The sequence below is a fragment of the Vulpes lagopus genome, chromosome 6 (assembly GCF_018345385.1).
Source record: "Vulpes lagopus strain Blue_001 chromosome 6, ASM1834538v1, whole genome shotgun sequence".
Classification (NCBI taxonomy): Eukaryota; Metazoa; Chordata; class Mammalia; order Carnivora; family Canidae; genus Vulpes; species Vulpes lagopus.
This window is the reverse complement of record NC_054829.1, coordinates 112,476,175-112,620,353: the sequence shown is the minus strand read 5'-3', so window position 1 is coordinate 112,620,353 and position 144,179 is coordinate 112,476,175. Positions and strand designations below refer to the sequence as shown.

The 144,179-nt window shown below is 34.8% G+C and overlaps 1 protein-coding gene and 2 long non-coding RNA genes across 3 annotated transcripts; 2 read left to right on the top strand and 1 right to left on the bottom strand.

The window, feature by feature from the left end:
* The first annotated feature begins 75,262 nt into the window (after nucleotides 1-75,262).
* LOC121493833 lies at nucleotides 75,263-82,483 on the top strand. Its single transcript, XR_005988567.1, has 2 exons — nucleotides 75,263-75,359; nucleotides 81,221-82,483. It is a non-coding gene; the product is annotated as an uncharacterized LOC121493833 (long non-coding RNA).
* Nucleotides 82,484-98,347: 15,864 nt separating this feature from the next.
* On the bottom strand, nucleotides 98,348-112,105 carry LOC121493832. Its single transcript, XR_005988566.1, has 2 exons — nucleotides 111,732-112,105; nucleotides 98,348-99,542 (listed from the first exon to the last, which is right to left on the bottom strand). It is a non-coding gene; the product is annotated as an uncharacterized LOC121493832 (long non-coding RNA).
* Nucleotides 100,322-102,849, top strand: TRAM1L1 (translocation associated membrane protein 1 like 1). Its single transcript, XM_041760139.1, has 2 exons — nucleotides 100,322-100,824; nucleotides 101,026-102,849. The coding sequence occupies exons 1-2, from the start codon at nucleotides 100,690-100,692 to the stop codon at nucleotides 102,073-102,075; spliced, it is 1,185 nt and encodes a 394-aa protein (XP_041616073.1). The 5' UTR covers nucleotides 100,322-100,689; the 3' UTR covers nucleotides 102,076-102,849.
* Nucleotides 112,106-144,179: the final 32,074 nt, after the last annotated feature.

Here is a 144,179-nt window from a genome sequence, read left to right as displayed (position 1 = left end):
CCAAGATAAGAAGGTTTAAAAAAAAAATTGGATAGATTTATACAAGGTGATATGGTTTTATTTGTGAATGGCATATAAGAAGCTCTATGGCAAGGGAGTAATGTAGCACAAGAATGAACTTAATTGCTTTTCTCCATGCTTTAAACTTTAATTTGGGGATATCACTATATGCATATACAAATACTAGTGAATAAAAAATTGAATTCTCATCTGAACAGAGCCATTAAAAAGGTAAATGTTATTAATTCCAGGGTATTGAATTAACTATTAACTTTTCAAACATTTTGTGAGAAAACAAAATGAAGTCAAACCCAGCTGTCACTTTATTCAGAAATATAAGGTTCTTGCAGGTGTATATATATATTACATATATATATGTATATATATATATATACATACATATATATATATATATTTGGTTTAATTTGAGATCTGTAGTCCAATTTCATATAGTTGATTTATTTTATAATAAGGACTGACTTTACAAATTATTTTTTTTTAAAGATTTTATTTATTTATTCATGAGAGACACAGAGAGAGAGAGAGAGAGAGACAGAGACACAGGCAGAGGGAGAAGCAGGCTCCATGCAGGGAGCCCAATGTGGGACTCAATCCCGGGACTCCAGGATCACGCCCTGTGCCAAAGGCAGACACTAAACCACTGAGCCACCCAGGGATCCCCTGACTTTACAAAATAAAGGGCAAATGCCTTGCAAGAGCTACTGGACTATGATTTTGGTATAAATAGGTGTTACAAAGGGTTAAGGTAAAATTAATAAACCAAACATATTCTATTTACAAAGGTATATTGATATAACAATATTTAAATGTTCGCTCTTGTTGAGTATGTCAGCTTCAATAAGGATTCTTATTGAACTCTTAATCAGTAAGAATTCTATAATTGAAAGTGTAATCGGTCATTTTAGAAAAGTGGTAGCTTTTTGATTAGCATTAGTAAAATTGTTAGGCATTCATAACAGAAATTGAAAGAGTGACTTGAATTATTGTAAAATTCATGTATTTGCAAGTTAGTTTTATATTGCTTGTTCCAAAATTTTTTTTTTTAAATTATATTCAATTGATTTGTTGACCCATTCAATAGAACATGCCCATACTTGTGGTCCCATAGAAGGAATTTAATATAGGCTCTACTCATGAAGGACTCAGGAGGGCTGAAAAGCTAAAGAGAGAATAATAAAGCATCCTGGATATAAACAGCCTTAGAATCTTGTTAAGACTCCTAGAAGCTGGAAGGATGAAACGAGGAGTCATGTTAACTGAGTAAAAGCTCCTAATGACCACTTGCAATACACCATTTGTCAACGGAGCAGGCAAATGCACTTCACAAGGAGGTATGGAAAATGATTCTGAAAGTAAACCAGCAAATGGCTGGCATGATACACACCTTCTCTTCTCAGCATCCATTTTCTTCCTTTCACCCTTATTTAATGCTCATTCAAACAACATCAAATTTCTACTTATCCTACAATAACTATCATTCACATGTTAAATTTCTTCCATAGCCTTCACAAGATGAAATGGTGTTTCTCACCATCTTCCCTGGCCTACAAAGATTGGCCACCACGGACATTCTCAAGGACATTGGTGCTTTGCAACTAATCTACTTAGAGACACATCCCTGAAAAAACTAACCAGATAATATTAACAAAAAATATGTTTCATTCTCGTCTTGTCATAATTTCATGTACCCTAATGTTCATAGATCATGTTTTTCGTGGCTGAAGGGCAGTAATCAAATTAGAGACTATATGGCAAAATGCAATATATGTCAGTTTAGACATGACTTGGTCCACTTGTATATCTACCTCTGACCATCCCAATGTATGCAAGGGCAGCTTTGGCACAGTCGTGCCAAAGTATAGTTGGAGATGCCTACTACTCATGATACCATGTCAAGGGAAACTCAAAATTTTGCGTTCCAAAATATATACCCAAATTGTACTAAGGCAAAAATCATTCATTGGCAACACGTTTCTCAGATAAATCAACAGAGGCCAAAATGTCCTTAAGGAGACTTGAGCTAAATTGGCATTGGTCTTGGACTCCTAGGGCAAACTGAAATTTTCCTTTACTGAAGAGAGACATACTGGGAAAATGACTCCTGGTCATATATATTGGTTGCTGAAAATGAATGTTATTTCAGGAGAGAGAAAAAGTATGACAAAAAGCCTGGAAACTACCACAGTTTTAGAAAACCGTATGAAACAAATTCAATTCAACAGATAGCATTCTAAGGAAGAAAGGTGCAAGTAAAAAATACGCAAGTATTTCCACAGCCCAAATTCAAGAATAAAGTTAGAAGGACTTAAGATCCTTCTAGTCCACCAATAATATAAATGGAAAATCCAAATACAAAGCATCTTCTGTGGAACTGAGGACCCTTGGGTGTGCACTTGAAAGTTTTCAGACCTCTGGAAGAATGTCTACACTTTCTCTTGTTTCACCTTAACCTCTGCTAAAGCTTTATGTAAATACACCCTGTGGAAACTTATGAGTTATTTTAAATAGTTGACCCCATGTAATTAGAGCAGTACTGATTGTGGAGTTCTTCAAGCATTTCACAGGTTTTCTTAGGGAATATGCAGTCCTTAAATTAGGGATGCAACAAATTAGATAACCAGGTTGATAAAGCTATTAACATTCCTCATTTATCTTAAAGTGATATTCCCAGGAGATAGTATTCCTGGGAAAAAAACCCACAACAATCCCCCTCCTACTGGGATGTCTGGGTGGCTCAGTGGTTGAGCTTCTGACTTTGGCTCAGGGCATGGTCCCGAAACCAGGATGGAGTCCCATATTGGGCTATCTGCGGGGAGCTTGCCTATTCCTCTGCCCGTATCTCTGCCTCTCTCTCTCTGTCTGTCACAAATAAGTAAATAAAATCTTAAAAAAGAATCCCCCTTACTTGTTTCTAAGTCTGTGGGAAATAGTCTACGCCTGTTTTATTCACGGATGTCCAAAAATGAATTGAGGGTACTATAATCAAATAGAAATACCAGATAATTATTTCTTAAAATTGAAGAAATTCTTCAATAATAAAGTAAAATTCCTAAAAACAACCCACCTTATTTGAAAGAAGTGTGTATACATTATTAAAATAATTTACCAAAAAATATAAAAAATAAATATCCTTGCATTTATTTGTATGATCACTACAGCATTTTTCTGAAAGCTGAAAATAGCCTATTTTTTCCCATACCTAAATGAGTGGTTAAATAAATTCTAGTATCCTGATATTATGGAAAATTGTACAACTATTTAAAAATGAAACTGATACTGAGACAGAAGGAATTTGAGACAAAATATGTTAAAAACATAGTATAGAAAAATAAATGAAATGCTTTCACTTTATGTTAAAGAGTTTATGTACATATATATGCATTTAAATAGAGACCAAGGCTTGTAATTATATTTATATATTGCTTGAATTTTATAGAACAAGGATAAAATAATATAATGGTATAATAAAATTACTAAAATAAATAATTTCTTTTAAAAAATATGTGCGTGAAGCTCTCCATTGATGATTAAAGAAGTGTATTTATATTATATACAATGTATAATGTATTTTTCCTGATATTACTCTAGGTTTATAAAAATGATAAAGAAGATCTGTGTGTGGCAGGATTCTATTTTGCTTTTACTTTATTATTTATAGTTTTCACATTATTTAATTTTTGAAAGCCTATATTTTTAAAATATACTTTTTATTTTTTGTATTTTAATTTTTTAAACTACATTTAACACCCTTATGCATAGGTTCTCCCTAGAAAAATCTTTATTATATCTTAAAGAATTTACCAAAGAGTAGCTCAAAACATTTCACTGATTCTAAATATCTTATTTATATTTTGTTAAAAGATGCCATCTTTTCCTGTCAAATGAACTGAGTCAGACCTATCACGGTATATTTTTTTTATGTCTGAATGGGCAGTTTGAGGTTAGGTGACTTCTTTTAAATTGTTCTGGCCAAAAAGTGTAACGATTTTGTTTGTTTGTTTGTAACTGTACAAAGTCAGCTCTTCTATACAAAACATATGGGATTGTGAAAAGGGGGTCAGAGATGTCATTAGAACATTAGAAGCCTCCTGGGAGACAAGGAATACTGACCATAAATAACTTTGTTATATAAAGTACCCAGAGTAATCAAATTCATAGAGACAGAAAGTAAAATGCTGCCTGCCAGTCCTGACAGGAAGGGGGAAGGAGGAATTATTGTTTAATAGGTGCATAGTTTCAGTTTAGCAAGAAAAAGTTCTAGAGATGGATCCTAGTTATGGTTGCACAACAATGTGCATGTACTTAATACTACTACATTGTACACCTAAAAGTGATTTTAAAACCAAATCCTATGTTCATTTTACTGCAGTTAGTAAATTAAAAAATTGTAAAGGAAATGTTTCCTTATTTAATTATTATGATAAAAAAATATATATATGGCTTTTTTAAATTTTAATTAAAATTTATTATCATAAAGCTATTTCACAGAAATTGCTTGTTGCTTTTTACCTTCTGTTGAAGCATATTTTCATTTTCTTCATCAAGAACTATGTTCCACATTTGTATTTTTCAGTCCTCATGATGTCTGTCACACATGCAGTATGTACAGTCTCATATATTTAAGTAATTACTACATCATGTCCTCTCTTACCTCATCCTGTCTTGTCTCTCCAACCATATTATACACTCCCTACTAATGATACAACTTTTAGTGTCATTCTGTAAGCAGAGAGAAGTATATTTACAATTATGGTACACATAAGGAAAATAAATAGGTATGCATTCATTCTATACAATTCTATTATAAAACCCTGAAGATTGTCATATTCCAAATCAAACAATGATATTAAATGATACATCTATAAGAGAGAAACACTCAAACTATTTAAGATTATTTTATGAATAAATAATGACAGACTACTGATAGCATTTAGTAAAAATTATCTGAATTTGCATGAGATACGATATCTTGCCAAAATAATGAGAAGGAGAATGAAGTGTTTTATTTGCTAGGCATTTAGTTGTTTTATCTTTGCTATAATTCTGAGATTATGACTTAGAAATTCTCAATCCTTGGGTCACCTGGGTGGCTCAGTCAGTTAAGCATTGGACTCTTGGTTTAAGCCTTGGTTGTGGGATCAAGTCCTGGGTCAAGTTCCACACTCAACATGGAGTCTGCTTGAGATTCTCTCTCCTTCTTCCTCCCCCTCCTGCTCATGCTCTCTCTGAAAAAAAATTTTTAAAAAATTCTCAATCCAGAATAATTACTGCCAACTGCTCTTTTTAAAAATAGCAACTGATGCCTATATTCATAGGAAGAAAAATTTTATGGGTCTTTGGTAGCTTTCATTTTAATAAGTGATTTTAATTTTATATGTCTTAATGGACCAGTGCACAGACAAAGAATTAACTTAAGGATCATAAAAATGTAGCCACCAACTTTCAAGCACATGCTACATGGGCTCACTAATTAGATATTTTTATCATCTTTATCTAAATTAATCCTTACCCAAAAAAAGTCTTATGTCCCACATTCTACAGATGAGAGAATAGAGTTCTAAGATTAGATAAATTACCTAAACACACAATTTTTGCACATCAGATTCAAAATAAAGGCCTTTTAAAATTATTGTTGCTTCTGGTTTTTGCTAATACAAACTTTTTGCATTTTGTACCACATTCACCACTTCCCACAGGTATATCAGTGTGTGTGTGTGTGTGTGTGTGTGTACATTAAGACAGCTTTCTTGAAGGTATTAGGAATTCTAAAATATTTTAAAGATTTTTATACCAATAGATGATTAGCAAAGGCAACCCTTATCTTTAATTTTTTTCTGGAATGATTTATCTCATTTATGCTACACTGGTTAGCCACTAACGACATGCCTTAACTTGAACAAAGTGGTTCTTTTAAGAAAAAAAGTATTTTCATGTCAATAAGCAACATATGATATGCTTAGTATTCACTTCATGCATCTTTTAATTTAGAAGTGAAAACTTATGTTCCCAAAGGAAATGGCTCACTTTCTGCACAAAGTATTACATTTTTGTGATTTAGTGAGATATTAACATGGAAATGGTGATGTTAAACAATACTTTTGATAGCTCTAAAAGTGCAGTGGGAATCATGATTTCATAAGAAGAAAATTAGTTATGTAGGTAACATTATTGTATAATTTCCCACAGGATCTATACATTGGGATAGGTTTTATTATATCCTAAAACAAGTTGCCTACATTCACTTTAGATATAAAGTAATGCTGAATACAACAATATCATAAGGCAGCTCACAGTGCGAGCAAAGACATCTGTTAATGGTACCATGAATAGTTATGAACTGAGGTGCTCAAATGGCTTTGCCAGCAAAGCGTTGCCTCCTAATTTATTTTTATAGCAAATGGAAGCCTCATTTTTCATGGTTGGGTAGTTTGCATTCAAATGTACCAATAACTTCAAATGCAATCACTTCTACACGGGATGTTTTATTGTAGAGCATAAGATGGAATAGCTAATGGTCTGTTGATGGGTAGACATCTCCTTCATCAGCAGTTTTGTCTCATTTTTAACTTTTCTGTGTTTAAAATAATTTAAAGATAATATGTATTTATTTATAGTAATATCTTAAGATGGATTTTATATGGAGATTTTATATAATTTCAAATTGAGTAAATCTGAAATAAAATATAAGTGTTACTCTCTTTGACCTGAAATTGTTTAATACATATTCCATCATCTTGTAATTGAAATTTAGCAGTGAAAGGATTTTTATGTAGGAACATGTATCTATTTGGTATGGATTAAACTATGCCCCTCTCAAATTCATATGTGGAAACCCTCACTCCCAATGTGACTGTTTCTAGAGATAGATGCACAATAAGATAACTGAGCCTAAATGAGGTGGTAAGGGTCAGGCCTTGATCCTATGGGACTAGCATCCTTAGAAGAAACATCCAAGAATTCCTCTCTACTACCTGCACTCAAAAAAAAGATCATATGAGTACATAGCAAGAAGAGAAGAGGCCTCAGGATGAAACCAACCTTGCCAGGACCTTGACCTTACACTTCTAGCCTCCAGACTATGAGAAATAAATTTCTGTTGTTTAAGCCATCGAGTCTGTGGTTATGCCTGTGGTTAAGTTTGTGTTAAAGAAGCCTGAGCACACTAAAACTTTATTAAAATATATTTAAGTTTCAAGCTTTATGGAAGAGAATTTACTTATAAATAAGAAAGCTATGAAGATGTCAGTTTCATTCACAGAACGAAAGCATAGATGCTCAGATAACTGCTACATTTCCAGAGGTAAAAACTTTATATATTTTAATAGTTTACTTTTTTCTACCACTTTTGAATCACCATTCAAGAGAAGTGATTTTAATTTCACATATATGTATCTTTATCCTTGAATCTGAAAAAGAAAATGAAATAGTTTTAATTCTGCACCTATAACTCATGACTTTCTAGTCAAATTTTATTGGTAATCTAAAGAATTTTGTATTAAGGAATAGAGTTTTAGAGTAATAATCAGAGTTATTTTGTCCATACATTTACAGCAATGACTATTATTGAATATAAATTTGAACACATTTAAATATGGGTTACTTCATTTAAAAATCGTGAGATGGGCAGCCCAGGTGGCTCAGCGGTTTAGTGACTGCCTTCAGCTCAGGGGGTGATCCTGGAGACCTGGGATCGAGTCCCACATCGGGTTCCCTGCATGGAGCCAGCTTCTCCCTCTGCATGTGTCTCTGCCTCTCTCTCTCTGTGTCTCTCATGAATAAATAAATGAAATCTTTAACAAAACAAATCTTGAGATACATGAACAGGAGTGACTTAATTAAAACTGAGTAGGACAGAATTATCACATAGGCTCACAAGAACTTATAACAATAAAAAATTAGTGATGGAAATGGAGCATGTGTTTTGTCAATAAGAAACCACATTATAGTCATTATGGTGTAGTGGACAAAGGAGGTAAGTTGAATATGAAACTCAAGCAGATGATGGAACTTATGAACAAAACCAACTATTATTACTATAATTTACCCTTTTTAGCATTTATAATTTTCCAGGCTTGTAAATCTCACTGATTTACATACAATCACACATTAGCTTCTCAAAAACAAAAGCAAAAAACAAACAAAAAAAATATCATTATCATGTATGCTGCGAGCCTCAGTTTTGCCTTCTTTGGAAGCAACTGAGGTTGGGAAAGTAAATGTTACCTATCCAATATAACATAATTGAAAAAAAAATATGAAGCCAGGTTTTCAGTCCAGGTAGACAGGAAGCAGAGAGCCTGAGAGCCTGAGAGCCATGTATGAGGTTTCAGAATTTAACAGCAAACTCAATTTTTTTCCTCTCATGCCTCACAATTCTAAGCTTTTCAACTCTGATTGTTTATAACAAAGATGCTAAGAATGGGGTAAATTATGCTTCTCAAATGAAATGGAAACCAATCTCTAGAAAACAGAAATAATTTCCTCCTTAAAGAGCTTTAAAAATGCTAAATCATTCAGAGAGATCTCAATTGACTTATGACTGAAATATTTTGTAATTTTTTATTGAAGAGAACTTCACATAATATATAATTAATCATTTTTAAGTGTACAATTCAATGGCATTTATGAGATTTAAAATGTTTTGCAATCACCACTCTATCATCCCCACAAAGAAAATGTTTTCATCACCTCTAAAGGAAACCTGTATCCATATAACAGTTACTTCAAATTATTCTCTCTCTCTAGACCCTGGCAGCACCACTTTGTTTTATGTATATGGACTTATATATTTTATATGTTTCACATAAATGGAATCATACAGTAGGTGACATTTTGTGTCCAGCTTTTTTCACTTAGCAACGTGTTTTTAAAATTCATCCACATTGATGCATTTATCAATACTTTTTTTACTTTGACAGCTGAATAATATGCTACTGTATGTATGTAGCACAATTTATTTATCCATTCATTTGCTTATGACATTTGAGTTGTGTCCACCTTGTAGCTATTGAACATGCATATGCATACATTTATTTGTGTACCTGTTTTCAATTCTTTTGGGCAAACACCTAAAAGTGGAATTGCTGGGTCATATGATAATTCTGCATTTAATTTTTTGAGAAACCACTAAAATGCTTTCCATAGTTTCTGTACAGTTTTACATTTCAACTAGCAATGTGCAGGATTTAAATTTCTCAGTATCCTTGCTAACAGTTGTTATTTTCCACTTTTTAAAGATTATAGCTATCCTCATGAATGCGAAACGGTATCTTGTAATTTTGATTTGCAGTCCCCTAACAACTAATATTGTTGAGAAACTTTTTGTGTATTTCTTTGCCATATATATATATATATATATATATGTCACACACACACACACACACATATATATATATGTGTGTGTGTGTGTGTGTGTGCCTTCTTTGAAGAAATATTTAAGTCTTTTACCTTTTATTTAAGAACAGGGTTGTCTTCTTGTTGTTGAGTTTAAGCGTTCTTTATTTATTATGGATAATAAACCCTTGTTAAATATAAGAATTGAAAATATTTTCTCTCATTCTATAAACTTTTTATTTTTCTGGTATCTTTGGCTGCAAAATTTTAAAAATTATCAAAGTCGAATGTATTTATTCTTTCCATTATTGCTTGTGCTTTAGTGTTACATCTAAGAATCTGTATGCAGGACTCAGGATTATCCTCTGTTTTCTACTAAGAATTTTATGTGAAGTAAAATGGTGTGAAGTAGGGGTTCAACTTAAGCATTTGCATGTGTATTCCAATTGTTCAAACACTATTTGTTGCAGGGAGTCTTCTTTCCTCATTATTTGATGTTGGCACCTGTGTTTAGTATCAATTGACCATGTACCTAACAAGTTTATTTCTGTGCTCTTCATTTAATTTAATTTAGTCCTGCATGCCTTTTCATATGCCAACACCACACCATTTTGATTACTGTACCTTTGTAGTAATTTTTGAAATTTAGAAATGTGAGACTTTCAACTATATATATTCCTTCTCAAGAAAGAGATTATTTGAGACCTGTTTTAACTTGCTGCTAACTTGAGAATTAGTTTCTCTATTTCTGCAAATTTTGATACATATTCGATAGGAATTTTGGTAGGAATTAGTTTAAATATGTGGATTACTTAAAGTAGTATTTTTATCATCATAATATTATGTATTCCAATCCATGACCTTGTTATGTTTCTTTGGATCTTCTTTAATTTCTTTGAATGATATTTTGTAATTTTTAGTGTATATGGCTCTTACTTCCTTGATTAACTTTATTTCTAGTTACTTTATTCTTTGGGGTTCTATAGTAAATAGAACTGTTAATTTCCTGTTAAGATTGTTTATTGCTGGTTCACAGAAACATAACCAATTTTTGTGTGTTAATCTTGTACCCTAAAACTTTTCTGGACTTCATTTTTTTTAACTGTGGTAGATTTTTATAAGGTCTTATGGGTAAATAAATAGTTTTACTTCTTCCTTTTGAATTTGGATGGTTTTTTCTCCTGTTTAGTTGTGTTAGCTAGAAATGCCAATAAAATATTGGTTGAATGGAAGTAGGTAAAGTGGGCATCCTTCTCTTATTTCTGACTTGGGGAAAAAAGTTTTCATCAATGACTATGATGTTAGCATTGGATTTTTCATAAATGCCATTTATTACATTAAGGAAGAAATTTGTATTCAGATTTTCTAATTTTATTTTTTAATAAAATGGTGTTGGATTTTGTCAAAGACCTTTTCTGCATCAATTGAGATAACTCTCTATTTTTTGTTTTTTCTTTGTTCTATTAATTTGGTATATTTACATTGATTGATTTTCTTACATTGAAATTCCCTTGCATTATTACTTTCCTAGAATAAATCTCACTTGGTCATGGTATGTAATCCTTTAATATTCTGTTGAATTTTGTTTGTTATTATTTTGTTGAGAGTATTTGCATCTATATTCATAAGGGATATTGATTTATAGTTTGTAGACAAAAGAGAGGAGCATAAGAAGCTTAAGCCTGACAAAATGTCCATGAGCAATAATATATGGCTTGGATTTAAAACTATAATCCTGAGTAAATCACCTTGTTCTTTGACTCAGAAAAAAATAAAGATGTCACCAAAAAAGTTTTTTGAAAGAAAAAGGAGATTTTGACTCAACGTTACTCTCAGTTGGTTACCAGTAGACTGTCCATACTGCATCAAAATCAGATAATGTCTCACCTAATGCATGAGGATCTTTTCAGTGGCAGCTAGAATTATCTGCTCAGAGCCCTTCTTAGTCCCCATCTAACAAAATCTTTCACATTTTGTTTCTGATAAAAATTAAGTTAAACATTTTGCTCATCAACTTTCTACCACCAGCATACACCTGAAGAGAGTCTGATAGCAGTAAAATAGATCAGGGGCTGGATAATGATGTCCAACTTACTCTTTTTTTTTTTTTTTTGCAAATTTTAAGCATTATAAATAAAGCAAAGATAAATAAATTAAGGAATTTCAATTTCTTGTACCATAAATTAGAGTCAGAGAAAAATCATGCCTCCTAAAATTACTAACAATAAAATTGAAGTGTTTCTTTTTTTTTTTTTTGAGAGAGAGAGAGAGAGAGAGAAAACACTCTTGTGTAAGTGGGATGGGAGAGGGGCAAAAGGGAGAGGGAGAGAGAGAGAATCTCAAGCAGGTTCCACACCCAGCACAGAGCTGGACTGGGGCTCGATCTCACCACTTGAGCAGAAATCAAGTTTCATGCTTAACCAACTGAGCCATCCAGCCACTCTTGAATATTTTTTTTTTTAATTAAGCACTCAGGAAACATGTATAAGACACAGGGTTAAAAAATTAAAATGTCCATGTTTCTAATTCCAGATACATAATCCCTATATATTTTACTATCATAATTATCAAGGTTTTTGACAGCATCCTCAATCATATAGAAGTCACTCAAGGTACTACTTCATTCTCAGGTAGCATAGGTCATACCTTGATTCTTGAGGGTTTTTTTTAATGCTTTTGATACATCATACCAAGAAATATAGGGGCATCTGGGTGGCTCAGTCTTTTAAGTGGCTGCCTCTGGTTCAGATCCTAGGAGCCTGGAATTGAGTCCCCATGACTCTCCATTACCTGATTGATGGAGAGTCTGCTTCTCCCTCTCCCTCTACCCCTCCCACTTGCTTGTGCTCTCTCTCTCTCTCTCTCTCTCAAATTAAAAAAAAATAAATGAATAAAATCTTTTTTAAAAAGTGTAATGCTGTCACTTTTAGCTCTATTATGTCTTGATTTTTAGGCAAAATTGGTATCTCAATACCCTTATATATGCTGCTCTGTGCAATATATTTCTAAGTAGGAATTTTTATATATTTCCAATATTCTGGCATAGAATGACAAACTGAAATAGAAATGCTTTATATTGATAGATCTATTTTGATTGTATGTAGAAAAAAAATAATTGAGGCTAAATTAGGTGGCCAATGCCAATGTTTCATGTATAATTTCACGTAATGTTTCATTGGAGCAACTACACAGTAAAATATGTAAAATCAGTTAACTTTTCTGAATTCATATGGCCTGGATTACAATTCCCTAAAAGTCCTTGCTCTTAGTATAATCAGGATTTCTGGGATCCCTGGGTGGTGCAGCGGTTTGGCGCCTGCCTTTGGCCCAGGGCGCGATCCTGGAGACTTGGGATCGAATCCCACATCAGGCTCCCGGTGCATGGAGCCTGCTTCTCCCTCTGCCTATGTCTCTGCCTCTCTCTCTCTCTCTCACTGTGTGCCTATCATAAATAAAATTAAATTAAAAAAAATAATCAGGATTTCTAGTTAATGTACAATCAGTCTATTCCAGAATTTGATCAAGTAGTTTCTTTAGGCCATGCCTTTGAGTACCATTTCTGCTGCTATTATTATTTTTTTTCAGGGATATAGATTTATCTTCTTTGAATCTACAGCAAACAAAGAGCAAAATTGTTATAACTGAGAAAGACAACGACCATATCTAATCAGTGCTAGTTGTAGTCTATTGGGAAACAGTTAAAATAGGTAATATCGGGGTGCTCATTTGGTTAAGCATCTGTCTTTGGCCAGGTCATGATCTCAGGGTCCTGGTATGGAGCCCCACATCAGGCTCCCTGCTCAGTGGTGAATCTGCTTTTCTCTCTCCCCCTACCCCTCCTACTCATGCTCACTCTCTCAAAAAAAAAAGTAAATAAAAATTTTTAAAAATTAAAGGTTTTTTTTTGAGAGACATTTTTAGATTGACTCTGTTCTTACTGCTTTCTAAATTTTGCTTCTTCTGTCTTCCAGTCCACATCTCCCACCTTTCAACTATAGCATGAAACAATATGTCTGGTGCCTGTGCAAACACTTGAAATATCAAATGCCCATATTTTGTCACAGTGTCCATGTTATACCTGTGTAATTATATAGACACTTTCTAATTCAATGTTTGTCTGCTTGGTGGCCTCTAAGTTGAGCTTAAGATCTATCTCAAAATTTTATACATTGTCCAGAGGTTTCTTATTTTAGTAAAAATTGAATTATAGTAATATTTATGAAAAGTCAATAAATGTAATGTTTAATATGTGAAGAAGTAATACAATTTAAATATCTTAAGAATAAGATTTGATATCGTGGTTTATTCATATTATTATGGCAGTTTCTCCTAGTCAAGGACCAGCCATCAGTATGTCACAAATGTTAGCTCTGTTGTAATCATAGCTTGTTGGTATCATTTAATAAAGCTGTAAGTATTTTTAAGATTTTATTTATTTATTTGGGAAAGAGAAAAAGAATGAGTGGTGAGGAGGGGCAGAAGGAGAGAGAGAGAGAGCAGGAGAAAGAGAGGGGGAGAGAGAGAGAGAGAGAAACAGACTCTCTGCTGATCAGGGAGCCCAATGTAGAACTGGATCCCAGGACCTGGATATCATGACCTAAGCAGAAGGCAGATGCTTAACCGACTGAGCCACCCAGGCTGTAAATTTTAATGATGCATTCAAATTAAAAAATAATAATTCTAAACAGAAAGGAAAATAACACAGTAAAATGAAGGAAAATTTTAAGATCATTCAGTTCAGTACACTTAAGTAGTAGTCAGGATTTCTAGAATATAATTTTTCTTTCAACTTTGTCTACTATTAAATGTCAATTGTTCTTTATAGTACATTTACTGTTCTTCATTTAAAAGAAAGATTTTTGTGTTTTCTCACTATATTTCTCACTATGTTTCTCAAAAAAATATAACAAGAGGTAGTACATCGCTCTGAGAAAGAAGACCCTATTTCTGATTAATTTTCTCCTGAGAAATATGTATTCACAAGAATATTTTGAGTGTGTATTTTTTAAATCCTTAGTATTTAAAAAAGTTTATCATTGCGCTTATTAATAACTATTTCACTTAAATTCTACTTTGTCAGTTTTATGCTTGAAAAACCTAAATCTTTGTAAAAAGAGATACAGTTTACAATAGTATTTGATATGTTGTAGAATTTGAGTATCTACTGAAATGTAGAGCACAGTGGGAAATAGTCTTATTTTTACTTTAATAGTTAATCAATTCAGAATATTTATTAATAGTTTTCTAATTTAGAACAAGATTAGGCATCAGAGACATTTTACTACAATAAATAAGTAAATGATAAAAGTGTATTTTGACAAAATAAATATCAGAACAATATATTTGTAAGGACATCCCAAAAAGAAAGAATTGTAGACATCTGTAGAAGGAAAGATCAACTTTTTTAAAGATTGTTTTGGTCGATCCTGATAAATAATCATTCAATCTAGAAACCTGTAAACATGGTACCAAGATGGTGGCAAATACAGATTGTTGACAGGTCAATAAATATTTTTTGCACTTTGCTTAATAGTATGACCCTACTCAGGGGATCCCTGGGTGGCTCAGCGGTTTGGTGCCTGCCTTCGGCCCAGGGCGTGATCCCGGAGTCCGGGGATCGAGTCCCACATCAGGCTCCCTGCATGGAGTCTGCTTCTCCTCTGTCTGTGTGTCTGCCTCTCTCTCTCTCTCTATCTCTGTCTCTCATGAATAAATACATAAAATCTTAAAAAAAAATAGTATGACCCTACTCATGTTCCTCCCATTCCTAGACAGTTTGGGCTCTTCAAGTCAGTAGAATATGACTATAATATAGTTAGACCATCATTTCATTCCATCCCAGTAGAAAAATAAGTGTTTGGCTAATTGGCCCAGACTATCTAGAAGGGTAGTACACTGTGTATAGATTCCCACTAAGAAAGTGAAAAATCCGTATGCAGAAAACTATAAGACACTAATGAGATATTTAAATGAACACAAATAAATGGAAACATATCCACATTCATGAATTAGAAAAATTAATATTATTCAAATGTTTATACTACTCAAAGTGATCTACAGATTCACTGGAAACCCTATCAAAATTCCAATGGCATTTTGTTTTTCACAGAAATAGAAAAAACAGTCCTTTTTTTTTTTAATTTTTTTTTTTTTCTAATTTATGATAGTCACAGAGAGAGAGAGAGAGAGGCAGAAACACAGGCGGAGGAAGAAGCAGGCTCCGTGCACCGGGAGCCTGATGTGGGATTCAATCCCGGGTCTCCAGGATCGCGCCCCGGGCCAAAGGCAGGCGCCAAACCACTGCGCCACCCAGGGATCCCAGAAAAAACAATCCTAAAGTTCATATGGAACCATAAGACCTTGAATAGCCAGAACAATCTTGAGTGGGAAGAACAAAGCTGGAGTCATGACGTTTCCTGATTTCAAATTATATTATAATACTACAGTAATCAAAAGTACTGGGGAAAAAACAGACACAGACCAGTGGAACAGAATAAAGAGCCTAGGAATAAGCTCATGGTTCAAACTATGGTTAACTGTTTCCTGACATTGTGACACCAAAAGCACAGGCAAAAAAAGACAAAAATAAACAAGTAAGATTACATCAAGTAAAAAAAGCTTCTGCACAGCAAAGGAAACAACCAACAATATAAAAGGGCAATGTATGGAATAGGAGAAAATATTTGCAACCATATATCTGTTAAGGAGTTAATATCCAAAATATATAAGGAACTCCTATAATTTTATAGTCAAAACAATAATAAAGATCTAATTACAAATGGGCAAGGCATTTGAGTAGAAATTTCTCCAAAGACATACAAATGTCAAATAAGTACATGAAAAAGTACTCTATTTTACTAATCATTAGGGAAACATAAATCAAAACAATGAGCTATCACTTAATACTTGTTAGGATGACTATTATAAAAAAAACAATGGCAAAAGATAATGAGTGTTCGGGATAATGTGTAGAAAAGAACACTTGTAAACTGTGGTGGTAATGTAAATTGGCACAAACATTATGGAGAATAATATGGATGTTACTCAACAAATTAAGAGTAGAATTACTCTGATTCAGAAATATTACTTCTGGGTGTGTTCCCAAAGGAAATGAAGTCCGTATCTTAAAGAGATCTCTGCACCCCCATATTTATTACAGCATTATTCACAACAGTCATTATGGAGAAACAACCTAAATGCCCATCAACAGACTAATGGATAAAGAAGTGTGATGTACAGATAAAATAAAATATTATTCAGCCCTAAAAAGAAGTAAATCCTGCCATTTGTGGCAACATGAATGTGCCTGAATGGCATTATTCTAAGTAAAATAAATCAGACAGAGAAAGGCAAATACTGCATCATTTTACTTATATGTAGAATCTAAAATAGTCAAACTCAAAGAAGCAGAGAGTAGATGGTAGTTTCCAGGAGCTGGAGAGGAGAAGAAAATTGAGAGGTGATGTTTAAAGGGTACAAAATTTCAGATATGCAAGGCAAGTAAGTTCTAGAGGATTGCTACTCAGTATAGAGCCTATAGCTAACAATTTGTTAAACTTAAAATTTGTTACTAAGGTAGATTTTATGTCATATTCTTACTACATACATAAAAAATACATATATAAATACATAATAATAAAGAGCTGAAGGATATTATGAGAATCGATGGATATGTTTATGCCTTTGATGGTGGTGACAGTTTCATGAGTGTATAATTACCCCCAAATTCATTAGGTTCTATACATGAAATAAGTACAGCTTTCTACATATCTGCCACGCCTCAGTAAAGTAGTCAAAATTGAAGTGGTCAGCTACAATTTTAGGTTGGAAGAAAGTAGAGCAGTAGCCAGTCCATATACTGATTGCGAACAATATGGTCAATTGTCTCTACAAAGTTTAAGTTTACTTGTGGTGGAAATAAGGAAAAAATAACAAGAAAAAATGATTGACATTTTAAGATTTCAAACATAAGGTGATTTAGGTTTAAGACATAGGGGGCTGCCTGGGTGGCTCAGTAATGTCTTGATTTGGGCTCAGGTCATGCTCTCAGGGTTGTGACATTAAGGCACAAATCGGCTCTGTGCTCAGCATGGAGTCTGCTTGTCCCTTTGGTTCTGCTCTTCCCCTGATGCTTTCTCTCTCTCTCTCTCTCTCTCTCTCTCTCTCTCTCTCTCTCGTCTCTTTCAAATAAATTTTTAAAAATCTTAAAAACAAAAGGCATAGGAAAGTGAGCTAAAGTGGAATTGAAGTGAAATTCTTTAAGTTTCAAGGAGTGTTTGTTAGCAAAATATCCAAACTCTTAGAAAAAAAGCATTAGAAATTATTAGCCAGTACAGTTCTGAGCCTAATATCTTATTAAGTAGGCAATTTAAAACTCATGCAGAAATTAACTTGCAGATTTTTGTCTGGTAGACTTTGGAATAATAATGGAACATATAAGCCAATATATTGTGACTTTTTGTCTGCTCTATTAAACATTAAGCAGGTTTGTATCCAACTCAGTAAATCTTTCTTAAAATTTATCATATTGCCTATATATACTTCTTAAAAAGCTTTTAGAATTTCAACACCTACTGGTTTCCTCATTATTCATGAATTAAACGAAATCTTTGACATATTTCATTTTAAGTTTCTTTGCAACAGGGATCCCTGGGTGGCGCAGCGGTTTGGCGCCTGCCTTTGGCCCAGGGCGCGATCCTGGAGACCCGGGATCGAATCCCACATCAGGCTCCCGGTGCATGGAGCCTGCTTCTCCCTCCGCCTGTGTCTCTGCCTCTCTCTCTCTCTCTCTCTGTGACTATCATAAATAAATAAAAAATTAAAAAAAAATTAAAAAAAAAAAAAAAGTTTCTTTGCAACATATTTACCACAGCCATTTGGTCTCATTATAAAAATTTAACCTAGAAAACGGAATAATCAGAGGAGCATAAAAATGATCATCCATCTCCTTTGGAAGTGAGATTAGATGTATCTGTGAATTTTAATGTGATACACAAATACCAATAATTGGATTATACGGACACACACACATGTAAACTAAAATTAAGTACACATTTTTCTTGTAGTCAGAAATAGCAATATTGACCTTAGAATTGTCTCAGATACTGTGATTTTTTTTGACTGAGCAGATATTTAGTAATATGCTAGTAAAGAAGATGGCATTTTAGCAAATAATATTTTTAATATAAGAACATTAATATTCTTTATGACTGAATTACTATGTAACTCACTATGCCAACTAATTTGCTTTTGGAAACATTTTATATCTTAGTAAAATAGCAAATGGTTAATTTATTACTTATAGTTATAATATTGTTGAAAAACATATTGGAGCTTATTTCTTAACTCTGACACTTAAATTTTATCAGCCTAGTTACATACTTAATATTTTTATTTTCAATTTTTGTATTATATAACTGGATTATTAATGGTTCTTCCTCATAGAATTACTATCAAAATAAATTTGGTTATATATGTACTTTTGAACAGTATCTAGCACAAAAGAAAATTTCAAAAATTGCTACAAACTATTATCACTTTAATTGTTATGTAATGTAATATATTTCATAGTGACATAGCACTTTTATCAGGATTCAATATACATTAGCTATTGGCATTAAATATTGGAAGCCTCAAGCATAAATATTTCAGAGGCATGTAGGTGGCTAAACCACAGAGACAAAAATCAGGAAAACATTTTATTCCTTTTCTTCATAATTAAGCTCCTTTTCCTAAAAATCTTTCCAGAAAACCTTTTTTTAAGTTTTAATAAGAATAGAATTTTTTTTAAAGATTGTATTTATTTATGAGAGGCACAGAGAGAGAGCCAGAAGAAGAAGCAGGCTCCATGCAGGTAGGCGGACGTGAGACTTGATCCCCGGTCTCCAGGATCTCGCCCTGGGCTAAAGGTGGTCCTAAACCGCTGAGTCACCCAGGCTGCCCAAGCATAGAATTTTTAATGATAAGCATATTGTTTACAAGTATTAAAACATTTTATTAGGTACACAAATAAGGTTGGTTTGGAGAAAACAAAACAATTATTAAAAACGTGTCTTAAATTATTGTCTATAATTATTGTCTAAAAATATTGTCCTATAATTTAGAGATGCTACTTAAATTGTCTTCAGAAAGAGTCTAAAAACTTTGTTAACATACTTTGCAGTACCAAAATTGTCTCCCAAGCATTGATCCTTTAAAATTGTACAAAGCTAAGATTATCAGTGGTTAATTCTAGATGAATCAATAAAATACTTTATCTATTCTCTAGGTACTATGAAAAGAAATTTTTTTTAAAGATTTTATTCATTTATTCATGAGAGACACAGAGAGAAAGGCAGAGACACAGGCAGAGGGAGAAGCAGGCTCCATGCAGGAAGCCTGATGTGGGACTTCATCCCGGGTCTCCAGGATCTCGCCCTGGCTGAAGGCAGTACTAAACCACTAAGCCACCTGGGCTGCCCTGAAAAGAAAATTTTTAAATAATTATATCAGTTTTCCCAATTGATTTTTATCTCATAGCTATATTCTTAGCTATATTCTTATCCAATGAATCCAAAGAGGGTCAGCATAAGATACTGTACTCTGAGTCTTACTACCTTACTGCTTTTTCCTAATATTCCTGGTTTAGATTATTAAGACAAAAAAATAAACTAAAAAAATATGATTTAAATTTTATGAAAACCTAAATCTAGCTTTTTTTTTTTTTTCCCTCATGAACTGATTTTTAACTCATCCTTTTATGGTACATTAAGGCTTATATCACTGGATCCATTTGAAACAGATTACTTCAAAAACCTCTTCCCATTACCCCACTTTTTGACTCTGCACAAATATTTATTCATAGACATTTATGCTACCATAATCTTTTATAAAGGCTATTCACATCAAAGGTCCTTATATGAATTTATCTTATCCCAATCACAAATTTAAGATATTACTTTAACTATATAATACTACTAATTTTGTGTTGACATTTGATGCTCATGTATGAAAAATAAGGTCATTTAAGTTTAGTACATGGATTAAATGTGGATTTGAAAACATGATACTCTAACTGTAAGCTTACTACCTGAATTAATAGCATGTTGTCTAGCTTACCACTCCTGATGAAAAGAAATGACGTCTTATTCAGCTTTAGTATCTCTATTAAAGATGAAAGAATAGGGCAGTGATATATGCATATCTTTCATGTAGTCAAGTGAATTGATATTACATGCTTCATTGTAGGCATCTATGTCTAGTAAGTGGAGTCTGTGGGACTTGTCTGGGTGTACAATACATTGGTAAGATTTAGATAATTAGACAGGAAGACAATCATTGGGACTAAACTGAGAGAAAATAAATGGGCTTTGAGAACACAGCAGAGAGAAAGTTAATACTCTTGGCTGAAGAAGCCAGAAATGATGAGCAGTTAATACAGACATTAAGAAGTTTAAAGTTTAGCGGCCTGGGTGTCTCAGCGATTTAGCACCGCCTTCAGCCAAGGGAGTGATACTGGAGACCCGTAATCGAGTCCCACGTCGGGTTTCCTGTATGGAGCCTGCTTATCCCTCTGCCTATGTCTCTGCCTCTCTCTTTGGGTGTCTCTCATTAATAAATAAATTTTTTTTTTAAGAAGAAGTTTAAAGTTAAAAAAAAAAAAAGGTTTAAAGTTGATGCTGCATTGTTAGGAAATTCTAGGGTTCTGCTCTAGAATTTCCCAACTGAAAAGGATATTTTAGGGAAGAAAAATCTTACCTTGGTTTGGAGGAAATGATAAAAGAAAATTATAGAATGTAAGTTGTGATGCATTTGAATGCAAGTGAAAACAAAATAAAAATAAAAAGCAAAGTAGCTATGCAGCTGTTACTTTTTTGTATAGTTAGAGATACCAGGTTTTTGCAGTTTTGCCTTCTCAACAAATAATTCAAGCATAATTGAAAAAAATTAGCTTACATACAGCATAATGAAAATATGTTGTGGATTGTCTGAGACAGAACTCCTTTCTAAAGTTTTCCATAGGAAAGACAAATATTTCCTAATTTGAACTATGATAAATATCACCCTATCTATAAAGGATATTTGTGTAACATCTTTAGTGTAGGATTTAGATTCTGCTAGCAAGATTAATCGAAAGATGTAGTTTAACCCAGTCTAAAAGCAAAATGTGGTACGCTTGTATATTCAGTCTTTCATTCCATAACAAATACTAATGTACAATTGGACACTTGGAATAATCAGAGTTGGTTTCATTTCACATAATTTCCTTGACTTTTTCTTATCATTAGCACCATGAAGTAACTTTATAATATCTTTGTTGTTGTCACAAAGTTGTAAAAAATATCAATTTCAACATATTTCTAGCTTACATGGGACAAAAATTGTAAAACAAGCACAGTGAAAACATACTTTCACTGTATCTTGTTCTAATATGCTTTATCACGTATGTGCCTTTAAGGCCTCTAAATGAAAATATTTCATTACATTCATTAATTGAACCTATAAACAATTTTTATTTTTAAATTGCTGAATAATAATCCAAAGAATATCGCTGCTCTCTTTGTCTCCTCTAAACTACTCCTTCTTTCTTATTAAATATTTAAATTATGGTTTAGTCTCCAATTTTAATATGACAAAATCATATTGTATAATATATATCATAATGTATAGTATATGATGATATAATTATGAAATATATATATGTACATATACAAACATACATATACGTATACATGCTTATAAACACATCTCTCTCACAGTGTTAAATGTAAACACTTGTATTCACTTTGCTGTTTTCAATTAACAGCATACTATGAAGATCATACCATAATGTTACCTAGCACTATTCTTACATTATTTTTTGTTATAGTTTACAGTATTCTATTTTCTTAATGCACCATTATTTACTCAGCCAGTCTGAATGATGGTTATTTCCTTTACTTTCAGGCTTTTCTTCTTACCAGGCATCTTATACTTACTGCAGTTTCATACTTCTGCCTAAGGATCTTTGAGACAAATTCAGGAATGGAATTGTTGGGCCACAGAGTAAGAAGATGTGCATCTTTAGTTATTGTCAAATTCTCCTCTATAGAGAACATGTGAATTTTGATTCATTTTTTAAAGATTCTTATTTATTTATTTATTTATTTATTTATTTATTTATTTATTTATTAAAAAGAGAGAGAGAATGAACCAGAAAGTAAAAGCAAGGGGAGCAGCAAAGAGAGAGGGAGAAGCTGGCTCTTCAGTGAGCTGAGAGTTCAATGTGGGGCTTGATCGCAGGACCCTGAGATCGCGACCTGAGCCAAAGATTAGGTACTTAACTAAACCGAGCCACCTAGACACCCCACGAATTTTAATTCTTATCATATGAGAATTCCCCATAATTTGTCAAATAAGAACATTTTCAAACCTTAATAGTTTTTTCCGATCTGATGGGTGAGAAGTGTTATCTTAATTTTAATTTTCATTTCTCTCATTTTTAGAAAGTCTTAGAATTGTTTTGTATGTTTAAAAATCCATGCATTCTGTTCACATTTTTAGTCCATTTTTCTTTAGGGCTAGTACATGTATTTTCAACTTTAAATGTCTTTTTTATACTAGAATTATTAAATTTTTATCTCTGATATACATTATTTCATCTAATTTCTTATTTTGTTTATATTGATATTTGCCATGTAATTTTAAAATATGCACATTTATTAATATTGCCTGTTGATTCTAAATTTTGTCATGTAGTTTTAAATATATATACTTTTGTCTACATTTATGCTTTTTAAAATAAAATGTTTTAAAAAGATAGAATCCCTAGTTGAATTATAAACATTCACACTGCTTTCCTTTGTGATGGTCACTGTGCTGAGTGCTCTATGCAGATTATCATACATGTCCACAAATGACTCTGCAAGTTAGATTCCATTATAATCCTCATGTACAGAGGAAGAATGCAAAATTCAGAAATTTTAAAACAAATTGCCCAAAATCAATTGAAAAAAAATAAGAATATCAGAATTTAAAATCACTCATATAAAAAAAAATCACACATATGACTTTCAAAACCTCACTCATAACCATCAATATTTTGTATAGAAACAGTAGTTCAAGCTGGGTAAATATGCTATTCCCCAATTTTCTTCTTTTGAAATACAATATTAAAAATATTTTTCCAACTTATTATGCTTAATTTTGGAGTCAATATATACCTAATTTTTTGAGAAGTCAGATTGTTAATTTAGGTTAGATTCAGATTATACAAATGAAAAAATACAATTCCTTTGCTTAAAATGAAGGTTCAGCTAAAAATAAAAAACAAAACAAAAACAACAACAACAACAAAAAACCTGAGAAATTGGAATGAAGATACTTCTGGACTAGTTAGTGCTATTAATTTTCTGTATTAAAAGCTATTGTTACCTGGGTTAATTAACTTTTAAATATTAACAGTTAGTATCTTTTTAAAAACAAGTTTCCAAAACAAACAAACAACAAAAACAAATTTCCAGAAAGAAAATCAGGATCCTCCTAATATAGAAAGGCAAGTTTTAACTTGGTTTTAAAGCATATTCTTGCTTGACTTCTTTTAGCAGTAGTGATTGCTAAAGCTTCTATAAATATTGTGTGCTTTTAAGCAAGTCTCTTTGTTTTCTCCAGGATTGTAAATAATTGATTAGTAGCCCATAAATGTGTTCCCAAAAGCTAACACTGCCTTACTTAACACTACTCTGTCAGTCGTAATGATGCTAAAATAGGACTCAAGATGAAAAGACAGTGGAGATTTACTGCCTGTGTGATATGTAGGCAAATAAGCTTGTATAAATTTGCATTTTGGCTTCACTTTTAATAGTTATAAACTACTTGTATCTAAGAAAAATATAGCCCAAAATATTACATCTGTGAGTTGCCACTTTTTTGATCTACTGTGTGTAGATAAGTTTAATGAGTTTAGTTTAAGTGAGATCAGTGATGGTTTGTTCTCATTTTAAAAGCATCAAGGATGATTAGATAATACAGGCCACCATGTTATGTTAGAATATTTGTCTCTAATAAAACATATTCTTATATTTCATAAATGAAGCAATTTGTCTGATTTGTGAGTAGTTTTGGAATCTTTCTGAAGATTCTAAAAGGATCTAGATAGCAACTAATAATCAACAATAATAGACAAATAAGTGAAAACATTTCCTATTTTTGCCTATCCCAGAGTTTAGATGCAGAGATGAGGACTTGTCATCGTAGAAATATTGGCTGACCCATTAATAGCTACACAGAACCATATGCCAATTAGAGCATAGTTCAACTGCCTTACAAACATACTGGGCTCTCAAGACATAATTCCTGTCACTCTCTTAGTTTTTTTATACTCTATCTGAGGCACCCAACCACTAAACTGAGCACTGAGATTCAGGTATTTTGCTTTCCGAGTCCATGCTCATAACCATTCTATAAATCTAAACAAACCTAAGAAGCAAAATCAGGTTCAATCCCTCTATTTTTAAGATAAATCTCATATGCTTTGAAAGCCACATGGGCGGATGATACTTTCATGAAAATTAACATACTTTTGAAGTGCCTAGGTGGCTCAGTCAGTTGGCATCCAGCACTTGGTTTTAGCTTATGTAATGATCTCAGGGTTATGGAATCAAGTCCTGCTTTGGGCTCTGCCCTGAGCATGAAGCCTCTTGGGATTCTCTCTCTCTCTGCCCCTCCCTCTCCTTGCATGCATGGGCATGCACTCTCTCTCTTTCACTCTCTAAAAAAGAAAGAAAGAAAAAAGAGAATTAGAACATTTAATAAGGATATGTGTATTAATAAAGGGCTACTGTTTTCATAGAAAGCAGATATTGTAGAATTTCTAGATTGTGACATTTAATAGGCTTTATGAATATTCACCTTTAATAGCATTTACTGTATTTATTAGATTGTGTTATACCTTGACAATAGAATTATGCATATTTCAAATATTGATATACCATTAATCACTTCAATTTTAAAGAGTCAAAATTAATAGATTGAATTGCCCAAGTTAAAAGAGAATATATATGATGAAGATAGCTTTTGATTGTTTTGTAGATTTTTAAGAACAGTATTATGAGATGTTAATATTAATGAAATATTAATATTCATAAATATTAATGAAGTTTTAGCATCAAGTATCTACAATAGAAGGTGATTAGATTCTTATTTTATCACTCTAAAATATCTCCATATCTATTAATGGACAGATCTATTAATGGACATAGGAAGTTTCCCATGTATAATTAGAAGACAAAAAAGAGAAAAAAGTAATTTTCTACGTCAGTCTAAAACATGTACAACAGATAAGACTATTAGCAATTATAGTCTCATGACCTTTACTTCCTAACAATACTTATACTGTTCAGATATTTTCTTCCCCCAGTTGGTCCTCTAATCTATTAAATCTGCCTTCTGCTTCTTAGGCTAAGGTATTTCATATGGATTAAAAGTCCCAGACGTAGATGGTGTTATGCTAAAATGAAAACAAATTAGAGAAAGAAAAATATTGTATGATTTCATCTATATATTGAATCTAAAAAAAAAAAAGTGAAAAAGGAAAACAGGAGACTCATAGATACAGAGAACAAAGTAAAAGTTGCCAAAGGAGAATGGGGTGAAGGAGGGGGTGGGCAAAATAAAATAGGGGAAGGGTATTAAGAAGTATAAACTTTTAGTTATAAAGTCAATGTTATGAGGATGCAATATACAACATAGGGAATCCAGATAATAAAATTGTATCAACTTTATATGGTGACAGATGGTAGCTAGATTTATCATGGTGATCACTTCATAATGTATATAAACATTGAATCAGTATGTTCTGCATCTGAATGTAATAGAATATTGTATATCAATTACACTTCAATATTGAATAAACATAAAATTTAAAATTGTCCTTCAATCCCAGTGTATTTTTGTTTTCTATCATCATTTTTTCCATTTGCATCATCAACTTTTAGAACAATGTTCCTAGAGTCTTCACTCTACATATTTTAAGTAGGTATTATGAAAAATATTTTTTGTAATATGTCATGAGTTGAGTACTCACATTATAAATTTGAATTATTTTTAGAATCAAATAATCATAAAGTAGACAACCAAATTTCAATGCCTCAGAGTCAATCAAGCTTGATAATAAATGTATAAGTTTCAAAATATCTCATTCAACACCATTCCTATCTATGAATCTACGAAGTATGCTGAATTAGTGGAAGGACATCACAGAAAATGTAAGTTGCCAGTTTTGCCAATTCTCCTAAGAGTTCTCACTAGCCCCATTACATCCATCCAGAGATAATTGCACCTTTACTGGGCACCACTTCTATATTTTATTGTTATTCTGGAAGAAAAGAACAAAGAATTAAAAAATACAGCATGCATGGCATATTTTATTTGTACATTGTTTAACAGATAAGAATAAGTTATATTTTCCCCAAAGATTTAACTTCTTTCCAAAAATGAAGGCTGGGTTATGTGCATTTTATTGAGCCCACTATTGAAAATAATTTTACTTATGAATTAAATTCCATGATAGAGCCCCATCTCGCTCCTTATGAATACTGAGTCTTCTATCCTCAGCATATGACCAGGTCATATTTTTAAAATATTCTAATATAATTCCAATCAAGTAACTAGAAATCCACTAAAGAAGCACTTTCTCAATATGAATTACCTGAAGGGTTTTAATTATATGAGTTTGATTTTTTATATCTCAAAATAATGGAATATAGATCATAATCTAATAAATTCTGTTGTAAATCTGAATATTTGTCTTTTAACTTTTTATATGACATATGAAAGGCTAATGAAATCTGGAAGCTAATTACTTAAATATTAAATGTATAATTGTGTTGTTAAATGTAACTTGTAAATTAATATAATATAAAAATCACATACTTAATATTACAATCACAAATTTCATATGAGAAATAACTTCATATAAATAAATTGTAGCAAAGTCTTTTTGTTTTGTTCTTAGTTTTATTCTTTTATGCTTAAAATGCAAGTATGTATTAATCTTTTGCAAGAGAAAACTAAGCAAATATGTAATAATTACATTTTTTACTTATATCTGAAAATGTTTACATACAGATACTTTATCCTCAGCAATCAAGTCTATTTGTGACCTGGCAAACAAGAAAAACCCAGAACAAGGGGGACATGTTTTTCTGGATTCAGGAAATCAGACTAAAATTGGCTGTTTCTTCTCTATTCTTAAGTAAGTTTTTATGATATTGGTTCAAAGATTTCTTTTCAGAGTTTATGGTAATGTGTATAAATCTTTTAGTTTTGTGTTCAGTTTTAAGACCATAACTAAGTGTTAGAAGGAGAAAGAAATTCATGAATTGTTACTTGAGTTTTAGCAATATAACTCTGAGAAACCTTCGTTAATTAATTTCCTGGCCAAATGGAAACGTAAATAAGTGAAACTGCTTTATTAACCAAATGAAAATGTAATGAAACAACTAAAGATTGATCAACCTCCAATATATACATTGGGTATAAAATATAATCAGACAATATTATTTGCAAGAAAATATTAATAGCAAAAAAAATGGAAACACTGGTTCTGTTTTTATTCATATTGACATTAGTTAAATATAATACTTTTGGGTATTCAAATTGAGAACATAAGTGCAGTTGTAAAAGGTAAATGTTAATCTTTCCTGTTACTCAAATTTCAGTTTAATCTAGTGTGAGAAAGTTTTTCCCTGAATACTCGATTAAATTGGTCCACTATAGACTATTTTTTACATTATTTAGTTGTGTTGTTTTCGTGTGGTTTGGTTATTTGTTGTGCTTTTCTCTATAGTCATTTTCACTGTCAGATTTCTGTTCAATTTCTTTGCTTCTTTGTTTAATACCAATTTCCCGATACTAAGTTCTATGAGGATGTAGAATCTTTCTCTTATTTTCTAGAATATTCTGGCTTCTAGTAAAGAAGCATAATAGATGCCCAGTGAGAGTCTGTTGACAACATAATAATTAAATACAACCTCAAAGACTCCTTTTATGATGACTTTCTTTTTCTAAAAGCCTACATTCCATCTAATGCATTCTATTATTCTATTACTATTCTAGTAAATTGTTTTCCTACCCCAAAACTCCTGCAAACCTAAGTTATGTACTTATCCCACATGCAATGATTCTGTATTAGAATACAGAATTCTGTATACAGCATTCTGTATTCAGTTGTGATGTCAATATATTTCTTTGTAAGAAAACAGAAAAAAAATCTGTAAGTAAATGAAATTAGCAAAACCCTATAACCAAATGATTACCAGGGCAGCGCCGGTGGTGCAGAGGTTTAGCACTGCCTTCAGCTGGGGGTGTGATCCTAGAGACCCACGATCGAGTCCCACGTTGGGCTCCTTGTATGGAGGCTGCTTCTCCCTCTGCTTGTGTCTCTGCGTCTCTCTCGCTCTGTCATGAATAAATACATAAAATCTTAAAAAAAATGATTACCATTGTTGACACTTGTTTTACTTCCTTCCATTTTGTACACATTTATTTTTCAAATAAATTAAACATAATTGTCAGATGATTTACTTTCTTTCCTTTCCCATTGACTTTTTATAATAATTAAGTAATCATATGAATACGAGTTTCTTAATGTGGAAACATGTAACAAAATTTATCAGGAACCTTTAAAAAATACTTTGGGTTGTTTTTGTTTTCTGCTGTTGGAACACCGACATGAACATACATGGACATAAATATTTGTCTTTCTCTCTCCATATTTTCAAGGCTTGACTCCCTATTAACACCCCTTCCCTACCTGATGAAATTCTCAGCTCACTGCATCTTTCCAACTCTCACTCTTTCACCATACTCTACCTTAACAATTGTGAAACCACTTTTATCTCTACTTTTTTCCTCTAATTACTTCAATAATAATAAGACTCCCAAGAAACCTAGGTAATCCCTCACACTTAGAAGTAACCTCTCTGCCCGTTTTTGCATATTTCTTACTCTGATCTCATCTCCCACATCTCCCACCCCTCCTGAATCCCATCATGGTATCTCCCGGAGCTAAAATCTGCCATCAGTATAATAGATTCAGAATGAGATTACATTTTTACAAAGTCCACTCGTTTCCACTTTGGTCCACATTCTCCCTAAATGATTTCGATTGCTATCAACAGTTTGTACTATATTTTACCTTTAGCCAAATCTCACACACCGTTTTCTACCAGTTGCCTGTGAGATACTTCTGAAAGCCAAGCCCAATAACATTACGCTCATCTTTAAAATTGCCATAAAAAGCAGACATAAACTGACATTCCCACTACCCTAGTGACTTCATCATCTATTTTTCTGTCCTGACCACCCAGTCCTGCCTGCTACTGGGCTAACTGATGCTCTTTCTTAGGACATTCAGGATCCTCTCTCAGCACAATTGAATTTCCTGCTCCTATTTCCTGGAATGTTCTTCCCTTAAATCCATGTGACTGTTTTTTGTTTGTTTGTTTTTAAACTTCATTCACATCTTGGCATCAGTGCAGTTAGAACTTCCCTAACCACCATAGGTATAATAGCATACTACCTCCTTCCAAAACTTCTAATGTCCTTTTTAACTCTTTATTTTTTTTCAGTATCACTTACTATCATTTAGACCACTAAATAATTTCTTGGAGGTTTTTTATTTTGTTTCCCCCCCTCTAACTAGACTATAAACCCCATGAAAAAACAAAATGAAACAAAACTCTATTTTGTTCTACTGCTTTATCTCTACCACCTGGAACATAGTAATTATTTAAGAACTATTTGATGGATGTGAATAAATTCCTACATAATGAATATATAGATAAAAAGACATGATAACATGCAAAAGTTTTAGCAATATAAGCATATTTTCTTTACACACACCATACATATATATATATATATATATATATATATATATATATACATGTACATGTACATGGATAGATGGATGATAGGGATTCAGGGGGAGATATAGAACAAGTCTTCCTATTATCTATCCATTTTCTATTCATCCAAATCTCTGTGTATCTCTCTAGCTATCTACCTAACCTCTGAATGGTAATAATAAGGTGAGAGGGGGGAAAAAGGGTATTCCTGACATGGGAAGCTGGTCTCATGTTCATATCTAGGCTGTGTTGTGTTCCTGTTTGAAATAAGCAAATTTACAGAACACCAGCACTATATAACATGAAAGTGAGATAGAAACAAGATCGCTGTGAAAACCACAAAATCCAAACATTCCCCTTTCTCAGCTAAAATGAGTGGCTACTGCTTCTTTAGTAATTACGCTTTTAGTCAGGCTCTCATTTGCCCTCCATATAGATAAGATTTATTAAGAAACCAATCATAGAATTGTCCCCACTTTCAGAAAGCACCTGATCTAGATGAAAATCTCTGCTTTCTTAAGCAAATTACCGAACCAAAGTCTCAAGACTTTGGTAATGGTTTCTTTCGTGTTCTCTCTTATACTGAATTCATCATCTCCTATGGTGAGGGTTTTCTCTGACTGCAAAGAGTCATGTACCCCATTTGATCAACTACGTATATGTTCCTGGTGATTTTCAGCTGAAGGAATTTGACAAGACATATTTTTTGAAAGGCAAAAAAGTATAGATAGATCATACATAAGAAACAATGTATTTTTCCATTCATCTATCCATTTTAAACTAATATGTATTTGTGTGTAACTATATTTCATTTCTTGAGTGGTAAAGGCATTTTTTATATTAGCAGTTGCAGGATTTAGTACCTGTCAACAGAGTTCTTAAAGTTGTGTAATACTATGAGCTTTTTTCACTTTCGAATAACATGTCTCTTTTTTAAATGCTTGAATGATGCATTCAAAATCATGTCCTTTGACATGAAAATGATGATACTCTGTGGCATTTAAAATTTTCTGAACTCATTGACAGTTACACTCAAATAGTGTATTTAGATAGAAGATAAAGTTCAAAAAAAAAAAAAGGATAAAGTTCCAGTGTTATTTACATTAATCTAATAATAATGGAGAATAAAGTGTAAGTGGGGTAGCTTGGTTTGTTTGGTTACCCCTTTTTCTTTTTTTTAAAGATTTTTATTTATTTATTCATGGGAGAGACAGAGAGAAGCAGAGACATAGACAGAGGGAAAAGCAGGCTTCTCCCAGGGAGCCCAATGAGGGACTGGATCCCCGGACGTGGGACCATGCACTGAGCCAAAGGCAGGCGTTCAACCACTGAGCCACCCAAGTGTCCCTGGTTACCCCTTTACAACAACAACAATTTCTTTAAATAAAGAATTACAAACATTAAGTTTAAATGTTATTTAAATTAAATGCTATTTAAGATATTAAGTTTTTTTATATGCAATGAATTGGTGCAAAAACTCTTACCACAATTTTTAAATTTTTATACATTTCTTTCTTCTCATCTTTACTGGCATTTTTCTTAATTTACATTTGTTAAAATATCTCAGTATCTAGCCAAGTTTACTTTTTGAATGCAAGAACTAGCTTTCCCTCTCTTTCCAAAGCTAATTGTTTTGTTGTTGCCATTCGGCTGGGATTTCTTTCTGTTTTTATTGTTTTGTTTTTGCAAAACATTGTGATTATCCCAAACATAACCAACTAATTCTAAACATAGAATTATATATTAAGAATAATAGGACACTATGAAATCAGTCATCACTTTCTTTGCTTCAATTTTCCCATGTTTGGTTGCAAATTTAAAGTAGTATACTTCATGTAGATTTCTATGGTTTCTTTGCTTTTCTTCTTAATGAGGCCCACACTGATGGTTTTGTTGTCACTGTGATTTGTGAGGACTTGGGAATAGCCACTTAGTAAGCAGACATGTTTTTTGAGGTAGCTCCAAGATTTCTAGGCTTCTAAGTATAATTAAAGTTAATGAAGAAAAAAATTAATTGCTCTACTTAGAATTGTTATTTAGGGCCGTATAAAACTCAACCAAGTTGCTATATGAGAGTCTCCATCTCTTAACAACCTCAAATGATTTATTTAATATGTAATTGCTCAAAATCCACATTTTCTGTTGCTCAGCATGCTGCATACATTCTGAAAACCAGTGTCAGAACCTTACCTGTGCCACCCACTCTTTTTATCCTTCTTTTTTTTTTAATTTATTTATTTTTTATTTTTAATTAATTTTTATTGGTGTTCAATTTACCAACATACAGAAAAACACCCAGTGCTCATCCCGTCAAGTGTCCACCTCAGTGCCCGTCACCCATTCCCCTCCAACACCCGCCCTCCTCCCCTTCCACCACCCCTAGTTCGTTTCCCCGAGTTAGGAGTCTTTATGTTCTGTCTCCCTTCCTGATATTTCCCAACATTTCTTTTCCCTTCCTTTGTATTCCCTTTCACTATTATTCATATTCCCCAAATGAATGAGAGAGAGGGACCAGTTCTTTTTATCCTTCTAAGTTTCAGAAACGCTTTCTGTTGTCATGTAGGGGTGTTCTCTACTACTGATTGTACCTCTGCCTTCAGAGGGAGCATATTAAGTTTTCTGCGGATATACAAGGAAATTCTGCATACTTGTCCCTTAAGTAAACAAATACTGAAAAGAACAACAAGACAAATGGTTATCCTAACAAGTAAGTTGCAAAACAAAAGGAACTTACGTTTAAAACAAAACAAAAAGAATGCAAGTGAAAATGATGTCTATACATATATTTTTTTAATTTAAAAAACTATCAGAAAGAGTATATAGAAAGCTGTAAACCATGGTTTCAAAGAAGATAGTGATATTGCATGTGAAGAAAGAATGGGTTACAAAAAAGTTAAAGGACATTTTTACGTTTATGCTTTTCACATGCTACATGCATTTGAATAAATTATAATTTTATTAAATTAACATTTGTTATGTGTCACTGGGAGTCTGATGGTGAGCCACTATTCAAAAAAGACCACATGAGGAATTAACCTGAGGTACATGCATTTATTTAAGAGATGAGTGGGGTACTTTGGGTTTCCCAGACTAAGTCCAGATTGGTCAATTTAAATCAAAGAAAGCAGAGCTTTAGTAAGCTCTATGAGAGGTTTTATCTAAGGGACATGCATGGGGAAAGACCTGGGAGGCAGAGGAGATTTTTGATCACAAGGGCTGTTGAGGAAGTCCTATCAGGAACTTATATTTGTTTGTGATATCACAAGCCATTATCTAAGGCATGCACTTGTATAAGGGACTAGTGTTAGTTTAAGATCCCTACTGGCCACCTGTCCAAACAGATGATGACAAAGCAGCAAATAGTAGTTTAGCTAAACTCTCGACATTAAGTAAATATGTGTATAAGCATGTAGAAACAAAAATATATTTTAGGTGATATTGATTTACACATAGAGAAAACAAAAGACTATTACAGCCATGCAAGAGAAAATGGTATCAAAAAAAGGAGGAAAATAAAGAGGAGGGCAGCCCGGGTGGCTCAGCAGTTTAGTGCTGCCTTCAGCCCAGGGCCTGATCCTGGAGACCCGGGATCGAGTCCCACGTCGGGCTCCCTGCATAGAGCCTGCTTCTCCCTCTGCCTCTGCCTCTGCCTCTGTGCCCCCCTCTGTGTCTCTCATGAATAAAAAAATAAAATCTTAAAAAAAAAAAAACAAAGAGCAAGCAATTCTTCCTCTACCCACATTCATTTGTTCTACTGTGCAATTTTCCTTTCATTTCTTCATGGCTTACAGCCTATAATTTACCAGATAAAAATATATTTGCCAATTTTAGCCCATGTTTAACAAAAATAGTCATGTTGCAACTTTCCCTATACAAAATGTTTGGTTGTGAAGACAACATACCGTGAAAATTACAAACATTCTTTCTATATTGTCCATTTTCATGCTTCCCAACAGAATGAAAATACTGTTTAATAGCATCTTAAATTGACTCAATACGTGTGTAGTTTTTGAATGCCATGATTAGACCCAAACATAAAGACCCTGGAACATTTTATACGTATTTTTTTCCAGTATAGATTAATTACTTGTTTCTAATTTGTTCTTACTGAAAAGCTTTTTATTAACATTTCCCAAGCACTCCAGTTTCAGAAATGGTGGAAGATCATTAACTTCAAGAGTTAGAGGAGATTCAAGTTAGTTAATTAACTTACCTCTATCAAATGATGACTCTGAAGCATAAATGAAAGCTGAATGACTCTACCACGATATTCCCTTTACAAATTTAAATATCATAGCAATAGTAATAGGCAACATTTTTGAGTATGTCATTCACTGCTTTAAGCATTTTTAATATATCACCTGCTTTAATGCTCAAATACTGTTTTAAAGAAAATGCAATTACCGCCCTCATTTTAGAGACATGCATTAAGTGCCTAGTTACTAAGTAGATTATTTTTTATCTATTTATCTGGCTCCTGCACTTCCAGTATAACTACTCTGCATTGATCTGGTTTTAAATGATTTGGGTTTTAAAGATGCAAGACATGACAAACTCCTAGAGATATATATTTTATAGATTTATTTATTCATGAGAGATACAGAAAGAGTGTCAGAGACACAGGCAGAGGGAGAAGAAGGCTCCTCGCAGGGACCTCCATGCAAGACTTGATCCCGGATCCTGGGATCACGCCCTGAGCTGAAGGCAGATGCTAGATCGCTGAGCCACCCAGGCGTCCCTACTTTAGATATTTTTTAAATTAAAAGAAGAACGTGATTTTCCTTCCAGATTGACTTCTCATAAATAGATTATCCATAGTCTGGAATTTCTGGAATCATGATTTTGTTGATGGAGTCCCACATTTGATCCTCTACAAAATGATTTTCATTTATATATACATATTCTAGTTACTTTATATAGAGTTATTTTATTTTTTTCATGAACAGATTTCTAAATGAGTTTATACCAGAATTCTGGTCCACAGAGAGTTCAATATTTGACCTTTATCTATAGCACAGGTTTTCTCAACTTTTTAAAGATTTTATTTATTTATTCATGCGGGACAGAGAGAGAGAAGCAGAGACACAGGGAGAGGGAGAAGCAGGCTTTATGCACCGAGCCTGACGTGGGACTCCATCCCAGGTCTCCAGGATCATACCCTGGGCTGAAGGCAGCACTAAACCACTGAGCCACCGGGGCTGCCCTCTCAACTTTTTAAAACAAATGATAAATCTGCTCCACCTCCCACCCTCTCCCCCAATATGTACACGTCTAAGAAGTAATGTCCTGGAAGTGATTTTCAAATAGGATATATTCTTATGTATTATTTTTAAAATGGATTTTGGGTGAAACTAGTTATCAAGTTCAGAACTAAAAGTAACATCTCTTACTGTGTAAATTGGGGTTTGTCATTACCACCACCAGAACTGATGCAGGAAAGACATTAGGTTTTGAAGCTGATGGCCAAGAAAGAATTTTAAGTTATCCTTGGTGAAAAAGGTTGTTTTATTAAAGGACAAAGATAGGACCCATGGGCAGAAAGTGTTGCACTGGGGTCATGAGGCGTGGCCCCATTATATTTTCAATTTGCGAGAGGGTTAGGGAATGGTAAAATTCTCTAAGGAATTTTGGAAGCAAGGTTTCCAGGACCTTGAGGGAGCTAGTAATTGTTAAAACAGATCATTTATGACTGTCTAATAAAACCTGAGTCAGGAGATCCTTCATATGTATATTGGTGGGCCATATGCTGGGGGGATGATTGCCAACACCTTTCTAAAGTAATTTTGTATGTTAAAGTAGACTCACAGGATCCTGGAGGTCAAGCTAGGATTGCCTTTTGCCCTTAGCAAAGGGTTAACATTGAGGCAGCTGAGTCCCTAGAGGAATGTCATTCTGCCTGTTTCAAGGGCTTGTCAATGGGCTGTAGGTAGTGAGGAAATTTAATAATTTCTCTTCTTCCTTTGCTCCATCAACAACTACACCACTACTAATGCTAGTGATATTTTGTTGATTCTTAATCTATTTGGTTTCACATTTGAATATGTGATATGATGGCATATTCTATCTTCAGAAACTATGTGTATTATATGGGAAAGGACACTAAATTAAAATAAACCAGGCCAACTAGATTTTTTTCCCTAGCTTCTTATTAGTTGTGTGAATTTAGGAAAAAATTTGACCCATATTAGTCAAAATATGTTCGCAGTTTACAAAATGGCTTAACACAGATGAATTTATTTGATTGTCATACCATGAGTTGTTTGTCATCATTGTGTGCCTACATATTTGAAACCTGAAGTTTAGAGAGTTTATATGATTTCATCCAAAATTTTACCCAAAGTAAGAAGTGAACCAGGCAAATTCCTAGGTTGGCGGCTTCGGATACTGTGCTTCCTTGGACATCCCACATTTTTCTTTATTGTATGGGGTTGAAGTTGGTAATCAAATGAAATAGTCTATCTAAAAATAGTGGACAAACTCTGAAATAATATAGAAAAATATTTTTCCACTGTCAATTTCTATAACATCATTGTATTTATTTTTATATTATATATGCACTAATTTAAAAATAAAATTAATATTTATTTCTTTTAAAAATCAAACCCAAGGATGCCTATATATATGTGTGTGTGTGTGTGTGTGTGTGTGTAAAGAAAATATGCTTAGTATTGCTAAAACTTTTGCATGTTATCATGTCTTTTTATCTATATATTCATTATGTAGGAATTCATTCACATCCATCAAATAGTTCTTAAATAATTACTATGTTCCAGGTGGTAGAGATACAGCAGTAGAACAAAAAACAGCTATACCATCAACTCTTTGGGGGATCTGCCTGAAAGCCTTTGGACTAGAACTGCATTGGTTTTCCTATCTGCCTATTGACCCACACTACCAATTTTGGAATTACCAAACTCCATAATCACATAAGTCCCTTCATTACAATAAATCTCCTTTTATATTTAGATAGATAGATAGATAGATAGATAGATAGATAGATGATAGATAGATATAGATATAGAAAGATAGATAAATGTCTATTTTTATTAATAGATATAAATATATACAGATAGATAAATATAAACGTATCCCATTAGTTCTGTTTCTCTGGAGAATCCTGGCTAATACAGAGGATAATATTTTGTAATAACATCCAATACTTCACAGGCAATAAACATTTATTTCTGAAATAATTTTCTACAACTATTACTTATGCAATTTGAAATATAATTTAAGATAAAAATTCTGGAAATTATTTAAATATGCTTATGCTGCTTCAAAGCCCAAGTCTTAATTAAATATTTACCACATCATAAAGGCATTTCCTTTTTAGAGACATTTTATTTTTTAAAAATAGATATAAAATGAACTAGAATGATTTATAGAGCATGTCACATGAATTTTAGAGATTGCTGTTTTCTTAAGATTGCTTTTTTATGAAAGCATTTTTCTTCCATTGCCGCAAAAAGGTACACCTCTTTTTCTGCAGGTAAAGGCTTCCACTTTTTTTCTATGTTTGTATATTTATTTTTTTACCCTTTAGTGGTTTGATTAAGAATGTTATTGGAAGACAGTCCCGGTGGCACAGCGGTTTAGCGCCGCCTTTAGCCCAGGGCCTGATCCTGCAGACCAGGGATCGAGTCCCGTGTCAGGCTCCCTGCATGGATGGAGCCTGCTTCTTCTGCCTGTGTCTCTGCCTCTCTCTATCTATGAATAAATAAATAAATAAAATCTTAAAAAAAAAAAAAGAGTGTCATTGGATCACCACATGTAAATTAAAAAAAAAAAAGACACAGGCACAAATGTCACCTAGTCTATCAGAAATTTTTAACACAATCTTTTTGAAGATAGGCATAATTGAAAGGAAAACAAAAAGTCAGAAACCTTTGGAGCCACTGACCTTAAGTGTAGTTTTTAAACAAATGAAATTGGGCCCCCCGGGTGGCTCATCGGTTTAGCGCGGCCTTCAACCCAGGGCGACATCCTGGAGACCCGGGATAGAGTCCCATGGCAGGCTCCTGGCATGGAGCCTGCTTCTCTCTCTGCCTGTGTCTCTGCCCGTTTGTCTCTCTCTCTCTGTGTCTCTCATGAATAAAAAAATGAAATCTTAAAAAAATAAAATACTTGAATTTTAAATAAATAAATAAATAAACTATTGAAGATGGTTTTGTTTCTTGAATATAATTACATTGTTTGAGCTGGATTTTTTGAAAACTGATATATATTGTGAAACCAGTTTTAATGTAACTCAGCTTATTTCTATCAAATGTAATATAACTATTATCATAAAAGTAACAATGATATAATAATTTGACATGATGCTAGAAACAAAGTATATCTCCTTACCATTTTTTTAAATTTAGAAGACCAAAAAGCTAGACCCATTCATTGCCATAGTGAGAGCAAGCCTTGATCCGCTGTGTAACTATCTTATATTAAAGAATTTTGCAGACTTTGTCATGCTTCCTGGGAAGGAAACACTAAACCCTTGTTACTTCCTGAGTGGCAGGATTATCTATTATTCCCAGTGAGATCCCAAGACACACCAGTCTATGCTAGTGAGGTGACTCATGGTGGGTACCTAGATAGTTTATGCAAACAAGATGGTTCAGGATAGGAGGCTGGCCTTGCCAGAAAGACCAACCATATTATTAGAAATTTATATCCAGGTAATATAAACTTGACTTCCTGGAATGGGATAGGGGATGGAGATTAAGTTCAAATTATGTGATCAATGATCCCATCTATCCTGTTTTTGTAATGAAACAAAAGTCAGCTTCCCTAGTTAACGATATTCTGTGATGTAGGAAACAAAGACAGAAGAAATATTATTAAATTTCCTTACTATCTACAGCCCATTGATAAGTCCTTGAAACAGGCAGAGTGACATTCCTCTAGGGACTCAACTGCCTTAATGCTAACACTTTGCTAAGGGCAAAAGGCAATCCTAGTCCCACCCCCAGGATCCTGTAAATCTACTTTAACATATAAAAATTATTTTAGAAATTTCTTTACCCTCACAAGATAGGTATTGGTAATCATCCCCGAAACATATGGCCCACCGATATACATCTGAAGGGTCTCCTGACTCCGGTTTTATTAGGCAGTCATAAACGACCTTTTCTAACAATTGCTAGCCCTCTCAAGTGCCTGGAAACCTTGCTTCCAAAATTCTTTAGAGACTTACATACTATTCCTAACCTCCCCCCAACTTGAAAGCATGTAATGGGGCCAATCCTCCTGACCTCAGTGCAGCTCTTTCTGCCCATGGATACTGTTCCCATACTTTAATAAAACCATCTTTTTGCACCAAAGATGTCTCAAGAATTATTCCTGGGCCATTGGTTTCAAATCCTAATGTCTTTTCCTATGCATACTGTTATGCATCAATTTGCTGGGTGGAGGAGGGGGTGCGGGGGTAGGGTGTGGGTGTGTGTGACGTATCTTGACTCCAAAGATAGAAAACATGGAAACTTCAAGTTTAGGCTGTCCTAGATCTCACCATATGCATGACCCTGATTTGTATCCTTTTTGTTATAAGAAAATTGTAATCATAATTCTACCACGTTCCTGAGTTCTGGGAGTCCTAGTGAATAGTCATACCTGAGTGATTAATAGGAAATCCCAGATTTGTAGTCAATGGGTCAGAAACATCCTAGGAACACTTGAGTTAGCATCTGGTTTCTGACGTAAGGACAGTTTTTTTGAAGATTAAGCCCTTGTAAGCAGAAAGAGTTATGGGTTTCCAGAAAAAGAAAGAAAAGATATAGTTTTTGTGATACAAGACAAGTCATTCTAGACCACCAGCTATTTTCTGTGATCTATGCTTTACTGGCTCTACTTGCCCTAGCACAATTCTTCCAGAACTTTCTAGAAGGCATTATAATCACAAAGAAATACAAAACCTCAGTAGTTAAGGATTTTAAAGGAATAAAGGGAATGCAAAAAGTAAGTCTCTGCCCGGCCAGGAAATAGCCTAATCATTTCAGAGACAATAAATCAGTGGTAAATCTCCCAGTGCTGTTTCAAAAGGAAGGAGATCCTGCAGCCCTTACCTGAGATAAGAAACCCAGGATCCCATCCAACTAGGAGCATTCCCTAGTCCCTTCTTCTTGTCTTACAATCACCTCTGCTTCATTATAACGTTAAAATTCTTAATCTAGAAGAAGCTGAATTAACAAAACATAGGATGTCTGTATAGGCTTGCTTTCTAAGTACCCACCCCCTTGCAACTTTATGCCTGCCTTTATATGTGATGATAAAACTCCCTTTTTTGAATATTCATCCTAACCCTAAATTGAATAAACCCACTCACCCCCACTAAAGGAGTCATGACTTTGGAAGTTATATGCTGTGATCTCTTTACCTGATCCAAATAAAATCCCTTTGTGTGACAATTCTACCTGATGTAGTCTCTATCAGTAATGGACCAAGGAGCAAACTGACATTTAGCCAGTTACATCCTCAATCTGCTAGTTATGTCAGAAGTCATTGCAGCTACCATGAGTTTCTATTTTCCCACCTTATACACTGAATCTGTGGTCAAGCACAAGCTTTTGGGCATTTTGCTTATTATTACCATTGTCAAATCAGAGACATTTAGTTCAATAGGGTATAATCTTGTGTTTGATTGCGTTGGATGCTGGTTTGGATAACATGTCCTTAACGATAATAGAACCAGTCAAGGCAAGTTTTATTTTTACACAGCATTAAGTAGTCTTGTCTTTTCCAGTTTAGTAAACCGCCCAATATCTTGCAATTACTAAACAGACTCTGGTTGACTTAAATGGTAGAATCAGAATCAGATGTTTCTGAAGCTGGATTTACATCGCTACAATAGGAAGGTATAGTTCTCTTGATCAGGCTCTATTAGAGACCTGAAAGACTTAGTAAAACAAAGAATTCAAAATATATTTGTAGCATTATTTTTTAATTGAAATTTCTCAGTAAAATGGAGCAATGTATTAAGTGCTAGATAATATGAAGTTTAATAAGTAGAATTAACATTAATAGAAAAAATTATTCTGCATTACATTAGCCCTTGAATTTAGGCAAAGTAAACTTTGACAATATATATTTGACAATTTTTGTCAAAAATATATTTGATGAAACAGTTAATGATAATTGCTACTGTTAAGTATAACCTTTAGAAAGTTTCCCTTGACTTTTTTTTTTTTTGGTTTCTAATCTTGATTCTATTTGCTTAATTTGTAATTGCAAGCCATATACTTTGTTTTTACTCTAATATGTTTATATTATCAATTTTTAAAACTCTATTCTTCTCATTTTCCCTAATTATGCATTCAGAGACAAATTCCCCTGAAAGAAGAGAGTAAGAAAGTCATTGACTTTGATTTTTTTCCCCAGTTTGATTAAGAAGATTAAAGTGTAAATGTCGTGGTGTCACTCTGATGTCTGGGAAATAAATAAGACTATATAAGTAAGAACAATTATACATAAGATATTAATAACCTTGAAAAGTAGTATTCAAATTCTCTTCTGAAGTAGTAAAGAGTCATTCTCTCACACAGACAAGAAATAAACACACAGGGATGGTAATTCACTGTGTATTTGTATTAGCAAATTCAGTTTAAGTTAATACATTATATTAACAGTAGAGGTTTTATGCAATTTAATCAATCAACCAACTTGAACCCAATAACAAAGAGAGTCATCTCTAAGTAACACAGAAGCATTTCAAGATTAAGAATAGTCGCACTTTAACAAAACATTCTCCCATTTCAAAATAACTAATGAAAATAATAGGAACAATCAGACTAATTGATTTTTATTTTCACTCTTTAACAGAGAAGATTCTTTCCTTTTTAGGTATATTCCATTGAAATAACTCTGTGAAAATGCATATTTTTCATTCAGGCTAATAAGAGAAAAGACTATTTAAATGGTAAAATATTAATTTACTTGAACCATATGACCTCCTACATTGCCTAATGCAGGATGAGACCCTTCTGTAGAATGTGGAATTGGACTAATGAAACATAGGTAAATAGGTTTTACCTAAATACAAGAAAATCTTATGTTCCCCATATGTTCCATGAATTTAATTTTCATTATCATTAAAATGGAGAAAATGAGTTAATCATGTTTTTACACAGTGCTAATAACATCAGAAAGCAAATTCACAAAAAACCATGAGGGCATGCTAAGTCATGCTAAGTGTGTTACATCCTTGGGTCTGGAAAGGAAAAAAATATATACATATTTATACATATCTAAGTATATATATATATATATATATATATATATATATCCATTATCTTTTAAATTGCACTTAAAGTTGACAGATTTTTTTTGAACAATCTGTGTGTTTCAAAAAAAGAAAGAAAAACAAAAACAAAACAGAACATATGAGAATATTATTACCAAAGGCTATGCCATGCCAGTATTGCTGATATAAAAATAATTCTCACTGTGTTGTTTTTCTTTTTTTTCTAAATGATATATATGTAAGATCACTCTAGCTTCATTTTTGCATGATTTTGTTTTGCTACTTTATTTTTTTTAAATCTATATGGTTATGGATGAATCAATTTGAATACTGAGTACTTATCAATAAAATATTAAAAGATGAATTTATACAGAAACTATAAAAGGAAAGAAGCATTACCTGTAAAGAATAAATTGATCTTAGTAGTTTAGCTTATATAATGCATTTTTCATTGCTTCTGGATGTTTACAACATGAGTATTTTGTATCATATACATTTAGTGAATTCAAATATCTTCTGAATACATGCCAGTAGGTTACATTCAAGTTGATGAGCAGTGCTATTGATAGAAGAAACATTATAATGTGACTTTAAAAATTCATTTCCACATACAAATTTAAACTCTTACTTTATAATTCTTCACAAATAGAAAGAGAGCTATCACATGTGTCTGCAATGCCCTGCAGAATTACATCAAACTTGTTCTTCTGAAAGACATTATGGCTCACATATATCATCATCGTCCACATTACAGCTATGACAACCAAGTGAAAGCTTTTATTTTAGCATACTCTATAAAATAACAATAATTTTTCAGAAAAGATGATCAGGAACTACCACTCTCATTTTACAGAATGTACTGTACATTTCAGGAAGAAATGTCTCTACTGAGATTTTGCTCACCTCTCTGCCCCTTTGAGGACAATATGTCCTTCTAATTGATGACAAGATATCAGGAAAATAAAATTCCTTCTTATGAGAAGCAGTCAATTTTGTACATGTGAATCCTTAAAGCATATGTGATGACAAACTGCTCCTGACTAGGATGCATGATGGAAAGAAAGAACAGCATCACTGGGAAAAGATGAAGACTGGTGGTCGGTATGCACATGGGGGTGAGGAGAAAAAATTAAAGGGATGATACCATTTAACTTTTTTTCCAATAAAAACAAAATTGCATGCACAAATGGATGACAAGAATGATTAAAATCCACCCACATAAAAATGTTGAAATAAAGCTGTTGGGTTCCATAAAGCCTTTCCAAAACTAATATACACAGAGTCAATTTTCATGATCTAAATTTCTTTTTTTTCAAATAGATGATATAAGGCCATATATACAATGCCATTTGTAGTGAAAAATGTATTATTACAGAAATTTAAAATTAATGGACATACTCATTTTAATATGAATAGTCAGCAACTTGACATCTGTTTTGTTGCTCACTTTAGCTTCTTCATTTTAAGTTCTCTTTGCTAAAAAAAAAATCATTCTGTAGCTTATGGAAAGGGAAAAGCCTCTGACTTCAGATTGTTTGGATTTTGCTACTTCAGTTTACTTTTTTAATTGTATTACAAAATTTTAAAACATTGAGCTTTTGCAATGAGATCATAACATTTAAAAATCTATATTATAATAAAAGGGGTCTACATAAACCCCTTTTTAAAATCTGAATTATTGATCTATCCTGTATACATCTGTATTCAAGGTCACATCCACTTCAGGGACAAAAGATAACCTTTGTTTTCATTCTTGCTTAAAAATTTTATTCTTAAATAATATTTAATTTCCTGAGATTTTGCTATTATGTAGTCTAATCCTTTGCCACTTTATCACCAAATTGCCTATCGAAAACACTGTAGGAAAAATGAGGTTTAAGCTACACAAAGCAAATCCAAGACCACAGTTACATTCTTTCTAAACTGTCAGGCAAATGTGCCTTTAGGCTGAGAAGAGCTGTCTTTGAGTACTTAGAGCAATGTAAATTTAGAGAATTATTCAGGAGATTACTGGGAAAAAAAGGATTAGTGGTAAAATTAGGCAGCACTGTGTGCCTCTGTACCTACTTGATTACTCTGCACTCTCAGCTGCCTGAATGACAAAGATAGCCCTGTTTATGTGGTTTTTGAAGTCATTGGGTAATTCAGAGTTCTAGTTTTCTAAAAGATTAGGAAAGTAAAAATGAATATGATGTCTTTATGGGTTTTCCTCACCAGGACAAAAAAAATCATTATCAATATATATCATTACATATGACATTGGAATAGCATAGCTAGTACTTATTGCACATCTAATTATCAGTTTGATAAACTCATTTCTAAATTCAAATAAATATTAATGACATATTATAGGGTTTCCCTTAATACCAATATCTGGAAATACTTTTTCTTTTTTTGTTTTTTTCTAACTAGGCTCCATGCCTAGCACAGAGCCCATCACAAGACTTGAACTCACAACCCTGAGATCAAGACCTGAGCTCTGATCAAGAGACACTTAACTCACTGAGCCACCCCAAGTGCTCCTAGAAATACTTTCTAATGTTCTAATTTTGTTCTTCATAGGAGTCTGTAAAAGAGTGCCTCTTGTTCTATGATATAGTAATGCAATCCTGAACTGGTTGGAAAAGAAAAAAGTGGATTAGTATAATACCAGAAAATAGAGCAGAAGGCCTAACTGTCATGATGATTAATTCAGATCAACACAGACTTTCTTTACTGTGGTGATTGCTACCAATCATGAAGATACTTGAAATGCAAGAGTCAGTTGTGCCAGAGGCAAACTGACCACTCTAGAAAAAGATCCACAAAACAAAACAAAACAAGACAAAAAAAAAAAAAAAAAAAAATCCACCAGGGAAGTTGTACCAAGGAATTTATCAAAAGTATTACTAGTTAGCATCCTTGACATTAACTCCCTACCTGCATGATGTATATATAAAATAGATAATACATATCTAAGAACTGGTGGATTAAAAATCATATAAACTAAACACTACATAGAGCAAAACAAAATGAAATAAAAAAAAAAAGTTACAGTCTATATGTCTGGAAATAAAAAGAAAATTCTAATATAAATCATTAGAATTATTGTTATTAATGCTATTTGGATTTTGATTGTGTTGCCATTATTTAACTGCATAATAATTACAAATAAAAATCATTTGCAATTGTTTCTTTATTAATTTGTTTTACCATTTTTACTCTTTGGAAAATGTAGCATCAGACAGTTTCTTACAAATCATTCCTACCATTTTATCCAACCAGGTGACTAAGGAAGGAGAACTCTTGGATACATTAAATTCATCTGTGTGTACATTTTCAAAACATATTAAGGACAGAATTCTAGAGTGCACTGATTGTTCCAAATTCCTCACATATCATATTTGATTATCATTGATTCAGTTTCATTTTAGAGACCAAATCTGGAATGCTTTAAGCTCCCTATAGAATATAAAAACAAGCCATCATGTATGCAGGTTTCCCAAGGTTTGTTCAAGTGAGCTCCATGATAACACTGTTCAGATTTCTTTTCTCTATTATTCTTGAGGCTTGACCCTTGTCCTTATGGCCCTAAGAATCATTCTGTCCTCTGGTATCACAATAGTATTCCAAGTGGGAAGAATGGGGAAGACAGTGGCTGCCACATGATTCTACAACTCCCTCCCTCCAACCACTTTTATGGGCTTTTGGGAATGCATCAGTATCCTGTGGTTTCTGCTTATATATTGGTCAGATCTGTGTCACTTGGCCACCATTCTTCTTAAAAGAGCCTGGAAATGTGTTTTTGAGCTGGGTACATCACTGTTTCTATCCAAATTGCACTTTTTTTCAAGAAGAAAGAATAGAAAAATGGATTATGTGGTACTTTGGCAATATCTGCAATGAATTGGTTGATTAATTTAGCCCTCAGATAAACCCTATAAAAGATACCCTACATAAAAGTATTATTATAATATTCATTTTAATATGTTTATATATTATATTTAATATGCCAATTTTATATTAATATTCATATAAATATTACTACAAGTCCCATTTCACAAACAATAGTTGAGGCAGAAGGAGATGAAGTAACATAAAGTCATAGAGTAGCAAGAAATGAAAGTAAAATCCCATCAAGGTAGTTTGATTCAGAGCCATGGCAAAGTCCCATGTTCAGGGAATTCTTCCCAAAGTCTTTCCATATAATGTCTTAAGAGATTTTGAGTGTTCTTGTGAATAAAAACCTAACATAGATAATTTTTATGTCTTAAAAAATCAAATCTCTATCTATAACATTTCTCCAAAGAAGGCATACAAATGGCCAACAGGCATATGAATAGTTGCTCAACATCACTAAACATCAGGGAAATGCAAATGAAAGCTAGAATGAGATATCACCTCATACCTGACATGATGATGATAATCATAAAAAAACAACTGTTGGCAAAGATGTGAGGAATTGGAACTCTTAAACACTGCTGGTGGGAATGGGAATGGTGCCGCTGCAATGGAAAACATATGGCAGTTCCTCAAAAAATTTAAGAATACAATTACCACATGATCACTTCTGGCTATTTATCCAAAATAATTGAAATCAGGATTTTGGAGAGATATTAGCACTCATATATTCACTGTAATACTGTTCATTATAGACAAGACGTGGAAACAACCTAAATGTCCATCAACAACTGAACAGTATATAAGAAAATGTGGTATACGCTTACAACGGAATACCAAAAAGAAGGAAATTCTGTGTTACGTGACAACATAGATGAAACTTGAGGACGTTATGTTCAGTGAAATAAGTCACAGAGGACAAATTGCATGTTTCCATTTTGCAAGATATTTATAATAGTCAAATTCAGAGAATGGAGGAGAGGAATAGTGGTTGGCAGAGGCTGGGCGAGGGGGAAATGGGCAGTTGCTGAACACTGGGCATAACGTGTTAGTTACACAAGATGAATGAGTTCTATAGAAGTATTTTCTGTATAGCATTGTCTCTGTAGTTACCCATACTGTACTGCACACTTAAAAAATAAGAGGGTTCATATCATGTTAAGTGTTCTTGCCACAACTTTAAAAAATTTTAAAGTAGCATGGCCATTATTTTAGTATGGGGAAGATAAAAAATTCAGTTTGCTTAATCCATAATTGTCATTATCTGTCTCTGTCTCTGTGTCTCTCTCTCCCTCCACCCACTCTGTCCTCATATTTTATTCAGATTTCATTTACCATACTTATTATATTTACCAGATTATCATAGCTATATTTAGAGACATCTTCTTCAGCATCAGCTTTTTGAAAGTAGGCCACTGTTGAATATGTTCTAACAACAAAGCATAGCTTCTTTCTATAGTGATAGTGATGTTTAATAAATAGTTGAGTGAATGAATTTTGAAGATGACTGATTGATGATTGATTGATAAAAATTATATTTATTTGGCAGAAAGAGCAAGCAAGAGAGAGGCCACAACTGGGGGAGCAGCAGGCAGAGGGAGAGGGATAAGCAGTCTCCCTGCAGAGGCTCAATCCCAGGACCCCAGGTTCATGAGCTGAGCCAAAGGCAAGTGCTTAACCAAATGAGCCACACAGGCACCTGAAGATAATTTATTTATATTATATATTTTTGACAAGAATGATCCTGAATAACTACTGAGGTATATGTTTTGAACCATTATCTAGCCATTATCTAGGTATCAGAATATATAGGAATATATATTTTACACCTAAATAATAACATAATTCACATAGAAGTTTTCATTTTGAAATTATAATTTTTCCTTCTCTACTATTTAAATTGCAAAAAAAAAAAGTTTTTTCATAGGTCAAGTTGCTGATTTCAACAAATTGGTGCGAACAAATGCAAATTTAATTTGTATTCAAAAAACTAATTTTTTTCAGGGAAAATATTTCAATTAAAATCCAGAGCTCCTGGCAGGCTCTGTTGGTTAAGCATCTGACTCATGATTACAGTTCAGGTCATGATCTCAGGGTTGTGAGATCGAGCCCTGTGTTGGGCTCTGTGCTTCGGCATGGAGCCTGCTTAAGATTCTCTCTCTCCCTCTTCGTCTGCCCTCTGAGCCTCCTCTACCCTCCCTCTCTCAAAAAATAAAAATGAAGGTAAAAATCTGCATTTCACAATGCACAACCCTTGGCTAATCTGTGTTTACACTGACTTGATCTCTATATTGTACGTGCATACTTTTCCCTTATGTTGAAATTCAGAATTTGCCTTTAAAAATGAAAGTAAATTCATAAGCACCATCCAGCCTGGAAAACAATCTCATTCTCGAAAGCCTGATCTATCAGGAGTGTTTCTGTTGCATGACAGAAGTAAAGGTTTACATCTACTAGGTTATTATTTAGACATAAATAGTGATCTTATTAGTTCATTTACATTTAACATTATTAGTAAGTCTCTGTCCTAAGAAGACAGCATATTTTGAAAAATACTTGGAATGATCCTGAAATACACTGACAATATTTGGTAAAACTAAACAATTTATATTTTATTTTATTTTTTACTATTATTATTTTTAAAGATTTTATTTATTGATGATAGACACAGAGAGAGAGAGAGGGAGAGAGAGAGGCGCAGAGACACAGGCAGAGGGAGAAGCAGGCTCCACGCAAGGAGCCCGACACGGGACTCGATTCTGGGACTCCAGGATCACGCCCTGGGCTGAAGGCAGGCACCAAACCGCTGAGCCACCCAGGGATTCCCAATTTTTATTTTAAAATAAATGTTTATTTATTAATTTAATACAGGGTATCTATTTTATTTTTTATTTTTATTTATTTATTTTTAAGATTTTATTTATTTATTCATGAGAGACACACACAGAGAGAGACAGAGAGAGAGGCAGAGACACAGGCAGAGGGAGAAGCAGGCTCCATGCAGGGAGCCGGATGCGGGACTCGATCCCTGGTCTCCAGGATCATGCCTTGGGCTGAAGGCGGCGCTAAACTGCTGAGCCACCCGGGCTGCCCCAAGAGTATCTACTTTAAACTAAGAGCCAAAAATATACCTAATGTGAAATTTAACTTGAAATATTGGCTTTTAACATCGTCAGTTACATGTAACTAATAAATATACGAAATTAAAATATTTTTAATTGAAAAAACAGACAATACAGTATGATATAAATTAAAAAGTAAAAATTCTGCAATATCCTACCATCACAATCTGCCTATATGCACACATACAAGCACATTAAATCCCATCAACCAGGTATCATTACAATTTACAATTTGGATTAGATCATATCTTTTACGATTTTGATTGGATCGTATCATTCCTTCCTGTCCTTCCTTTCTTCTTTCCTTTTCTTTTTTTCCTTTTCTTTCTTTATTTCTTTTCAAATCAAATTATGTCTTTGTGTTTAGGTATATCTTCACTTATGTAATACAGACATAAAATGTACAGTATATATTTACACACTGATATATTTATGTATAATTTTACACAAATTGTGTCATATGGCACTTCTTTTTCTACAATTTCTTAATTCAACAATATGGTAAGCATAACTTCTCATGTCAATGCATACAGATATTTCTCATTCTTTTTCATATTCCATATCCATATTTAATCCATATTATTAAAACATTCATTGAACATCGATGTGTTCTATTCAATTTTTCAAGTGCTGGTAACATTGGCCATGAGGGAAACAGAAAGTGAACACAGGTATTAGAAGATTTTTTTTTTATAAAGAGAAATACAGAAAACCTATTGGCACTTCTGGAGAAAAGAAAAGTGAGGGTTAAACGTGTAGCTATGGGGTGGAGCACAGACAAGAACTCCTGATGGAGAAACCCAGAGCCAAATTCCTGAGACAGAGCTTTTTTTTTTTTTTTTTTTCTTTTTTGACAGAGCACTTCTGTTGTATGAGATGAAAGCCTGCGACCAGAGTAGCTGAGGCACAGTGGGTAGGGGGAGAAGAGCACCCGCCAGGATCAGAGAGATAAGAGCAGCGGGATCATGTAAGGCTTCCGAGTCATGATAAGGGTTTTGGATGTTGGAAAGTCTGAATGAGACGGAAAATCACTGGAAGATTTGAGCAGAGTGGTGACTCAGATCTGGCTTCAATTTGGAAAATATACTCCAGGAGCATGAAGATAAAATAAGTCTTCTTAAAAAGAGCTTAGGTGAATTATTCTGAAAGAATTATGAGTTATTTGAGTTAAGAGAATTGTTTTCCATATATTAGTCTAACATATGCAACTTAAAAGGCAGTCTATAAATTACCCAAAAACAATTGGACAGAGGGGACTATGCTTTTTCATAATCTTTGCCCTAAAATATTCAAAAAAATTGTACCTTGTTTTACCAATCTTGAGTTAAGAGATGTTTAGAAGCATGAATTTAGAGTACCTGGAAGAATAATGAAACAGTCCATGAACACATGTAAATACTCACTTTTTTCGACCAATTTGAAGAAGCAAAGCTTTCATAATCCAAAGGCCAATTGTACTATATTGGATAATGATAGTCTAGAACAGAAATCAGCCACCTTTTTCTGCAAAGGGCTATTTAGAAATATATTGGGTTTTGCTGGGCATATTATCTCAGTTGCAGCTACTTGACTGCCATTATAGTGAGAAAGTAGCTGTAGATGATGCATAAACACATGGGTGCAGCTGTTATTTACAAAAGCAGCAGTAAGTAGAATTTGGTCTGCAGGTTATAATTTGCCAGCCCGTGATCTACCAAATGAATATGATGTGAACCAAGAATTATTTTCTGTAAAGCCACATGACCATATTTAACACATGTATGGTGTGTAATTGCAGGGGCTCTAGAGCCTGGCCTTCACTAAGTAGTAATAGTAATACCTACCACCTAGAGTTGCTATAAAAATTAAATACTAGAATGGATTTAAAGCATTTGAGAGGAGCTTGGGTGGGTTAGTCAATTTGACTCTTGGTTTCAGTTCAGGTCATGGTCTCATGCATCATGAGATTGAGTCTCACCTCAGGTTCTATGCTCAACAGAAAATCCCTTAAAGATTCTCTCCTTCTGCCCCTCCCCCCTCTAAAATAATTAAGCAATCTTAAAAAAAAAAGTATAAAGCATTTGAAAAGTGTCTGGCACACTGTTCATGCTCAACAACATTGACTCTTATCAGAATTATTTTATATACACATAGGTTTATGATAAAATCATGCCATAAAATTCATTGCCAATACTATGCAAACATATTTAGCATACTTTTCAAAATCAACCATATAAACAAATTTATGCATCAAGTACAAACTAGAAAGAGATCTTCAGGGGTGCCTGGGTGGCTCAGTCAGTTAGGCGGTTGGCTGCCTTCCACTCAGATCATGATCTCAGGGTCCTGGGATAGAGCCCGCATCAGCAGGGAGCCTGCTTCTCCCTCTCCTTCTGACTGTTCCCCTGCTTGTTGCTCTCTCTCTCAACCAAATAAATAAGATCTTTAAAAAAAGAAAACCTTCAGCAACAGAACTAGAAATCCTAAATATAAGTCTAAAGGTGATTTGAAAAAATAAGTATTTATTAGATTAAGAAAGAAAATCATCAAAACAGCATTGATTATGTGCAACCTGTAATACTGGTTCCCTGTATCACAGGGGAGATGAGACAAAGGTACCAAGGACCTTACATCTACATATGGCCAATCAATTCCCCAGACTCTGAGGAGGAAGCACAGCCCAGCTGACACCTTGATTTCAGGCTTCTGGTCTCCAGATTGTGAGAAAATAAACGCCTGTGGTAATTTGTTATGGCAAATAAATAAGGTTCCGAAGTACCTTAAAAGCAGAGTATATTAATTCCTAATTATCAGTTAGTTCATACTTTTATTTTTTGCCCATATTTTAGGTTTACTCTGACTTCTAATATAGCTATTGTAGTCTTAGGAAAGACAAATTGTGATTTCAGAAGAACAAATATTCTGAAATATGGTAAGTGAAAAATATAAGAATTTCAGGAAGTCCAGATCCCATAAGTCAAAGGTTTTAAAATACATAGTTAAATACAGTGAATTACACATAAAACAATTTTAGACAAAGATCCAAAACTCATTTAAACTAGAGAAAGTTAATTTAAGAGAATGAATACGTGTAAATCTTTCTGCTTCCTGAAAAAGAATATAAACCTCTAATTTAAATCAGAATTTTAAGAGATATATTTTTGGTATTTTACATATGGCTAAGATTTTACTATAAAGGGGATTTAGTCTTCTAGTCTATGTCACTTGCAAATTTGCAACAAGTTATTTAGTATTGTATTTGCTTTTAATGATATTAAATTAATTCAATTACAACAGACTTATTAAATAGTATTTATTTTATACCATTCATAATTCATAATTTTGTGAGTAACTTATTTTTAGTTTTTTTAAAAAAAATATTTGTTTCATGTTAATTTTTAGGGAGAGAGGTAGTGTAAGCAGAGGGAAAAGGGGCAGAGGGAGAGAGAGAATCTTAAGCAGACACCATGCCCAGTACACAGCCTCTGAGATCATGACCTGAAGGGACTGAGCCACCCAGGTGCCCCTCAACTAATATCTTTTCATATTCACCACTGAGTCCCATTTAGTATAACAATAGGATGCTTTTCTGTCAGAATAATTTTTTTTCAGGCTCTCAAATTTTCACAATAGAATGTTCATGTTAGCCTCCATATCCTAAAGAGTAAGAATTTATCTTTAGTCCATAACATGAAATATCTATCAGCATCTAAGGCATTCATGTAATGTGACAATAAATTATTTATTTTCAGTGCATGCTAAAATTGTGACTGAGATCATTATTATTTGAAACAGTCTGGGTGGATTGTTAATTATCTATTCCTTCAGATCTCTGGTTCTCAAGTGTTAATTTGTTTAAAAATCATCTGTGGGGCTTATTAATATTCAGATTCTTTGCTTAATAAATGTTGAGGAGGAGGATAACATTGAGAGTCTCTCATTTTTTAATTTCTCTTTTGCACCATAGGAGGGGAAATTTGTTCTTCTTCTCATATTTATCCTTATGCTCTTGCTTCTCTTCATCTGTGGCAGCCATCCACCACCACCAGCTGCTCTAGATTCGGTAACTGAAATGTGTCTGAGACACTCATTGTACAAGAGTTTATTTGCTACTCTGTCTGGCATCACTGTCTCAAAGTTAAAAACCAGGTTCTTTTTCCTGACAGAAAACTCAGGTTATGCTGCTCCTGGTTTAAAAATCAATTCTCAAGAGACAAGTGGTGGTAAGAAAGGAAAGGCTGTTTTAATCAGGAAGCCAGCAACCTGGGAAGATGATGACCTAATGTCCTGAAGACCCTCATCCCCATCCAAGTGAAGCCAGAGGAATTTAAAGGGAGGAGGGAAGACCTGGGAAAGATGGAGGAGGAGCCCAGTGAGTGCTTCGCTGAGGAAAAACTGGTGCCCAGGCTGTTAGTCAGATGTTGATATACCCATAAACAGACGTGCTGTCCTCTAGGCCAGATGTTTTTGAATGTAGTCAAGCCTTATAATCTGGGAGGTCTGGCCTTGTACTCTTCAAGGCCAGTGGTCTGCAAATCTCAGGGAAAGTAGGTTGGCTCTGCAACTGACCAAAGGATTGAGGTCAGCAAGCAAGGAGTGCATAAGTTTGAAGCAAGGTAAGCCTTAAGACAGGTGTTGGTTCTATTACAGTTCTACCCTTCTGTTTTTACCTGCTGGGGTCATGTTTCAGAGGATCTTCTTGCATCTCTTTGTCTCCAGATTGTAATATGACTCTGGATACCACTTTTCAGAGGTAAATCCAAGCATAGGTGTCAGGTTTATGTACTAGACTGAGCTATTGGGGGCTGGGAGCAAGGTGGTTTCTGTGAGAGTCTTGTCTCATCGTTGATTTATCTATATTGGAGATTTATTTTCCTGTGTGCATTCTTTCCTAAGACTGTAGCAGAAATGAAGTGTATAATTGTTGACTGAAAACTCAACACTCAACTTGAACATTCTTAAAAGCTATACATTAGTATTGAAAAAAATATCCAGTTGATGGTCAAATATCAAAAAGACACCACTATTTTAGTTAACATTCTGTTGTGTGTATGTGTACAACAGTCTGATAAACCATCATGAAAAATTACTCATGAAATTTTGGGAAAGTTTATGTCCCAAGGGGACCAATATACTGATTGATATTGAAACATCAGTATAACTGACTGAGCCGTTATACTGTATAAAACATTGATTTTATGACAGATTAACTAAAATTTCTGCTTTGTTTTCTAGAAAACAAAATTAAATATTTTCTTTTTAAAAAAGATTTTATTTGGGGCAGCCTGGGTTGCTCAGTGGTTTAGCGCCAGCTTCGCCCAAGGCAAGATCCTGGAGACCCAGGATCGAGTCCCACGTCGGGTTCCCTGCATGGAGCCTGCTTCTCCCTCTGCCTGTGTCTCTTCCTCTCTCTCTCCTCTCTGTATATTCTCATGAATAAATAAATAAAATCTTTAAAAAAATAAAAAAATAAAAAGATTTTATTTGTTTATTTGAGAGAGACAGCACGCACGCACAAGAGAGACAGAAAGAGAGCACATGTGAGCAGGGGAGAGGGACAGAGGGAGAAGCAGATTACCATTGAGCAGGGAACCCAATGCAGGACTCCTCCATCCCAGGGCCCTAGGATCATGACCTGAACCAAAGACAGATGCTTAACCAACTGAGCCATGCAGGCATGCTAAAAATTTTCAATTTGAATAACAAAAATCTGCCAATTTACACATAGACATCTCTCTACACTTTCTAAATGTTTCTTGAAATACTTTTTACATTGTCACTATCTGCAAGCAGCTATGTGCTGCCAAAGCTGCCATTAAACATCAAACAGCCTCATTATTTGATGCCACTGTAAATTCCAGGGCTTCAGTCTCAATGGGAACCTGAACTCACCTTGCAATCTTTCTGATAGCACTTTCATTTCTTTATCAATTGTTTAAATTTTTTTCTATTTTTAGCAAATAAACCTAGGTTCTCAGCAGACAAGCTTCTACAGCTCAGACAATTAGACAGGACCTCTTAAGTTCCAGATGTATTATCTATTATCTATCTATCTATCTATCTATCTATCTATCTATCTATCATCTATCATCTATCTCCACAACAGTTCTTACCCTCTCATTTTTTGTTAAAAAGGAAAAAGCTTTTGTCTTGTGTTGAAATTAGTCTCTGCACCTTGGTAAAGATCACATGCCCTCCACACAGATGTTGCTCCATCTGTTACTTCTTTACCCTTGATCTTTATTCTCTCTCTAGCTCCTTTCCAACAGCAGTTTGGTTTAGCTTTTTAAAACTTTTGCTATTCAAAAAATAAATAAATAAATAAATAAAATAAAACTTTTGCTATTCATTAGCCACAATATTCTATTTATGATAAAATAACAGTAGAGAAACCATCATGTAGATGTTCACCACCCAGAGAAAACAATTACTAGCATATTTTAGTTTTGGGAACAGAGTTCATTTAATTCAAAGAGCCAGACAGCTAAAATCTAGAGATCCAAAGAGACAGCAAGGATGACTACTAGTCACATTGCCAGAAGTAGCATTTAAGTAATAATTAAGTCAGGGAGAAAAAAAGGAAAAGAATTTTGAGTGTCAACCTGTAGGGCAAGACAAAATGTATGAGTAAGAAAACAAACACAAAGAAACACTATCACTGTAAGATCAGGACTCAGTAATAGTCAGGAAAAGATAGGACAGAAATTAAGAGCCCAGGAAGGTCAGAATTTTGTCTGAGTTCTTCTCATTCTCTCATCAATATAATATAACTCAGGTCCAAGATCAGAAGTTTATATATATATATATATATATATATATATATATATATATATATATAATATTCTCTTTATATATAAATATATATAAAACTATATATGTATATATAGTTGTATATATACATATATGTATATATAGTATATATGTGTATATAGTTTGTATATATATGTATATGTATACATATAGACACATATACAAAGTATTTGTATATATATGCAAATATGTGTGTGTGTGTGTGTGTGTGTATTCTACTTTGTAATACTATCCAGCCATCAAAAAGAAAGAAATCTTGCCATTTGCAATAACATGAATGGAACTAGAGGGTATTACGCTAAGCAAAATAAGTCAGAGAAAGGCAAATACCATATAATTTCACTTATATGTGGAATTTAAAAAACAAAACAGATGAACATAGGGGAAGGAAAAATAAAATAAGATAAAAACAGAGAGAGGTAAACCATAAGATACTCTTAACTATAGAGAACACACTGAGGGCCAGTGGAGGGGAGGTGGGTGAAGGGATGGGGTAATTGGGTGATAGGCATTAGGGAGGGCATTTGTTGTGATTACTACTGGGTGTTTTATGTAAGTGATGAATCATTAAATTCACTCCTGAAACCAATACAACACTATATATTAGCTAGCTTGAATTTAAATAAAATCTTGAAGAAAAAAACAATTAAAATAAAAATAAAGGTGCATCCAATTCTTCAATTTGGCTCAGGTCATGATTTCAGGGTCCTGGGATCCAGCCCCATGTTGGGCTCCATCCTCAGTAAAGAGTTCACTTAAGGATTTCCCTCCCACTCCATCTGCCCACCCCCTTTGTCTCTAAAATAAATAATAAATGATTATTTTTAAAATAAAAAATAATCTCATTATAAGAATATTATAAAGTATAAGGAGATGTCATATTTTTCACTGATTAAGACAATACTATATAGATAATCAGGATATTCTAAAATACATAGATGATCAGGATTATATTCTAAATTTTGAACATTCCAGTAACTTGGATGGAGAGATTTGGAGAGAATGGTTTTTTAGAATTTTTATAAAACTTATAAAACGATAGTTATTGGCAAAAATGATTATGGCACAAAAATAGGCACATAGATCAATAGAACAAAATACAGAGCACTGAAATAAACTCATAGTTATATGGTCAATTAATCTGTGACAAAAAAGTCAAGAATATATACACTAGGCAAAAGACAGTCTTTTCAACAAATGGTCTTGGGAAATCTGACAGCTATATATAAAAGAATGAAACTGGACCTCTTTCTTATATGATACATAGAAATAAACTGAAAATGAGTTGGAGATTTAAATGTGAGACATAGAACCATAAAAGTCCTAGAAGAAAATATAGGTAATCATTTCTTTGATGTCAGCCACAGAAACATTTTTCTAGATATGTCTACTCTGGCAAAGGAAACACAAGCAAAATCAAACTTTACATAATGAAGGAAACTATAAACAAAACAAAAAAGGCAAACTATTAAACAGGAGAAGATATTTGCAAATGATATGTCTGATAAGGAGTTAATATCCAAAATATATACAGAACGTCTGCAACTCAACACCAAAAACACCACAAATAATCCAATTAAAAATGCTCAGAGGACTTGAATAAACATTTTTTTTTCCAAAGAAGACATACAGATGGCCAGCAAATACATGGAAAGAGGCTCAACATTACTAATCATTAGGGAAATATACATTAAAGTCACAATGAGTATCACTGTGCACCTGTAAGGATGGCTAAAATAAAAAACACAAAAAACAACAGTCCATGAGGATATGGAGAAAAAGGACTCTCATGCACTGCTGGTGGGAATACAAATGGGAATACAAATTGCTGCAGCCACTGTGGAAAACAGTATGGAGTTTCCTCAAAAAATTAAAAATAGAATTACCATATGATCCAGTAATTTCATTACTGGGTATTTATCCAAAGAAAATGGTAATAATTCATAAAGATTTATGCACCTTTATATTTATTGCAGTGTTGTTTATAATAGCCAAAATGTGGAAACAACCCAAGTGTTCCTTGATAGATGAATGGATAAAGAAGATATGATATATACATATAATGGAATATTATTCAGTCATAAACAAGAATGAAATCTTGCCCTTTGTAATAACATAAATAGACTTAAAGGTTATAATGATAAGTAAAATAACACAAAGAGAAACAAATGCCAAATGATTTCACCTATATGTGGAATTTAAGGGACAAACTAACAAATAAAGGAAAAAGATAATAACAGCAACAAAAAAACAGACTCAAATACAGAGAACAAACTGATGGTTGCTAGAGAGGAGGTGGGTGGGAAGATGAGTGGAAAAGATTTTTTTGGGGGGGTGGAAAAGATTTTTAAAAATTACTAAATAATTACTATTTTGCCATTGCAGATATTTTCTCAGATAGAAATGGGATGAAGTTGAAAAGTGCTATTTTGTTATAATTATTATACAGAAAGAGATTAAGATTTATCAGCTATGTCAAAGAGTGTAATCTTACCGGCTACTTATCTTACTACTAATAATGTGTTAGGTAATTCTTGGTTTCCTCTAAGTTTCCATTATTCCTTCCTTGCTTTTTATTTGAAATATAAACAGCAAGAGAGGAAATGAAAGGGAGAGCTTTAGTTTAGTCATCATAGTTAAAGAAATGATGGTACAGATTACCACAAATAGGAGTAAGAAGCAATAAGGAGAACCGGCTCAGTAGATGTTAGTTCATATTAACATTTGTTTTGCACCTCTGTGTAGTACATTTACTAATTAATAGAAGAAGAAAAATAGTGATTGCTTATCATCCATGATTTTCAAGCCTTAGTGCATTTTGTATAGGACCTCATAGTTCAAAGGAGTAAGATGACAATAGTAAAGCTGTATTGTTATTCCATTTTATTTTACGTAGTCAAATTAGTAAGGAACGTGTCCTAGGGAGAATCACATTTAATTTTGTCTACAGATGCTGTGAAACAGAAAAAAAATGGTTGGATATTTCAAACTTTTAAGTGATTTTTTCTAGCAGATCTAAATGAATAAACACAAAACTGTAGCATGCTTCTTTGTTAAAAAAAAATAGGCTTTATTTATTTTAGAGAGAGAGAGAGAGAGCGTGAGCAGGAGTGGCAGAGAGAAAGAGTGAAAACCTCTAACTGTTAAACTCCACGTTGAGCAGAGAGCCCAATGCAGGGCTTGATCCCAGGACCCTGAGATCATGACCTGAGCAGAAACTAATAAGAGTCAGATGCTTAACTGACTGCACCACCCAGGAGCCCCTAGAGTGCCTCACTCTTTTGGAGAAGTGTCCAAATTCTCATGCAGAGAATTAATACATAGCCTAAAAACTATTAGATATTTATAAAACTACACAGGTCGATATAGGTTTGGCAAAATGTTGAATTGTCTTCAATATAATGGTAAATGCACTAGTTCCTTTGAGTCAGTCAAATAGTTTGGTGTAATCCTTTAAGAAAATAAATGCCACAGCAACCCGAACAAAAATTAAAATCACTAATAAATTTAAAATTTAGTAAATAGAGTTAATAAATCTAGGTGTTGGAAGCTTCTGAGTTAGGATGCATTAAGGCAGCTACTTTGGTATCTTTTGTTTTTCCATTTGTAATATTCTTACTGTCTTCCAAGGTATATTCCTCATCCTTGGGAAATGCTGGCCAATCCTTAGATAAACAGTGGGGAGAGGAGAGCACACAAAAGAGAGATATAGTACGCCCATTCCCCAATAGAAAGGGATCCATGTGGATTTGGTGTTGACAAACATAAGAAAGCTTGCTCCTTGAATACCATAAATATATGTTTACTTCCTTACGCATTGCTGAATAGAAACCTGTCAGTTTTGATAAACTGAGGTTTGTTAAACCAAGAAACAAATCTTTAATAAATATGTTACATACATATGTAATTTGGTGAATGTATACACACTTTATAATCACATACAGGATTAAGGGTCAAAGACAAAGATTTGAAAGGTGACTTAAAGCCCACTTTGTCAGAAATACATTCTCCTGAAAATTCTTTTACTTTTTCAAACAAAACTGACAGGAAGATTGACAGAACAAAATGGAAGATTTACCCGGATTTGATCTGAAACATGTATTATTTTGCATTCTAAATTTTGGCTAAGCTGTGCTTTGTGATTATGGTTCTGAGTGAAGTTCTTTTCCGACGTTTTGACTACAAGGCAATGCAGCTGCTTCATTGTCCAATGAAATTGCACATATATTAACTGCTTTTCAGCTGACAATGTGTGAATACTGGTAGAACAGTATGGGCTGCATTCTCTATGAAAAATACATGGTTCTGATTAAAGAAAGCTTCCTGTATTGTATGAAGAACTACTTGAGATTATGTGGGTACTATTTTTCTCAGTTATTTATAAAAATTGGCCTAACTTGGGATGTTTTCCTGATGTATTTTTAGTGTTCCTATTTCAGACTTAATTTGTTTTAAAAAATCAAAATATAGTGCACGTGAAATGGGAATGTCCCACAGGCTTATGTTGTACAGACAATAAGCAGTGTCATTCACAATTCAAACTCTGATTCCAGTGATTCACATGTTAATCAGGTTACACTTATCATTCATTAATCAATTGATCTGAGCTTATAGTTTGACATTGTAAGAATTTAGAAAAAATAGATTTAGAAAAATTAGTCCAAACACTTGAGAAACAAATTATTTTCTCCAGAGACAGATGTTCTGAGCACCCTTTAATGATCACCTTGGACATGTTAGCATCTTGAAGCTTTCTCCTCATTAATAAAATAGAGTTTAGAGGATTAAAAAACCCACATAAATATCTTAGCATAGTTTCTGGTATATAATGAAGCATATTGCACTTAATGGTAATAATTTTTTAAATGATTACTTACTGTATTTCAGACAATATCAATTTTTTTCCTACTAGGTGGATCCTGAAGGGTTTGCTTATCTTATTTTTATTTCTCACTATGTCTTTATTAATGGAATCATCAAAATTATTTCTTCCTCTCATTACAAACAGCATTTCATCCTGAACTTACTATATGAACAAGTATTTAACTGAATTCCTACTAGGTACAAGATCACATCAGGCACTGGGTTAGATGACTACTACATAATCTTTGTTGTCAGTCTGTTGGCAAACACAGACCCAAATAATAGTTAAAAGATGCATTTATTTAGCAGAGGAGACCTGTATAAATGCTTCCTTCTTGGCTGTCCAATCACATTTTCTTATTTACATATATTTTATATATTTTTAAATTTACCTATATTTTAAATTGAATTTGAATATCTGTTATGTGTTTAATATCATAAAATGTAGCTTATAAATAGAACTGAGATGCACACCTCAAGAATTTAAATGTAAGAAGATTTAGAGACTTCCCTTGGTGAAAAATTCTACAGGAAAAAGAGTAAAATGAGATCAGAAACTTACTAAGTGATCTTATAGCATTAGTCTAATTTAACAATACCCAATCCAGTGAGATATATTTACTGAGAAATAATTTTTTAATCAACCTCAAAATAGTCCATATCAGTAGCAAACATGAAACAAAATATATGATATAATACCATGAAAATTCTAAAGTATCTGAAGATAAATCTAAGTTATATAGGACATCTTTGTAGAATCATATGTAATATTACTGAGAGAAATTTAAAAAGATAGAAACAAATGGAAGGGTATGTAGTGGTTGTGATAAACAAAGGATCAGTGCAGGTAGCAAAGGGAAGTCTACTGATAGAGTCCTGAAGAACAACAATGTTTAGAGACCATGGAAGAAAGGACAAAAAATCAAATGAGACCAAGAAAAAGAAGTCAAAGAAATAAGAATAAAATAAGAAATATGTATATGTAAATAATCAATAATATTTTAATTTAGGAGAGCACTAGCATTACCCACAACATCAGTAACAAAAATCACAAATTCCTTAAGAATAACATTGAACCTTAATTAGTACTATGTTAATGATCAAAGTGGACTAAAATGAAGACATCGGTCAGCAAAGTGACAAGCGTAGTATGATAATATGGGATATAACTTTAACAGGGTCTACAATATAAATTTGAAAACAAACTCAATTGATACTATTCCTCCTCTTTTTTTTATAATAGTATCATAAATATCAAGTTTTTAGAAACATTTTATGAAAAGGAATATTTTAATGCTCCACACATATGATCTTGCCTAGATATAAAACAATGAAATGGAACTGATACAGGGACACATCACATTGCAATGAAATCTAATATATCCCATTGTATTAGTATTCCCAAATCCAAAACAAAAGTAGCTCATATCTCAGTGAGGGATTAATGAATGCTAGTAAATGGGAAGCTTCTGCGAGTCACGCAACTAAACTCTGTGACACAATGTCTCAGGGAATGCATCATTAATGCATTGAAAATTCACAGGACCCACTCTGAAATATTGTTTTCTGTTCTCATTCTCCCTACACTGAGTCTGAATTATTCTTTCTATATTTGGAGGAGGTTTGCTGGTTACTTAACTTAAAGGTCAGAGAATTGATTCAGGCAGCACTTGACAGGAATGGATGCGATAACTGTATAGTCAGAGTAAGAGAATAAAAGATGATTGTAGTTTCTAGTTACAAGTGCATGGTCTCTAAGTTGGATGCTGGGAAGTTACATTTTGTCTTACCAACACATTGTTTAATGTATTCCGAATGACAATTCCTTCACTGGTTAACCTTGTTTGAGTATCAGATTACTCTGCATTTGACAACCAGCTACTCTAACTCCATTGTGTTTGGCCCCTGAAAAGCATCACATTCACATCTCAGGAGCAGGGAAATGTTTCCTTTCATTAAAATTTGTACTTTATATAGATTTGACCACTACTAGGTAAATAAGAAAACTAAATATATTATTTCATAGTGAAATTTAAGTGGAAGTTTGTTTTATACTCACATATATGGACTGCTTTATTTAATATATGACACTGCTCAGATATTTCAAATCTATATTTTTGATTGGAGTTTCAGTGATGACTATAAAGACAGTGTGTGACTTTTGACAATATGAACAGATATAATTCTTGGTTTAATTGATAAAATAATTGAGCAGCTCATTAAACAATGAATTATCAAACATATAGTAAATATATGTACTACCTGATTTGGCACACTGAATACAGACAAAAAACGATGTTATAATTTTCAATTTTGCTTAAAGATTTCAAAGTGCAGTGGCAAAATGAGTCTTTTTTAAATTAACAACAACAAAAGAGAGAGTTATGAAACTAAACAATGAATCAGTTGTACCAAACCATGTGAGAAGATATCAAGAAATGTTTTAGGCGTGCCTGGGTGGCTCAGTTGGTTAAGCATCCAACTCTTCATTTCAACTCAGGTCATGATCTCAGGGTCATGAGATCAAACCTGGAGGCAGGCTCTGTGCTCAGTGGGGGGTCTGCTTAAGATTCTCGCTCCCCCTCTCCCTCGGCTCCTCCCCACCTTTCACTAAAATAAATAAATAAATCTTTTTTTAAAACAAAATGTTTTAAATTACTAGTAATACTTTACCTTAGCCTTAATTGGGTTTAACCAATTAAAACAACATAGAGTGGGGGAGAAGTGTTTTTTTCAGGTAAAGGAAAAAGCAAAAGATGGGAAGCTATTGGAATTATTAGAGGCATGAAAAAGCACATAAACAAGTTGATTCAAAATAAGAAAAGGGTGAATATTGGCTTTGTGGGAGATGAGATTAGAGGTTAGGTGGAAGAAGGATATTAAATCTAATTTATTAAAAAGCAACAGACTTTATAGAAGCATTTTAAGCCAGTGAGTAACATGATTAACTCTTCATTTTCAAAGAAATTATGCTGACAGTGATGGGACAAACAAAGTAGGAAGATCTTTGGTCTCAAGGTAGTTTGATATTAAAATTTTAATTAGTTTTCATTGGCAGAAGATAACGTAGGCATTTGTATACTGTGGTAATGAAATGTTTTGGCTCTATGGAAAAAGCTAGAAAAAAAGATCAGAAGCCTCTATCTATCTCTATTTTCCTTGCTCAATTATTTCTTCTAATTGGAGAATGGACATTAAGTACCAAACTATAATTGTCTTTGTCCTTGTAAACCTAACAAATTAGCACTGTTTGATCTGCTTTCCCTGTAAAGGCCAATGACAGTACAACCCAGGAAGCATTCTATTGTGATTATAATGGCCGGAAAGGAAGCCAAGCATCCCTTATGTATTGCTTATTGCTCCCCTAAAATTAATTTCATTGCTGTAATAGCCCCATTTTGCTATTATGTATATTGATTATGTGATTTGAGTCATTTAGTAGTTAAACTTTTGTGAAGATCACAGTTTTCTTTTACCACCATGTATTTTCATCAGTTCTTCCCAACTCAGCATTTTAAGTTTTAACAGGTAGGAAAATTTAGAAATGTGTTATTGTTGGCTCTAGAAATGAATGGGATGAATAAACACACATAGCCTAGTTGTAATTCATATTTATCAAGCAAATACTGTTAGACAATATTTTCTTCAAGAAAAATGAGAATGTTCACCCAGACAGCATGCAAGTCTACTCTAAGATTTGATTTGATTTGATTTTTTTCTTACCGATTGACATTTATGACATGTTTAGTATAAAGTAAAGAGACTTTCTCCTCAATAAACAAAAGTATATATTGAAATATTTAGAGAAGATATAATTTTTCAATTTTGAACATAAGTTGAAGAGAAGCTTAGAAATGCAATTCATATTCAATTTCAACTTAAATAATGCAGTAGAAGGGTTAGCATCTATACCAAGAATGGTTAAATACTAAAGGAAGCCCATGTTAAATTAGCAAATAATTTTTTTCAGGAATAACTATAGGTGTAAATTTATAACAAATTATTTGTTTTTAATGGATTTTTGAGGTATAATTGCTTTATTTATTCTTCAGATACATTTTAAGAAGGTACTAGGCTTCATGATAAAGAAGGTAACAAAAGAAACTAAAATTTCATTTATAAGAGAACTTACAGACTTAGGCAAGAAATAAAAAGAAATATGTACAATGTATAGTATATAGTGATATAATGTAATGATGAGAAGAATTCTGGGGGAGATAAAGTAAAGAAAGACATAGAAAGTTCTGAGGAAGGTAGAATAATATATTATGTAGCCAGGAAAGGATCAATAAGTTAAGTGATAACTGGTATCCCAATGTAGCTGATAGAGTAAGCTGAAAGCATGTCTGGAGGAAGGGTATTACAGGGAGAAATGAGTCTTGAAATGAGGTTATTCTGTAATACTTGAGGAATAAAAGATAGTAGTGTTAAGAAATGCTATGAGAGGGAGGGAGAATATTAGAAAATGAGTCTGGGATATAACAAAAAAAGCCAATTATGTAGATAGGGTTCTGTTGGTCAAAGTAAGAATCTTCACTTTTTATTGATTTAGGTGAGTCAGGAGAGCAGAGCAGTGAACTGATACAGCTTATACTTTAATAAAATTGCTGTGTCTGTTATTTTAAGAACAGTGTGCAAGGTGGTGGGATGGCAAAAATTGGAACTCTACTGCACGGTTTTTAGTAATGTAAATTGGTGCAGCCACTCTGGAGAAAGAGTATGGATTTCCTCAAAAAGTTAAAAAGGGAATTACCCTATGACACAGCAATTTCGCCACTAGTTATTTACCCAAAGGATACAAAAATACTAATTAAAAAGAATACCTGCACCCCAATGTCTATAGCAGCATTATCTACAATAGCCATATTATGGAAACAGGCCAAATGTTCATCGATTGATGAATGGATAAAGAAGATGTGGGGTGCATATATACAAAATGAAATATCACTCAACCATCAAAAATAATGAAATCTTGAAATGGAGCTAGAGAATATTATGCTTACTGAAATAAGTGAAAGACAAATACAGTATGGTTGTGGGGATTAAGGAGGGCACTTGTGATGAGCACCAGGTGCTGTATGGAAGTGTTGAATCACTAAATTATACACCTGAAACTAACATTACACTGTATGGTAACTAACTGGAATTTAAATAAAAACTTTTAAAAACCCAGACCATAGCAATGTAGTAAAATGGGAAATCATTGTATAGCCTTATGATTTGGTCTTAGACTTTTGGTAGGCCTTTGCCCCAAATTGTGCACTTCACTTCTCAAGGGTTTTCACCTCTAAGGTGAGACAGAATGGCAGGAGGGGACTAAAGTTGGATATTTTTTTCTACTTTGTGGACCATTAGAGCCAGCTGGAGCTGGCTGGGATTTACTCTGACTCACCTGGGTTAGGTGCTGATATAACCCTAGCAGGTTAGGCTCTGATAAAATAGTTTTTCTTGAAGGTAGGTTAAGAAGAACAGAATGCTCTAGCACATTTCAAAATGGTTCCTTTTCCCTCATGTTGCCAGGTGCATGAATGTATTCTTCTCCAGTATCACTGCAGGGGCATGTACTACTCCAGGTAAAATTCATAGTTTGAGGTCCTCTTATGACAGGATCCCCTTGGAGTTTTTAATTCTCTGACTTGTCTTCACTGAGCCTCTAAAATATTGTCAGTTAGTTAGTTTTCCCTACCTGAACAGTGCTTACTGCAGAAATTGCTGCTCTGGTTAGTTGTGAACTTTATGTATAATTGTCCCTCCAATTTTGGCATCCTGTGACCTCAACTCTCCAACCGATCTAAGAAAAGATGTTGACTTTTCAGGGGTTTTTATTGTGTTGTGTGTGTGCTGTTTTCTTTTTAGCTTTATAATTGTTAGGATGGAATCATAACTTCTAAACTCCTTCTCTGCTTGACCAGAAACCAGAAGTGAGATGGTTGATTGTAAAGTTAGGAGAAATAACAGTTTATGTGAACATTGTGGAAAAAAAACACAGTAAAGGGAGAAAATTCGATGATTCAAGATAAGCCTTAAAGTAAATAAATGAATAAGTGACATAATGTGATTCTAGGCAACAAGTTGGATTAATTGATTAATAATCTGAGTTGAATCTTTTGGAGTTATCAAAGTATTAGCTTCTCAGACAATGCATTTAGAATAATTCATACTGGAATTTAAATGCTGAGTTTGATTGTAGATCTTACATTCTTTACATTAAAAAATGATTGCTTTGAAATTATCTTAGCATATATAATTCCTTTTCTTTCACTATAATAGCAAGCTATTTGGGTTTTTTATTCAAAATATTTTCTGCGTTTAGAAAATTAAATTTTAAAAATGTAATTACAATATTTTCTTTATGAATAATTTTATAATAGATTTGATGTTTCTTTTTAAAAATTATTCATCTGATGACCCATTGCTACCTTAAGCATTTTTTTTTCATCTTTAAGATTCCTAGCTTGATTTATTAAGGAATATTAGCTCACATAGTTAAACCCAATATTTAGAAATTAATTGGATTTTATGTATTTCTAAAGCTCTCTCCTCCAATTATTTCTCAGAAAAAATGCCTTCTTAAGTTGAAGATATTAGAAAAATGTTTATATGAAAACTGAATTCTATTGTTTGTAAAAAATAATGTGAACAATAACCAAAACACTACATTGATTTTTTTTTTACAAGTTTGATACTATAATTACTTGGGAGAAATAGAAGCAAACAATGTTTTTATTTCAAAGTTGACTTGTCTCTAGAGCACAGATGTAAGAATTGCCAAAACCATGTTGTAGAAAACTACTAAAATGACTAATAGTGAGACAATGATCAAGGATATATGTACATTTGTAATAATACTGATCTTTATCCTGTCTTGAAATTCTGCTCTTGGAATGATTTCTTTTTTCCTTGTGAAAAATAAAATGAATATTTTTATTGATTTATGAAATCATTCAAAGGCAGTGAACTGTATATTTCCTATATTTCAGGCAATTTTATACCATGTACAAAATGAGTAAGAAGTGATCTCTGCCTTCCTAAACCTCAGATAAGGACTTGTCTTTCAAATTCATATATTTCTAAAACATAATTCTTATTTGTGGCATTTGTGTTTTGATCAACCCTAAGGCTGAAAATAATCTCTAAAGCTGAAAATTAGTTCTAACGATATGCTCTAAGGGCTTACAAAACTGCCATTGTGGAATTGGGGTCCAAGATCCATGAAAGCAGAGCACATAGCTTCCTTTAGGTGCCGGCTACTTTGTCAGCTGTGGTTGAGAAGCTAATAACCTGAGCAGAGCTTTTGACAGACTGAGGCACTCAACTCAAAATATAGAATTTACTAAGGAGTAAGGTTTATGGAAAACACTTAATGTTTTTGCTGGGCTCCTAGAAGTTGAGGTGAACTGGCGATAGACTAATTTATCTGAGTCAAAAGCCTAGATATAATTTATTTCGATTTCGTCTTGAATTGAAGTAATTAAGCAAAACTAGTGTCCCCAAACGAAGATACCTATTAGAATTAGGATGCAAAAGTATACGAAGTTTCAATTATCAATAAAACTTTTCATGTAAAACATCCCATTCACAATCAAAACTTACCACTAGTATGAGATGAGTCATGACAGAATAACAAAAGAAAAAGAGATAGGAGACACATGGCTTTCTTAGGATTAATCAGGTAATTCAAGTTAATTATTATATTAAAGCAATTGAAAATACACAATGAAATTTCAAGAAAGAACTGGATATTATAAAAACAAATGACCTTTAAAATGAAAAAAATACAGTAACAAATAATGCAAACAGAATTTTACTTCTGCTTGTTTATTTTTACTAAAAAATAAACAGATATGTTTATTTTTTTACTCTTACAGTAAAAAAAATTAAGATAAAACGGTGGATGAAAAAAGTCTTGGTGTACTAATTTTTTAAAAGATTTTATTTATTTATTTATTTATTTATTTATTTATTCATTCATTCATTCATTCATTCATTTGAGAGAGAGAGAGAGAGAGAGAGAGAGTAGGAGTAGGGGAGAGGGCCAAAGGGAGAGGGAGAAGCAGACTCCCTGCTGAGCATCCTAGGGTCCCGGGATCATGACCTGAGCTCAAGGCAGACAATTAACTGAGCCACCCAGGTATCCTTTGGTGTACTAAGTGGGTAAAGCCTTTCACAGATGAGTAGCAAGCTATTGTAGTTCAGATACCAGGTCTGTGTGCTGGCAAAATAAGGAGACTTTTTTGCAAAACACTGCAAGAGTTCATTGCATCTAGAAGAGACAAGTGAGATATAAAGTCCTTCTGGGACATACTGAACTGGAACCACCACAAATGCAGTAGTATTTTGCATGGCACAGCAGTCCTCCATGCCCTTTAAAAATTTTTCCTAGATAATGGAAGAGTAGCACTGATAAGCAGAAATTGCCCACAGAGTTTTGCATATTCATATCATGCCTGGAATGTCTGAATACAAAGATTTATGAAAGGCCAACTTTCTCCAGGCATCAACATCAAACATTTAAGTAGATATACCTTTAGGCAATCAGAGTCAAAGCAGTGTAATTTTATGAGTTTGATGAAAAATATATCCACAAATCTAAGAAGCTCAGTGTGAATCCCAACACTCTAAAAGCTCAAGAAAATCAACCAATATATTTAAAATACTGAAAGAAAATGCCAATCTAAAATTCTAGAAACAGCAAAAGAAAATTTACATTTATTATAGAATAAAGACATTTTCAGACAAACAAAAGCTGAGAGTATTCATTACCAGCAAAAATGTATTACAGGAAATATTAGGAAAAAATAAATCTTTAGGCTAAAGAGAAAGCATACTAGTAGGAAACTCAGATACTTAGGAAAGCCTAAAGAGCATCAGAAATATTATAGAATAGATAAATATGAAAGACTCATTGAATAATTTTTCTAGTTTTATTGAATACATTTTCTTGTTCAAAACTGAGATCTTCTAACAGCCCCTCAATTTGGCAGTGTTGTCAGTGAGCCACTTTGAACCTCAAGTCTTCAGCCCCAGTCAAGTCTTCAGATAATTGTAGTCCCAGCTGATGTCTGACTGTAACCTCATGAGATATTCCAAGTTAGAACCACCAATTCAATTTGTTACAAATTCCCAACAAACAGAAACCATGAAAGATAAAAATGGTGGTGGTGGTTTTAAGTTTCCAACATGACATGTTATACAGTAATTGATAACTAACACATGTATCTTTTATTGATAGTGACTTTTATTTTTCCTTTCAAGTTTTATTTATTTATTGATTGATTGATTTATTGATTTATGTTTTATTACACTAGCTAGGAACTGTTTTACAATGTTGAATATCAGAAAACTTGTCCTATTCCCAATTTTGTTTTAATTTTTTTAAAAAGATTTTATCTATTCACGATAGACGGAGAGAGAGAGAGAAAGAGAGAGAGAGAGAGGCAGAGACACAGACAGAGGGAGAAGCAGGCTGCATGTGGGAGCCTGACTCAGGACTTGATCCCGGGACTCCAGGATCACTCCCTGGGCCAAAGGCAGGCGCCAAACCACTGAGCCACCCAGGAATCCCCCCTATTCCCAATTTTAAATATAATTTATTTCACCATAATTATGGTATTTCCTGTAAGGTATAGTACATACACTTTATTGTATTATGGAAATTTTTTCTATGCCTCGTTTGCTTAGAGGTTTTATAATGAATATATGTTGAATTATCTTTTCTCCCCATCTATTAAAGTGTTCATTTCATATATTTTTTACTTATAAAGGTAAATATCAATTTTCAAATATGATACTATCATTGTTTCCCTAGAATAACCCCTGCTTAAAGTGAATTGACCTTTCTATACATTGTTACAATTAAATTTGAAAAATTCTATAGAAATTTTGCATGTATGCTTATCTGAGTGACTAGTCAATGATTTCCTCCTGTCCTTTGTCAGTTGTTATTAAGATCTTCTAGCTTCATCAATTAGATTGAGAAGTGGGCCTAATATTTGTATTGTATAGGATTAGTGTTATTCTTCTTAAATGATTTATAGAATATACTGGTGAAAGTGTCTGAGCCTGGGGACATTTGTTTTTGTTTTTGTTTTTGTTTTGTTTTGTTTTAATGGAAGATGGCCAATTGGAATTACCCAATATTCATGTTAATTTAGTGTGGGTCTGCTCTGCTTAATTCTTTTTCTCTTAATGGCCTTCGTCTTTCCCTTTTCAAGAATATGACATTGGATAAAGAATTTGAGCTTAGCAATTGTTTCATTTCAGTATTGGCAAAAGCTCTGAGACCAAAACAAAAGATTGGTGAAAAATAAATCCTATTTGGGGAGAAAAACTTCCTCTTTGGGAAGATGAAGAAAATAAAACCACATATATAGTGAAGTAAAATTTCAAGTAGCCAAATTCTTGGGCAGAGGACAGACATTGAAGAAGATACAATTAAAGGTAGAAAAAAACACTAAAGATGATCTTATTTCTTGTTATTGTTCTCTTATTTTAAAGACAAGGAAAATAACTTCAAAATAAAATGACATTTTAGAGTTCATATACCTTGTTAGTGGCAAAATCTAAACATTATTTTGCAACCTTAATTCATAATTTGAATTGAAAATAATTCACTATATATACCATTGTGTTTAAGATGAGTCAGCCAGCAAAGTGGGGATAGCAGATAGAAGTATAGTAGAGAAAAAAAAGATCAAAATTAAGGGGCATAGTGCTGGGAGCTCTTAGTCATGTTTCTCTCCAAGTTTCCTGGAAGGATATATAATCAAGGTAAGCTTGATGCATATGGTCCCATATCATATATATTTTAAAATAACTGTAATAAAATTATTAACACTTTTATGCTAGCAGACTAATATAGTCTAATGAGTATCTATAAATACAAATGAGTATCATATGGTACTTAGCTGCCATTGTTCATATTAGCATACTGCAAAAACAACATATTAAAAATGAATGACTCCACAAAAATTGAAAAAAATGGATTACTCCAATTCTAACAGTTACAAAGGAATTCAAGTAGCTGGACATTAATGATTCTTTTTAATTGCTTTCAATATTTTTTGAAGATTTATTTATTTATTTAAGAGACAGAGAGAGAGAGAGAGAGAGTAAGCACAAGAGGGAAGGGCAAAGGGACAGAGAGAGAATCTCAAGCTGACTCTACACTCAGGCAGAGCCAGACCTGGGGTTCAATGTCAGGACCATCTGAGATGACCCAAGAGTCAGATACAACCCACTGCACCACCCAGGCACCCCCAACTGCTTTTAATGTTAACTGACATTGGGCAATCGTTTAACACCTCTATCATGATGATTTCAGCTCATTTAGCAGTTTTGATGTGGCAAAATTATATAAAATGAAAGACAGTCCTTTAGTGTGTGAAGTTTTAAGAAATAAACTAAGGTTCAGTGACATTAGCACCAAATATATTTGTTGACAACACCAGGTATGTCATTTCAGTGGTGAGTGCTATGGACTGAATTGTATCCATCCCAAAGCTTATATGTTAAAGCCATAAGTCCCCATGGGACTTGATTGGAGAGGGCCTTTAAAGTACAAGGGCACTTGGGTGGCTCAGTGGTTGAGCATTTGCCTTCGGCTCGGGTCATGATCGTGGGGTCCTGGGATCAAGTCCCACATCAGGCTCCCCGGAGGGACCCTGCTTCCCCCTCTGTCTATGTCTCTGTGTCTCTCATGAATAGATAGGTGAAATCAAAAGGAAGAAAGGAAGAGAGGAAGGGAGGGAGGGAGGAAGAGAGGATGGGAGAAAGGGAGGGAGGGAGTACTTAATGAGGTCATAAGAATGGAGTCCTGATTCAATACAGCTGATGCCCTTATAAGAAAAGGTAGCGAGACTAGAGCTTCCTCCCTCTGCCTTGTGAGGACGTGAGGAAGGGGAAGAGAGTCTTTATTAACCATGCTGGCACCTTGATTCAGACTTTTAGTCACCAAACTCTGAGAAAATAAATTTCTGCTGTTTAAGCCACCTGTTTATGGTTGTATCATAACAGCACAAGCTGGAGAATATAATGAAGCATGCACTGTGTTTTCTGATGTGATTGAAATATGACTCCCTAAAATGTTCTTTGTCAATCATTCCAGTTATGACCTGAAGTACAAACCACATCTTTCCCTTTCATTTTGTGTTTATCAAATTGATTGGTTATTTTCAACTTCTCATTCAGCAATGACAGATAAAATTACAATCATTCATCCAATAGGATGCAATAATAATTGTAAATTATATTTTATGTGTGTGTATACACAATGATTTTAAATCATGTGGTCAATGAATGATAAATGAGAAATGTTTCTTTGCCAATGGAGCACATTTCCATGCTTTAAAAATAGCCATAGCAAAATTAATAATAAGTATTGATAAAAATATTTTTTCATGGCATTTCTATTGTATTGACTTGATTGTCTTTAGAGGTTTAGAATATTTTTGCATTAAATAACTTGTTTTTTTGTCTTAGTGATCATTTGTTTTGATGCATACATTTTCCTGGAAGAATTGACATAGCATATTTCATCTCCAATTTTTCTTTTTTTTTAAGATTTTATTTATTTATGAGAGACACACAGAGAGGCAGAGACATAGGGAGAGGGAGAAGCAGACTCCATGCAGGTATCCCGACATGGGACTCGATCCCAGGACTCCATGATCACACCCTGAGCCAAAGGTAGACGCCCAACTGCTCAGCCACCCAATTTTTCAATTTTTCAATTACTGTGTATTTAGGGATTTTTTTTCAAGCCTAGTTTGATGTAATGACTTAACCTATTCTGAAATCACTATAATTTTTATAATCTTAGGAAACAGTTAATTATATTTTGTTAAGTTATCAATTCAAAAGATGTTAAGTGTCTACAAAACTTATAAAAGAGACTTAGAAAAACTATCTAAATAATTTCCCTAAAATATTAACATAAGGTACATGATTAAACACTGTCCTATGGAACACAAGCATCTTATTAACATCATTTATGTATCAACTTTAAATAATGCCTAAGACTTAATACCCCTGTTCCTATACATGATTTTAAAGACACCTTTGATAGGAGAAAATAGAGAAAGAGAAGATAAATGCAACATAGGGTGAAGTATAAACTGCTATTAGTTTCCATGCTTGCTAAATAGATGATAGTAAGACTTTTCCACTTGTAACAAATTGTTTATATTTCTAGTAGTTCTTCTACACAAAGGTAGGAAACTGCAGCAAGAATGCATTGCCACTGGAAAAAAAAAAAAAAAAGAACGCATTGCCAGAGTGCAGTATAATAACTTGGTTCTCAGAAAGGCAGAAGGAAAAAACACAGAAACATATAATATTAACAATAAAACCACCCCAAACATCTTAGTAAACAAAAGAAGAAAATTCAGTGAGTACTCCTTTCTACCAATACCACCAGCTGGGAGAAGTGTACTCTGTTCCAGGAAGCCCACAACTATATAAATGTTTTCTAAATAAAAATTAATGTATGTACTAAAAAGACTACAGTAAGAAATTCGTTTTAAAGACTCTAAGGGTGGTTACTCTGATGTATTTCACAAGTTACTGTGTTATGATTTAACTGCTATTTTTTATATTTAGATGGAATTGTTTTCAAAGCAAGGCCCTCAACCTATATAAGATCATTATTTAAAATTAATAATTCATAGGCTAAAAATCAGTGTTTGCTGAATTCGAAAATGTGTTTTTCTAAGCAATAGCAATAATAAAAGATCTTACTTTAATATTGCACTATTACCCTTAAAAATCCCACTTAGTGCTTGGACTAAGTTCAAATATTCCTTTTACCTACATATAGTTTAAAAATTTCATGCAGTTTTTCGAATAAATATTAGCTAGGTCAGAGGGAAAATAATAGTAGAAATAAAGCAGAGGGCTAAGTGAATCATGGAAATTTTGAGAATTTTAATCATATATGGTTGAATATTATGGACTGAGTTGTGTTTCCTGCCTCCCCCAGAATATATATTGTAGTCCTTACCCCTAAGGTGACTATATTCTGAGTTAGGGCTGTTAGGGTGATAATTAAGGTTAAATGAAGTCACGAGGAGGAGCCCTAATGTGATAGGACAAGTGTCCTTATTTGAAGAGAGACACCAGTGCCCTCTCTCTCTCCGCAGAGACGAGAAGCCGTGTAAGAACACAGCAGGAAGGCAGCTGTCTGCAAGCCAGGAAGAGAGACTTCCTCAGACACTAACCCTGTAGGCACCTTGATCATGGACTGCCAGCCTCCAGACTGTGAGAAAATTATTTTTTTTTTATTTAAGCCACCCCATCTGTGGTATTTTCTTATGACAGCCTTAGCCGACTAATAGAGCATACTAATCACAAATGAGAATCATGTTGTACTGAGCTGATTTTGGGAGGTTAGCACCATCAGTCTAGCTAGTTTCAATACTGCTATCTATGAGATAATGCCTAAAGACAATATTTGATCACAGTACTACAGCTGCTTAGAGAGGGAAAGATTCATGAATGGGTGTTTCAAGCAGAAACTGTGCTTTCTTCTGTGTGTGTATCAAAATCATCTCCTTTAGGGATCTTGTTCCAAGAATAGAAAAAGAACATTCACAAAGCAATGGGTGTTAGTCACAGTTCTTTATAAGTGGGCCTCTAAAATCACTACTCAGTGGTGTTGGAGGAGATAGCACATGGCTTTTTAAAAATGGGGAGTAAATGGTCACTCTTTCATAAAAAGGTCTTTCTATTTATAATTTCAGAGGTTAGTCAATGAAAATGTGACATTGCCATTCCTTGTAGTCAGCAAAAAACACTGATTACCAAAGCAAGTTATATAGTAAGCACGTAGATCAGCAGCACTTTGGTATGCTTCTTTTTTTTTTTTTTTTTCTAATTCTGGACCACATCCAGATTTTAACAGAGCACTGCCTAAATATGGAATCTGCCCTCCATAATGTCCCAGACATTTTCTAGAAAAATTGTTCTAGTTGTATCAACTGAGCTTCCACGTGCTCTAAACAAAAAGGACGTTAATACTGCCAAATGAAAAAAAGAACTAAGGGTGTATTGCTTGTTAAAATCATACCTAATTTCATTCATGGATAAACCTCATAAAGATAATGGTGAGCACCTAAGCAAACACAGAGGGGATTATATAAATGGTATTCTTTAGTTAAAGTATATATAAATGTTGTTTATATTATGGATATATACAAATGTAATGACTGTTACCAGAAATTTATAAAGCAGCCCAAATGTATTTGTGGTCTCTAGATCGAGAAAAGAAGGGATGGAGTTGAGGAGAGGTATATAAAGATCATCACTGGTATCAGAATGTTTCTAATCTTTAAAAATGTTTGATGCAAATATAAACAATACAATTAAATAGATTTAAATAGAGTAAACAAAGGTCTGTAATGCTATTTTTTGTGCTGAAAAATTAAATAACTGAGATATGAATAAAAATATATGAGTGTAGAGGACATATTACTACAAGTCTACCATTTCCAATTATTACCATTTTTAAATCACATTACTCTCAAAATAAGATTGCTGCTAATATGGGTGCTACTGAATCTGTTTTTTTTTTCTAACTGAGTTTTTAAATTATTTCAAATTCCAGTTCAGTTTAGCCGTACTCTCCAATCTTTCTAATGGTTTTATATATTTTAAAATATAAATTTTAATTATGGGTCACTTCGTTTTTGTTTTGTTGTAGTTCTTGGAAAATATTAGTAAAATAAGGTATGTAGATTGGAGGCACAAGACTCCAGTTGGTTAAAATTTGGCAACTCCTGCACACATCACCACATACCATTAAATAGAGGATATTCATCATGCTAGAAAGTTCCCTCAAAGCCCTTTCTAGAAAATCCCATTTTGAATCTATGTGTGTTTATATGTGGGTGGGTGTAACTTTAGACACTTTGTGTTTTATCAATCTATTGTCTGTCCCTACAACTTGTAATCAGATGTCGTAGGATATAAAACGATGACATTTTTCAAGATTATTTTCACTTCTAGGTCCTTGATTCACTTAATTTCTGCCAAACCTCTCGGAATTGCATTCAGTCATGGATCCATTTCATTCCATGAATGTTATTTTGTAGTTTTTAGTAGACAGTCCTTACATGCCTTTTGTTAACTTTATTCTTAAGTAACTGGGCAAAGAAAGTATTTTGACAATGTTTGCAATTGAAATTTACTATTTTAGTTAGCTGAAAGAATAAAATATCAGCAGAGGGTGGGATTTGACAAAGCAGAATCTGTGAAAACCATTCAGTTAATGTCTTACTGTACAGGATTTGCCCATTTTATCTGATCCTAAAAATATAGCAGTGGCATTCATAAATTCCTTGTCACAGAACACACATAGCAATGGTACTCAAGAGAAAAACATGTAGTTCTAAGAAGTCCTTGTTATTTTCCACATCGCCCAGCTCTTGCTACCTGCCTGGAAGTGCGAATTGCAAGAGCTGATGAAACTGCCAAAGGAAGAGTGACAAGGAGTTCGGTGCTTGTGATGACATAATGAAAATATACATAGCTACAAGTGAATTAAGTTGGCTCCAGATCAATAATTTAAATCAAGTGAAAAACAAAACAAAACAAAAAAACAAGGAAGGGATAAAGAGGTAGGACTTAATTCATTTTGCAGCATATAAACTATGATTAAATGTCAGTTCCAAAAGAAAGCAGAGGATAGTTTTAAACAAAGGAGTTATTAGATCACCAGGAGGAAGTCAAAAGCAACATGCAAATATGGTTTGTCTGAAAAGATTGTTAGCAATCAAATTTCTAAGGTTTATTTTGTGTTTGCCAGTCTGGTCCATTAAAATCATAACACTAAAAGGTAGAAATTAAAAATCTAATATATGGACATTGGAGATATTGCAAGTTCAATTCCAGACCACTGCAATAAAGCAAATGTTATGATAAAGCAAATCAAATGAATTTTTTGGTTTCCCAGTGCATAGAAAAGTTACGAATACAATATATTCTAGTCCATTAAGTGTGCAGTTGCATCACGTCTAAAATGTACATACCTTAATTAAAAATACTTTTTGCTATGGGTGCCTGGGTGGCTTAGTCAGTTAAGCGTCTAACTCTTGACTTTGGCTCAGGTCATGATCTCAGTGTCATGAGATCAAGCCCTGTATCAGGCTGTGTGCTTGAGATTCTCTTTCTCTTTGTCTCTGCCCCTCCTGCTTATTCTCTTTCTTTCTACATTAATCTTTAGTTTTTAATAACTCTTCATTATTCTATAAAATCGAAGAGCTATTTCTGGTAGCATATTCAGGATGTGGCAGCTTCTGAGGAGCATGCACGATAAGATGTGTTGCATGGGTCTTCCTGTGAATATTGCTGAATTTTGTAAAAGCTTATCACCTCGGGCTATGCTGACTGGTTTTATTTTCTATGGTCTTTTGGCCTGAATAAAATTTTAGTTTCTCTCCTTTGACGTGAACAAACCCAGCCTGTTAGCTTATGCTAATTATTGGAGTGTTATTTTCACTAATCAGGGTGGTGGCTGTTGAAGGTTGGGGTGACTCTGGCAATTTCTTAAAATAAGGCAACGATGAAGTTTGCTGCATCAATTGATTTTTCCCCTCGTGAACAAATTATCTGTAGTATGTGATACTGTTTAACAGCATTTCATGCACAGAACTTTCAAAATTGGAGTTGGTTCTCTCAATCCACACCACTGCTTTATCAACTAAATTTATGTAAAGTTCAATCCCTTTGAACTTGTAGGGAATATCCCTTGAAGGGATATCAAGGATATCCCTTGAAGTGTTATCATGAAATCTTAGCAAATGAGTAACACTTTTATTTCTCATTCTCTTGTAATGTCTACTGCATCTGTAGCTAATTTCCTTTCCTGGTCTTGGACCCCTCAAAGCCATCCCTGAGAGTTGGAATCAATACTTCCAAATTCCTGTTCATGTTGATATTTTGACTTCTTCCCATGAATCATGAATATTCTTCATAGTATCTGGAAGAGTGAATGTTTTCCAGGTTTTCACTTTGCTGTGTTCAGATTCCTTAGCGGAATAAATTTCTCTGGCTTTATGGCCTTTTAAAATGTATTTCTTAAGTAATAACACTTGCAAGTCAAAATTACTCCTTGATCCCTAGGCTGCAGAATGGATGTTATATTAACAGGCATGAAAAAAAAATTCATCACTGTCCATCTCCATCAGAGCTCTTGGGTGACTGTGCATTGTCAGTGAGCAGTACCATTTTTCAAAGAATCTTTTTTTTTTTTTTTTAATTCCTAAGGAGTAGTTTTCAACAGTGGTTTTAAAATATTGAGTAAATGATGTTGTTAACAGCTGTGTTACCACTCAGGCTTTGTTCCACATGCAGTACAGACACAGGCAGAGTAGAATTAGCATAATTTTTAAGGGTCTTAGGATTTTTATAATAGTATGTGAATATTGGCATCAACTTTAGGTCATTAGCTGCACAGCCTTTAACAAGAGAGTCAACCTGCGTTTGGAAGCTTTGAAGCCAGGCCTTGACTTCTCCTCCTAGCCATGAAAGTCCTAGATGGCATTTATTTCCAATATAATAGGATGTTTCCTATACATCAAAAATATACTTTTTATTTTAACCATTTTCATTATTTATCTTAGCCAGATCTTCTGGATATCTTGTTGCAGCTTGTACATAAGTACTTGCTGCTTCCCTTGCACTTTTATGTTGTGAAGATGGCTGCTTTTCTTAAACCTCATGAATCAACCTCTGATAGCTTCAGACTTTTCTTTTGCAACCTCCACACCTTTCCCAGCCTTCATACAATTGAAGAGAATGAGGGCTTTGCTCTGGATTAGTCTTTGGCTTAAGTGAATGTTGTGACCAATTTGATCTAACCAGACCACTGAAACTTTCTCCATATCAGCAATAATACTCTCTCGCTTTCTTATCATTTGTTGTGTTCACTGGAGTAGTATTTTTAACTTCCTTCAAGACGTTCACCTTTGGGGGAAAAGAAAACTTGTTTGCATTCACAACTTGGCTAAATATCTGGCAATTAAATCCACTGTCTCATATAGGTGTGGTTCATGGCACCCCAAAACAATTTCAGAGGTCCCATCCAAGATCGTTCATCACAGATCACCAAAACAAATATAATAATAATGAAAAAGTCTAAAATGTTGTATATGTCCTGATTGCTCCACCAACCAGCCATTCTCTCATCTCTCTCTCTCTCTCTCTCTCTCTCCTGGCCTCTGTATTCCCTGAGACACATTGGTAGTGAAATTAGACCTGTTAATAACCCTGTTATGTCTTGAAGTGTTTAAGTGAAAAGAAGAGTCACACCTCTGTCACTTGAAATGAAAAGCTAGAATCAATTAAGCTTAGTGAGGAAAGCATATTGAAAGCTAAGATAGGCTGAAAGCTAGGCCTCTTGCACCAAACAGCAAAAAAACAATAAAGGACTTTATATGTTTATATGTAGGTGTGGACTTTATATATATATATATATATATAAATAAATATATATATGCTATATATATATAAAATATACATATATATATATATATATATATATAATTCCATTGCACACATAGCAGGCTACAGCAGAGCATAAGCATAACTTTTATATGCACTGGGAAACCAAAAAAAATAATTTAAATCACTTTATAATGATATTTTGCTTTATTGCAATAATCTGGAATTGTACTCATATTATCTTTGAGGTATGTGTCTAGTTTTGCATTTTCCTTGTATTTTCCTGGGGGGGGGGGAGAAAACAATGAAGTAAAACTTCAATTGTCTGAAGTAGCCCCACATTTTAATTAAAGTCTTTGTCCTGTCATTTATTACCCCTGAGACATATTTAAAGAAACACTACCAGGGAACTGTTACAATTTAGAAATATCAGATGGTATTATTGAGTATATAGACACTTCTGTGAGCTTATGTGTCCCTTTTCACACTGACTAATAAAGCGGCAATACCACTAAGTCTCATTTTGTGAGTGGACGATCCATTGCTGCAGACACTCTCTTTGGTGGGTTTTTGTGTGTATATGTGTGAGTTGGTTAGAACTAACCCCACTGAGGCAGTGCCATGCAAGACAGTACTGATCCTCCTCAGGACCCAACACCACCACTTTTGTTTGCTTCTAGATCTGTAACTAGATTCAAGTTCCTACAAACCTCTGAAGATGAGATACAAAGTGTGACCCACAAGAAGATAATCTTCTACAACACCAAATGAACTACTCGAATGTGTGTATACAGAAATCTGGGGAAGATGTGAGGAAATGAATACTATGAGTGTGGGACCACAGGGGAAAGGACATAAAGCTGGATCTGGCAATGCTTCTTCACATGGGCTCACAGAGATGAGATTCTGCTACGACAGTGCAGCTGGGCAATTAGAAAAGATTTCCAAAATTGGTTTGCTAGGTTGGCTGAAACATGGACCAAAAAGTGACCTACCTTTTGGTGAAATAGGAAATGCAGACCTGTCTTACTTTAATGTAGAGGAAGAGATTTGAATGGCTTAGGGAAATTGGAATTTAAGGTATGAGGTAACAAAAAATATCACTTTATCTCTTCTTCTGTGGATGGGGTTAGTATGTTTTCAGTTGTATGCAGGGTAGTTGTATCTGGTTAGGTAGAGTTATCCTTGTTATTGTGTTTATTTAGATATTAAATGTGGTTTGGGGAGATCAACAAGAATGCAATTAACTATTAAAAGGGTTCATTTTATGTGTCAAATTGATGGGGCCACAGAATGCCCAGATGTCCAATTAAACATTACTGGGTGTGCCTGTGAGAGAATTTTAGGAAGAGATGAACATTTGAATTCATGGTCTAAGTAAAGCAAATTACCCTCCCCAGTGTTGGGGGCAACATTCAACTCTTTGAGGATTCAAGTAGAACAAAAAGAAGAAAGTTGAATTTTTTCTCTCCCTCTGATCGCTTGAGACATTAGTCTTGGACAGGAACTTAAACCACTGGTGCTCCTCGTTCTCAGGGCTTCTTGAAACTGAACTTGCACTGCAATCTACACCATCAGCTCTCCTGGGTCTCCAGTTTGTAGAGGAGATGGCAGATTAAGAGACTTCTTAGTCTGCATAATCATGTGAGCCAACTCCTTATGTTAAGTTTCCCATGTATATGTAAATATGTGTGCATACATATTCTACTGTTTTTTTTTCTCTCTCTAAAGAACATTAAGTAGTACAGAATATATGTGTGAGTCTACAGTGATACACAGAGAGAGCCAGACAGAGGGAGAGAGACAGCTATAGTAAGGAGTTATATATACACCAAAAATTAATAGTGAATGGACTTAAAACTTAAAAAAACATATTTTTACTTTTTTTTTTAATTTCCCAAGGTTTAAAGGTATGACATATAATGCTATCAAGAAAACAACTTCAATTTTTTAAGGAAAAATTGGGCAAAGCTGTTTCCCTGTGAAACCTGATTGATAATAATACTGTAAGGTGGATAAAGTTTATGAATACCATTCATCTGTATAGAGAAATGTAAAAGAGGTAGAGCTATTAGATTTCTATTTTCTAATTATTTAGAAAATATTGTCTTGTCTCCATTTAAATGCCTTCTTGAAAGACAAGAACTTAATTATAGTTCTGAATAGAAAAATGAATATCTAGTTGAATTTTGTCAAACGCTTTTTCCGTATCCATTCAGATGGTGATATGATTTTTATCCTTCATTCTGTTAATGTGGTATATTATATTGATTGATTTCATTATATTGAACCATCCTTGCATCCTAGGGATAAATCCTACTTGACCATGGTATATGATCCTTTTAATGTGCTGCTGGGCTTGGTTTTGTTAATATTTTGTTGAGATATTTTTTCATCCGTGTTCATCTGGGTTATTGGCCTGAACTTTTCTTGTGATATTTTTGTCTGGCTTTGGTATCAGGGTGATGTTAACATCATAAAATGAGTTTGGAAGTTATCCTTTCTCAACTCTTTTGGAAGAGTTTAAGAAGGATTGGTATTAATTCTTCAAACATTTGATAGAATTCTCCAGTGAAGCCATCTGATGGTCAGGGCTTTTCTTTGCTGACAAGTTTTTGAAGGCAATTCAATCTTCTTAATTGTTATTAGTCTGTTTAGCCTTTCTTTTTCTTCATGATTCAATCTTGGCAAGTTTTTGTGTGAATTTATCCATTTCTTCTAAGTTGTCCAACTTGTAGGCACATAATTATTGACCCTTTATAATCTTTTAAAAATTTCTATGGCAAAGTTGTAATATCTTCTCTTTAATTACCAATTTAATTTATTAAGTTAAATTAAATACAGCTTTTCTGTATCCTAGAAAGTCTCACATGCTATGTCTTCTTTTTGGTTTGTCTTGAGATATAAGTGAATGATGTAACAAAGCCTCCAGGATCCAATGTATTATTATAACATGGTTCAGTTATTTTACTAATCAATTTGTTTGGAGGACCTGCATATAATTTCATATAACCCGCTAGTTCCAATTATATACCCCACTATATCAAGTAATTATATTTTATTTTATTTATTTTTTATTTATTTATTTTTATTTATTTTTTCTTTTTTTTAAGTAATTATATTTTAAATAACTTTGTTTCTTGCACAGAAGATTCAGGCTATAGCACCTCTGGGTTGTTATAAAGAATAGTTTTAGGAACATGAATTTTTGGCCTTATCTATAAGTCTGCTTTTATATCAAATAGGCAATCTGGGAATGGAATGAGTTTTCCAGAATTTACAGAATGGGGACTCTGGCATCAGACAGGAAGGAAGTCCTATAATATCCTAGGTTTAAGACATGGATCATATGCATAACTCTTATTACACTCACATATTGAAAATATTGAAAATATTAAAAAAAAAGCTAAGTGGATTTCCACTTCCAATGTAATAGAGTAACAGGATTAGGAGTTACATTCCTGCTGTATACTGCTAACCAACTGGACAAAATATCTGAAAAAAACATGTTTAGATATTGGGCAGCAAGCAGCATAGATTTGCTGTGAGCTTGCTTACTTTGCTTGATGATACAATCTGATCCCTCTAAGTTGAGATGATCAGAATTCAGGGAGGCTGAGGTGGCTGTAAGTTGCAAAGAAACAGAGAGAAAGAAACAATGGTAAAAAAAAATAAATAAATGAGGATCTCATTGAGTCAGCTGAATACTAAGCCAGCCATGCAGGCATCAGGCAAGATTCCACGGGGCTGTGCGAGAAACTCTCACGTGGCAGACAGTTTAACTCACTGGAACAGAAAGTGCTCATTCGTCACCTGGGGCTATGAGAGGAGCTCCTAAAAGGGTCAAACATTAAGAGTAAGGGCAAATTATCCCTAGATTGAATACTGTTCTAGGCACACCCATAAATAGTTTTAAAGTAAGCCTCTAAATTGAGAGTGACACAACCTTTTCTTAAAGGACCCACTAGTAAATTTTTTACACTTTGCAGGCCACGTATGATGTCTGTTACATATTATTAGTCTCTGTTTTTGTTTTGTTTTTACAACCCTGTAAACATATGTATTAGTTTCTTAGGTTGATATAACAAATTAATATAAACTTAGTAGCTTAAAATGATAGAAATTTACCCTCTCAGTTCTAGAGGTTAGATTTCTGAAATCACGGTGTCAATAGGGCATGCTTCTTCCCAAGGCTCTAGGAAAGAATACTTCCTTGCTTCTTGTACATTTTGGTGATTTCTGGAGAGTCCTTGTCTTGTAGATGCATCATTCCAATCTCTTTTCCTTCTTTACATGGCTCTTCTCCCTGTATAGATGTGTCTCCACATGTCTGTGTTACTTCTTCCATGGAGACTGGTGATTGGATTTAGGGACCAGCCTGATCCAGTGTGACCTCTTCTTAACTTGGCTATATCAAATTAAGTATTTCCCAATAAGGTTGCATTAACAGGTACCAGATGGACATGAATTCTGGTGGGGAAGGGTACCATTGTGAAAACCATTCTTGGCTCACAGGCCATTAAAAAAAAATAGCCATGGGATTAGGTTCAGCTCATATGTCATAGTTTGCTGTCATAGTTGGCTGGTATAAATCAGTAACATCAAATCAAACTACAGTAAACTGAAAGGCTTTATTTTTTAACTATATGACTTAATTATGAAAAGGCAAAAATATGAAAAAAATTCTTTTAGATACAAGCATAATTTGTCATGTGTAGCATTCCAGGGGCTATCCAATTAGAGCAGCACAGTGAGGTAAAAAACACCCTAATAATATTTAATTAGAGGAGCACCTGGGTGGCTCAGTAGGTTAAGTGCCTACCTTTAGCACAAGTCATGCTCTGGGGGTCCTGGGATCTCAAACCCCACATAGGGCTCCCTGCTGAAGGCACCTGCTTCTCTCTCTCCTTCTGCTCCATATATATATATATATATATATATATAAATTAGGAAATAGTCCTGTCAAGTTCAGCAAATCACTGCAGTTTGAAGTAGTTTATCCTTATATTTAATAAATAAATAAACAAATAAATAAATAAATAAAATGTTTATTTATTAACATCTGAATTCAGGAGTACAAAGTTCAGATAAAAAAGAAAATTCTCACACCAGGGTAAAATAATAAAATGTTAGCACTTAGTTTCCCCGACAGAGTCAGAGATAGTATCAAATAGTAATAAAAGTACAATAAAGAAAAAAAGCTGCTGCATCCTTTTTGGTAACAATTTCTAGCCTTCATTGTGCTCTTCTTTCTGGCAGTAAGGTAACTACTTCCTTAACTGTAAGTTTACACTAGAGAGTTTCTTCACTTTATCCTAATTTCATGCCAGTAAAATTCTAGACGAATACACTTAGGTTGACATCACTACAGTTTTAAACAAGTTTTCTTATGTAAGAATATTTTTACATTAGCAGAATAGTTGTCAGGATACTACAGAGATTTCTAGCATACTCTGCATCCTACATTCCAGTGCTACCCTACATTTGTCACAACTAATGAGCCAATAGTGAAACAAGATTATTAACTAAAGTTCATGCTTTATTTAGATTGTCTTAGTTTCTATGAAAGGATCTTTTACTGTTCTGTCGGTACAGGTTGCCCTGCTGTCCAAAAGTAGAGCATCCCTATGAAAACTTGCATAAGCCAAAATAGCATAAAACAAAGAAGCAATTGCTGTTAATTAATGCAGACACATATTTGAGCCTTCCCAGACACCCAAAATAACATCTTAAGTTTTTTTTTTTTTTTGATACCTCGGGACACATCTTGCTAAGGGGTTCACAAAATAAATTAAGATAAAGCACAGATGCTCACAAACAAGGTCAAAGCTATGGTGGCTTGATGCTGAGATGCTGAGTGCTCCTCTTGGTGCTCATAACAGGTATGCACTGCCGTTGTAACAGCTTGCTACAAAACAGACACTAAATGCTATTTTTACCTTTTGCCTTAAAAAAAAAAAAAAAAAAAGCAAAGATCCACTTTGGATTTCTTTTAGTTAACAGGTACAGATGTAGGTCTTTCATAAAGAAGTGGCATAATATGAACTTTCAAAAATCAGGGGATACATAAATGTAATAATATCACACTACATTTAGTCATCATGCCTCCTTAGACTCCTCGAGGCTATAGATGTCTCTCAGACTTCCCTAATTTTGCTGGCTTTGAGAGTTTTGAAAACTAGTGCTCAGGTATGGGTATGTAATGAATTTCCTTCTATTCATGTTTATTTTCTTTCTTTCTTTCTTTCTTTCTTTCTTTCTTTCTTTCTTTCTTCTTTTCTTTCTTTTTTCTTTCTTTCTTTCTTTCTTTCTTTCTTTCTTTCTTTTTCTTTCTTTTTCTTTCTTTCAAGATTCATTTATTTGAGAGAGAGACACAGAGAGAGTGAGCAGGGGGAGGGACAGAGGAAGACGGAGACAAGCAGAGTCCCTAATGTGGAAGGAGCCTGATGGTGGGTCTCAATCCCAGGACCTTGATCATGACCTGAAGAGGCAGAGATACAGGCAGAGGGAGAAGCAGGCCCCCTACAGGAAACCTGACGTGGGACTCAATCCCCGGTCTCCAGGATCACACCCCAGGCTGCAGGCAGCGCTAAACCGAGGCACCACCGGTGCTGCCCTAAGACCTGAACTGTAATCAAGAGTCAGACACTTAACCGACTGAGCCACTCCTGTCTGATTATTTCTGTAATGATTAGACTGAGATCATGGTGCTACTGGAGACTCGGGACTTCTCTGCACCTGAGACCTCAACCACCAGGCTGTGCCAGGTTCTTGATTTTACTACAAGAAGAATTCAAGGATGAGTCAAAGCAAAACTGAAGAACTTTTATTGCAAAGCAAAAGTGCACACTTGAGAGAGGAGTATGGGCACACTTTGAGGATCTGAGTCATGCCAGATGGATATGGGATTCTGGTTCCTATAGGCAGTTGTAATCACGAGGCATAAATACCCACGTAGAGTTCTGGAAAAAGGGGGGGATTTTTAAGAATTCTGAATATGATTACACCTGCTCTGTAACAGTAATGATACATAGGTGCAGTCTGAATTCTTTGTATATACTTCAAATGTCCTCCAAATGTACTAAGAATTCTCTGGTGCAACAGGAGAAGAGAGGTCATTCTCTGTTATTTGCAGGCCGACTGGGACTTGATGTGAATGCCTGCCGGCAGTTGAGCAACCTTGTGGTATATACTTTGTAGCTGGTCATGGTCTCTCACTCCATCCTTTATATTGTCTTTCTCCTTCATACAGTTGAAACCCTCATTGTGAGCTCATGCTGAATGACTAGAATGTTGTACCTGCTGACAGACTTCTTCCTAATATTACAATACTAATTGACCCTGAATTTTCTAACATTATGTTGCACATGCCTATCATACTACGTCTTAGAAATTATTTAATACTCAAATATGTTCCTTATTAAAATAGTTATTCTACTTCAAAATAAATTATGTCATGTAATATTATCAAAGAGAGATCCCTAATTAATATTAACTTGCAAAATAAAATATACAATGACCCATTACTTGTTATCTAAAATTTGTTGCAATTTAGCTAGCTATTAAGTATGCACATTGGGTAAAAGACAAATTAGCACTGAAACATCAACAGCTTGTGGTTGTGAAGCCAGAAGTAATTTCACATTTACTTAATACTTCTTAAAAGCATGAATTATTGTAGGATAAGAGTCACCAAAAGATAGAGCCTAAAATTAGAGCACTTTTAGTTGCATCATTTGCAAAATTATAGGTTTTGTAACAGAGAAAATAAGATTCCTCTTAGCCTTGGGACCTTTATCGTAAAATATTTCTACTTTGCTTTTTAGATGTAGATTTTTTCCCTATTATTTAATTATCAGATTGTGTGAAAAGATGCAATTGTCCATTTTGTAATACTATGAATAACTTTGTGGGAAGTATTAAAAAGACAATAACATCCAATAGTGGTGAGCCAACCAAATAGATACAGAAAATGGATTTCTGGTTAGGCTATAACTGAACTTATTGGAGGGCCTGGTAAGTAAAAGAGCTGCCAAAGAGAATACACATTATGACTTCCACAAAGTGATATCCACTGATTGATGTATTATGTAAAAGAGAATTTATGAGAAGGGCGATATGTTAGGGATATTAAGATCATTTTTCTTGTCAGAAATAAGTGGTGCACAGCCTTCTTAGCTCTTGCTAACATGTAGACTTAGGTTTTCAAAGTATTTGTTTTTCATGCTATTGTATATGAGACAAGTTAAAAAAATTAAATGTAATTACTATCCACAACTAAATCAAGAGAGAAAAAAAGTGGAGATTGGTAATTAATTGTTCCTAGAATCATTATATAAAAGAGAATCTTCTTCTCTAGGTTAGGCTTCAAACTTTACTTTTGGATTCAGTCTACCAAAACTGGGATATGGTTTTTCATAGCCTATTTTTAAAAAATATTCTATTTGTTTATTTGTTGACAGAGAGAAAGCACACACACACACAGAGAGAGAGAGAGAGAGAGAGAGCACGAGGGGCAGAGGGAGAGGAAGGAGCAGGCTCTCCACTGAGCAGATGCTTAACCACTGGCCATCCAGGTGCCCCCAAATCATTTCTTTTTATGGTAAAAGAAAGCCGTGATCATTTCCTCCAGGACCCGAATTTGTACAGTATCCCTTTTATTGCATTCTATTCACCAAAGCAAATTGTAAAGCAAGCCTAGAGCCAGGGGCTGTAGTCACTGCTTCTTGAGGAGGGCAGCTGCATATATTTGTGGCCATTTTTGAATAAACCATTACCAATGATAATGGCATCAGCATAAATACATAGATGTGACAACTCAAGATTTTATTTTCTGAGCCAGAGCTGCTACATTCCAACTACTTTCTTTGTATTTTAACCTATTATCTAATCTACATTATATTATTATACGTCCAACCTCTATATATTGAGGACCATTATTGGGTTATTTTCTTTCCTGTGTCATTAAGACAACTAAATACCAAAATGTGGCCACTTAAGATATAAATAACATGTTTACCGGGCAAAAAAATTCCATTTTATTTTTCTCCTCAGTTAAATCTGGGAAATGTGTGAATGTTGTAGTACAAAATATTTTAAACATATAATGGGCTGTCTTTTAAAAGGAGCCAGACACAAAAGGCCATATATTGAACAATTCCACTTCTATGAAATGTTCAGAATAGAGATTCCCATAGAGATAAAATAGATAGTTAAAATAAAATAGATGGATACAAATTTAAAAATAAATAAAATAAAAATTAAAAATGGATGGATAAAAATAGGTGGTTACCAGAGGCTGCTGAGAAGAGGGAATGATGAGAGGCTTCCATGAGAAGGAAATTTTTAGGGCAGTGATAAAAATATTTTAAGATTTGTGGGTTGTGATGTTTGTACATCTCTGTAATATACTAAAATTCACTGAAATGAACACTTTATGAGGGTGAATTTTATGTTAGTCAATTATATATCAATTAAAACTGTCTATTAGATTCTTTAATGATCAATGTCACAATATCTTTTAAAAGCCCATTGTTGGACTTTTTAATTAAAAAGGACATTTTGGGGATGCCTGGGTGGCTCAGTGGTTGAGCATCTGCCTTCAGCTCAGGGCATGATCCTGGGGTCCTGGGATCGAGTCCCACATCGGGCTCCCTGCATAGAGCCTGCTTCTCTCTCTGCCTGTGTCTCTGCCTCTCTCCCTGTCTGTCATGAATAAATAAATAAAATCTTTTTTAAAAAAGGACATTTTATCTTTTTAGTGATTCGGCAAAGTTGAATGATGTGTTAGATCAGCAGTTTGACTAGTATCTGTGATTGTACGTCCATATAATGAACATGTACTCTGCTAGATAATGATTAATTAGTGTCATAAAACCATTGAATAAGACAATTCTAATAATAGGAAGAACCAGAAGGAGATGTTATGAGATTTGTTGCTTTTCAATAATTTTAGACTTACTAAAAGTAAAAAATAAATGTTAATATATTTATTTGCATTACAATTTTAATAATTTACTCTTTCTTAGGGTTGATTGCAAAAAAATCTGTCTTATATTAAGATTATGCTTATTTATAGCAACTAGGATGGGACAATATAGAAAAGTGTATATCTGGATGACACATATTCAGCCATCAATGGTGTATCAGTCAGGGTTAGTAAACCCTAGGAAAATAGATCAAATGGGAATTTGCTCCATTTATGGGAATGGATGATTTAGAGCTTTCATATATATATGTGTGGACAGGAAGGTCTGAGCAATTTAAGGGATTCAGAGGATCAGAGAAAGTTACCAACAACGATAAGCTGAAGCATCTGTGGGAGACGATTTGAGTTTGTTGGAAAATTGCAGATGCTTTGTATGTCCGACTGCCAAAGAGGGATCAGAAAAGGAGAAGTTATATACAGATGTGTGGAAGCTGCCACTGCTAAGAAATGCTTAGGGAAATGCCCCTGGTCAGTGGGACAAAGTAGCCAGGAAGAAGAGCAGAAGCTAGAGTCTGCTAGCATGGCTACATTTACTGTCATTCTGCCTAATCTTCTGAGATGAATGTTTTTTTTCTCACTCACATTCCATTTAGTAGTTAAAAATGAGAATGAAGTGGATAGAAATTTTTATTTCGATAAATGAATGTTGAGTAAGTCAAAACTACATTGTGCAATAATATATAATGTAATGTACATAGCAGTTAAAAGAACAAGGGTGTTCTTCCCCTCTCCCCAGTAACCTTGAAGTCATTTACCACCAAATAACCTCAAACACTGATACTCATCACCTGTCCTATCCCACATGATGTCCTTTTCACAGAGTTAGTGGCAGGCCCACTAGTTATGGTAATAAGATGCTCTATCCTGGGTTAGAATGCTCAAGCTGAGTTCCTGCTTTGCTACTTACTCTTTCACTCTGGCAATTTATGATCCCTTAGGAGCTTCAGTTTCCTCATTTTTAGAGTAGAGGAAATGGTACCTACTTTAAAGAATTGCTATGGGAATTAAATGAGCTCTATCGTATGTAAGGAACTGAGCAGAGTAGGAGGCCAGGGTAATCTCTCAAAAAATGATGATGCCCATTCGCTTCTAGCTATATATAGCAAATACCCAATGCTTCTCAAAAACTCATCTGGAGATAGTTATACTAGACATTAACTGCTTGCACATTCATTGGAGAGAAAAAGCATATGAAACTAGGAAATCTAAATCATGGGGAAATATATATCTGAAAACTTTTTGTGGAGAGATCAGGTGCTGTCAACTTTGCCATATTGTTCTGGTGACAGGAATCAATTTTATATCATGACTTAATGAACTCTCAAAACTTCAGAATATATAAATTTAAATATTTTTCCATTGAAGCTGAATAATAATCTGTTTTTAATCTTACAGGTATTGGGACATTTGCATGAGAAAGCTTTTTCTTTTTAGACTTTATTTATTCATGAGAGACACAGAGAGAGAAGCAGAGACACAGGCAGAGGGAGAAGCAGGCTCCCTGTGGGGAGCCTGCTGCAGGACTCAATCCCAGGACCCTGGGATCACGCCCTGAGCCAAAGGCAGCCACTCAACTAATGACCCACCCAGGCATCCCGAGAAACCTTTTTCTAAATGAGTTTTGTTTCATCATATAGTAGAGTTTTTGGATGAGGAAATTCAATAATAGTCCATGAGCATTAAACAGAAGAATGGAAGAGTTTATAGTAAGACACTCATTGAATGGAAAAAGTCCTCATCAAGAGAAAAGACAGTATGCCAGTCTGCTTAAAATTTCCTAATATTATTTGGTCAATTATGAGTTTTGGATATGCATAAAAATTATTATTCACACTGAAACAAGTAAGTAGGAATAAATGCTTTATTACCAGACTTAGCATATCTCAATTAATCATATAAATTAATTATACATAAAAGAATATTAGTCTCTTTCAGCACATATTTTGAAGCATAGTTTAAAGGATCAGAATACAAACAGATTAGAAGCAAAAAACAAGGGACACCTGGGTGGCTCAGTGGTTGAGCATCTGCCTTTGGCTCGGGTCATGATCCCAGGGTCCTAGGATCGAGTCCCACATTGGGCTTCCTGTAGGGAGCCTGCTTCTCCTTCTCCCTCTGCCTATGCCTCTACCTCTCTGTGTCTCTCATGAATGAATAAATAAAATATTTGTAAAAAGGAAGTAAAAAACAAACAAACAAACCTCCCCCGCCCAAAAACCCACAAAACTTCAAAGGATAGCTACCTCAGAAAAATCTTTCAATTACTCTGGTGTTTTCTGAACGTTAGGTCAACATCATAAAACTCTGAAGGAGAATTTGTCAATGCTTTAAGTAACTCTAAGAATCATTTCTTTCTTGCAGAAATAGAAAATAATGACATTTACAATGAGCATTAAAATAACGTTTATCTGCATGTGTGGTTTATTGAAGTTTGATTAACTCTGGTCAGAAAGTTTATAAAACAGTTAAGAGACTATGGAATTTTCCATCTATATTAGCATCAAAGTAGAACTGCAACAATAATGCTAAAATGATCATTTACCTTTCATATCACTTTAACTTTTGAGTTCATCTTAAATACAAACCCCTAGAGAGCAAAGAAAATTTGGAAACCCAATAGAAACCATTGGAGAGGGATTGATTCTATCAAGAAGTGAGTCTTTTGAAGAAATGTCTAGAAAATGCCTAACTAGGTGATTTTTCCTACCAAATTCCTACCAAAGACATAGACATAATCATAGCAGCATTGTTTTCTAAATGTAGAAAATCATATAAAGTGGGTTTCCTATTACATTCCATGTCATATATATTAAATAACCAAAGTTTAAAAATTAGGATCATGGGAATACTAAGATCATGGGAATATCCCTCATCCATTTAATTACTTCAAAAGTAGCACCCAAATTTAGGTATTAAAAAAAAAGAAAGGAAAAAAGTCACGAAATACACTAGTTCAATTATAGTGTTTACAAATTGCAGTGACATTTTTGTTCTTTTGTCCCCTCCACAAATAGTTATTTCAAGTAGAAGACAAAGTGCCCCCTTAAAACAATGCTCAAATAGTCTTCCCACCAATCTTAGACCACATTTCAAAGTTCTTACTAAGGTCTATAAGACATTACATGGTATGTCCCCTTTCACTCCCCTTTTCCTTTTGTCATCCTTCTCACTACACTCTTGCCATTCTGGGCTCTGCTGTTCACGGAACAATCATTCTTGCATCTGTTCCAAAGTTTGGACTTGCTATTTCATAGGACATTCTCTTCCAGACACTTGTGTGGTTTTCCCTAACTTCAAGAAAATATCTACGCAAATACATCCTATTCAAAGAGATTAGACCTCCCCTATGCCCACCCTATCTACAGCAGCCATCCATTGTCTTATCCATCTTCTCTGTCAAGCATTTTTTCACTAGCTATCTGCAAATTATATACATAATATATATATATATATATATTATGTATATAATTTTCCCAGGGAGGAAGACTGGGTTATTTTATATATATATAGTTTGTGTCCTCAAGATCTCCCTGTAAGCTGGGTTCAAGGTTATTTTGCTCAATGAGGTGGTACTTGACAGAACTAATTACTAAATATTGATTTTAACTTTTACCAATTATGCTATTTTAATGAGTTTGCCCTTGTTAACCTATTTCAGGAGTTTATGCTTAGACAATGCTTTGTATTATTTTTACTTGCCATGTAACTAATAAATACATTTGCCAAAAGGCATTTTAGAATTTAGAAATGCTATGTTGAAATTTTTCCTCATCTGTTCAATATTCAATCATATTCCTCAGTGTGTTTTTCTTAAAGCCTGTGTTTTTACATATCTTATCAGTTATAGAATGACTTAAATATAATAAAAATCTCTTTAATTGAATTACTCAAGACTGAATCAGTCAAATCTCAGGAGACTTTATAATTTCATGCACAAGCTAAATTGTATTATGCTTTGTTTAATGGAGCTAAGAATTTGGTGATCTCAGTTAATTATGACTATTTATTATTCTAATTAGAAACATTGATTTAAAGTGACTTGAGTCTGATTTTTGAAGCAGTTCTTTCCCAACATATTGCTTCTTTAAATGCTACTGAATTCTAGCATTTGACTGTTTATTTCATTTACTTGAGTTATCCAAATTTGCATGATTAGAAGGTTTGTATTACAGAGCTATACAAATATATCTTTTTCATTGTGAGATAGAAAAATATTAAAAAATGAGGCAATGTTTATATTATATAGTTTATTTACTTGTTTGAGAGAGAGAAAGAGAGCACAGGAAGGGCATCAGGAGAGGGAGAACCTTAAGTAGGCTCCATGCCCAGCATGGAGCCCAATGCTGGGCTTGATTTCAGGACTCTGAGATCATGACCTGAATTGAAATCAAGAGTCAGATGCTTAACCGACTGAGCTACCAGCAATGTCTGTATCATGGCATTCCTAGTGTACTTCATATGTTGTAAGATTTCATCACAATCAATATCAGTTAATCTTTTTTGGAAAATTACATTTCAAAAAAACACATAAGTAATTGAAAAGATGTTTTCAGCTAAGCTATATATAAGTGATAAGTTATAAAATACTGACATCAAAATGTTATATTGCATACCTAATGAAAAAAACTAATTATTTGTATTGATTTAAGATATACTACCTGAATTATAGTGGGGCTTTCTACTGTTTAATCAAATGTTTCTCATAACAAAATCAATATAGCATTTTACAAGATACTTTGCTCAATATGTGGCAATTCTCTGTAATGGTTACTCAGACACTGATCCCTCCATTCTTCTCCTGGTTCTACTAAAAAGTTGATGGAATGTTAATTCTTTGAAGTACCAAAGTACAGTTGATACTCTGTAATTAATAGTATAATTGACAATTACATCACAAAGACAAAAATTAACATGAACAAATTAACATTATTTAGCCTCCAGGGTCTTTTATCTTTTAAAATATGCAAACTTACAAAAAAATCAACTTGAAGTCTGTGTTTTTGAAGGGTATATATATATATATACACAGATATATAAAATCTTCCACCATTTCCCAGGGAGGAAGACTGGGTTCATGTCAAAGATTTAGGGAATTTAGAGATAGATCTCATAATTAACCTTGACCATTGATTCTTGTGTGCATCCCATCTGCCCACTTCTTGAATGGAAGTGATTATGACATTTTTCCTATGCCTTTGATGTATGGGAGTCAGAAACTTTTCTTTAGTTACATGTTCTCAGATCAAGAATAAGTGTAACAAAGAAAAGAGCCCAAAGAGCTTTTCAGTGCCTGGATCTAATTTAGCTTTCAAGTTCCTACCTAATAAACTTGAGACTGTTGGTATATTGGGATGAGAATTTTGTTTGCATGGGGAAGAACAGTATATATTTCTTGTGAAAGGAAATAGTGTTTGTTACCAAAGGAAAGAATGTGGCTACCTAAAAATTACCTACAAATCCTGTGTGGTACACTTCTTATGGAGGGAATGTCTGTGCTTCCCACCTCCTCTTATACCTGTCCCATCTTAAACCTGAAAGTTTTGTGCCCACTGTAACCAGAAAAGTGATAGGACATAACTTCTAATGCTAGGTCATGAAAGGCCATAAAATATCTGTGTTTCACAAGAAAACTCATTCTTAGAGCCTGAAGCCACTGTTCTATGACAATGCCACATGGAGAGGCCACAAATAGGCTTTCCAATAAAATAGTTCCAGCTGAACTCAGCCTTTGCCTCATAATTTTTATTAGATGCTAAACAATATGAATTTCACATTGTTGAGGGCTGGATATTTCTGGGAGCCAGTAAAGTTCTTTTTCAGGGAACCTTGATCTCTTCAAGGCTTCTTGAAAACTTTATGTGGGCAATGGGAATTAGCTTTTTCCCAAGGGCAACTTTAGCCTTACTTTTCTTGGGACTCTACTGAAGTAGAGTTTCACAAGAATTCCCAGAAAATTCTAATTTCTAACAGTTCCAAACTTGAAAGTCTCCTAGTCCTCTTGGGATCCTTGGAAACTTTTATATTTCCTCCACCAGTCTTTGGTTGGTCTTACATATTTTAACCTTATGCACATAGGACTTAATATTAATAGCAGTGTCTAGAGAACACTTTCGCAGATTTCTGGAGCACTTTAAAGACCTAACTTTCTCTGTAGTTATTATGCCTAGCCAATCAGAGGCTCTAGCATGTCCTAACTCTTGTCTCTCCTCAATTCAGCAAGGTTTCCAGGCTCTTCTTAGATTCCCCTCCCTGTGTAACTGAACCAACCACCGTGAATTTGTACCAGGTTGAGTTGTGTCACAAAGAAAACTTTTATTTACAACAAATAGGGAGATCACAAGGAATGGCTTCCAAGGCTGTGATTCCCTGAACAAGAGTGGACGGGTTCCTTTTATTTAGGATTAGAATGAATATTCAGATAGGGAAGCCCTGTCATTGGATGTCAAGGTGGGCCTAAGTTCGCACATGCGCCTTAAGGAAACATGGCTATATACACACATTGTATGCTATGTAAATGAGGCTTGTGTTCCTCCTTGGGTGGAGATTTTAGTATTATAATGAAGTAAAGGTAGTTGTTGATCATTCTAGAGTCACTCCAAGGTCCCTGTGTGCTGGCACAAGTGAGGGATGACAGTCAAACTATCTGGGTGGTCTGGGCTGACTGGAGGTTTTGTCAGGGCAGTTGCTATGGCTTCAGGGGTGGTTTCCATTTCCATCTGCCTGAATTAAGAGGCTAGAAAGAAGAGCTTAGGGAAGAATGTGGGACAAAGATTGGAAGGACAAGGAGGGGAGCAGTCAGGCCTTGGGGTATAGCTGGTGACACCTGGACAGTGGAAAATGCTTCCAGGCAGAAAATTAGGTCAATTGTGTGGGGTTCACTTCACTTGTCTCCATTCTGTCAGTGATTATAGTCTGATGCTTCCCAATGTATGAAAACAAATTATTTCATATAAGTCGTCTAATCTGCCAATTATTTACAGTAGGAGTGTAAGTTCAACCAATTAACCAGTTATTCCATCATGACAGAAAGCAGAAGTCTCCATTTGAATTGAATATCTAGGGCGGGGGGTGGGGGTGAGTGGGTGACGGGCACTGAGGGGGGCACTTGACGGTATGAGCACTGGGTGTTATTCTGTATGCTGGCAAATTGAACACCAATAAAAAATAAATTTATTATTTAAAAAAATGAATATCTAGCCTAGGCAGAGGACTGTGCATAAAGGAGGAATACCCCCTCCCCAAATATATGAAGTTAAATATCATTATATTGACTATCAAAATTTTTGAAAATATTGTTATATGCACTTTATTCTTTGTCAGAGAAAAGTGCCAATAAAACTACTGGAAACGAACATCATATTATATATTACTATAATAGTCTTACAGATTCCAATAATTTCAGAAATTTGACATTTTTCTATTTTTATAAGGATGTTAGTGTGAAAGCTAAATAAAAAACTCAAGCCCTTGAACTATATTTACAGTAAAGCTTAAGCGGACTTCAAACTACAGAACATCATTTGGTGTTACAAACTCAAAGAAAGGGAAGATATATAGCTAAAGAAGTTTCTCTATTTAAAAAACAAGGAAAGTAAGAGGGGAAAAGGTTTTTTCAAGAGACAGTTAAGAGACAATTTTATACTAACTTATAATGGCCTTTCTTCCTTTTAGTAATAAAATAACAGTTCATATCTATGCATAAGCATTTATGCTCTTCACTTTGATATGGACCTTTCCTGAAGGCAAAATCTATCACGTTTGCATAGGTAGAGTTGGAAGGCTTGTCAAAAGTTATGCCAAACAGAAGGACAAACACAAGTTTCTGCTCACGTATTTTTTATATTCAGTTAGTATGCCACAAAATAAGCATAGTCATTGTGTATTCTTACAGAAAGACTGATGAATTCTGTTTTAAAATGATTCATTTCAAAAAGGTAAATATGTATTTTCCTGAATAAACTCTTGGTAATTCCCACAAGGCACTATTCTCCTTGACTGTTTCCTCCTGACAACTTCCAACAAGTTTGATTTCTTCTTCAGTTTTTGATGCCCTAATTTTTGCATCTCTATTTGTAATTCTTTCCTGATTTTGTTAACCACAAATAGCATTCGTAATTGAGCTGTTAGGGTCAACAGCTGGGAGTAACAGCTAGGAAGGCCAAATGGAGAATTCTTATATGGTACAATACATAGTACCTTCCCTAACTCAGGAGCAGTGTCCACAACAAATTTCATGCTCTAAGAAATGTAGGCACACTACATTGATCCAGAGTATTTGTTCAATACCTTAGAAGTAATTACACCAGTTGGACTGCATCTTTTGTTAGTGCACAGCATGCAGAGAAAAACAGTGGTAAAAGGCACTTTGGCCACTCTAAATTTAATGTGAGCTCTATTCTTTAAATTCTGTGGCACTTTTCTTTTGAAATGTATATTCCAAACTTCAAACTTTAACTATCAGTAATGATTATGATGTCATGGGCCCCAGAAGAAACAAGAAAATGGCTCCGGATTCAAAGAGAAATTTGGAACCTGACATGATATTTGAATAGAGTAAGGCATTAGCATTTACAAAAGAAGCTGTTTTCCAATATGTGTATTTTAGCACATTTATATGCAACAGTCATAAAAATGAAACATGAGGTTCTCATCTGCTTGAGTAAGGAAAATCAGTTTTGGGCTTTATAGCCGAAATGCCTTCTCCCATGTGCTGACAAATAGTTCTCGCCTCCCAACCACCAACTCACCCTCTGAAGATACAATAAATAGTTAATGTCACAGTTGTTATCATTGCTAACGCTGCGAACTAGTTTTTTGTTTTTTTTAGCCTGCTTCGTTCTTGCTGTAGCAAAATATTTCCACGCGTGGACGACTGACAATAAAAGGCAATAACCGTACAGTAGTGAAGAGCCCATGCTCTGGATCCGGACTGGATTCAAACCTTGGTTCTGACATATTTACCAGCTGTGTGATCTGGGGCATATTACTTAACGTCTCGTCCCTCGGCTTCTCACCTGTAAAAATAAATAAATAAATGAATAAATAAATAAATAGATAAATGAATGAATGAATAAATAGATAAATGAATAAATGTATAAATAGATGAATGAATGATTGAGTGAATAAATGAACAAATGAATGAATGAATGGATAAATAGATGAATGAATGAATGAATAAATGAATGAATAAATAGATAAATGGATGAATGAATAATAAATGAATGAATGAATGGATAAATAGCTAAACGAATGAATGAATGAATGGATAAATAAATAGATAAATGATAAATAGATAAATGAATAGATAAATGAATGAATGATTAAAAGAATGAATAGATGAATGAATGGATAAATAGCTAAACGAACGAATGAATAAATGAATGGATAAATAAATGATAAATAGATAAATGAATAGATAAATGAATGAATGATTAAAAGAATGAATAGATGAATGAATGAATGGATAAATAGCTAAACGAACGAATGAATAAATGAATGGATAAATAAATGATAAATAGATAAATGAATAGATAAATGAATGAATGATTAAAAGAATGAATAGATGAATGAATGAATGGATAAATAGCTAAACGAACGAATGAATAAATGAATGGATAAATAGATAAATGATGAATAGATAAATGAACAGATAAATGCATTAATGAGTGACTGAATGAAAAATGAATGAATAAATAGATGAATAAATAAATAAATAAATAGATAAACGAACGAACGAACGAATGAATGAATAAAAAATAAATAAATACACTGGAAACCTAAATCTAGGAAGCGCCTGGCACCCCGGTCTTGCCCCTCGCGTCTCCCAGGAAGGCTGCTTTCAGGACCGCCAGCGGAGCCCGGGGTGCCCTGGCCAACGCCGAGCGCCTCGCGAGTCCGCTGCCCCCCGTGTTACCGGCGTCCCCGCTCACGCGGTCTTCGCAATCACCGCGGTGATGACGCGTGACCGGAGGGGCCGTCCCGCCTTGCCCCGGGCTCCCCCGCAGCCGCCGCGGCGCGGGGACCCGGGAAGCCGCTCGACGGCGCCGGCGGGGCCGGGAGCCGCCGATCCACGCTCGCATCCACGCTCGCAAGCCCGGGCCTGGCGCCGGGCAGGGGCGCGGCGCTCGATTTCCTTCCCTGCCTCCGCCGGGCCGGGCGCGCATGCTCAGTGCGGCGCGGCCCTTGCCTGTGACTGCCGTTCTCCGGGCGGCCGCGGCGACCCGGGGCTGGCTCGGGGATGGGGCGGGAAGCCCCCGGAGCTGCTGCGGCGGCGGCGGCGGCGGCGGCGGCGGCGCGGTGAGGAGGGCGGCGGCGGGGGCGGCGGCGGCGGCGGGGGGGCGGCGGGGGGGGCGGCGGCGGCGGCGGCGGCCGCGGGGGGCGGGGGGCGGGGAGGAGGCCGCTGCGGCTGTCGGTGAGCATCTGGGCAGCGCTACCATGGCGTTTCGCAAGAAGAGCGCCAAGAACCCCCCGGTGCTGAGCCACGAATTCATCCTGCAGAACCACGCGGACCTCGTGGCCTGCGTGGGGATGTTCTTCGTGCTGGGGCTGATGTTCGAGGGCACGGCCGAAGCCTCCATCGTCTTCATCACCCTGCAGCACAGCGTCCCCTTCCCCGCGGCCGAGGGACGAGCCCCGGCGTCCAAGTTCCTCTACTACTACGGCATCAAAGACCTGGCCACGGTGTTCTTCTACATGCTGGTGGCGATCATCATCCACGCCACCATCCAGGAGTACGTGCTGGACAAAATCAACAGGCGGATGCAGTTCCCCAAACCGAAACAAAGCCGCTTTAACGAGTCCGGCCAGTTTAGCGCGTTCTACCTCGTGTCCTGTATCTGGGGCACATTCATCCTAGTCTCGGAAAACTGCCTGTCGGACCCAAGCCTCTTATGGAGGGCCCCTCCTCACAACATGATGACCTTCCAGATGAAGTTCTTCTACATATCCCAGCTGGCGTACTGGTTCCACGCCTTCCCTGAGCTCTACTTCCAGAGGATCAAAAAGCAGGACGTCCCCCGCCAGCTGGTCTACATCGGCCTTCACCTCTTCCACATTGCCGGAGCTTACCTGCTGTACCTGAACCACCTGGGCCTCGTCCTTCTGATGATGCACTACTTCGTGGAACTCCTTTCCCACATCTGTGACCTGTTCTACTTCAGTGACGACAAGTACCACAAGGAGTTTTCCCTGTGGGCCGTCGTGTTCATCCTGGGCCGGCTCGTGACTTTGATCGTCTCGGTGGTGACTGTTGGCTTTCACCTGGCCGGAGGGCAGGCCCGGAATTCCGACGCCACCGCCGGGAACGTCAACGTGCTGGCCGCTAAAATCGCGGTGCTCTCGTCCAGTTGCACCATCCAAGCGTACATCACCTGGAATTTGTTTAATGTCCAGCTTCAGAGGTGGATGGAGGAAGACACTACGCTGCAGGCCCCAAGTGTGAAGAAGAAGCGGACTAAAGGGAGGTCTTCTCGAAAAGGAACAGAAAATGGTGTGGCAACTGCAAACAGAGTAGACTCTCCCCATAAAAGGAAAGAGAAATCTTCCTAAGGAATTCCAAGCTGATTGATGACTGGCCCCAAAGAAGTCTGCTCCACTATTACATATCTGTGCGCTAGAGATTTTTCTGTTCTTGAAAATAACTCGTGCTGTCTTGGATTTGTTACTGTTCTGTGTAATGTATTCTTTTTTTTTTTTTTTTTTAAGGCATTTGAGGGGAGGATGATTATTATGAGTGGGGGAAAATTTTTTGATATAGACTAAGCTACTCATCATCAAGATGGTTCAGGGATCGCCACCATATTCGGTTTTGTTGCGTTGGAACATTTTCTTAATGATTTGCAGAGAGGACTAAAAAATCCCGCCTATCAGTGACACGGTTTCTTGCCCCCGCCAATCTTTTAGAACAGTCGCAAGGTGGTCTGGTAGAGCGATGTCACATTTTTGAATAGTCCCCTTTAGGGTAAAACGGAATTATTATAAAGGTGGAACTCAACTTCATTACGTTTTTCAGTGTTCTCTAATTCTTAGAATTTTTAAAATTTTGTTTGATTTTTTTTTTTTTTTTTAGAACTTACAACTGGAGAAGACATTTGTTAAAACCACCAAAATAATGATGCGTTTTATAGATAGTGGTTGTTGATGTTACATCCCCATTAAAAAAAAAAAAAACACTAATGGGTAATATGTGGAAATTTATTACCATATATTGAATTGAAATATCTTGAATTAATATAAGAGTGTTACTGGAGAGGCAAATCATTCTTGTCCATTTGAAACCCTTGTAAACTAGGAATAAAAAAAAATTAAATATTTACTGTAAAAGGAAATCGGACTTAGTGTTTTTTGCTATGTTTTTAAAAAATTATTCTTACTGAGGCTTGTTATAAGTTTGGTATCCACAGCATCTTGGAAAAATATTGTTTAACCTGTAAATCATTTTGAAAAACAACGCTTGCTTGACTTATATCTATAAAAAGGATGTCAGCAAATTACACGCAGAAAACACACTAACCTAAAGTAGTTTGAAAATTAGGTAGGTAGTCTTATGAAAGCCTTGCCAAAAATACTGTTATAAATATAGCGCTGCTAACATCATTAATTGGGAAACATTCATCTATATGAGCCCCATTTTGGATATGTGGTATACTAAAGTGTATGTGGGTATATAGTTGTATAGATAGTATCATTACTGAACCCAATAGAAAGAATGGCCTGTAGTGGGTATTTTATTTATCTCCTTTTCTCAACCTTCATTTTGATTTCTTTTCCATAATGTGAGTATTTATGCTTTTTTTCAGGAGACAATGCCTGAAAAATATGCTAGCATAAGGCCATAGATTTCCCATTCTTCTCTTTTGTCCCACGACATCTCTCATCTTTGATTTTGATAGCCTTCTGTTTGGTTTATTGTGGGTAATTTGGCTTTTCCAGTCATGGAGGTCTTTGGAAATTAAATTTAGTATACTTGTAGATTAAAGACAGAAGAGCCACTCTTGGCCAAGCTTTATTTTCTCATTGCTTTGAGAAGTACATAACAAAGCAAGATTGTTTCTTTTTAGACTATAGAATCCATCATTCTACTCCCCCATCCCTTCAGTTGCTGTCTTGTTGGTGGTAGCACATGCCCTGAGGCCCCCAAATTAAATAACTCCACTTTAACCAACCATTGTGCAATCTTAAAGATTTTCAACTTCTCCTGTAACAGAGTGGTCTTTCTCACTTGCCTCACTTTTAAGGAGTTCTAGTCTGTTACCTTGTAGCCCCACTCAAGGTAACAACTTTTTCTTTTCTCTTTGCTTTTTTTCTTTTCTTTCTTTTCTTTTTTGATTTTATTTATTTATTCATGAGAGACACAGAGAGAGAGAGAGACTCGGAGACATAAGCAGAGGGAGAAGCAGGCTCCCTGCAGGGAGCCTGATGTGGGACTTGATCCTAGGACCCTGGGATCATGCCCTGGGCCCAAGGCAGATGCTCAACGACTGAGCCACCCATGTGTTCCACAAAATTCTTATCCATTATATACTTCATCTGAAAGTAATTACAGGCCTGACTCAAACTGGCAAATGATTACAAGAAAATTAGCTCATGTAACTGACAATTCCAAGAGTTAAATTGGACTTAACACTAAATATGATTAGGGCCTAGATGGATTTCCCTGGGATTTTCTTGGCTTGGTCCCTCTCAGATTAACTTTCTGCTTGTGAGCAAATGATTATAGCAGTTCTAGACTTCATACCTGCATACTACATAGTAGAGAAGAAGAGAGAAAAACCAGATTTCTAGAATTCAGAGCACTGAGAGTTACCTCTAGTGAACTCATTTGGTAAAGGGGTATACTGGTTTGATTGGTCAAGTTAGGTTACATGCTTCACCTGTGAAAAAAAGCAAAGCATATTTCTTGTAAAATACGGGTTCATGAAAGGTAGCAAGGTTATGGAAAGAGAAAGGGGGAAGGATGCTGTATACATCTCAACTCCCCACAAAAATGAGTTGTCAGAGTATAAATTTGTGGGAAATTATGTAGCAATGCTACAAGTGACATTCAGCAATACAAATTAAGTCACTCTTTAATACTACACTCCAAAAAAATATCCTGCAATAGATCTTAGTGTGATAATTTGATTTCTGTTAAAATGGACCATGTGGAAACAAAATTCCCGTTATGATTACTCAAGGTATTATTAAAGCAGGCATTCATTAGCTCAAAGAAAACACAAATAGCTAGTCACCAAAACTTGCAAAAGTCATAAAGGTATGTCTGATATTTGAATTTGAAGATTTTGTACTGATTCATTGGCATCAATGACTGCCAAACTTTATTCCTTAAATAAGTCTACAGGTATAGATTTTCTAGGATGTATTCAAAGTAAATTTTGTTTAAAAGAAAATTATTCTAGCACCTAAAAGTGTCTCCCATTTTTCCTAAATAGTGTAAATGTGTTTTTCAGCCTACATATTTCATAAAAGACAAGCAAATTTTAAGCCCTGTTATTTTCCTGGTGATCAGTATAATTCTCCATTTCATTTCAATTAAAATAAACCCCGATAACCTTGTAAATATTTCATTTATCTCTCTTTGGCATTTGTTTACCTGTAGAGGAAATATGTATAGCCAATAGTGTATTAACCTGGAATGGGTTTACAAAGATGACTTGCAACATTAATAATTTAAGATTTATTGAAGACAGAGTATAGTCTGATATTATTTTTAAAATTATCTATCTGTCTATCTATCTATCTATCTATCTATCTATCTATCTATTCATAAGAGACACGGAGAGAGAGGCAGAGACATAGGCAGAGGGAGAAGCAGGCTCCCTGTAGGGAGCCTGATGCTGGACTCCATCCCAGAATCCAGGATCACACCCTGAGCAGAAGGCAGATGCTCAACCCCTGAGCTACCCAGGCATCCCAGTCCTTTTAATTTGGAAAAACAAGGGTAAAATGTTAAGTTCTCACATAATTAGACTAAATGAGAATAGTTTAGTAAAATAATAAAAGACTTACTACTGATGCTTTATACAGGAAATGACATATTGGAACAGTTCCTGAGAGGAAGTTCTTGCAGGTGAAAACATCTTGAGATGTGGAAATATCCTTGAGAATGTAGCTTGTGGAGTGTGTTGGAACCTGGGTATTTGTATTATGGCAGAGAATGCCTCTTGGGAGCCCAGACCAATATAATCTGGAGACAGAAGGGGGGCTGGCATGGCAGGAGAGGATAGGCAGGATGAGTGAGGACATGGAAGTAATTGAGGCTTAATGACAGATCACGTTACCAGAGAATTCACACCCTCCCATCTCCTGATTTTCTCTGGAAATAGAAGGGTTTTGTGGGGGGTTTTCACCACCATCTTTAAATCAAACATATCTTAGGAGGAACTATGCACACTGAATAAAACACAGTAGTACCTGTAAATTCCTGTCAATTATGGAGAAAAATTATAAGTCCATCATCTAAAAAAATCACACACTTCCAAATATTAAACTGGAAGTTTTAGGTATTCAATGAGTATGAAAGTAGTCAAATGGTAGACCATCTCCCAAGGCAATTCACCTGCTTCTTCCCCAATCCTGACAGGTGCCATCATGTGTTTTGGGCTACTGCATTGGGTCAGCTAATTATTGTTTTTGTAACAATTTGAAAAATACATTGATGTGCAAACTGACTGCTTGGGGGGATGTTTGCATAATTTAGGAAATGAGAAAACAATGTATTAAACCAATGTATTCAAATATACAAATTATATTTTAATGTTCATATTGGCAACTTTGTATTTATTGATTTGAGGGACAGCTTATTTAAATTAGACAATAAGACCAGTAAGATGTGGAAATATGAATTCTATCTTGGGATGTAAAAACTTTAAGTGTGTGATGGCTGAAGTGAAATTTCAGTTGAGAACTAGGAAATGTTTTCTCATGTTTTCTCAAGTCATGAGATCCTGGGCACTGACATGACTTGATTTGGTAAATGATGTTGGTGGTGTTGAAATTGATCATTTTTTTACTTTAAATTTGAGAATTCACTTTCCCTTTATTTAAAATAGATCTTTTTGCCTGAATTATTGTGTAGCCATATTTCTTAACAGCAACGCTAGTACATCATTACTGTGTTGTTAATTTAATTCTGTTCATTTTTAAATTCAAGCAAACCTTTAACACACATCACATTCCACTTTTAGTTCCTAAATTTCATTATATTGATATAAATTCAGCAAAGAATGGTAATAATCTGATAAGTATTGGATTGTATGTCTCTAAAATGACAATGACAGTTATCTCAATAACTGCTATGAAGATGGAAAATATATGTATCATACAGTGTCATAAGTTACATGTGCATAGACTGGTTCATACGTTGCCTATATCTATCATCGATCTGTCATTACACACTCATATACCTAGTCTCATTTACTATATGTGCATTTATGGATGCATATATATTCATGTATGCACATACATAAGTAGGTATTTTCCCCCATGTATTTAAGTTGTTTATTTTTTAATAGACTAGTTTTTGGAGAAGTCTTAGGTTTATAGCAAAATTGAGCAGAAAATAGAGTCCTCATATTACTCCTAATTCCCTCCCCTACCCAACCTTCCCCATTATTAACATATCCACTAATTTATATTGTACATAATAGTTTCATTGCCTAAAAGTCCTCAGTGCTCCACCTGTTCATTCTTCTCTCCCCTATTCATTTTTAAACACTGTGCAGATGTACAACATTGAGTTTTCCTTTATGTCTTAGCAGGAGGCAATGGGAAAGTGAGATAGTTCAAGCAGAGCAATAGTTCCACCTCTGTATCTAGCTGATGTTTTATAGGGATTTCTGTCCCAAATGTATGAATTATTTTGACTAAATAATCCACATCACAGATACATATATGGTTATATTTAAAAGGTATAGAAATTCTCTTCTCAATAAATGCAGACTTATTTTAAAGAGTCATCAAATTTGTAGGACTATGGACTAATTTTCTTACATAAATGACAGAAAATAGAAATGATATCATGTAAAAACTTGATATGTTAATTCTGAATATAGATCTTTATAATGAAAGCATTTGAAAACATTGGTCTAGGTAAATTTCATTACCAATAAAAATTCAGTTTGTACCATATTCGAAATTACATTTCAGATTGAGTAAATGAGCTAAGCATTTATTTAGGAAAATTTAAGAGCATCAACAACCATTTTAGTAGTTATGAATACTAGAAAATAAGCCCCTTTGGTATCAAGTAATATATATTCTTCATCATTCCATCCTCATTAACTAACATAGTGTCTCTTAGTAATTTCTCAGAATTTGTTGAGCTCAGTTGAAATAACCTTTTATTTCACTATTAAAAGAAAAATTTAGTACAACATTCTTTTGCTATCTTTTCTAATATTGACTTCCTTTCCCTTTTATGCCCTTTTCCAGTTTGAAGTATTTATTATTGATTTATTGTCAGTCTCCCATACCAGTTTGAGGTCTGGGATCATGAGTCCTTTCTTTAAGATTTTATTTATTTATTTTTATTTATGTTAGGTAGCCTGCATCCCCAATGTGGGACTTGACCTTATGACCCTGAGATTAAGAGCCTCTGTACTACCAACTGAGCCATCCAGGTGTACCAAATTCTTTAAAAGCTAAACTTAGCATCTAGCACAATTCTTAGGAGAGTGGACATACACAGTTAAAATGTGTTGACTGACAATGAACTTGATTTGTGGCAGGGTACACATTATTCATTGGCATACACATATCTTACAAAAACTAACATACATAAACTTTAATATTTGTTCTTAAGCCATTTAAGTGAAATCTATGGTTCCAAACATTGGACTTTTCTTTAGAAAAGTCCAAGAGTCATGTATCATCATTCTAATGGTCTTTGTGATTTGCTAAACTCAGAAACTTGAGTGCTTTTTCTAAGAATTAAGCTGGTATGGCTTCTAAATGTGAAGCTACTATCAAAATCTTCAATATATGAATCAGAATGCCATTTTTAACATACAATGAATGAAAGATATGATAGTTGATCCACATCCTGAAAGGCAGTTTTGTAATGCTAAAGAACAAGGAGAGCAGTGATATTTGAAAGATGAAAATTACTAAGGCAAGGACCAGTCACAGAATCCAAACCTGAGTAATGGCTGGTGAGATAGGCAAAAAATAAGGGTAAACAGCATTATGGAACCGAAAAGAAAAGTATAATAAGAGAATGAAGATATCAGTTTTAGCCAAAACTATTGAGAGTTCAAGCTCCTTAAGATTAGAAATAAAAAAAAAAGTCTGCACTTGGCAACATTTAAGTCACTGGAGACATTGGCAAGATCACTTTCTGGGGAATGATGGGGATGAGAGCCCTACTGGAATGGATTAAAGAGAGAATGTGAAGTAAGGATATGTGATATGATACTACAAATACTCTCCAGCAAATGTTTCTGTGAAGAACAGATAAATGGAAAAGAGTAATGGCGCTCTTACGAGGGACAACTGGGTGGCTCAGCAGTTGAGCGTCTGCTTTCAGCCCAGGGTGGGATCCTGGAGTTCCGGGATCAAGTCCCACATTGGGCATCCTGCATGAACCCTGCTTTCTCTCTGCCTATGTCTCTGCCTCTCTCTCTCTCTCTCTCTCTGTCCCTCATGAATAAATAAATAAAATATTTTTTAAAATGATCCTCTTATGCAATAAGCAAAGAGGGATGTGGAGTCAAGATAGTTGGTTTTTTAGGATAGAAGATATTAAGAATATCTGTATATTTCAATACTGAAAAAGACAAATCAGAATAGGAGATGACAGCTGCAAGAGCAAATCCCAATTACATGAATCCACCAAAGAAAGGCATATACAACATAAATTCCTGATTTGAAAAGAACACTTTTAAATTAAATCTCTGGTTTACATATCTCCAGGCAACCTTTGAAACATCTGCATGCAGCAGACACATATAAGGAGATGTTTATATTTCCTTGCCTTTATTCTATATTATTGCATTATAGTAGGTATTAGATTTACCATTATGACCATTAAAATCCAAGTAGAGGTAGTAGTATAAAATATTTGAAAGGATGGTGTTAGTTGAGACACCTGGATGGCTCAGCGGTTGAGTGTCTGCCTTCAGCTCAGGGCGTGATCCCAGAATCTGGGATCGAGTCCCACATCGGGCTCCCTACGAGGAGCCCGCTTCTCTCTCTGCCTGTCTCTCTCTCTCTCTCTCTGTGTGTGTGTCTCTCATGAATAAATAAATAAATAAAATCTTTTTTTTTAAAGGATGGTGTTAGTTGATCCTTGTCCTTTTTTTTCAATATGTGTTGTTCTAACTTATGCAATTTTTCCCAGAAATGAAAATTAAAATTTATTTGAATGGAGAAGACATTAAATTAAGCATTTGCAGTTGGCCTCTCTCTTTGGCTAACATACTGACAAACAACTCGTATAATTTTGTTAGGGTTGGGTGGATGTCTATTTCTGTCAATTAAAGAACTTGTCAACCTAACAGAGGGTAATTATCCCAAAAGAACAATAAAGTGCCAACAGAAAGATTGCGAAATGTGTGCAAATACAACTTATTCAAGTAAGCAAAACTTACCATTTCTATTAGCATATATTCCATACTTCTCAAATACTAGTATTTTAGATGCCTAAATTCTAATGATGCAACACATACCCATTACCCATACGAGTAAGTTTACATCACATTATAAGATTTTAAAGTTTTATTTTTTTAAAACAATTCTAGGTTTCCATAGGTTCAACCATCTTACCTTGTTAGGCCATTTATTCAGAGAAATTCAAGCAACTAACCACCAGATATCTTTAAACTTTTATCAGAAAATAGCTTAACTCAAACAACTACTAACTCAGAGCCTATACAAGGTTTTTAACCACAGAATAATTGCTAGGATTTTTATATATGTCACCACATTCCAAGGTAGAATTGAAATTAATATAGGCCTGCTGAAGCTGGGTTAAATCTAATATCTACAAATTTTATGTTCATCATACTAGTGATTAAAGCCTATATTAAAAAGCAAAATGTACACTTCCAAGATTTTTTTGTTTAGCTCTTTATATCTTTAAAATATCTATAGCAAATTTTAAAATGCTATATCTAATCTATACATAGCAGAGTCAAAACTATAAACAGATCTCTAATTTTTTTTGGAAAAAAAAAGTCAAATAGCTAAGAAAATGGCTACAACCTAAAATTCAGCAAATACTGCATGCATTTATGTTTGTCATCAGCAGATAATGAAAAGATATTTGAAAGTAACATATCTCTAGCCATAGTGTACAGATATCTTTTTTTTTTTTTTGCTTTATTTTTGCCTTTTGGTCCTAGTTATTTTTTTCTCTCCTTTCCTTACTTTCCAACAAATTCAAATGATATAATGAATTTCAAAGGCACCAGGTGTTCATTTGATTCTGAGCTGTATTTTCTTTTTAATTGACGTTTCTATCTTTCCATTCAATTATCATGACTAGGACTAAACAGGGCTAATGACAAGTTAAAAAATAAAAGAAAGTGTGCTTTTTTGAAAATTTGTACCAAGAAGAAAAAGGCCTGCTGATGTTTTTAATCAACTTCATTATTCCTATCAATAATGCTAATTCATAAAAAAATAACCCGAAGACTCTGAGAATTCATTAGCACTACTTAAATACCTAATTTCACTATATCTTGCAGGCTGACTTCTTAATATCATTACGTGTTAATGAAAAGGACATATTTTGAATGCAACTCCTCCCACTCTATCCCATACATACATATTAGTATGAAATAAAACAACAGAAGCATAAGATGAACAGCATTACATAACAAACTTACATAGCATGCCTGATAAAATCATGTGATTGGGTAGAGAGAGAAAGATGTCCAAAAGATAATGAGAAAAAAGCCAGCAAGGGAAGGTTTCCATGAATCTCTGAAGTTTCCTTAGGCAATTTGTTACAATGCATAGGTGCCACATGAAACAGTCATTCCAGGTAAAATGGCATGGCTGTTGCTGGAGCTTGCTCCAACTTTGGCAGTCACGACCTTCTCTAAAATGAAAAAACTGCTCTAACTAACCCAGGCTTCTTAGGCCTAACTTCCACTCTGTGTTCCTTAGAAGAGAAGTGAGTCTCAGAAACCATTCCTCAGATATCACTGCTCATTTTCCAGACTTGGTGACAGATAGTGAGGATATAATGATAAATCACATACCCAGCGCCAGGCTGTAGTTACTGGTACGCACAGTATGAGGCTCAGCCACAGGACCATATCCAGAAGCTGTCCAGACAGGCAGGGTGTCAAGTTGCCGTGGGAAGACAGATACAGCGGTGGAGTGGGCCTCGCCTCCTACAAGGGCTCCAACAGTGATGCAGAGGGGAGCGCCTGGGGAGATAAGAGATCGGGACTACCGCACAGTCTCGACCAGTCGTTCCGAAGAATAAAGTCAGGAAGCTCAGCGTTGGGATCCTGGGTGGCGCAGCGGTTTGGCGCCAGCCTTTGGCCCAGGGCGCGATCCTGGAGACCCGGGATTGAGTCCCATGTCGGGCTCCCGGTGCATGGAGCCTGCTTCCCCCTCTGCCTGTGTCTCTGCCTCTCTCTCTCTCTCCCTCTGTGACTATCATAAATAAATAAAAATTAATAAAAAAAAATTAAAAAAAAAAAAAAAAAAGGAAGCTCAGCGTTGCTGCCCTGGAAGCCTTCAGCCGCAGCGTGCCCCGGAGGCGCAGCGCTCAGGGGAGCCAGAGAGCCTAGTGCCCCAGGCCCGCGGCGCAATCAGTGGACTGGGAGAAGGGCAGCAGTGGAGAGGGCGCAAAACCTTGCGCAACGGGAACATTCGGTGCTGATCTGTGGTGACGTGGGGCTGCTAGAGGGAAGAACAGCTGAGAGCGAGTCGGGAGAGTGTGTGTGACCAAGTATTACAGAGAGGAAGGCGAATGTGATAAAGCAGTCTCAGCAGCTCCCGAAGCCACCCTTGTTGGAATTAAGTCCCTGACAAAATTGATCTGATTGGTGAGGTCTGGAGAAAACAACTCGCCCACCAAAATACATCGTACTGAAGGCAATTCAGGGTGACACATCGTGTGGAAACCATTCTGAACAACTCCACATGTTCAACTTGCAAAAACGTGGGCACATCTACAGTTTAACACGTGATTGAGTGAGAATAGTTGACAGCATGAGAATATTTGTAAACCAGAAATGGAATCACGTATACCCACTTCGAATTTCCTACGAAATTCTATGACAGCTGTTTGAATTCATTCTTGGCGCCCTGATGGCAGCATCTCTGTACCACATGACTTGTTATCTCCCTGCATGAAAGTCCTTATGTGAATACCTAAGCCCTTGAACAATCAATCCCCTTATCGGAGTCATTCTTTGGAATGTGACATTATTAAAGAGATATACTTGATCTCGGTTTTAAACCTTGGAGACAAGAAACCACGAGTGGGTTTCTTCAAATGAAAGTGTCAAACAGGAATAGGCTCTGGCAGGGAAATCTATCCTGAAGTGCCAACTCGCTCTCCACCGAGGCGGTGTTATCAGGTTGACCTCCAGCTCGCTGGGGAGTGCTCTAAATGTGCAGTGCTGCTGGCCAGCAGCACGTATTCTGGGAAATTCTCAAAGATTGATTTACTTCCTGGGGAAATGCTATTTATTCGCATCTGTTTTCAAGGTTCTTAAGGGGGGGAAAAACAAACAAACAAACAAAAAATGCTTGTCTTCCCACTGCCTACAGGCAGGCTCAGAGAATGACATTACCATGCCTTTTAAAAAGTATTGAATTAGCTGGCTAATAATGTTTTCTTCTAAATTATTCTAAAAAGAAAAATAGTTGGCATGTATTAGGGCATGTTTTACATAAAAAAAGCAATTTTGGTATTGACTGAAATAATTTAAATCAATTGTTCTAGTTTTAAACAATAAAGCATAAAGGAGGAGAAAAGCCCTTTTCTTTACAGCTATTCTCATGGATTTTTCTTAAGAGATACTTTTACACATTAGAAAACTTGTAAGAAACGTTTCACTATATTTACACACACACACACACACACACACACACACACACACACATATATATATATATATATACATATATAAATGTTTTAGTTTCTGTACTATAGGATTAATCCTCTTGGTGATTATGACAATAGCCTGAAATTCTTGAGGTTACTAAGAGTTCCTCATTATTTACTTTGTTTTTTTCCCCCAGTATATTATTTTAAAGTGTTGGGAAAAAAAAGTCCTACTATGTAAGATTCTGGTGAAGTTAATCTATATATGACAATTTACAAGACAAAATTATTCATAAATAATTAAGGCTTAAATTCTTCATTTTTATTTTCATTCTTGAAATCTGTTTTATTAACTAAGACATAATAGAGATGTTAAAAGATTCATATGATTGTAGGTATCAGAAAAAATACCTAACTAAATTTAAATGGCATTTTAGAAAAATCATATCTAGATTTGTTTTATGTTATTCATGAGATTCCATACATTATTATAACATCAAATACATCAAAGCTTCATAGCTATTCAAGCTAGTTCTGACCATTTCATACTATTACATTCTGATTAGGGACATCATGGCATTTACTGTGCTGCTTTAAGTTCTATATTTTGATCACTAGCTCCCTCACTAGAATGTAAGCATGTGAAGGAAATTGAAAATATTTGTGCAATTGAATGAATCTATTTGCAAAATGTTATTTATTTTTCAAATTGGATAAGGCTGTTCTTATTTACCATGGAAATGGTATTATTTACAGGCAAGAAATTGAGCTTCATTAAGGTTTAGCAGAACAGAGGTATGATAAAATTTCAAGGAATTATTAGGATAAATGTTCCAATGATCTCCTATGTGAATTGTTCCTTATATTACATATTTGACAACAGTAAACAGCTTCTTGTTCATTATCTGCTTACAGTCATAATAGGTTTAGGTAATTTATGCCCAATTAAATTATAACTACTTGATTATAGAGGTCTTATGCTTCATTATATGCCTTAAATTCCACAGCATACAGTATAATGACCTGTTAAAGATGACACTTAAGTTATATTTTTTATTGATTATAGTTGGTATAAAAGTATAATTCAACTCTCAACTCAGCAAATGTTAACCAAGTGCCTTCTATGGCCAACACCATGCTCAGGCCTACAGCTAACAGTGAGGAAATACAGTCCCTCACTGAAAAAGGTTAACAAGCAGGTGTAATAAGGTGCTTATTCTTATTATTAGAATAAGCAATGTCATTAGGTGGAGTACTCATGCTATAGGAGAAACTAGTCTCATCTTAAAGTTTAAGGAAGAAGGTAAAGAGGTGATGATGACAATAAGAACTGTAGGAAAGTGTAGAGGTTGGGCAGTTCCAACAGTGAAGTGCACATTTTCCAGGCAAATAGCACACGGAAAGACTCAGAACTGCCAGGGGACATGAAAATCTTGAGCGCCAGCAATATTGTTAGAATATAGAGCTCAAGTGAGGGAATATTATACTAAGAACTTTATACTGAGCTGAGATTAATTTCTTATCAATATCTTTCTTCTTTTAGCTCTCTGGCTTGGATAAACTAGCCACTGAATTACTGTTTTTTGAGACAGAAAATGCAGGGGGAGAAATAAGTTTGTGGACTAACATCAATTTTATTTTTCGATACTTTGAATTGAGATGCTCTTGAAGCAGCAAAAATATCAAAATAGTATCATTATTTCCAAAAATATGAGGAAATGAGGAGAAAGAGCTCTGGTGGAGATCAATATACTTTGGAAAGTCATCATTGTGTAGATGATAATTGCGGCCAGATTGGAGGTTGAAATCTCAAAGATGGTCAAATATTCATGAAATCTCTATGAATGGATAGTTTAAAAAAATGTGAAAGGACCTATGAAAGAACCCTTAAAAACACCAAATAGCATTTTTAAGGCTGGACAGATAATGTCTTTACCGAGGCAAATGCTTAAGTAAATCACTAAAACTGACAAGATCTATTCCTAGGAACTCTCTTCTGTGTGGTTCAACAAAAGTACAGTTTGAAATAAGAATTGGAGACATTAAATTGGCTAAATTATTTAACAAAAGGAACCTCTTTCATTTTTTCAGGAAATTGTTTAAATCATTGCCAAAAGTTATTTTACAAAGTAATAAGCATCTCACAATAAATCAAATAATAATTAAGCATACAAGAAAGCACAGCATCATGAACATATGGTAGATGATGGAAAAGACTTTTTATATACTCATGATAACAGATTTCTTGTACTAAGTACCAGAGATTTTAACTATGACTAGTATGTTAAAAAAAAAATAACATGAGCTTCAACATAGTTTCATGAAACAGAAACTATAAAATGTTATGTAGCTGACTTGTATGGAAAATAGAAGTTCAAGAAAAAATATATATATAACAAGGAAAATATAAAACTCAATGAAGTAGTTAGACAACAAATTAGAAACATATAAAGTTGGAGGAGATGTCAAAAAATATGCCAAAATAACACAAGGAAACAGAACATAAAGACTATGATGAGGTTTAATGTGTGTTTAACTGGCGTTCCAGAAAGACAGGCAAGAGAACAGAGAACATATTTTAAAAGGTAACAACTGGAAATTTTCCAGAACTGTCAAACAACATAAATCTTCACATCCAACAACCTGATAAATTTCAAACACAAAACACACATACACATACACACAGATATGCCTAGTCATATCCTTGTGTCACTTCAGAAAACTAAATTCAGAGAGATGGTCTTAAAAATTGCTATAACAGGGACGCCTGGGTGGCTCAGTGGTTTAGCACGGCCTTGGGCCCAGGGCGTGATCCTGGAGTCCCAGGATCGAGTCCCGCGTTGGGTTCCCTGCATGGAGCCTGCTTCTCCTCTTGTGTCTCTGCCTCTCTCTGCGTGTCTCTCATGAATAAATAAATAAATAATCTTTAAAAAATTGCTAGAACAGAAGAAGTTAAAATCAGAAAAAGGAGAATCTGAGAATTGATTCTTTACAGTGATGATAATGTACTGAGAGAATCTCTGTACTTAGAGAAATTGTCACTAGGAATCTATAGCTGTGAAAATATTTTTCATGGAGATAGTACCACTCTTAGGCCACTTAATGGCAACTGTGACTTCTGTCCTAACCCTTTGGCTTTAGGGTTTCTTTTCCAGGCCTTCTTAACATGTGGCTAACTGACAGGGCTCTGAATCTCTGGGGACTTGGGGATATGACCATCAGAGCCTAGGGCCTATTTCCTTCTACTTATGCTGTGTAGAGTTATAGAACCCCAGAATTGTGCCCTTCAATAACTTCAAGTCACTCTTTAGGCCTATGCAGGTTAGGCTTTCTGCCCTAGGCTTTTCTGCCACTGGCTGGATGATAACCCTACTGTAACTCTTGTTGCACTCTCAGGCTTGAGGAGGAGCTGAAAGGTGGCTCTTTGAAGAGATGGGTGGGATTTTGAGCAGAGCACAGTCACGTGGCCATGGTGTCCACACTCAGGTTCTTAGGAGCCTCTGAGGTCAGAAAATGTAGGAGGGAGGAGAAGAACCAGGTGTCTCCAAGTATATTCCTGGACTGGGCTCTAAAAATATTAACAGGATTTTCAGAGGGTTTGTTAACAGTAGAATTTTGTTAAATAATTATTAAGGCAGTGTTTCACTCAAAAGCAAAAATGAAAAAGCAATTAAGAAACATTCAAATATTCAAAAAAGGAAGGGTAGAAAAATAAAAATTAAACAAGACCAACAGAAAGCATAAAACAGGAAAATAAATAAAATAATTAAAATTATCAGTTGTCAGCTTAAATCTAAATGATACAAATCTTCTAGCAAAAGAATGGAGTACCAGGGGTGCCTGGCTGGCTCAGTTAGTTAAGCATCTGCCTTCGGCTCAGGTCATGATGCCAGGGTCCTGGAATCGAGCCCTGCATTGGGCTCCCTGCTCAGTGAAGAGTCTGCTTCTCCCTCTCTCCCTCCCCCTCATTTTCTCTCTCTTTCTTTCTCTCTCTCTCTCTCTCTCTAACTCTCTCAAATAAATAAAATCTAAAAAAGATATAGAGTACCAGACAAGATTTAAAAAATACTAATCTTTATACTGTTTAAAAGAAACATATGTAAAATATAAAGAATGAAGAATCTTGAAATCCAAGAACACACACACACACACACACACTTATACAATACGCACACAGTTGTGTACATAAATTTATATTTATTTACGCATAAATTCTGCACAAAAGTGGTTGTATCTATATTCATATCAGACAAAAGAGACCTTAAGGAAAAGAGTAATAGTGGCTATCTATATGAAAACTGCATGGTGATTAAAGCTTCAAGTTAGCAGGAAGATAAAATAATTTTAAGTTAGCCTGTGTCTCTGAATATAGCTTTAGAAATTATCTTTGAGTCAAGGTTCTCCAATTTAAGCAATAGAAAGAATAACCAGCTTAGGTAGAAAAAACTTTTGATACAAAATGAAGTGATTAGCTCATGATATCTGGAGGGCAGGAAGACAATGAGGAAACAGAAAATAATTCTAGGCTTTCATACCCGCACCCAAGGACACAGTGCCGGGAGCAGTCAGGGTCAGTGGCACAGTGCTGCCTGAGATTGCTGCTGCCACTGCCAGGCGCCAGTGACCCTTCAACTGGATCTGCCTTTATGAGTCAACTGCATACTCCCGGTTTCATCTCTGGGCTACTTGTTTAAAATCAGAAGTCCAGGGTAAGAGCACTCTTTTGTGTTGCAGCTTTCAGAAATCAGGGCAGAGGTATCTATCTCTTTGGGTTCCCATATTGGCAATAATGCAATATTATGTCCTCCTTTTTTTAAGTTTTGTTTTGATTAGGGGTGAGGTAAAGGGCTTCAAACATTTAGGTAATTGCCTTCATTTTCTGAAACACTAGCAATTATGTAATTTCCTGAGAAATCTATGACCACTTAAAATGAGGTGTGTGTGTGTGTGTGTGTGTGTGTGTGCGCATAAGAATGTAAAATAGGGCTACAACATCCCGAAAACCAATTCCTTTCCATGTTCTTGGCTACACACAGTCACATGCACACCTATACACATACGATATTTAGTAAAAATGAAATGAAATGACAGGGTAAGAAATACTAAGAGTATTGCCATGGCAAATAACGGAATAGAAACTTCCCTTAAAACCATAGCCTAAGGTTCAAAGAGGCAATTTTTCATGGAAATTACTACGGAGAAGGAATTCAACTTGCCTTTTCATGCCTAACTCTGAATGGTATTTCTGAATCATTGATTCACCTACAAAGAATGTTCCTACCATAACCTGAATTAAGAGAATGATATTCAATTTCCAAATAATAAATAACTTGTCTCATATCCACCTGGACCACACACACACACACACACACACACACACACACATACACACACACACACATTATATAGGATTGAGACCTTCATGTGTGGAGCACTGCTTGTTATTATCACTTACTAAAGTAGTCTTAAGGGGAGGCAGGTAATTTGACAGGGAGAGGCAGGTTGACAGCTTCTCATCAAATATCAAGCATTGGCGTGTTTCCTCTGTCAATCTGGATTTGACATTTTAAAAGTATCTTAACATAGGTCTACACACAATAAAACAGCAACTACAAAACCATTTTTTTTTCTTATTTAATGCTGAAAAATGCCTGTTGCCCAGAAGGCAGAATTATTTTAAGAAAAGCATCACTGCTTTAACTCTGGGAATATTGGCAGTACTAACAAAAAATCATTTTCAGTAGTTCAAGACATTGGATTTGGCTCAGAAAGAAAAAATCATGGTGTTTAATAAGAAAATTGTGTTTCTGTGAATAGAGAATTTCTACTGATAGGTTTAGTAACCAACCTGGATAAAAGTGCTACCTATGTGTGTGTGTCTAAGAGAGGGAGAGTGTGAGCTTAGTCACTCATATATGTGTATGTATATAAACCATAAGTATAACATAGAAGCATTGGCACCATGTGTCTCATAGGCTCTTTTTTTTTAAATGAGGGCTTTATGTGCTCATGAAAAATAGAGAATAGAAATGACCGTATATTTTGATTTTACAGAAAAATAAGTACATTCTTAATATAAAAATTAGTGATAGAATCAATAGTTTTCATTGTATTATCAACCTAATAAAATTGTTTTGATGTCATTTAATTGTTACAAGCTGAGGAAAAACAACTTTTCATAAATAATAGCAGATTTCAGTGTACTCTTCAGTGTACTGGAAATGTATTAGGAAATGAAGGCTTAATACTCATTATCTCTAAAATTTCAAATTAGATTATAAAACTATGCTAAATTATCATAATTGAAATAATAATCAAATTATCTATTTACTAGTATAAAAAAGGCTGAGTAGCAATGCCTTAGGATAGCAAATATCAAGTCTTGTTTAAAATACTAGATCTTTCTTGTGCTTTAGTAAAGGTGGTATTACTCTCCTTTCACGTACTACATTTCTTAGGGCTTTCTTTCCTCAATGTTTCCAAATTAGTATTTGCCAGTTAGTGGCCCTCAGCTTTGGTATGAAACACAGAATTAGGGAGAAGTTAAGAGATATTGATGACCAAATATGGCTGCTACTCAGAATCCTCAGCAATTTCCAATTTGCCTGTTGCAAGATGATATAGTATGTAGGATAATACTCAACTGATTCAGAACTGTGGTGTTTTCCCTGCAAACTTCTTTTGATTATACAGCCTGATGTCTTCTGTAACTGTTTCCATGACCTTCCAGCAATAGCCTCATGATCTGTCTGCACAGCCTCTGCTCTTTCTACATGTATGAAAACCCTAAGTACTTTATTAATTCCTTTTGTCTCATAATACTTAGTGTGCCTCTGTTCACTTCACAAAGTATAGAATGATGATCTTCACTAAAAAGATGTATTGCTTAGATCTTAGTGTCCTACATTGGAGACCTATAACTATGATGGGAATGAAGTAGCTTTGAAGCATCTGCATACTTGTTATCTCTATGTGCCATCTTAAGGCAGGGCTAGCCCATTATCCAAATAAACAATGCAAAAAAGCAACTACAAAAAAAAAAAAAAAGCAAAAAGCCTTCCTTTCATGTGGAAGTTAATAACCTAAATTTTATTCTTTAAAGCAATTCTTAGTAAGCTTTTGCTCTTACATAGGAATGTTTGAAGTGGTTTTGTTCAAAACCATCATATATATCTGTTGTGAATAACAAATCTAGGGCTGTAATCTGTACCAAACTATGCTTTCCGTTCCCCCCACCTAAACCATGCTGTTTTGTTGTTCTTTATTAATTTAACTTCTATCAGGTCTTCACTACTGCCTTCAAGCAGAGAATGATTATCATCTTTTGGCTGAGACAAAACTTAAAAAGTAGTCTTTAAAACAAAGCATCCATGTTGACTTTTTGGAAAAAATAAATGAAGAAGATCTGACTCAGATAATATTTTGTCCTTTTCCTTCTAGTGTAAACTGATTGTGAGTAAAGACCGAACTTTGTTCATCAACATACATGCCTTTTACCTCCTCAACCACAACATACAGTACGGTGCCTTGAACATAGGTAGATATTCTCTAAATGCCTTTAATTAAAATAATAAAGTTTAACTTCAAGCAAGCTGAGATACAGGGAGGTTTGTTTGATAGAGAACTATACTGAGTAAAATTTAAAAATCTATGGTCAGATTATGCTTACTGTATAAATGTGGTAGGACCAGTCCATGGAAGAGTAAGAATAAGAACAGAATGCCAAAGATAGTCCATATTTAATAGGAGGTTATTAACCTTCTTGTGCAATTATGTATGTACACATCTGCATAGAAAAAATCATTTTATTTTACTTTTTTGAACTTGACAAAATGATTCTATATCTTTCCTACATTTTGGTGCTTGCAATAATCTTATTTAGGAGAAATAGCCACTACTTATATAAACAAATTCAAACTTCTCATATAACATGTCCTCTAAGAAGCTTTTATTTTCCATCTCAAATTATTCACTCTCCTCTGTGACTCCATTTTATATTACACTAAATCTTATCATAGTAATTTTGGCATTTTATTGTACTTATTTCTCTGTCAAACTGTCCCACTCCTACAATGAGCCTACCTTGCAGACCGAAAGTAAGCAATAGAGAAATACATACTTCCTGGGGTGTCTGGGTGGCTCAGTTGGTTAAGCATCCAGCTTGGCTCAGGATATAAGCCTGGGGTCCTGGGACTGAGTCTGAGTAAAAAAAAAAAAAAAAAAAAAAAAAAAGAATAAATACAATATTATATATATATACACACACACACACACTTCCTCATGAACTAGTATAATTCCAAGAACATTGCTTGTTGAATGAATGAATGAACAAATTTTTATTGAATAAATGTTTGGAGAAACTTTTTTCCCCGTATAGGCTTCTACATCAAACATTATTCTTATCTAAAGTTTTGGGTAGTGGGATCCCTGGGTGGCACAGCGGTTCGGCGCCTGCCTTTGGCCCAGGGCGTGATCCTGGAGACCCGGGATCGAATCCCACGTCGGGCTCCTGGTGCATGGAGCCTGCTTCTACCTCTGCCTATGTCTCTGCCTCTCTCTCTCTCTCTCTTTCTCTCTCTCTCTGTGACTATCATAAATAAATTTAAAAAAATTAAAGTTTTGGGTAGAATGTTCATTGTTCCTAAATCAGCCAAGGAAAATGTAAAAAGAGAGGACACAGAGAAAGGTAATAATGAATAGTTAGCTCATTACTTCCAAAGTGGATTAGACGTTAATTTACCTCTGCATACTTGTATCTGTTGTATACAATTGTCTGTTTTCTTATACAGTAGTGGAAAATATATTTTTGTTGGGGAAGAACCTAGCAGGGAAAAGGATGAGTATATGGTAGATGATGACATGGTGTTTTTGTGACGGGATACAATTATACATTGAGATGAAGCTCTTTTCTCTGCCATGAGGGTGAACTATGCATCATTCTGACTCTTTAAGGAAGAGAAATGCTCAGAGCATCAGATGATAGCATCTCTGGGAGGGATGCTGGCACTTCAGAGTGGCGACTGGCCATGGCAAGGCTTCCATGAGCAATGGTGTGTAGAGCAGGTGTGGGCTAATGAAAGGTAAAGGAGTGGCTGGAGAGCAGGGTAATAAAGCATGGGGACTATAGTTCATTCACGCTGGGGTGTGTGCAAAAGCCTCCTCCCAGCACCCTGAAGCAAGTACAAGATGCTGTGGAAAGAAGAGCTGTGTTCACACCATTACATAGGTCAGTGCTATCATGCTCCAAGGCATTTAAGTAAAAGGATTTGAGTAAAAGGTTTTGAGGACACAACTAAAATTGAAAACTATAAATCTGCCCCCCTCCCAGCAGAATTATGTGATTTTCTCCAAGAAAACTCAGCAGCTCAGAAGATGGAAAATGTGATTAGAAAGATCCAGGTTGAGAATGCATTCAGAGGGAAGTAGAAGAAAGGCAGGATCACAGGAAGACGGAAGATATGAGTGATAGGAAGTGGCCCAACATGATGATGAGGCTCATTAGGAATGTTAAGCCAGGAAGCATGATATGAAAAACTATACGTAAGTATATAGAAAGAGAGATTTAAGACCGAAGTGAATGAACGGATATATTTAGTGAGGATAAGCATCTGTTATTAGAGATGGGGATTTGGAATATAATTCAGTTTATGGGATTATAAATCCTTCCTTTGGCCTCAGGAGGAGTTTACTGAAGAAAAATGATGTGATATCATTGTCATAAAAATATTAAGAAATTTAGAATGCAATAAAGTTACTCAGGATAATGAAAATCGTGGAAATTGAGAAAAACAAAATGAGTGGCTCATCATATTCTCCTTGGAATGAAAGGCTACAGCCTGGTATTTAGAAGATATATTGATTAAGAAAAGTAACAGCTATTCTTAATATCTTCAAGTCTCATTCCTTAAAATCAGGAAGCTCCCTTTTCGATACAGCATAGTGCAAATGACTATGTGTTAGGGTGATAAAGGTGCCCAGGATTATTCCAGGCAGGACTTGCTGGAAGATAAGAGATAGGAGAGTGAAGAGATTGCAGTGAGGTGTTTCAGAGGCCAGTCCTGAGGTGGTACACAGAGGTTCACTTCTTTTTCCTTGAGTGGAACTCAGAAGGTACCATGTAATTGCATGAGAGCTGGGAATTATAGTTTGTGTGCACAGAAAGAAGAGGATAAATATGACTAGTGGTAAACACCAGCATTCTCTGCCAGGGCAGGTGATGCCTAAAATTTTGCTATGTAGTATGATTTTACTGTGAAAGACAATGACAACACAAAGGTTGTAGTCTGGAAGGCTCATGTAGATCTGGAAAAATTCTTGTCTTGTCCCCAGATAAGACTTTTGTGAGAAAATAAGTAGCCTTCCAAGCCTGTTGTCAGGATAAAATATTATTTGAATAGTGGGCCCTAAATATAATCTGCGACAACAATGGGAATATATTATCATTTTTTAGGTCATGGTATCAAAGTGAGGATTATTGTCAAGTGATTGAGGAGAATCAGGAGAGGGAAGACTGGTTGAGGACCTGAGCTCTAATGGATGAAGAAAACATTCTCTCCCTTGGTACCATGGAATGATATAGGAATGAGAGAGGACAATCTGACAGGGAAAGAAATGAGAGAACACACAGGCCAAAGATTTCAAGTATAAATTCAGAGAAATAAATTACTTAATTGTCTGTGAATATTACTGTCAACAGGTGCCCCATGTATCAATAGTTATGAAGGCTCAGAAGTAAATCACTTCTAACAAGCATCAGCAACATTTCTGGTGGTTATATTTCTGTGACAAGAGAATAAAACAATATCTTATTTATTATATTGAGGAAATATTTAGCAATGGCATATCATGATAAATTTTGAGTTATTTTTTATTCTCTACAGTTTTACTCATTTTTCAAATAATACATGTTTAGGATCTCTTGTGATATATTTTGTTTGACCCTACTAGAGAAAAAAATGTGGGACACCGCCCTCAGACTACTTAAAATACAGTAAAAATAATCATGGGTATGCAGGTAAGTGCCACAAATGAAAGAGGTATGCATAAGTATGTACACAAATATGACTGGAATAAGAGAAATATGACTTAAGTGGATAACACAGACACATATAATCATGCCCGTCTCTCACACATGCATTAGGAAGCTTGTCTGGCTATCTGAGAAATATGTGTGTATATCATGGGATAGTAAATAAAGACAGGGAAGAACAGTGCAGAATGACATGCTTCCTCATTAGTGGTCCTTTCCAGGGAAATAGATTAGTTTTGTGTAGATGAGGAAGAGGGAACACCTGTGGAATTGGCAGGAGACAAAACTGTAGAAGTTGGCACCTACCAGAACATGAAATACCTTCAGCTCCATATTAAGGCATTTGAACTTATAGGGGTCCACTGAAGAACTGTAAGCAGAGAAATTATTTTACCAATGAATGTCTGCAAAGATCGCCCTGGATATGGTGCGAAGAGAAGTGTGAGAATGGGTATTAAATTTATTAGGAAGTTACTCCAGTGTTCAGGTAAAACTGGTAAATCCTAAATGAGGGTAATGACAGGTGAAATTGAGAGAATTGATATAAAAGATAATAAGAATGTAGACTCTGTAACTCTGGGGCTTATTAAAAATATAGGATGAGGGATGCCTGGGTGGCACAATGGTTGAGTGTCTGCCTTCGGCTCAGGGCGCGATCCTCGGGGCCTGGGATTGAGTCCTGCATTGGGCTCCCCCAAGGAACCTGCTTATCCCTCTGCCTATGTCCTTGCCTCTCTCTTTGTGTCTTTCATGAATAACTGAATAAAATCTTTAAAGAAATATATAGGATGAGTGAGATCAGAGAGACTTGGAGTGATCTCGGCTGGGTGATTTCATTCACTGAGACTAAGAGAACAAGAGGACAAGAACATATTATAAATATCTTGCTTTGAGATGCCTACGTACACATGCTTAGACTTTTGATATGACATTCAACAGAGATGATTTATCATACTCTGAGATTTGTCAGCATTTACATGGCACTAAAAGCCATATTGTATATGAGGTCATCTAGGAAGACACATATAACAAGAACAAATGCCAAGGGCAAAGACTTGGGAATAGAAAATATAAAAGATGACTGGAGGAAGAAAGTAAGGAGAAAGAATGAAATAGATTCAGGAGGAAAATCAGATATTATAAACTCAGAGAAATAAGCAGAAAAGTTTTGAAAAAGAGAATGGTCAACAGCTGCAAATAATGTAGAAAGCTTGAAGAGACAGGAAAGTATTGATTTAACTTTATGAGCAGGATGACAAAACCATTATCTTAATAATACAAATATCAAAATATCAGAGGCATTACAGAAGTCAGGCTGTTTTATTTTTTTTTATTTTTATTTTTTTCAAAAGAAATGCTTCTCTTTGCAATGCTTTTCTTTAGCAATATCTAAACCAGAAATTTATAAAACTGGACCTCTATTTTTTTTGTAAAAGTAATTTGAACATGCTTCCATGCATATGTATTTAATATAGAAAGAGTAAAGATACTGCTCAGGATCTTTGTTTAAAAACCAAAAACATATAATGTTTGTCCTTCTCTGATTGACTTATTTCACTCAGCATAATACCCTCTAGTTCCATCCACGTCGAAGCAAATGGCGGGTATTTGTTGTTTCTAATGGCTGATTAATATTCCATTGTATGGTCTCATTCATTTGAGGAATATAAAAAATAGTGAAGGAATAAAGGGGAAAGGAGAAAAAAATGAGTGGGAAATGTCAGAGAGTGAGACAGAACATGAGAGACTCCTAACTCTGGGAAACGAACTAGGGGTGGTGGAAGGGGAGGTGGGCGGGGGGTGGGGGTGACTGGGTGACGGGCACTGAGGGGGGCACTTGATGGGATGAGCACTGGGTGTTATTCTATATGTTGGCAAACTGAACACCAATAAAAAATAAATTTATAAAAAAAAAGAAAATTGCAAGTCAGTTTAACAAGCTACCATATGGTTTAAGTGTGAATTTCAGAAGTCATCCTTTTATTTTATTTTTTTATTTTTTATTTTTTAATTTTTATTTATTTATGATAGTCACACAGAGAGAGAGAGAGAGAGAGAGAGAGAGAGAGAGGCAGAGACACAGGCAGAAGGAGAAGCAGGCTCCATGCACCGGGAGCCCGATGTGGGTTTCGATCCCGGGTCTCCAGGATCAGGCCCTGGGCCAAAGGCAGGCGCCAAACCGCTGCACCACCCAGGGATCCCCAGAAGTCATCCTTTTAAAACGTTCCCTTTGTATTAATAAAGTGAGAAAGTGAAAAAAGAAAAACAGAAAAAAGTAACAACAATAAAATAAAAACAAAAAAAAGTGTGACTGGAGAAGAGTATTATCAAGGAGATATTCAATTAAAATTACATATCATACCCAATAGTGAAATACAGTATAGAGTATGGAAGTTACATGATTCCTATAGTGGATTTTTAAAAAATATTTTATTTATTTATTTGAGAGAGAGATAGATATAGCGAGAGTGAGCCCAAGTGGGGAGGAGAGGGAACACAGGCTTTCCATTAAGCAGGGAGCCTGATATGGGGCTTGATCCAGGGCCCTGTGATCATGACCTGAGCTGAAGGCAGCTGCTTAAGGAACCCAGGTGCCTCCCCCTCCATTGTGGATTTAATACTTAGAGAAGTTTCATGAAGAGTTGAAAGTAAGTGATTTTATTGTGGATATAGACTTTAATCAACTGAGACTTTTCCAGAGGATATGACTAATTCTTTTCATAAAATAGACTACAAAACTGACTACTAAGCAAGCCACTGTGGTTATAAGGACACTCTAACCATAAATATATCATTTGACAGGTTTTATCTTGCTAAAACTATATAATCAAGCTAATTTCTTATATGGTTAAAAGTTTTCTTTTTCTGAGCATGGCAAATATGACTATAACAGTGTTCTAAACATTGAATATTAACACAAAGGTCTCCTAAGTAGTTATGGAGGTCATTGATTTATTTTAAGTGTTAGCTTTCTTAATAGCAATTATATATTCTCTGAGGATTAGGATAAAGACATTTTATTATTTTCCTTTGTAAAATAAGATACCAAGACTCATCAATTATAATGGGAAAACTAGAATGCATCCTCTTGTGAAAAGCTTTCTCAAGCAATCTCAAGGAATAAACAAGAATGAAGTAGAGGGTGAAGAGGAAATGACTTGGCAGAGAGTAACCATAATCATGCCATCTTCACATTTATGATAGACATGCAAATGAAGACATATCATAATTACTCATGGACCCTAGAGTTTAGGAAAACAGGTTTTGAAAAATTCAGATACAAGTTATTTATTTCATATCCCTGAAACAGACACTATTTCAGAACTCTGGAAAGCACTTAAAAAAGTATATCTCTTTGTGCAATTATATACTTATTGTAGAAAAAAATGGAGGTGTATTCTAAAAGTTAGTACAACTGCACTTCTCACAGAAGTGAGAAAGTATTTAACCTAAGTTGGAAATGAGGAACATAAGGCATATGAGGTATTTACCATAGAATTTTAAGAATAATATTGATAAGTTCCAAGCTTCAATAAAGTTGATTTTATTATATGAGCATGAATAGTTGCTAGGAATTGCAAAGATTACTTTATTAAATATATCTAGAACTAAATGATGATGTAAGAATAGTTGAATCATTGCTTGAGGCCGACAGCTTAATGTTTATGGATGATATTGCAGTTGCAAAATCCACCAGCTCCTATTCACTTCAGTTTTCTCTAGAAAATAAGATTTTTTGAATTTAAAAAGATATAGGAAGTATTTGTAAGAATGAATTGAAATGTAAGATGAAATAGTGATTGTATGATCCCTAGCTTCTCTTTATAAATTCAAGTCTCTTGGCTAAGAATAATTATATCTCATTATGCTGAAAGTAGCTGCAAATTAATTTCTTGGCCATGGCAAATAATCACTGACTAATGGTGAAAACAGTAGAAATTACCAGACCACTGAGAGCAGACAAATGTGATTATTTTAATTATTTAAATGTTGGTTTAGAAATAGATAATTAATCAATATTTTAATAAAGGTGACATAACCCTATCAGTTTAGATTCATATTTATAAAATATACAATATTTGATTCTTAATATTACTCTATTAAACAACTGTGTCAGTAAATGATCAGAGAAATAGAAAGCAAGAATAACAGCTGAAATTAAGAATATCTCAACATAAAGGAAAAATACAGAAGATAATTTAAATACTAAGCTTTAATTCTGTAGCATTTAATATATTCATCCAACCCTCAAATCAACCCTGTAAGTTAGATATTGTTGTATGTATTGTGATTGTTAATTTTCTGTAAACTTAATTGGGCCAGAGTACTCAGTATTCAGTCAAATATCCTAAGTGTGTCTGTTAGAGTATTTTTTGATAATTTTTTAAAGATTTTAATTATTTACTTATTAGAGGCACAGAGAGAGAGAGAGAGGCAGAGACATAGGCAGAGGGAGAACCAGGCTCCATGCAGGAAGCCCAATGTGGGACTCAATCCTGGAACTCTCGGATCATACCCTGAGCCAAAGGCAGACGCTCAGCCACGGAGCCACCCAGGCATCCCATTTTTGGATAATTTTAACTTTTAAATCAATAGACTTAGTAAAGTAGATTGCTTTTGCTGATGTGAGTGGGTGTCATCCACCAATCAAAGGCCTGAATAGAACCAAAGGCTGAACCTCTTCCAATAAGAGAGAATTCTTTCTTCCTGAATAACTTCAAGCTTGGACATTGTTTTGCTTTGTTTTGTTTTCCTACCTTCAGACTCAGTTGAAACATTGGCTCATTCTGGGTTTTGAGCTTTCCAGCTTTCAGACTGTGCATACACCATCAGCTCTCCTGGGTCTCCAGCTTGTTGACTACAGGCCTTGGAATTTTGAGCCAATTCCTTGTAATAATCTCTCTTTTTCTGTCTCTGTCTCTCCATTTCTCTCTGTCTCTCTGTCTCTATCTATATCTATGCTCTTTGTTACTCTGGACCCAACTGATATATATTAGGAGATCTATTGGTTTTGTTCTTGGTAGAAAGAACTCTGACTAATACACATATTTATTGTTGAGGTAACAGAATCCTAGAGGAAATTATTAAAGTAAATGTAACTCACACAGCCAGGATCTGTACACTAAGACTCAAATCCACATCTCAATGATTCTAAAACGTCAACTACTTGACTCACCTTAACTCCAGCACAGACTAGAAGATGAGGTAAAACTCTCAGAAGATATAGTTGAATGGGTTAAATAAAAATGCATATGCTCTAAGACACATATTGAAATGATCCAACTGAAGATAGAGACTAGAGCAACACATCTAAAAAATGACACGTGAGGCTCATTCTTTTTTTTCATTCATTTCTTTCATTCATTTCTCTCCCCCCCCCCCATTTATTTCTTAAATAAACATCCATTAAGCACTTTTTTCTGTGCCAGGCACTTTTTTAAGAATTGGGGTTACAAACATTAAAGGAAAACCTCTGGGACGCCTGGGTGACTCAGCAGTTGGGCATCCACCTTCAGCTCAGGGTGTGATCCTGAGTCCCAGGATCGAGTCCCACATGGGGCTCCCTTCATGGAGCCTGCTTTGCCCTCTGCCTATGTCTCTGCCTTTCACTCTCTGTGTCTCTCATGAATAAATAAATAAAATATTTGAAAAAATAAAGGAAAATTTCTGATCTCGTATAGTGTACTTTCTAGTAGAGGAAAAAAGCAAATAATAGCAAAAAAGCTATCCTATATGTATATACAAAAGTTGTTTATATACAATTAACAATATAATTAAGGAAAAACATAGTACGTTAGATGAGGGTAAGTGTTTAGGAGAAAAATGAAACAGGGAAGGAGGATGAGCACTATTAATAGGAAGGTTACAGTTTCTGATTGATTAATTAGGAAAACCTTCATGAGAGTAATGACTTGAAAGAGGTGAGGAAAATAGCAGTGTAAATATCAGAAGAGGCTTTAGGAAGTCATTATTTTTTTAATTTCTAGTAACTTTTATTGAGGTAAAATTCAATTAACATAAAATGAACCATTTTATAGTGTTCAATTCAGTGGCATTTAGTATATTCATAGTTTGTGAAACTATCCTCTCTATTTAGTTCCAAAACATTTTCATCACGGCAGAAGGAAATTCTGTACAGGTTATGCAGTCACTCCCCATCATTCCCCCAACCTTTGACAACCATTAATCTGCTTCCTGTCTTTGTGGACTAACCTATTTTTGATACTTCATGTAAATGGAATCATAAAAAATGCAGCCTTTTGCATCTGGCTTTCAGTTTAATGTTTTCAAGGTTCATCCACATTGTAGGGGAGAACAACCAGTGAAAATACCTACAGCAAAAGGAGGCATCGGATGTTGAGAAAGTAACAGAAGATGAGCTCTAACAAGTAATGAGGCTGATTATGCAGGAGATTAGCTATTATGTGTGAACAGTGTACAGGGCAATTTAATACCAATGACAGTATTATGTGAGAGAGAGTTGAAAGATAAGGCGGGGCTTCCATGTAATAAGATGAGGCAGAGGTTTCTCACATCATTGAAAAATTAAAAAGCCAGGAGAAAAACATGAGGAGCACTGTTGTCTGCAAAACTAGGAAAGGCTATTGCACATTTTACAACGTGACAAAGCCCAGAGCATGTCCTGAAGCACCAGTATAAAGCCCATAATCCAGGAATAATCAGAAAACCATGTAAATGGAATACCAAGAATAATTGTATTAAGCTAAAGGAGGAATTTCAAATATAATTATCAAATCAACTCGGTCATGTCTGTGGCTTGCTTTTATGAGCCAAACTATGGTTTATAGGTTGTTTGGGGGCAAGTAAAGATTGAGAGACAATTTACAATATCCCTTTTCCCTTAACATCTTTCCTCTTACAGGTATGTTGGGATGGGGGTTCAGGCTTTACCACGGTGGAATGCTCTGAGAAGTTCTAGGTTGTTTTTGAAATTAAGATGGTCTCCCATGTCGAATTCCACTAGAGGAGTTTCTCCGACCTTGGATAGCCTCAAAGGGATAGTATCTGGTTTGTGGTTTGGTCAGAAAAACTACATATTTATGAGAGGAGGGATGTCAAATAGCAACCCATAGACAATCTCCCACAGTGCTAGTCTATGGCTAGCAAAGACTCTAAACTGCTATGTCCTATTTCAGAAAGTAGCATTAATTAGCTATAGCTTCTCTAAGATACAGCACATCATCCATATATAAATGGAATTGGAGGATAATGTGCATTATGGGGTCATTGCTTTACTTCCACCTAAGCATTCAGTCATTTTTCAGCTTGACCTTGGAACACCACATAATAAATGAAGGATAACTTTGTTAACTAATTTTTATCATTAAACAAGTAAGGAGTTGACCTGTGAAAGAAGGAAAAAAAAATAGAAAATCTTTCTGTGAACGTATTTTGAAGTAATGAATTTTATCCTCATAATCAGGACTTTGCAATGACTAAATGTATGTCTTAGGGGACTTAAGAATTCTTTCAATAAATTCCTTAAGCATAGCCAAAAGTCTTTTGTAGAGAATATAAATAAAGGGTTAAAATAATATGACTTCGGTTAGCTTCATTTCTGTACAACAGCCTCAAATTGAAAGACTCAAGCTTCCACCCTACCCGCCAGCCAGCGTGAGCATGTGGGTACACACACTGATTATCAACCCTCTCTAAAAGTAAATGTTTATCACTGGCAGATTATTTCCCCCATGTGGTGATTCAGGCACAGGGTGCATCCAGGATGTGACTCTGCAATTCCCAGAGCCCTACTAATCATCATCCCTACCTGGAATTGAAAGAGTAAGGGGGACATTTCTCTTTTAAAAGATTTGGCTCCCACATAGCAGATACCACTTCTGCTTACATTTCACAGTTAGAACTCAGTTATATGGCAATGTTTAGCTGCAAGGGAGGTTGTAAAATGAGGTTAGTTACCGCTAAAAAGAAGGGGAAATATATTTTTTGGTAAATAACAGCATTTGCCACACAAGCTATTGGTTGTTCATTGCCTGAGTGACTACAGAGATTCGGTTTTATAAGTCTGTGTACCATAGTTAACCAAATGGTTATGAACCCATGGGCAATATTTTGGCTATTAAAGATATTATAGATTTACTATGAATAAGAATTCATCCTGTGAAATTAGTCTAGTTATTTTTATAATAGGATTTTTATTAGAAACTTGAATAACATGATGTGAACATTGTATGTCTATTTTGTCAGATATTTGACAAAGTTTCTTAAGTTAGTTTGCCTGGGAAGTAGAAATATGAAGTGAATTTTGGCTGAGTTACATAAATTAACACCTGTTATAATAACCATATTCAAAGTGTGCCAATAAATATACTCAGTATTAGTCTCTTGGGATGTCTTCAGTGATGTAGCTCAGGGCTCAGATTTGACTCTGTAGACATTAAATATTTTAAAGACCAAAATATTTATTTTATCATCCTTTGCCACAAAGTAAAGCAAAAGAGTATGGTTATGGAAGCATAATTTTTGAAAGATCTGCTCAATCTGTTACCTGGTCCATAATAAAACAATGAAACTGGATATGGACAACTAGACACTACTATTCTAGTCCATTTGCAGAACAACTATAGATAACTATCAGTGAGGAAGCTGGTCTGATTATGGATCATGTGAAAAAAAAAAAAGTTCAACAAGCCATCACTATTTCATGACCAGAAAAAAAGGAAAGAAGTAGTTCTTTCTGAATTCCATACTCTTGTCAGGGCATATCTGGGGTGACCTTTTATTCTAGGCCCCACATTTTAAGACACAGTGGAAGATGGACTATGTCCCAAAGATATGCAACAAGGAAACCAAATCTTATAAAGAATAACTGAATAAATAGAGATTTTATTATTTGGAAATATTAAAAGGCAAAGAAATATCAGAAAACTTTTCAAGTGACAGAGGGATTGGGCATAGGATAGCTGACGAGGAACTAGTGAGCAAATTATTTTAGAATAATTGAATGACAAAGAACAATCACTAATAATGGATTATTCTGACACTGTGCCTTAGAATTTAGGTGAGGTGTCATATTTGAAAGGGGATGAAAAAAGTACTCAGCAGTCACTAATTCCTCTCAATTCTGAAACCTCACTAGGCAAATGTTGCCAGATCCCCCTATCTGCAGGTCCTATGTGTTCCTTAGGATTTGGTTCTGCTCTCCGGTAGAGTTCCCCAGCGTGTTTTTCTCCATGGTTCTGCTGTTTTCAGTTCAGCTTGCTCCTGATGAGTTTGGTTGGTTTAGGAGAGCCTGCCTGGCATGACATGACTTAGCTTCCCACGGTCTCCCATTCCTCTCATTCCCAGGCTCATTCGAGTGACAGTGGCAATGCTTTTTGAGGCCTGGACTATAAACTGTCCATAAATATATAAACTGTATACTGTCACTTTCACTGTTTTCTGTGGGCCGAAAGCTCTCACAAGGTCAGCCCAGGTTCAAGTGAAGTGACAATATAAATGACATAATAACAAGGAAAGGTGGAGAATGGTGTAATTTTTATAATATATGTGCATCAAGAAGCAAAAGATAATTATTATATATGACAAACATGTACTCTGATTAATGTAAACAATTATTCTGGGCTCTAATGCTCAAATGTTGCCTTCAGTAATTCTTACTTAAATTGGGAATATAACAGTAAGTTAAAAAAAAAAAGGTTTAATCTCTAAAATTAGCATTTCTCATGGGAAACATTTTCTCAGAAATCTGTGGTTTCTAGCGGCATAAACTCCCCTTTATTAGAGAAAAAAGAGTTTAGAAATATGTAATAAAGGACTGACAGAAGGTTTTATTAGAAAAATATATTACTGGTAATGATTTGTACAAAATCTACAATATATTTAATATGGGTTAAACTTCTAAGACTTTCTGTCTTTGATCTATTTAAAATCCAATTTAAAGATAAATCTTATATACTTAAAAAGAAAATCAGTTGTACCAGGCAGTGAATTGTAAATGTCAAATTAGTTGTGTATAAAATGAGTTCTGTAAAAATTCAAAGGAGGGTAATTTAACTAGTCTGTCTGAGTGATCAAGAGACTTCTCTTGTCTGGTGAACAGCATAAGCTAAGGCTCAGAGAATAATACACACATCATGGTTAAAAGCCACTGAGAAATGTAGTGGAGTGTGTGGAAACCATGGAAAAGCAATGAAGATTAGCTGAAATTTAATCACATTTGAGAGACTTATGTAAAAGTTAGAGTCGTTAGGCATTTAAATTACCAAAATGTGAAACATTAAAAAAATATGCAGGAGAGTTAAGTAATAAAAACATATTTTGAGAACACTAGGTGGGGCTAACTTTGTATTTAAATTAGAAACTAGGGGTTCTGGGGATCTCTGGGTGGCTCAGTGGTTTGGCATCTGCCTTCAGCCCAGGGCGTGATCCTGTAGACCCAGGATGGAGCCCCACATCGGGCTCCCTGCATGGAGCCTGCTTCTCCCTCTGCCTGTGTCTCTCATGAATCAATAAATAAAGTCTTTAAAAAAAAAGAAACTAGGGGTTCCTGGGTGTCTCAGGAAAAACAATATCAGGAAAAACAAACATAACTAGGGTGGAGGTACTAACGGGAAGACAGGAGCCTTATTGTCTTCACAGAGAGCTCGAAACATTCATTGTCAATTTTTCCAATTTGAAACCACAGAGTTAAAGCCACTTTCCCTGATAAATCTGTTGGTCAGCTAAAGAGCAAACTGCCTTTCTCGACAGTTCCCTGCCAAAAATTCACCCAGAAAAAAAAAAAAATGTGAGACTCCTTTCCCACAGACTCAATTTTGCCCTTATGGCTATTACATTTCCCTAGTATGTTTACAAACTCTATATGATCGATGTCTTTGGTACGTGAGAATATTCAGGTGTGCTCTAACTGAACATCTCTGAGTTATTTTTTGATGCTGCTGACAAAAATATGGCCAATGATGTTTTCCACAAGAAATACTACCTCGTACTGCTTTGATTTCCAAATCCCAGTGAATTTTTTATATGAGTGTAATTCACAGCTCCATAGAGAAATTCAGATCCTGAGTAGCTGGGCAGTGGGAGAGGTTTTTCAAAACAGAATTCACTATATGAGGGATGCCTGCGTGGCTCAGCTGTTGAGCGTCTGCCTTTGGCTCAGGGCATGATCCCAGCGTCCCAGGATCGAGTCCCACATCGGGCTCCCTGGATGGAGCCTGCTTCTCCCTCGGCCTGTGTCTCTGCCTCTCTCTCCCTGTGTCTTTCATGAATAAATAAATAAAAAGTCTTAGAAGAAAAAAAAAGAATTCACTATATGAGGACAGGTGCCGATTATAATCAAAATATTATTAAAATTTATCCCCAATAATGAGCATCCCAGGATTGCAAAATACTTATGTATCATTTTTCTTACATTTCAATATTTATCTATCATTTTTCCTACATTAAAAATATTTCTTGGGGATCCCTGGGTGGCTCAGCAGTTTGGTGCCTGCCTTTGGCCCAGGGTGCCATCCTGGAGTCTCAGGATGGAGTCCCACATCGGGCTCCCAGCATGGAGCCTGCTTCTCCCTCCTCCTGTGTCTCTGCCTCTCTCTCTCTGTCTATCATAAGTAAGTAAATAAATAAATAAATAGATAAATAAATAAATCTTAAAAAATATTTCTTAAATTTATCAATGTTCCTCAAGTGATACAGAACAACATATTAAACGGTTTCACCCTCACATTTTCCCCTCCTTTCTTATAACTAGAATAATAAAATGTTGATTTTGAGGGTGTTTATTTAAAAAGTTATACTTTTATAGCACATTTATTTATTCATAATTTTATTAAATATTTAGAGAAAGTAAATTGTGAACACAAAGATGACCAAGCTTCTACTGTTGGCTTCCCACATCCCTGGTGGGTAAACCTATACCAGAGGCCCCTTTTCTAGAGTGGAAATTAGGAGAGGGAACACTTACTGTGCTTAGAGAACTGAAGAGAAGCTTCCCAGGAAAGGTGATATTTGAGGTGAGTTTTAAAGAATAAGTAATTTCTCTAGGAAACAATAGGAAGAGAATTCTAGATGGAGGGACTGTAGTACTAAACATTCCCTGTGTAGCAAGCAACATTTTTCTTAAAGATAATACCTATTCACTTTTTATTTTTTTAAGTTTTATTTATTTATTTGAGAACGAGACAGAGAGAGAGAGACAGAGACCAGGGTTGGTGGGAGAGGGGCAGAGAGAGAGAGAGAGAGAGGAGCAGACTCCCCACTAGGTAGGGAGCCTAACCCCAGGACCCTGGGATCATAATCTGAGTCGAAGGGAGATGCTTAACCTACTGAGCCACCCAGGGACCTCAAATGTGTACTTTATATGAGAAATGAGAATGAATCTGGTTTTCACTATTACAGCTATCCTATGTTACCTAGAATTGCTAGCTAAATCTAGTACTCGGACATATTGAGTGGACTGGTAGGAGACTATGTGCTTTGGGAGAAGGAACATAGGTTATAGGTATATGTAAGGAGAAAAGGGAAGAAACAGATTACTATAGTAAGTTCATAGAAGCAAATAGGATGCAGATCTTCTCCAGAGATTGAGCCCTCAGAACACAGGGCCCATAAGAGAATATAGAAACTTTCTTGTATGACCTACTGTATATTTTTCTTGGCTTAATGTAAGTATAGATAAATTAAGTTTAAATGAATTGATTGCTCAATTGTGAAATATCCATTTATAATCATATATCTTTTTATTTTAGCTCTTATATAAAGTACCATGCATTTGAAGGCTTCTTATTGAATTTCCTTTTCTTTTTGAAAATTAAGAAAATGTAGAAAACAGAGTCTTGGGGCATGTGCTAAACCCCTACACTAGTCTCTCTTTTTAGTTTTAAATTTAGGAATTCCTGACTCAGCAAATGACAGCTTTGAAGAACATCTACTATGAACCTAAACTTAATTGTAAACCAGCAATTTAAAAGTTTCCATTTATTTTTAGAAAATTCATAAAAATGCTTTGCTTTATAAAATTAAAGCATGAACTGTATGATTTGTGATTAGAAAGCATATGTCTAATTGCTGGAGTATTCTAGATTACAATATATTCAATCTTTAAATGCTAAGAATATCTGCTAAAGTGCTACAAATACAATATTCCACCACCACCTTTCCGATATGTTAAGAAAAAATAAAACACATATAGTTAAGTCGTATTACTCTTTTATAAAATTTACCAAGATTTCCCTATTGTCTTTACTGAGTATATTAATCATATATTAAGATCGTTGTGTGTACTTTATTTATTTTTTATTGGTGTTCAATTTCTTTTAAAGATTTACTTATTTATTCATGATAAACAGAGAGAGAGAGAGAGAGAGGGGGGGGGAGGGGAGAGAGGCAGAGACACAGGAGGAGGGAGAAGAAGGCTCCAAGCAGGGAGCCCGTCGCGGGACTTGATCCCAGGACTCTATCCCGGGACTCCAGGATCCGTGCCCTGGGCCAAAGGCAGGCGCTAAACCGCTGAGCGACCTGGGATTCCCCCCATTGTGTGTACTTTAAAACTAAGATGAATTAAAATGAATTTTTGGATCCCCCCCAAAAAAAAAAAAAATCCTTGGATCCAGCCTGCAATGGGCTCTCTGCTCTGCGGGGAGTCTGCTTCTTCCTCTGCCTCTCACCCAGAGCCTGCTCTCTCTCTCTCTTAGGTAAGTTTTAAGAAAACTTGAAAAAAAAAATCCTGAAATTTTATTTAACAGAAAAGTCTTTATTCCAAAATTTTATTATTCCCAATCTAACAACTAACTTTCAGTTCTTCATAAATTTGCACTGATAATTAATTATAAGTGCCTCAAATGTCTAAGGTAATTTATGCCAAAGTAATAGGTACAATCAAATCATGCCACCTAAATAAAATGTATTCTGTGTACTAATAATATTCCTCTTTATTTTTAGTGGCCCTCTTAAAATGAAAATGTTTCGTAATTATACCCCAATGTTTTTCCACCTTAATATTTCCATGTCATTGAGGCATCGCTAAAATGACAGGGGAGTCATTGCAAATCTCATTAGCTTTTATATCACTGAAATTCAATTTCACAAGAGAACTCCTGTGTTTTAGGATGCATCCTTCATTTTATTTCCTTAGCTGATTTTAAATATATAATCACTTATTTGGAGGAATAAATGTTTGCAGCTTGAGGTTAGCATCTCTTTACCTTTGGATGTGTTTTCATAGTCTGCAGAGATTAGAGTAGGGTGATGGTTAATTTCAGTTTTTAGAGGATTAATTAGAATAGCTAATAAATAATTTTACTTCTATGTCAGGGAAAAGCAAAGTGGTGCGGTTGCATGAATTTTAAGATTTATTTTCTTTGGTGAATTGTTATTTCACTGCATACCAGGAACTGTTGCTTGAGTCCAATAAAAAATTAATCATATTAGTCAAGTATTAATTTTATTTTCCTGGTCTCAGGTATGGAGTGGGAACATATTTTGCAAAACAGAGCTCTCACAAACTTGGAAACTTGGAAACATTTGTGGGTCATGTGTTATGTGCCAGGAAATGTAAAATTGCTGGGGTGCCCTACAGAGATGAATTAACCAGGAGAAACTCACCAAATTACCAAATTTTGATGATTTTTTTCCAAAAGCATTTTCTCTACACAGTGAAAGTATCTGGTTATACCTAAAAAGGGCAACAGTTAATTCCAATGGAGGAGAAAACATCATTATTATAGAAGCCAATTTGTGTAGCACAAATCTCTGCTTGTATTTCAATCTACTCACCTTTATTTTGTTAACAGAGACTGTGACAATTGAGTGTTCACTTAGACAGCAAGGATGAAAATAATAAAATTAATAGTAAGCAAAGATATATAGGAATTTTTGCAGTAGAACTGGTCAGTAGTTCATCTAGTTGGATACATTTATTCTGAGTATTTATTTTCCAGGATAACCAGGACCGCATATTTTAGAGAAAAGCATCATGCTGACATAATATAGCCTAACTTCCAATACTCTTCCACAGAGAAAATCTTTTCTTTATTTCTTTAATGATTATATAAAGAGGAGTAATGTACCTTAAGCCATGGTAAAAACTAGTATTCTATCTGAATAATGAGTCAAAATACATCTTTATTTAAAATATGTTCCTTTCAATTGACTCTTGAAGAATAAATTCTAGACTTTTAATTACTTTTCATTCATTACACATAAGAATATATCTGATAGGATATAAAAGTTTGAGAAATGGGGCAATTGTTTAATAGCAGACCTTTATATTTTATTAAAGAAATTAAACCAAAACATCTGACCCTATGCTGTATGCCTTACTTATGTGACAGAACTACTCTGAATATTACTTTGTTCCTTTGGAAGTCACTTATGTATGCTGACCTTTTTCTTAGCTAAAGTAGGTAGGTGCACTTTCAAATTATAAAGTGAAATTTTAAAATGATCAATATACTGTATAAAATAGAGTATTAATCTTTTTTTTAATTTCTTCCATAATAAATTAAAATGTCAAGATGCTAAGAGAAGTTGGGATTCTGGGGAAAAAAAAGCTTTAAATTTTAATATGCTTTTGGATAGTGGAAATAAAATTCATTTTCTAAAGCAATAAGCATTTGTTATAAATACAGTGCATCCTGTTTGTCTGAATCTCAGTTTTTCAGTGTGTCACCTCATGTAACACACATTTAATAGGCCATGTCACTTTTATCAGGCCAGCTCTTAATGGGGAATATGTGATTACATTAGTTTAAGTTCCATGAGCTTAAGACTATTGTCTGAAAGTTGATGCAAATTACTTTCTTAATCAGAAGCATTTCTTAATCAGAATCAGTGTTAGTTAACATGATAATCAAAACAAGTTATGTGCAGCATACATACTTGGGAAGTGCTGTCTTCAATTTTCTGAGGGAATTCTGATGATTAAGATTTTTAATATAGTCACTGAAAGTCAAAGTCATAATTCTATTTTTTTCTTCATTTCTTTGCAACAAATTTGTCAGAACTTGTAGAATATGACTGGAAAATTTGTGTTTGTGTCCATTCATTAAAATAATGAGATGTTAGATTTATGAAAACTTAGAAACTGTGGAATAAAACATTGGAGTCACTAAACTATAAATCTATAAATAGCTACAAGGTAAACAATAAGTAAAGATATACTACTTTTATTGCTTAGGAAAAATATTCTTGCTTAAAGCTAGAATAAAAATACATTCAAATACAAAAGACCAAAAAAAAAAAAAAACAAATACAAAAGACCAGATTCATGAACTGCCTAAGGTCAAATACAATGGTATTGCTCTGAAGACACATACATTGGAAAGAAACTGATCAAAACATTTATTTTATAACATTTCTTTTGATGGAAGTAAGTAAGTAAGATACTATATGGCAATATTTTGTCCAGAAGGATTCTAATCTTGAAACATTTTATTTCTAAGAGGAAAAAAAACAAAACAAAAGCAACTATCAGAATCATATATTGTTCTTTCATAGAAAATAGTCATCAAGTTCTGAATCACACAGCCCTAATCTTAAACTATTATTGCAATCATGGAAATTATGAAAGAAGAAAATGAGGAAAAAGAGAAAATGGTGAAAAAGGAAGATTTTAAAAGAAAGAGAAAGAGGGTGAGGGGAAAAGGGAACAGGGATTGGGAATGACAGAGATGAAAGAAGAGAAAAAGCAAGGAATGAATGAACCTTTTCTCCTGATTTGCCTCAATGGACATTTGGAAGAGGACACAATTGACAGTAGAATGTGTTTTTTTCTGACTATTTTAAATACAACTTTCTTTTATTTATGGTCAAGGATTATCTTTCTTTCCCTCTCACATGGTTAATAACTATAAATTCATATTCCATCAGGGTTATATTTTATTAGAGTTCCCACCATCCTTAATTGTCCAGACGAGATTTTGAGTCTCCGTTGGCCAGCATCAGAGGTTTCACTTATTCTGGACTGACATTGTGTTAAATGCTTAGATTCATGTTCTGCCATGATTTTGGCAGTAGTATATTTAGTGACTTCAAAAAAATATGTCTGAGTCCTGACCTCTGCTACCTGTGAATGCGCCCTTATTTGGAAATAGGGTCTTTCCAGGTGTAATTAAATATCTCAAAATGAGATCATCTTGAATTTGGAGTGGGCCCTAAATCCAATGACCCATATGCTATGAGAGAGATTTCAGATGCAGAGAAATTGCTGTAAGGATGGAGACAGGATGGAGTGTTGTGTCTATTAGCCAAGAATTATCAAGCATCCACCAGAAGCTGGGAGAAAGGTGTGGAATAGATTCCTCCTCAGAACTTTCAGAAGGAACCAGCCCTTCCAACATTTTGATTTGGGACTTCTGGCTTTCAGAACTGTGTGAGAATAAATTTCTGTTGTGGTAAGCGACCAAGTTTGTGGTATTATATTACCACAGCTCTAGGAGACAAATGTAGAAGTATTATTTAAGACTCCACAAAACCTGTGGGGCAAGTTTAAAGTTCAGATGACTCCTTGGTGATTCTTCCTCTATCCACACCCCTGTCAGACTGCTATCACTTTGCAGTTTCACAATGATGACATTTAGTAATTATCTAATTTTGGGTGGTCATTAAAATTGGCCTCTAAGGCCTGTTATTTGGTTTTTAGTACTAGGATAAAGACAGCCACATAAACCAACAGAACAGAAGAGGGAGCCTAGAAATAAACCCTTGCACATACAAACAATGGAGTGAAAGGCAACCTACATAATGGCAGGAAATTCTTGCAAGTCTTGTACTGTGAGGAGCTAATATCTGACTCCATAAATAACTCCTACAACTCAACAACAAGAGCAAATAACCCAATCTAAAAATAGCAAGACTTGAATAGACATTTCTCCAAAGCAGACATACAAATGGCCATCAAGCATATAAAAAGATGTTTAATGCAGTAATCTTTAGAGAAATACAAATAAAAATGTGATATCATCTCACAACCATTAGGAAGACATTATAAAAAAGAAAACCAAAACCAACCAAGTAAACACAAAAACAGAAAATAGCAAGTATTGGTGAGGATGTGGAGAACCTGGAACATTGTGCACTTCTGGTGGGAAGGTAAAATGGGGCGGTTGCTAAGGAGAACAATAGAGAGTTTCCTCAAAAAATTAAAAATAGAATTGCTATATGGTCTTGCAGTCTTACTTCTGAGTGTATATCTGAAATGGTTGAAAACAGTATCTTGGACAGATATTTCCACACCCATGCTCATTGCAACTTTACTCACAGTAGCCAAAAGGTAGATGTAACCCAAAAGGTCCATGAATGAGTGAATAAAGAAAATGTGGTACATACATACAGTGGAAAATGCGACATCCTTATAAAAAAGGAAAGCCTGACACATGCTACAATATAGATGAAATTTGAGGACATTATGCTAAATTAAATAAGTCAGTCACAAAAAGAAAAATACTGTCTGGTTTCAGTATATGTCCAACTCATAGAAGCAGAGAGTAGAAGGTGGTTGCCAGGGGCTGGGACCAGGGGTTGGTGGGAAGAAAAGAGGAGTTGTTCAACAGATACTGAGTTTCAGCTTTGCAAGATGACAATTTCTAGTGACCTATTGCATAACAATATTTGTAGAGTTAACACTCTAAACTGTATACTTAAAAATAACTAAGATTGTGATTTTCAAATTAAAAATAAATAGGTAGATAAGTCTAAGACCTTATCAATCCTCTAATACAAACAGCAAAAAAAAAAAAAAAGAAGAAGAAGAAGAATTCTGGATAGTTGGATGATATATTAATTAATTAATTCAAACTAAGTTATTTGTAATGGCACAGGTCATTAGATATTAAAGAAACAGAGTACACATTGAAGCAATGTGAACAGGTTCATCGAAAAATCTTATATTTCTTCTACTAGTACCTGATACTTTACTAGATATAGAAGCAGAAACCACTTACTCTGCAGCCAGCCCATAAACTCAGCATCTGATGCAATGTTTTATATTAAACACGGCTATCCATTGCTGCATCCAGCCTTCCTCCTGCGATGTGTGTCAACATCACTACCCCGAGCCAGCTCTCTAGAGCTGTGCTCCTCTGACATGTCTCTAAGTCATAGCAGAGCCAAGCCGATCGTTTATGCACAGGCAGAATGTACTGGGCAGCTTGCCTAACATATGCCGTGCTATTGCCTTTTTCAAAAAATGTAGCACAGAAACATCTCACGTCCTTTTCTTTATAAACACCATTGGTGACATTTTATTTATCTCTTCTCTCCCAGCATTATAAAACTTACCTGCTATCATAACAGGGAGCCTCTGATTATGATTATGATTGTGCCATCTTCTGACGACAGGCTGTGGGAGCGCTGAGACACTGATTGGAACGCGACCCCTTTTAAAAATTTGGGACAGAATGGCTCAAGAAGGCAATTCCCTTGTCAGAATCTTCAGGCTCAGGGTCTGAACCTATGAACAAGGATTGCTGTCACCTTCTTCAGAATGAACAGGCATCTGGGATGTGCATTACTTCTATTTTGATGACTCTGCTAGCACCTTGTTCTGTTAACACGCGATGCACACCGTTTACATTGGGAAACTGGTTCTCAAGTTTCTGTAATAGCTGGTGTTCAGGCACTTTTTTTAAGGATTTT

What these genes read in the sequence shown, in the direction of transcription:
- TRAM1L1 (XM_041760139.1), top strand. Translation starts at nt 100,690, where the DNA reads ATGCTCAGTGCGGCGCGGCCCTTGCCTGTGACTGCCGTTCTCCGGGCG. An exon ending in GCGGCGGCGGCGGCGGCGCG is followed by an intron (nt 100,825 to 101,025) that starts GTGAGGAGGGCG and finishes TTCATCCTGCAG; the next exon opens with AACCACGCGGACCTCGTGGC.